Genomic DNA, 144,179 nt, shown 5'->3' with positions numbered 1-144,179 from the left:
TGTTAAAACTTTGGCATGGGTGCTAGAGTTTGCACTGTGGTTATGTGAGCCATTACCTCAGCATAGAGTTCACCAGGCAGGACTATAGGTCTCCTTATGCAGTCCAAGTCCTTGCTTGGGACTGGATGAGCAGCGAGGAGGTGTGGACAGTGCTGTATTATTCTTGGAGCTCTAGTTCTGGGCCCTGTGATTCTTCCTGTTTGGTGTGCCATGGAGGGAATCTACAATATTGATCAGAATTTCCCCTCCTTAGGATGCCAATACGGTTGAAACCTGTGGCAGACCAGGGAACAATATGTTAATGCTTAAATTTTTGTGTTGACACTTTGCGATTAATAAGGGGCTTGGTGTTTGGGCACTCAGTTTCTTAAAGGTTTGCTATCACTGCTCTATTGTATTGATGCTTGGAACAACTCTTCCTAAAAAAATGTATTGCGGCAAATTAAGTCTAAAATGATATCCTAGCCTGACCTGGAATAATTATTGATGAATCTTGGGAATTATTACTTACTATGCAACAGCAGCACAAATCTTTCTCATGTTCTGAACTGCCAAGAAAGCTGTGACTGTTAATGATAGATTGTACCCTGCTCATCAGACGTACCACCAGGACTGACAGTGGTCTTAGACATTCAATAGCTGTTGGACCAAAACATGCTCACCCTACTGCCATTCCTCCACACCCCAATGTATATAGGAAGAAGTTGGAACAGGTGTTACAAATTGAACAAGGGGGAGTAAGTTAATGGCAGAGCAATGGAAGTGAACAACGGATTGTGAATGTATTAGTGAACATACCCAATTATTTTTACTACATCATATTTTGGGAGGGGAGTATATACACACTAACAAGTGTTGCTGCTATTTCTATAAATAATAATAATAATAATAGTAAGTCTTTACTTATATAGCACCATCACTTTACAGTTGAAGGGGTACAAACACAAACAAAATAAAACATGCAAATGAGTAATGAGATGAAGGTCCTGCTTGCCAAAGCTTACAATTTATTAATCACTTATTGACTACCTAACAACTATCAATGTCACTCTGGTCATCAAGTTCCTCTTCAATGATGTCATGATAGTCATACTTCTAAAAATGTATACACAGTGCTCACTTAAACTCTACATATAGTGAATGAAACAGCACTATTACTATCACTGCTCTGGATCAGGGATTAAATGATAACCAAATACTGGGTAACTGCAAGAGCTGCTGGGTCCAAGTAATAAAAGATCGAGCTCTGCGGTGTGCCTAAAGGGGCTCTATTACCTAGTAACTTGGGCTTATATGCTTAATTGCAGAGCAAATCAGTCAAGGTCTTTTAAGAAATTCTGAATGGAAAAAAAAGGAATACCACTAATAATAGAAGTGACAGCTTTAAGCTCTGCCCCTGAAAAATAATATTTATACACTAAATGCAATAACCATGGTGGGGAGATAATATATTTTAATTGATGATGTCATCATTTTATTGTGCAGATAGATTGAAATATATTTCCCAAGGTTTTTCAACTATAAGTATGTAGGGCAGCATGGTGGCTGAGTGGGTAGCACTTTTGCCTTGTAGCACTGGAGTCCTGGGTTCAAGTCCCGTTCAGGTCAGCATCTGCAAAGAGTTTGTATGTTTCCTCCGGGCTTGCGTGGGTTTCCTCCCACACTCCAAAACATACTGGTAGGTTGTTTAGATTGGGAGCAGCATGCGGACAGGGACCAATTTGGTAAGCTTTGTGCAGCACTGTGTAATCTGTATGCGCTATATAAATAAAGAATTATTATTTAAGTATAGGGAATGCAGAGCTGGCTATTTCTATCAGCCCTGGAGCCGGAAGGGGGCAAATGGTCTCCCTGACCATGTATGATTAAAAATGTTTCTATACATGACACATGGGTAAATGAAAGGTACCTTTTTCCAAGCTTGCATTTTGCAAGTGTCCTTGCATATTGTATTTAGCAGTACACCAACCTCAATTTCTCGATATATACAAGCATTGTTAAAATCAGATGACAGTAGAGGGAATTGCACCTATGATTTTAGAGAAGTACGGTCATGGTTGAGAAAACGATATTATTACTTGTATCCAATGGAGCCTGTGCTCTGCAGACAGAAATACAATAATATCACTAGAGCACCATCCTGGGAATGGACTGGAGAAATGTAATGTAGCTTTCACAGGGTCACTTCTCAGCTCATCAACTGCATGAATGTGAGCACGGCAAAGGATCACAGCAATACATAATAAACCTCTTGCCAATGCCATATGAAAAGAGACTTTGGCCTTATACAACACGTTTACTTACAAATGTTTTGTGTAAGTGCCTATGGGCTATATGTGCACTTTATATGCCTTAGATCTGTGTATTTTATATACTGTGTTTCATGTATTTTATTTTAGTATTTTAAAATGTTTCTTCTACACGGGTTTATAATGGATGACAAAGGGACAAGTCTAGTGACCCTTGTTTGCAGGCTCAGTGGTGATAGACTTCACTAGACATAGGGAAGAATCTGAATAAATATAATATACAAGCACTATAATATATTCAGATAATGGCAAAGTAATCTCAGTGGATTCATATGTTCTTTGTTAGAGCCAATATGATCACATTTGTTACAGAATTTGCCACTGGCGTCAGGATTTTCACCCAAAATACAAAATGAAATTACATTGTTAAATCATTATTATTTTAGTTTTTAACTTTTTTTTAATATTACCAATTTCCAACAAGGATCCCAAAAACACAGCTCATACTGGAAAATGATCTTTTCAAAAACCAAAAATCAACCTTATATCGTGACCCAATGCATAAGACAGAAACAATTTTTACATTTGTTTCTGTGAAGCTAACACATAGGGACACATTTACTTAGAAAATCGGAAACTGCTCTAAATGTGCTATTTCCGTGTATAATGCTGTGTGCAGCGATTCACTAAGATCGTGCACCAGAAATCATGAATCTGTCGCTTCCCTGCACTGGTCCAACAGAGTTCACCACCTTTTATGTGATGCACCTTTAACATACGATGTGCAACACAATTTGTTAAAATTGTGAACGACCAACGGCACGCCCTCTAATTTGTGTGCTCCGCCACAAAAGTGCGTGTGGGACACACTATAGCAGAGCACACAATTATTAAATGCACAAGTCCCACAAAAGTACAGCGCAAAGCCCCATAGTGCAGTATGTAATGAGCCAGTGTCATGTTCACATTTGCACTTTTTACACTACAACTGAGCAGCACTCACCCTCCTCCTCTCCTATGGCCGGCTGAGCACACATTCATCTGAATGTACCCTAAGATGTATCCTTCAGCATCACTGTTGTGCTGTCACTATTGGCCAGATGATTTTGCATGTCATTTGGGAATATGTCTATATGAGAATATTCTAGGAGGGTACAGAGGTATCATTACTAATGTATTTCCTGCCCAATTCCTTGAAGTTTTACCTGCTTACACATTTGGACATCCCTGTGAAGAGGTACAGGAGGTCCAACATCTGTGGAGTGCTGACTGTGCCTATATCCCTACCCATTGGAACTACCCCACCTCTCCCACACTGACTCATGAGTTTGTGAGGGTTGAGAACCTCACTCATTATGTATTTACCGGACCAGCGTTACCCTGGGGCAAGCTGGTCTAATACCCAGGGGCCCCTGGCAATCTGAGGTATGTGTGGCACTATGGCAGGAGTCGTCATCCACACAGAGGAGGCCCCTGCCAGAGGCTATCAAATACTTGATGCGGCCGGACCAGCCCATCCATCTCCATTTTTTCCTTTCTTGTCTTCTTCTCTTCTTCAATTTCTTCCTTCCATTTTATTGTTGGGTGCTCCGATCTTGAGGCTACGGTCATTTCTGGTGTCCAAAATACAGCATCTGCAATGGAGGCCTCTGAAGGAGAGCTTAGCCTTAGCTGATACATCAAAATAAATCATTCCAAACAAATCGCCTATATTCAGAAAGCCTCTTTATTTTCAATACATTGTATGTATGATAATTTGCAATCTAGCAGCATGCCCAAGCCATTTTGTGATATGCCCATCATGGTTTATCAAAATATTACAATACACTGTCATATATAAGGTTTTGTATGATTCAATTAACTTTATGTAAATGCGTTACACATCTATCAAACCGATAAGAAGGACCGTGGCCCAGAAAAACAGTTCTGCAAATGAGATATATCCCAACTACTGAAATATATGAAAGAATCAGCGGATTTGTAAATCTGTAGTGACACAATTATTACATTTTGGGACAGCACATTATAAAATAATTGTAAAAATAATATGCACAAAAGGTTGCCTTCTCCATTCATTAGTACATTGTGCAAAAATGCAAATATATGGCCACAAAGTCAAATTGTAATTAAAATGAGAAGGAAATGAGGAGATATGGCAGCTTCAAATAGCTTTTACCTCAGCTGGACACAAAGGTTATGAATAGACCATATCTATGCAGATTTTCATACTTGGCATGCAGGCTATGAATAAATTCATTGCAATGTTAAGTAATAGGGTCTATTTTACCTTCATTAATGTAGCTGTCATTATAAGGTTTTCTTGGTAAGACATGATGGTTAGTTTAAATTAAAAACCATAAAGGAATTGTAAGGAACAATACAAAGCATCAATCAAAATGCAGCTGCAGCTTTGTTACTCTGTCTTTGTTATATTTGTAAATGTCTAATGTTTTCCTATTTCCTTCTTTTGGGATTGGCTACCATTTTTAGAAATACAATTATAATGCTAAGGCTCTTTTTGTGTGTCTACACAGAATCTCCCAACATGAAGATATTCCTATAAAATGATTGTATGTCTTACAAGTGACTTTTATTAAAGGAAACTTGTCACCAGAACAGTGTTTTTAGGTTCTTCCATGTCCCCACAGTCAATACTACGCATATCCCAAAACAGTTTTTATCAAATATCTGCCTTTTTTCTTTCAAACAATAACTTATATAAAACTTTACCTGGCTCAAAGTAAGTAAACCTCCTTCACAAACAGCTCCTCTTCCTCGATTGAGAATGTAAAAACCCCTCCCTCCTGTAAATTGCTCCTTGCCTCCGCGGACCTCGATCCTCTTGTGGACCTGTTTTTAAGCACAGGCAGTGAGGCATCTAGGCAACACGCTACAGAGTTTGTGTACCTGCTCTGCATCACTGTCTACCAACCCTATGCTGATAAAGGCACTGCATTTGTATACTGAAACGCTAATATGATACCAGTGACAGTATATTGCACTATGGTGCAGAGTTTCTACATTCATACTGTCCAATAGAGCAGTGAAAGTAGCTGAACTTTTTTACTGAAATATTCTTTGATTATATCCAAATCAACGGATCACAACAGCTGAGAAGTTGAGATTTGCCTGATTACATGGCTGTTAATATTGCGTTTAATGCATATGTTTGTTAACAATATGTTAACATATGTTAACATTGTGTTAACGTATGAGTTTGTTAACTGTAGCCTATGTCTTATTTGTCTGGTTATCCTTCATGGTTCCCCTGGTGCTGGTGCCCCTGCTGCATTGGTGACTTTCTGCTCCTTGTCCTTGTGCTGCTACTGAGCCCTCAATGTCCGTTGGGAACTCTGCCACTAGTGCATACTCTCATTTTTCTATCATGAGCTCTAGTGATGGAATCCAGGATATGATTTTATCTTTATAGCACGGATTCAGCAGGGTGGCCACTCGTGGCTACTGGAAAAAAACTGTCCCTTTTTTTTAAAAAAATGCGGCGGTTTTTCTGAATCCATCGGGTTATTGTTCGGCCACGCCCCCGATTTCCGCTGCGTGCATGCCAGCGCCGATGCGCCACAATCCGGCAATACAGGGAAAATCAGTGCAAATCGGAAATATTCGGGTAACACGTCGGGAAAACACGAATCAGGCCCTTAGTAAATGACCCCCAATGGGCCAATGCAATGCAAATTCTGCGTGTCAAAAGCATGCGCAGAACACGCGCATGAAAAACGCTAGTATGAAAGGGGCCTTAGTAAATGAGCCCCAATGTGGCAATCTAATGGGTAAATTAAAGCTTTACAAAGTTATTACAAAGTGTCTGCTTAGAAAGTCCCCACTCTCACTCTAGAATTTCACACTGAGTGATAGGAGCTAAAACAGCAATAAAACTGAGTAAAATTGTAAAGTTAGGGGAGTAAAAATTATCTTTATTGTGTAAACATCACTGAGGGTTATCATTTGAGAACTTTCTTTAATCGGCAGACCCCTTTAATATAATTTAATGTTATGTTAACATAAAGAAAAATAAGTATGAGTAATTCTTGCAGGAAGGATATTAGTCATTTTTGTGTCACCATTATTATGCATTTCAGTAGAATATTGTACCCAAAAATGTTGCCTTTGGTTTCCTAATTATGTACACATTTCTGGCAATAAGACTTTAATATCACAGTCCTCGTCTTAATTAAGAGTTTCCATGCTGTGTTTTTTCATTACCAACACAGAGTAATGTAAGTAATGAAATTGTTGTTGAGCTACTTTCTATTCATTTATTTTATCCCTTTGTTTCCCATATTAGTTTACATTTGAGTCATGTCATCATACTAGTATATGGTATATCAATTATTTTTTTAACTAATTTTCGAGTATAGTTAACATGTAAGTTATTAGCGATACCATACAGAGGCTAATGGAGATGAAACAAGAATAGACTGTACATTGCTAGCGTCAGGAATTATGGGTAATAGCTAGAGATGAGCGAACACTAAAATGCTCGGGTACTCGTTATTCGAGACGAACTTTTCCCGATGCTCGAGTGCTCGTCTCGAATAACGAACCCCATTGAAGTCAATGGGAGACTCGAGCATTTTTCAAGGGGACCAAGGCTCTGCACAGGGAAGCTTGGCCAAACACCTGGGAACCTCAGAAAAGGATGGAAACACCACGGAAATGGACAGGAAACAGCAGGGGCAGCATGCATGGATGCCTCTGAGGCTGCCTAATCGCACCATTATGCCAAAATTATGGGCAACAGCATGGCCATGACAGAGTGACAGAATGAAGCTAGATAGCATCTAAAACATCCAATAATTGACCCTGACACTATAGGGGACGGCATGCAGAGGCAGCGGCAGCAGGCTAGAGAGTGTCATGGCGACATACCCTAAATGGACTCAGGCTTCAAACCAATGGGTGGCAGAGAGGAACCAAAGGAGGTGAGCAAGAAGCGCTCAAATAATATCAGTACATGATAAAAGTTTGCCAGTATATTTTGTGGATTACACAGCAGGGTGGCGACAAAGTTAACATGGAAGCCATGAAAACAACCCAAAATTCTGCCTGACACAGCTCGTTTGATAAGGGGACCATGTATGGAGGCAGTGAACTAGTAGTAGATTAAAGGTGCTGCAGTTAAAACTATGTTAGTTGGATCTTGGCATGGAGCTGGCGCTCCGCTGCCAGGCGAGCTTTCGCCAATCCAAGCCCCTGTCTATAGGCTACTCCCCAAACAGCACTTCTAAGAACCTTTTGTATAAGATCAAGTGTAGTAGCGTTCTTATAAGTTTAGGATATGGCGGGTGAGGGGAATGTAAACAGATGCGCAAGAAGCGCTGAAATAATATCCCTAAATGGTAAAAGTTTGCAAGTATATTTTGTGGATTACACAGCAGGGTGGCGACAAAGTTAACAACTTTGATGTGGAATGCCCTGTAATAGCTCTTGGGCGGTGTGCCTTTTATCGCCTAGGCTCAGCAGTTTCAGCACCGCCTGCTGTCGCCTAGCGACGGCACTGCTGCTGTGCCTAGAGCTACCGACTGATGGCGCCATGCCCACGGATGGTAATTCGGAGGAGGAGGAGGTGGAGGAGGGGTGGGAGGAGGTATAGTAGGCCTTTGAGACCTGGACCGAGGTAGGCCCCGCAATTCTCTGCGTCGGCAGTATATGACCAGCCCCAGGGTCAGACTCGGTCCCAGCCTGCACCAAGTTAAGTGTAGTAGCGTTCTTATAAGTTTGGGATATGGCGGGTGAGGGGAATGTAAACAGATGCGCAAGAAGCGCATGATGCGCATGGAGCTGGCGTTCCGCTGCCAGGCGAGCTTTCGCCAATCCAAGCCCCTGTCTCTAGGCTACTCCCCAAACAGCACTTCTAAGAACCTTTTGTATAAGATCAAGTGTAGTAGCGTTCTTATAAGTTTAGGATATGCCGGGTGAGGGGAATGTAAACAGATGCGCAAGAAGCGCTGAAATAATATCCCTAAATGGTAAAAGTTTGCCAGTATATTTTGTGGATAACACAGCAGGGTGGCGACAAAGTTAACAACTTTGATGTGGAATCCATGAAAACAACCCAAATTTCTGCCTGACACACCTCGTTTGATAAAGGGACGATGTATGGAGGCAGCTATATGGACGACTTTTGGAGGTAGCAATGGAGACAACGTGTGGAGGCTGCTATGGAGACAATTTAATTTGGATAGTGCCTGTATGTGGCAGTCCCAAACATTTTTCAAACCAGAGGAGCAGGTAGGTGGCCCTCCAGTAAAATGGGATAGATTGAGTGCCTGTATGTGGCAGTCCCAAAAATGTTTCAAACCAGAGGAGCAGGTAGGTGGCCCTCCAGTAAAATGGAATAGATTGAGTGCCTGTATGTGGCAGTCCCAAAAATTCTTCAAACCAGAGGAGCAGGTAGGTGGCCCTCCAGTAAAATGGAATAGATTGAGTGCCTGTATGTGGCAGTCCCAAAAATTGTTCAAACCAGAGGAGCAGGTAGGTGGCCCTGCAGTAAAATGGAATAGATTGAGTGCCTGTATGTGGCAGTCCCAAAAATTGTTCAAACCAGAGGAGCAGGTAGGTGGCCCTGCAGTAAAATGGAATAGATTGAGTGCCTGTATGTGGCAGTCCCAAAAATGTTTCAAACCAGAGGAGCAGGTAGGTGGCCCTCCAGTAAAATGGAATAGATTGAGTGCCTGTATGTGGCAGTCCCAAAAATTGTTCAAACCAGAGGAGCAGGTAGGTGGCCCTGCAGTAAAATGGAATAGATTGAGTGCCTGTATGTGGCAGTCCCAAAAATTGTTCAAACCAGAGGAGCAGGTAGGTGGCCCTGCAGTAAAATGGAATAGATTGAGTGCCTGTATGTGGCAGTCCCAAAAATGTTTCAAACCAGAGGAGCAGGTAGGTGGCCCTCCAGTAAAATGGAATAGATTGAGTGCCTGTATGTGGCAGTCCCAAAAATTGTTCAAACCAGAGGAGCAGGTAGGTGGCCCTGCAGTAAAATGGAATAGATTGAGTGCCTGTATGTGGCAGTCCCAAAAATGTTTCAAACCAGAGGAGCAGGTAGGTGGCCCTCCAGTAAAATGGAATAGATTGAGTGCCTGTATGTGGCAGTCCCAAAAATTTTTTAAAACAGAGGACCGGGTAGGTGGCCCTCCAGAAAAATGGAATAGATTGAGTGCCTGTATGTGGCACTCACAAAAATTGTTTCAAACAGAGGACCGGGTAGGTGGCCCTCCAGAAAAATTAAATGCATGAAGTACTATAGCAAGAGCCAGTGGGCCCTGTCAAAAAATAGCCATTTTCCTCTGCTTTACTGTACAAAGAGGAGGAGAAGGAGGAAAATGAGGAGGAGGAGGAGGAGTGGATCAATTATTCAGGTTGAGCTTCCTTCACCTGGTGGAGATTGGAAATTCTGAGAAATCCAGCCTTTATTCATTTTAATAAGCGTCAGCCTGTCAGCGCTGTCAGTCGACAGGCGTGTACGCTTATCGGTGATGATGCCACCAGCTGCACTGAAAACCCGCTCGGACAAGACGCTAGCGGCAGGGCAGGCAAGAACCTCCAAGGCGTACAGCGCCAGTTCGTGCCACATGTCCAGCTTTGAAACCCAGTAGTTGTAGGGAGCTGTGTGATCATTTAGGACGATGGTATGGTCAGCTACGTACTCCCTCACCATCTTTCTGTAAAGATCAGCCCTACTCTGCCGAGACTGGGGACAGGTGACAGTGTCTTGCTGGGGTGACATAAAGCTGGCAAAAGCCTTGTAAAGCGTACCCTTGCCAGTGCTGGACAAGCTGCCTGCTCGCCTACTCTCCCTCGCTACTTGTCCCGCAGAACTACGCACTCTGCCGCTAGCGCTGTCAGAAGGGAAATACTGTTTCAGCTTGTGCACCAGGGCCTGCTGGTATTCATGCATTCTCACACTCCTTTCCTCTCCAGGGATGAGAGTGGGAAGATTTTGCTTGTACCGTGGGTCCAGGAGAGTGAACACCCAGTAATCGGTGCTGGAATAAATTCTTTGAACGCGAGGGTCACGGGATAGGCAGCCTAGCATGAAATCTGCCATATGCGCCAGAGTACCAACGCGTAAGAATTCACTCCCCTCACTGGCCTGACTGTCCATTTCCTCCTCCTCCAACTCCTCCAACTCCTCTTCTTCTGCCCATACACGCTGAACAGTGAAGGACTCAACAATGGTCCCCTCTTGTGTCTCGCCAACATTCTCCTCCTCTTCCTCCTCATCCTCCTCCACCTCCACCTCCTCCGATATGCGCTGAGAAACAGACCTCAGGGTGCTTTGGCTATCAACAAGGGAATATTCTTCCCCCGTCTCTTGTGACGAGCGCAAAGCTTCCGACTTCATGCTGACCAGAGAGTTTTTCAACAGGCCAAGCAGCGGGATGGTGAGGCTGATGATGGCGGCATCGCCACTGACCATCTGTGTTGACTCCTCAAAGTTACTCAGCACCTGACAGATATCAGACATCCACGTCCACTCCTCATTGTAGACTTGAGGAAGCTGACTGACCTGACTACCAGTTCTGGTGGAAGTTGACATCTGGCAGTCTACAATCGCTCTGCGCTGCTGGTAAACTCTGGATAACATGGTCAGTGTTGAATTCCACCTCGTGGGCACGTCGCACAACAGTCGGTGAGCGGGCAGTTGGAGGCGGCGCTGCGCTGCCCTGAGAGTGGCAGCATCTGGGCTGGACTTCCTGAAATGCGCACAGATGCGGCACACCTTCGTGAGCAAATCAGACAGATTGGGGTATGTCTTGAGGAAACGCTGCACTATCAGATTTAACACATGGGCCAGGCATGGCACATGTGTCAGTCTGCCGAGTTGCAGAGCCGCCACCAGGTTACGGCCGTTGTCACACACAACCATTCCCGGCTTGAGGTTCAGCGGTGCCAGCCACAGATCAGTCTGCGCCGTGATGCCCTGTAATAGCTCTTGGGCGGTGTGCCTTTTGTCGCCTAGGCTCAGCAGTTTGAGCACCGCCTGCTGTCGCTTAGCGACGGCACTGCTGCTGTGCCTAGAGCTACCGACTGATGGCGCCGTGCCCACGGATGGTAGTTCGGAGGAGGAGGTGGAGGAGGGGTGGGAGGAGGAGGAGGCATAGTAGGCCTGAAACACCTGGACCGAGGTAGGCCCCGCAATCCTCGGCGTCGGCAGTATATGAGCAGCCCCAGGGTCAGACTCGGTCCCAGCCTCCACCAAGTTAACCCAATGTGCCGTCAGCGATATATAGTGGCCCTGCCCGGCAGCACTCGTCCACGTGTCCGTGGTCAGGTGGACCTTGTCAGAAACGGCGTTGGTCAGGGCACGGATGATGTTGTCTGACACGTGCTGGTGCAGGGCTGGGACGGCACATCGGGAAAAGTAGTGGCGGCTGGGGACCGAATACCGAGGGGCGGCCGCCGCCATGAGGTTGCGAAAGGCCTCGGTCTCTACTAGCCTATAGGGCAGCATCTCCAGGCTAAGCAATCTGGAGATGTGCACATTAAGGGCTTGGGCGTGCGGGTGGGTTGCACTATATTTGCGTTTCCGCTCCAGCGTCTGGGGTATGGAGAGCTGAACGCTGGTGGATGCTGTGGAGGATCGTGGAGGCGACGATGGGGTTTTTGTGCCAGGGTCCTGGGCAGGGGGCTGACTAGCAGCTGACACAGGGGAAGGAGCAGTGGTGTGCACGGCCGGAGGTGAACGGGCTTGTTGCCACTGAGTGGGGTGCTTAGCATTCATATGCCTGCGCATACTGGTGGTAGTTAAGCTAGTAGTGGTGGAACCCCTGCTGAGCCTGGTTTGGCAAATGTTGCACACCACAGTCCGTCGGTCATCCGGTGTTTCCTTAAAGAACCTCCACACTTCTGAAGATCTAGCCCTCGCCGCAAGAGCCCTCACCACGGGAGCTTCACTAGTTGACAGTGGCGCTGATGCACCAGCTCTGGCCCTGCCTCTCCGTCTGGCCCCACCACTGCCTCTTCCAACCTGTTCAGGTCGAGGACTCTCCTCCGTCTCAGAAGCACTGTGTTCACCCGGCCTCTCAACCCAGCTTGGGTCTGTCACCTCATCATCCTCCGATCCCTCAGTCTGCTCCCCCCTCGGACTTCCTGCCCTGACAACAACTTCCCCACTGTCTGACAACCGTGTCTCCTCATCGTCGGACACCTCTTTACACACTTCCACTACGTCAAGAAGGTCATCATCACCCACAGACTGTGACTGGTGGAAAACCTGGGCATCGGAAAATTGCTCAGCAGCAACCGGACAAGTGGTTTGTGACTGTGGGAAGGGTCCAGAAAACAGTTCCTCAGAGTATGCCGGTTCAAATGCCAAATTTTCCTGGGAGGGGGCAGACTGGGGGGGAGGAGGCTGAGGTGCAGGAGCTGGAGGAGTGGCGATTTCGGTGACATGGGTGGACTGCGTGGAAGACTGACTGGTGGTGGACAAATTGCTCGAAGCATTGTCAGCAATCCACGACATCACCTGTTCGCACTGTTCTGGCCTCAACAGTGCTCTACCACGAGTCCCAGTAACTTCAGACATGAACCTAGGGAGTGTAGCTCTGCGGCGTTCCCCTGCTCCCTCATCAGCAGGTGGTGTCTCACCCCGCCCAGGACCACGGCCTCTGACCCCTGCAGTAGTTGGACGCCCACGTCCCCGCCCTCGTCCTCTACCCCTAGCCCTCGGGTTAAACATTTTTAAAATGAGAGTTATAACTTTATTTTTTTTTTTACTTCTTTTTGTTTTTTTTTGTGTTTTTTTGTGTTTTTTTTTTTTTTTTTTGTGTTTTTTGTTTTTTTTTGAGTTTTTAAAACCAAACAATCCTATCCTATTGCTATGGCTATTTTCTAGCCAAGTATCAAAGGAAGCACACTACTATGCCAGATGAGATGACACTGAGTTATTGCCTAATAGAAATCCAACCCCTACTGAATTTTGCCACTTCGGCCTTTGCTATGGATATGTGCGCCACTAAGCGCAGAACACAGCGGTCGCAAGTCTCACTACAAATTGCTCAGAATTGGCAAGTACATGCACTGCAGAAACTACAGCCACCAGCAGATCAACCAGAAATCAAATATATAGAACGCTACTGTAGGCTTCAAGAAGCTGTTTGTATTCTCCTATGGCTATTTTCTAGCCAAGTATCAAAGGAAGCACACTACTATGCCAGATGAGATGACACTGAGTTATTGCCTAATAGAAATCCAACCCCTACTGAATTTTGCCACTTCGGCCTTTGCTATGGATATGTGCGCCACTAAGCGCAGAACACAGCGGTCGCAAGTCTCACTACAAATTGCTCAGAATTGGCAAGTACATGCACTGCAGAAACTACAGCCACCAGCAGATCAACCAGAAATCAAATATATAGAACGCTACTGTAGGCTTCAAGAAGCTGTTTGTATTCTCCTATGGCTATTTTCTAGCCAAGTATCAAAGGAAGCACACTACTATGCCAGATGAGATGACACTGAGTTATTGCCTAATAGAAATCCAACCCCTACTGAATTTTCCCACTTCGGCCTTTGCTATGGATATGTGCGCCACTAAGCGCAGAACACAGCGGTCGCAAGTCTCACTACAAATTGCTCAGAATTGGCAAGTACATGCACTGCAGAAACTACAGCCACCAGCAGATCAACCAGAAATCAAATATATAGAACGCTACTGTAGGCTTCAAGAAGCTGTTTGTATTCTCCTATGGCTATTTTCTAGCCAAGTATCAAAGGAAGCACACTACTATGCCAGATGAGATGACACTGAGTTATTGCCTAATAGAAATCCAACCCCTACTGAATTTTCCCACTTCGGCCTTTGCTATGGATATGTGCGCCACTAAGCGCAGAACACAGCGGTCGCAAGTCTCACTACAAATTGCTCAGAATTGGCAAGTACATGCACTGCAGAAACTACAGCCACCAGCAGATCAACCAGAAATCAAATATATAGAACGCTACTGTAGGCTTCAAGAAGCTGTTTGTATTCTCCTATGGCTATTTTCTAGCCAAGTATCAAAGGAAGCACACTACTATGCCAGATGAGATGACACTGAGTTATTGCCTAATAGAAATCCAACCCCTACTGAATTTTGCCACTTCGGCCTTTGCTATGGATATGTGCGCCACTAAGCGCAGAACACAGCGGTCGCAAGTCTCACTACAAATTGCTCAGAATTGGCAAGTACATGCACTGCAGAAACTACAGCCACCAGCAGATCAACCAGAAATTGTCAGGCTTAGAGGTTGTGGATCCTCTGAACCACTGCGGACGATGGCACAAGCCACTACCTGGGACCGGAGTCTAAGTGGCACCCGGTTTTCACCAGAGCCCGCCGCAAAGCGGGTTGGACTTGCTGCGGCGTGGTACCACCAGGTCGTTCCACAGGCGTGACTTGTCCGCAGTGGCAGCCAAGGTCGAGGTACAGAATCGGCAGGCAATCTCGTAGTCGGGGTCAGGCAGGAGGTCAGGACGGGCAGCACAGGTTCGTAGTCAGAGTCGTAGCAACAGGTCAGGACAGGCGGCAAAGGAGCGTAGTCAGAAACGGAACTGGGGTCACAACAGGAAATCTCAAGAACAGCACAAGGCATCAAAATACAGCTTTCTCTAGGGCGCAAGGCACAAAGATCCGGCAAGGGTAACAGGAAGAGGCAGGGTTAAATAATTAAAGGGAAAAGGCCAGCGCCAATTAGTGGCGCGCTGGCCCTTTAAATTTACAGAACTTGCCGCGCGCGCGCCCTAGCTGTCGGGGACGCGCGCGCACAGCCGAAGGGGACGAGGAAGCTGCAGACGGAGCCGACGCCGGAGGGGCAGGAGCCGGGACCCGTGAGTAGCGCTTGCGGTGCGCTGGCGGGGGACCGACGGCACGGGTGAGCCCGCGATCCGTGACGGGGATCGCGGGACCACCCGTGACAGTACCCCCCCCTTCGGCCTCCCCCTCTTTCTGGGCTGGAGGAATCTCTGCAGGAGATCCTGGTCCAGGATATTGTCCTCGGGCTCCCAGGATCTCTCCTCAGGCCCGAACCCCTTCCAGTCAACCAAGAAGAACCGCTTACCTCTTACAGTCTTAGCATCAAGGATCTCCTTTACCTCATAGATGTCAGAGGAGTCGGCCACTGGAGCAGGAGGAGACAGCTGTCGGGAGAAGCGGTTCAAGATGACAGGCTTGAGCAGGGATACATGGAAGGAGTTCGGGATGCGCATGGTAGGAGGAAGGCGCAGCTTATATGAGACTGGATTGATGCGATGCATCACCTCGAAGGGACCCAGGAAACGGGGACCGAGCTTGTAGCCAGGAATTTTAAGCCGGACGTATTTGGAGGACAGCCAAACCTTGTCACCAGGAGAGAAGACGGGGGAAGGTCTGCGTCTTTTATCGGCTTGAATCTTAGTTTGCGTCGAAGCCTGTAATAAGGAAAGGCGGGTCTGCTCCCAGATGGTTTTTAAGTCCTGTACCAACTCCTCAACAGCAGGAACATCAGAAGCCACGGGTAGAGGTAGAGGCGGGCGAGGATGGAGTCCATAGTTGACAAAAAATGGAGCGGAACCTGCTGATGCAGAGTCCAAGGAGTTATAGGAGAACTCCGCCCAAGGCAACAATTGGGACCAATCGTCCTGACGGGCAGAAACAAAGTGGCGTAGATAGCAGCCCAAAGTCTGGTTAACTCTCTCCACCTGCCCGTTCGACTGGGGATGATAGGCAGAAGAGAAGTCCAACTTCACCTGTAGTTGGTTACAGAGAGAACGCCAAAATTTCGAGACAAACTGTACTCCACGGTCAGAGACTATGTGTCGTGGAAGTCCATGGAGTCGGAAGATGTGGTGAAAGAACTGTTCGGCAAGACATGGAGCAGCTGGCAAACCTGGCAGAGGAATAAAATGGGCCATCTTAGAGAACCGGTCAGTCACCACCCAGATGACAGTATTGCCTGAAGAAGATGGTAGATCCGTGATGAAATCCATAGCAATATGAGTCCATGGACAGCTGGGTATTGGCAACGGCAGAAGAAGACCAGCAGGCTTAAGACGTGAAGGCTTATTCCGGGCACAGGAAGTACAGGCACCCACAAAATCCCGGACATCTCTGGCCAGGTCTGGCCACCAGTAGAATCGGGTAATGAGGGCGATAGAACGCTGCACCCCAGGATGCCCAGCCACACGGGAGCAATGTCCCCAAGACAGAATTCTCCTCCGTAGCGCAGGTCGTACGTATGTCTTGCCAGGAGGTAATAGACGAAGATCCACTGGCGCGGCCAGTACAAGACGGTCAGGAGAGATAACATGACGAGGAACCGGTTCTTCCCCAACGACATCCGAAGCACGAGAAAGGGCGTCTGCCTTGATGTTCTTCTCGGCCGGACGAAAATGAATGAGAAAATCGAACCGGGTGAAGAAGAGTGACCAACGAGCTTGGCGTGGGTTGAGTCGCTGAGCAGTCTGGAGATAGAGGAGGTTTTTGTGGTCTGTATAGATGCTGACCGGAAACCGAGCTCCCTCCAGGAGATAACGCCACTCTTCTAGGGCAAGCTTGATCGCCAATAATTCTCGATCTCCTATCCCGTAATTCCTCTCCGCGGAGGAAAAAGACTTGGAGAAGAATCCACAGGTGACTGTGCGGCCTTTGGGACCCTTCTGCGTGAGCACTGCTCCGGCCCCTACAGAGGAGGCATCCACTTCCAGATGAAAAGGCTTTTCAACGTCGGGACGCACCAGGACTGGAGCCGAGGCAAACAAAGATTTTAAGTTCTTAAAGGCCTCCTCAGCTGCCGAAGGCCAGAGTCGGGGATTGGCACCCTTCTTGGTAAGTGCCACAATTGGAGACACCAGAGAGGAAAAACGTGGAATGAACTGGCGGTAATAATTCGCAAAGCCCAGAAATCGCTGTATAGCGCGCAGTCCCACTGGGCGAGGCCACTGAAGAACCGCCGACAGCTTGGCAGGATCCATACGAAGGCCTTTGTCCGAGATGACATAGCCGAGAAATGGAATACTCTGCTGATGGAACAGACACTTTTCCAGCTTGGCATAGAGACGATTGGTCCTTAATCGACTGAGTACTTGTCGTACTTGGACTTGGTGGGTCTCAAGGTCCGGAGAAAACACGAGGATATCGTCCAGATAGACCACCACACAGACATAAAGCAAGTCTCTAAAGATGTCATTCACGAACTCCTGAAAGACGGCTGGTGCATTACAGAGTCCGAACGGCATCACCAGATATTCGAAGTGTCCATCACGGGTATTAAAAGCGGTCTTCCATTCATCCCCTTGGCGGATACGAATGAGGTTGTAAGCCCCACGAAGATCCAACTTGGAGAAGATCTTGGCTCCACGAAGGCGGTCAAACAACTCAGTGACCAATGGCAACGGATAACGGTTCTTAACCGTGATTTTGTTAAGACCGCGATAGTCTATGCATGGTCGGAGTGACCCGTCCTTTTTGGTCACAAAGAAAAAACCTGCACCAGCTGGGGAGGAAGACTTGCGTATAAATCCCCTCTGCAGATTTTCTCGGATATAGTCCGACATGGCTGAGGTTTCTGGTACAGAAAGCGGATACACACGACCCCGTGGGGGAGAAGTGCCCGGCAACAGATCCACAGGACAATCGTAGGGGCGGTGAGGTGGCAACGTCTCAGCTTGCTTCTTTGAGAAGACATCACGAAAGTCCTTATAACATGCCGGAAGACCCTCCAGGGCCTTAAGGGACACAGAAGAGACCAGAACTGGCACAGGACGAGGCAAATCCACACAACGAGATTGGCAGTCGGGTCCCCACCGAAGGATCTCCCCCGTCTTCCAGTCAAGAACGGGTGCGTGGCACTGCAACCAAGGTAGACCCAACAGGATGGAGGATGTGGAACGTGGAAGCACATAAAAGGACAGGTTCTCCTTGTGCAGCACACCGACTTGCATAGACAGTGGCTTGGTGCGGTAGTGGACCGGGTCAGAAAGGATTTGTCCACTGACGGAGGAGATGACCAACGGCCTTTCAAGACGGACCACAGGAAGGTGATGCCGGGAGACCAAGGTGGCATCCACGAAGTTCCCCGCGGAGCCTGAGTCCAAGAAGGCAGAGACCTGGATCTGGGTGCCGGTACCCACGCTGAGAAGCACCGGTATCATCAAACGTGGAGAAGCTTTGCTCACACCTAGGGACGCTTCTCCCAAGAACCCTAGGTGCTGGCGTTTCCCGAAGGTTGGGGACGGATTGGGCAAGACCCCAGGAAGTGTCCAGGACTGGCACAGTAGAAGCAGAGGTTTCCCTGACGCCTTCTGATACGCTCCTGGGGAGAGAGTCTGAGCCTGTCCACCTCCATAGGCTCCTCCACGGGTGGTACATCTGGGGGCTGGAGCGGTCTTTGAAAAGCTGGAGCCAGGCGAGGCAATCGTCGTGGGCGAACTTGCGGTTGCTCTAGGCGTAATTCCTCAGCACGTTCTCTAAATCGCACATCAATCCGGGTGGCTAAGGTGATAAGACCACCCAGGGTAGACGGCAGATCCCGAGCGGCCAGAGCGTCTTTAATATGAGGGGCAAGTCCCTTCTTAAAGGTTGCGGACAGGGCCGCATCGTTCCAGGAGAGTTCCGTGGCCAAGGTACGGAACTGGACCGCATACTCTCCCACGGATGAGCCCCCCTGGCGGAGATTCAACAGCGCAGTCTCGGCAGAAGAAGCCCGTGCAGGTTCCTCAAAAACGGACCGGAACTCCGCCAGAAATGCAGTGAGATTGTCTGTGACCGGGTCGTCTCTGTCCCAGAGAGGAGTAGCCCAGGCCAGGGCCTTACCAGAGAGAAGGCTGACGATGAAGGCCACCTTGGAACGCTCCGTGGAGAATTGAGACGGCATCAACTCAAAATGCAGGGAGCACTGGGTTATGAAGCCCCTGCAAGACTTGGGATCACCATCATACTTCCCGGGCATAGACAGCCGTAGCCTCGGTTCAGCGGCGGGAGGAGAAGCCGGGATAGCGGGAGCCACTGGAGCGGCCTCAGGAACCTGTTGTTGCTGCTGGGTGGCCAGCAGCTGCTGCAGCATGGCGGTAACCTGTTCCAGCTGTTGGCGTTGAGCGACAATCTCTCGGGATTGTTGACCCACGATGGCAGCCAGAGTCGGCCGAGTAGGAAGCGGAACCTCAGCGGGATCCATGGCCGGATCTTACTGTCAGGCTTAGAGGTTGTGGATCCTCTGAACCACTGCGGACGATGGCACAAGCCACTACCTGGGACCGGAGTCTAAGTGGCACCCGGTTTTCACCAGAGCCCGCCGCAAAGCGGGTTGGACTTGCTGCGGCGTGGTACCACCAGGTCGTTCCACAGGCGTGACTTGTCCGCAGTGGCAGCCAAGGTCGAGGTACAGAATCGGCAGGCAATCTCGTAGTCGGGGTCAGGCAGGAGGTCAGGACGGGCAGCACAGGTTCGTAGTCAGAGTCGTAGCAACAGGTCAGGACAGGCGGCAAAGGAGCGTAGTCAGAAACGGAACTGGGGTCACAACAGGAAATCTCAAGAACAGCACAAGGCATCAAAATACAGCTTTCTCTAGGGCGCAAGGCACAAAGATCCGGCAAGGGTAACAGGAAGAGGCAGGGTTAAATAATTAAAGGGAAAAGGCCAGCGCCAATTAGTGGCGCGCTGGCCCTTTAAATTTACAGAACTTGCCGCGCGCGCGCCCTAGCTGTCGGGGACGCGCGCGCACAGCCGAAGGGGACGAGGAAGCTGCAGACGGAGCCGACGCCGGAGGGGCAGGAGCCGGGACCCGTGAGTAGCGCTTGCGGTGCGTTGGCGGGGGACCGACGGCACGGGTGAGCCCGCGATCCGTGACGGGGATCGCGGGACCACCCGTGACAGAAATCAAATATATAGAACGCTACTGTAGGCTTCAAGAAGCTGTTTGTATTCTCCTATGGCTATTTTCTAGCCAAGTATCAAAGGAAGCACACTACTATGCCAGATGAGATGACACTGAGTTATTGCCTAATAGAAATCCAACCCCTACTGAATTTTCCCACTTCGGTCTTTGCTATGGATATGTGTGCCACTAAGAGCTAAACACAACGGTAGCAAGTCCCCCTGCTAATTCCTCACAAAATGGTAAAAGATGCAAATTAAAATAAAAAAAGTAGAACGTTATTGTAGCCCTAAGAAGGGCTGTTGGGTTCTTTGAGAATCACTCCTGCCTAACAGTAAGCTAATAGAACACCCTAACGCTTTCCCTGACCAGCAGCAGCTCTCTCCCTAGCGGCATCCAGAGACAGAATGATCCGAGCAGCGCGGCCAGCGGCTAGTCTATCCCAGGGTCACCTGATCTGGCCAGCCAACCACTGCTATCGACGTGTAAGGGTACCACGTCATGCTGGGTGGAGTGCAGAGTCTCCTGGCTTGTGATTGGCTCTGTTTCTGGCCGCCAAAAAGCAAAACGGCGGGAGCTGCCATTTTCTCGAGCGGGCGAAGTATTCGTCCGAGTAACGAGCAGTTTCGAGTACCCTAATGCTCGACCGAGCATCAAGCTCGGACGAGCATGTTCGCTCATCTCTAGTAATAGCACATGGCTGTGGAAAGAAAAGAATCAAGACCTGTCTCCTTACATTAAAATCTGTGATGAGGAAACTGCAGGGGTTTGTACTCAGTGACCTTAAATAGCAAAGCATAAGAAGTCTTTAATTCAGTACTTAATCACGGAACAGGTGGCATTTTCTATTTTAAAGACATATTTGTTCCAGTCATCATATTAAAGTGATATTAAAATATTTTAGTGCAGATCTTGTAGGATATTAAAGTACAGAGTTGCCTTATATTTCTAATCAACCTACAACATTATGTCACAATGACAACAGGCATATAAATAACAGAGGACCGGCATAGAGACTGGTATCATTATGGGTTATTGCTCTAAAAATGTAAATTTATTAGAAGAAAAGGGTGAACCTCACAAGGACACTATATAGGATGTCACATTATTCCTAGCCACTGCATTAAAAATGGATTTAAATAGAAATTCCGGGATGCAATAGTTTATTATTCAGGTTATGGAGTATAGCTGAATATAATTTTATATAAAACTCAGCTCATTGTAAAGTAGAGATATTCTGATATCTTCCGGTCTAGACTGTTGCCAATATTTGCACACCAGGTAGAGATGCAACCCTTCGCTTTAACATCCCCCCTTCATTCCAATATGCTAAAAATATTATTATAGTTGCTGCTCAACCCTGCCCCTCTCCACAGGGATATAAGGCACATGGCGCTGTTTTCCGGGGAAAGATAGGACATGTTCTATTTTTCTCCCAGCTATGGAATGGTATGGTGCCACACGTGTGCCATTTAGAGATGAGCGAACATGCTCGTCCGAGCTTGATGCTCGTTCGAGCATTAGCGTACTCGAAACTGCTCGTTGCTCGGACGAATACTTCGCCCGCTCGAGAAAATGGCAGCTCCCGCCGTTTTGCTTTTTGGCGGCCAGAAACAGAGCCAATCACAAGCCAGGAGACTCTGCACTCCACCCAGCATGACGTGGTACCCTTACACGTCGATAGCAGTGGTTGGCTGGCCAGATCAGGTGACCCTGGGATAGACTAGCCGCTGCCCGCGCTGCTCGGATCATTCTGTGTCTGGATGCCGCTAGGGAGAGAGCTGCTGCTGGTCAGGGAAAGCGTTAGGCTGTTCTATTAGAATAGTGTTAGGCAGGAGTGATTCTCCAAGAACCCAACAGCCCTTCTTAGGGCTACAATAACGTTCTACTTTTTTTTTTTTTTATTTGCATCTAGTACCATTTTGTGAGGAATTAGCAGGGGGACTTGCTACCGTTGTGTTTAGCTCTTAGTGGCACACATATCCACCTCAAACACCAAAGTGGGAAAATTTAGTAGGGGTTGGATTTCAATTAGGCACAGTCTGCCATTTTTCCTTTTTTATTTTACGTTTATTTTGTTTAATAACTCAGTGTCATCTCATCTGGCATAGTAGTGTGCTTTCATACTTGGCTAGAAAATAGCCATAGGAGAATCCAAACGGCTTACTTACGCCTACAGTAGCGTTATATATTTGATTTCTGGTTGATCTGCTGGTGGCTGTACTTGCTGCAGTGCATCTACTAGCCAATTGTGAGCAATTTGTAGTGAGACTTGCGACCGCTGTGTTTTGCGCTTAGTGACGCACATATCCATTGCAAAGACCGAAGTGGGAAAATTTAGTAGGGGTTGGATTTCAATTAGGCACAGTCTGCCATTTGTCCTTTTTTATTTTACGTTTATTTTGTTTAATAACTCAGCGTCATCTCATCTGGCATAGTAGTGTGCTTTCATACTTGGCTAGAAAATAGCCATAGGAGAATCCAAACGGCTTACTTACGCCTACAGTAGCGTTATATATTTGATTTCTGGTTGATCTGCTGGTGGCTGTACTTGCTGCAGTGCATCTACTAGCCAATTGTGAGCAATTTGTAGTGAGACTTGCGACCGCTGTGTTTTGCGCTTAGTGACGCACATATCCATTGCAAAGACCGAAGTGGGAAAATTTAGTAGGGGTTGGATTTCAATTAGGCACAGTCTGCCATTTGTCCTTTTTTATTTTACGTTTATTTTGTTTAATAACTCAGCGTCATCTCATCTGGCATAGTAGTGTGCTTTCATACTTGGCTAGAAAATAGCCATAGGAGAATCCAAACGGCTTACTTACGCCTACAGTAGCGTTATATATTTGATTTCTGGTTGATCTGCTGGTGGCTGTACTTGCTGCAGTGCATCTACTAGCCAATTGTGAGCAATTTGTAGTGAGACTTGCGACCGCTGTTTTTTGCGCTTAGTGACGCACATATCCATTGCAAAGACCGAAGTGGGAAAATTTAGTAGGGGTTGGATTTCAATTAGGCACAGTCTGCCATTTGTCCTTTTTTATTTTACGTTTATTTTGTTTAATAACTCAGTGTCATCTCATCTGGCATAGTAGTGTGCTTTCATACTTGGCTAGAAAATAGCCATAGCAATAGGATAGCATCGTTTGGTTTTAAAAACTCAAAAACACAAAAAAAAAAAAAAAACACAAAAAAAAGTTAAAAAAAAATTAAAGCTATAACTCTCATTTTAAAAATGTTTAACCCGAGGGCTAGGGGTAGAGGACGAGGGCGGGGACGTGGGCGTCCAACTACTGCAGGGGTCAGAGGCCGTGGTCCTGGCCGGGGTGAGACACCACCTGCTTATGAGGGAGCAGGGGAACGCCGCAGAGCTACACTCCCTAGGTTCATGTCTGAAGTTACTGGGACTCGTGGTAGAGCACTGTTGAGGCCAGAACAGTGCGAACAGGTGATGTCGTGGATTGCTGACAATGCTTCGAGCAATTTGTCCACCAGTCTGTCTTCCACGCAGTCCACCCATGTCACCGAAATCGCCACTCCTCCAGCTCCTGCACCTCAGCCTCCTCCCCCCCCAGTCTGCCCCCTCCCAGGAAAATTTGGCATTTGAACTGGCATACTCTGAGGAACTGTTTTCTGGACCCTTCCCACAGTCACAAACCACTTGTCCGGTTGCTGCTGAGCAATTTTCCGATGCCCAGGTTTTCCACCAGTCACAGTCTGTGGGTGATGATGACCTTCTTGACGTAGTGGAAGTGTGTAAAGAGGTGTCCGACGATGAGGAGACACGGTTGTCAGACAGTGGGGAAGTTGTTGTCAGGGCAGGAAGTCCGAGGGGGGAGCAGACTGAGGGATCGGAGGATGATGAGGTGACAGACCCAAGCTGGGTTGAGAGGCCGGGTGAACACAGTGCTTCTGAGACGGAGGAGAGTCCTCGACCAGAACAGGTTGGAAGAGGCAGTGGTGGGGCCAGACGGAGAGGCAGGGCCAGAGCTGGTGCATCAGCGCCAAATGTGTCAACTAGTGAAGCTCCCGTGGCGAGGGCTCTTGCGGCGAGGGCTAGATCTTCAGAAGTCTGGAGGTTCTTTAAGGAAACACCGGATGACCGACGGACTGTGGTGTGCAACATTTGCCAAACCAGGCTCAGCAGGGGTTCCACCACTACTAGCTTAACTACCACCAGTATGCGCAGGCATATGAATGCTAAACACCCCACTCAGTGGCAACAAGCCCGTTCGCCTCCGGCCGTGCACACCACTGCTCCTTCCCCTGTGTCAGCTGATAGTCAGCCCCCTGCCCAGGACCCTGCCACAAAAACCCCATCGTCGCCTCCACGATCCTCCACAGCATCCACCAGCGTTCAGCTCTCCATACCCCAGACGCTGGAGCGGAAACGCAAATATAGTGCAACCCACCCGCACGCCCAAGCCCTTAATGTGCACATCTCCAGATTGCTTAGCCTGGAGATGCTGCCCTCTAGGCTAGTAGAGACCGAGGCCTTTCGCAACCTCATGGCGGCGGCCGCCCCTCGGTATTCGGTCCCCAGCCGCCACTACTTTTCCCGATGTGCCGTCCCAGCCCTGCACCAGCACGTGTCAGACAACATCATCCGTGCCCTGACCAACGCCGTTTCTGACAAGGTCCACCTGACCACGGACACGTGGACGAGTGCTGCCGGGCAGGGCCACTATATATCGCTGACGGCACATTGGGTTAACTTGGTGGAGGCTGGGAGCGAGTCTGACCCTGCGGCTGGTCATATACTGCCGACGCCGAGGATTGCGGGGCCTACCTCGGTCCAGGTGTTTCAGGCCTACTATGCCTCCTCCTCCTCCCACCCCTCCTCCACCTCCTCCTCCGAACTACCATCCGTGGGCACGGCGCCATCAGTCGGTAGCTCTAGGCACAGCAGCAGTGCCGTCGCTAAGCGACAGCAGGCGGTGCTCAAACTGCTGAGCCTAGGCGATAAAAGGCACACCGCCCAAGAGCTATTACAGGGCATCACGGCGCAGACTGATCTGTGGCTGGCACCGCTGAACCTGAAGCCAGGCATGGTTGTGTGTGACAACGGCCGTAACCTGGTGGCGGCTCTGCAACTCGGCAGACTGACACATGTGCCATGCCTGGCCCATGTGTTAAATCTGATAGTTCAGCGTTTCCTCAAGACATACCCCAATCTGTCTGATTTGCTCACGAAGGGGCGCCGCATCTGTGCGCATTTCAGGAAGTCCAGCACAGATGCTGCCACTCTCAGGGCAGCGCAGCGCCGCCTCCAACTGCCCGCTCACCGACTGTTGTGCGACGTGCCCACGAGGTGGAATTCAACACTGACCATGTTATCCAGAGTTTACCAGCAGCGCTGAGCGATTGTAGACTGCCAGATGTCATCTTCCACCAGAACTGGTAGTCAGGTCAGTCAGCTTCCTCAAGTCTACAATGAGGAGTGGACGTGGATGTCTGATATCTGTCAGGTGCTGAGTAACTTTGAGGAGTCAACACAGATGGTCAGTGGCGATGCCGCCATCATCAGCCTCACCATCCCGCTGCTTGGCCTGTTGAAAAACTCTCTGATCAGCATGAAGTCGGAAGCTTTGCGCTCGTCACAAGAGACGGGGGAAGAAGATTCCCTTGTTGATAGCCAAAGCACCCTCAGGTCTGTTTCTCAGCGCATATCGGAGGAGGTGGAGGTGGAGGAGGATGAGGAGGAAGAGGAGGAGAATGTTGGCGAGACACAAGAGGGGACCATTGTTGAGTCCTTCACTGTTCAGCGTGTATGGGCAGAAGAAGAGGAGTTGGAGGAGTTGGAGGAGGAGGAAATGGACAGTCAGGCCAGTGAGGGGAGTGAATTCTTACGCGTTGGTACTCTGGCGCATATGGCAGATTTCATTCTAGGCTGCCTATCCCGTGACCCTCGCGTTCAAAGAATTTATTCCAGCACCGATTACTGGGTGTTCACTCTCCTGGACCCACGGTACAAGCAAAATCTTTCCACTCTCATCCCTGCAGAGGAAAGGAGTGTGAGAATGCATGAATACCAGCAGGCCCTGGTGCACAAGCTGAAACAGTATTTCCCTTCTGACAGCGCTAGCGGCAGAGTGCATAGTTCTGCGGGACAAGTAGCGAGGGAGAGTAGGCGAGCAGGCAGCTTGTCCAGCACTGGCAAGGGTACGCTTTACAAGGCTTTTGCCATCTTTATGTCACCCCAGCAAGACACTGTCACCTGTCCCCAGTCTCGGCAGAGTAGGGCTGATCTTTACAGAAAGATGGTGAGGGAGTACGTAGCTGACCATACCATCGTCCTAAATGATCACACCGCTCCCTACAACTACTGGGTTTCAAAGCTGGACATGTGGCACGAACTGGCGCTCTACGCCTTGGAGGTTCTTGCCTGCCCTGCCGCTAGCGTCTTGTCCGAGCGGGTTTTCAGTGCAGCTGGTGGCATCATCACCGATAAGCGTACACGCCTGTCGACTGACAGCGCTGACAGGCTGACGCTTATTAAGATGAATACAGCCTGGATTTCTCATAATTTCCAATCTCCACCAGGTGAAGGAAGCTCAACCTGAATAATTGATCCACTCCTCCTCCTCCTCATTTTCCTCCTTCTCCTCCTCTTTGTACAGTAAAGCAGAGGAAACTGGCTATTTTTTGACAGGGCCCACTGGCTCTAGCTATAGTACTTTATGCATTTAATTTTTCTGGAGGGCCACCTACCCGGTCCTCTGTTTTAAACAATTTTTGGGAGTGCCACATACAGGCACTCAATCTATTCAATTTTTCTGGAGGGCCACCTACCCGGTCCTCTGTTTTAAACAATTTTTGGGAGTGCCACATACAGGCACTCAATCTATTCAATTTTTCTGGAGGGCCACCTACCTGCTCCTCTGGTTTGAAAATTTTTTTGGACTGCCACATACAGGCACTCAATCTATTCCATTTTACTGGAGGGCCACCTACCTGCTCCTCTGGTTTGAAAAATTTTTGGGACTGCCACATACAGGCACTATCCAAATTAAATTGTCTCCATAGCAGCCTCCACACGTTGTCTCCATTGCTACCTCCAAAAGTCGTCCATATAGCTGCCTCCATACATCGTCCCTTTATGAAACGAGGTGTGTCAGGCAGAAATTTGGGTTGTTTTCATGGATTCCACATCAAAGTTGTTAACTTTGTCGCCACCCTGCTGTGTTATCCACAAAATATACTGGAAAACTTTTATCATTTACCAATATTATTTCAGCGCTTCTTGCGCATCTGTTTACATTCCCCTCACCCGGCATATCCTAAACTTATAAGAACGCTACTACACTTGATCTTATACAAAAGGTTCTTAGAAGTGCTGTTTGGGGAGTAGCCTAGAGACAGGGGCTTGGATTGGCGAAAGCTCGCCTGGCAGCGGAGCGCCAGCTCCATGCGCATCAGCCGCTTCTTGCGCATCTGTTTACATTCCCCTCACCCGCCATATCCCAAACTTATAAGAATGCTACTACACTTAACTTGGTGCAGGCTGGGACAGAGTCTGACCCTGGGGCTGGTCATATACTGCCGACGCAGAGAATTGCGGGGCCTACCTCGGTCCAGGTCTCAAAGGCCTACTATACCTCCTCCCAACCCTCCTCCACCTCCTCCTCCTCCGAATTACCATCCGTGGGCATGGCGCCATCAGTCGGTAGCTCTAGGCACAGCAGCAGTGCCGTCGCTAAGCGACAGCAGGCGGTGCTCAAACTGCTGAGCCTAGGCGATAAAAGGCACACCGCCCAAGAGCTATTACAGGGCATTCCACATCAAACTTGTTAACTTTGTCGCCACCCTGCTGTGTAATCCACAAAATATACTTGCAAACTTTTATCATTTACCGATATTATTTCAGCGCTTCTTGCGCATCTGTTTACATTCCCCTCACCCGGCATATCCTAAACTTATAAGAACGCTACTACACTTGATCTTATACAAAAGGTTCTTAGAAGTGCTGTTTGGGGAGTAGCCTAGAGACAGGGGCTTGGATTGGCGAAAGCTCGCCTGGCAGCGGAGCGCCAGCTCCATGCCAAGATCCAACTAACATAGTTTTAACTGCAGCACCTTTAATCTACTACTAGTTCACTGCCTCCATACATGGTCCCCTTATCAAACGAGCTGTGTCAGGCAGAATTTTGGGTTGTTTTCATGGCTTCCATGTTAACTTTGTCGCCACCCTGCTGTGTAATCCACAAAATATACTGGCAAACTTTTATCATGTACCGATATTATTTGAGCGCTTCTTGCTCACCTCCTTTGGTTCCTCTCTGCCACCCATTGGTTTGAAGCCTGAGTCCATTTAGGGTATGTCGCCATGCCACTCTCTAGCCTGCTGCCGCTGCCTCTGCATGCCGTCCCCTATAGTGTCAGGGTCAATTATTGCATGTTTTAGATGCTATCTAGCTTCATTCTGTCACTCTGTCATGGCCATGCTGTTGCCCATAATTTTGGCATAATGGTGCGATTATGCAGCCTCAGAGGCATCCATGCATGCTGCCCCTGCTGTTTCCTGTCCATTTCCGTGGTGTTTCCATCCTTTTCTGAGGTTCCCAGGTGTTTGGCCAAGCTTCCCTGTGCAGAGCCTTGGTCCCCTTGAAAAATGCTCGAGTCTCCCATTGACTTCAATGGGGTCCGTTATTCGAGACGAGCACTCGAGCATCGGGAAAAGTTCGTCTCGAATAACGAGTACCCGAGCATTTTAGTGCTCGCTCATCTCTAGTGCCATTGCCTTTTCTCTGATTGGATTGGAACTGATAAACTGAAAATTTTAAAACGTGTGCATAGCACAGTAGACTATGACTGAGGCTTGAACAGGCTTGGTCCATGGAAAAGGGGGCAAGTGCAGATCGGATTCCACGGAATGAGCACTGGTAGGTTAGATTGTGAGCCCCATTGGGAACAGATACTGATTTGGCAAGCTCAGTGCAGCCCTGCAAATTCTGTGTGCACTATATAAAGAAAGGAATTATTACTATTATAAAAGAAATTCATTTACCTCTAGGAACATATTTACCTTTGAGAATATATTATTTTTCGTCACTAAAAGCTTCTTTGTAATATAAAATATGCTAGAATTGTTGCACTCTATTCACAGGTGGTAGATAGAATATAATAATGAGTTGGGATGACCACCAGTAATTTATTTTTATTCCTAAGTATGTACAAAGGACTCCCATATGATATAATAGTAGGTGTTTCTAATTAGTGCAATTATGTAACCCTGTAGGGAAGATTATAATTCGATTTTACTTCTAATGACATGCTTGGAGAAAAGACGAATAGCAGATATGCAGCTGTGTTGTAGACCTTTTGGCTTAATACAGGGTATTAATTGTACATTGTATAAAGTTTTTTTTATTCTATTCACATGGTGCAAAACCTACAGCATGTCAGTTATAATTGTGGGCTTTTCGGATAATGTATATGGGTGTTGACTTAATCAGTCACCGCAGGTTTCTCATTCAGATTGGTCTGCAAATCCATTGGATGATTTCTCCTTTTCCAATAAGAGAGCATGGATCTGTGGCAGATCATGTAAATTTCATGCAGATAAATATATGCATTTACCTTTCGTTAATTCGAACTGAGTGGAAAGTGAGGAACTGCAGAAAAATCTGTCACTTTTGCATAGCACAAGCCTTCCGCTATTAAAGGGGTGTTCTCATGAAATAAAGTTCTCAAATGTTAATACCCTTGTGATGTTTACACAGTAAAGATATTTTTACCTCCTTACTTTACAATTTTACTCAGTTTTATTGCTGTTTTAGCTCTTATAACTCTCATTGATGGTCAGTGTAAAATTCCAGAGTGTGGGCGGGGACACTCTAAGCAGACACTTCATGATTCCTCTGTGCTGTGAGATGCTGTGTGCTAACAATTTGCTTAGATTATCAGGGTACAGGTTTATCTACACTTTCATTTAGCTTGTGTAAATTCTACTAGTATCTGACACAGAGTAAAAGAGAGTTGAGACAGAGATGGAAGATGATGAGATCCATGAGATGCATATAACACACAACGACACACTCCAGCTCTGTTATATCTCTGCTACATTTGAGCTATAAAACACTCAGTCAGCTCTGCTAAAACTCCTTCCCCTCCTATAAAGATCTTATCTTGCCTGTAGTTTGTAGATTTAGTCTCCTCACGCTGCTTGCTTGCAGGAAGTGTCTGTGAGTGAGCTTGTCTTGGAATGCAGGGGGAGGGACTGGTGTGCAGAGAGACTGCAGCGAGGAAAGGAGAAGATTTTCATGAGACAAATCTTCCATGTCGACCCTAAGCCAGAAAATGTACGGTCGGATCCTGGGGCAACCAAAATTATATACACCAGGGCTGATAGAGACAAGTTAGAATTATATCTGTGAAATGTTGTATTTTTGTCAATAACAGTGAATTACAGAATGTGTTATTTTGTGATCTAAGAATCTTGTCTTTATGGGAATACCCCTTTAAGTCATACTTGCTGCAGTGAATTCAGATTGTGACATACTGCTGAACGTTCACATTTTCTGACAATGTGTGTCCCAAGTCCCCCACCAAGAGGTGATTATATCTTTTAATTTCTGGAATCATATATATATTTTTTTTAATTTTACGCATTTTATTGTGTTTACTGATTCTGCTTCCACATCCTGGTTAAACTTTTCAGGGTGTGGAGCAACCTATTTACAGCTATTACCATTGTTCGTATAATTAAGAAAATTCTATAAATAAAGGTTTGAAAGGAAAAGAAAGGTCTAATAGAATTGTTACATGCTAACTTAGGAATCGGATTCAAGACATACATAAGAGGGAACTGCAAAAGTGGAAGTTTTATTTATGTCCTTATAGTTATTATAACAGAGCAGGGAAAACAAATTCCCTACAACTTCCTAGTACATCTGTCTGCATTCACTAGCTTGTATTCCAGACTCAAAAAATAATAATATAATATATATTATTATATAATATACACAGATTACACAGCACAGCACAGAGCCAAATTGCTCCCTGTCCCCCTGGGGCTCACAATCTAATCAACCTACCAGTATGTTTTAATATGTGGGATGAAACCGGAGGACCTGGAGGAAACCCACACAAACATGGAGAGAACATACAAACTTTTTTCAGATGTTGACCCTGGACTTGAACCTATTTCTTCACTGAGAATTGGGACAAAACAGTCACAGTCATCAGTGAGACCACAGTAGATATAACGTTAAGCCATTTGATGGAAAAACCGTTCCTCCTACATATAGAATATTGAAGGCTTATGTCCTCAGTCAGTAAAGTAAGTGTATGATAATTGTAACAAACGCTGCATTATGAAGCTTTATGTTTCTTGCTGCCTTGATCATATGATTACAATCAGATTCCTTTTAACAAATGCACATAGTCTTCTCTGAGACCTGTGTAGGCTGATAGAACATGCAGTAGAACAGGTAATGAATCCTGGGAGAAACACTGAGTATTTCAGCCGACAGTCCCCTAGCACATTGAGATGCAAGTAATCTTTTTCTTCTTTCACCAGAGTGAAATAGCAGAGCAAGCATTGGATTCATCTGTGCTCCCCCATCCTTTGCTTCCTGTGCCTGTCTATGAGGTGTACCCTGCCATAAAATGATAAAATGCCGTGTGCTGGCCGAGTCACAGTGGAAAGCCTGGCCTAAGCACTTTTCTAACCACAAGGATTCAATTAACTAAAAAAGGCTCAGCTTGCCCACAGGTTTGTAATTATAGTTCCGCAAATGGTAGCTTTTCTTTTTTCTTATTACATGTAAGACCTGCTCAAATCTGGCCAGACTGGGTGTCTACTTTGACAGATTTACACTGGGATAGAAGTTACCACTTAACCAGTCATGAGGTTATACCTTCAAGTCCCAGTCTGTGAGATATATAATGCAGGTTCTCATTCAGGATCAGGGAATTCTAGCTAAGGAAAATTATACACTGACATGACTGATAGCAATCCACACAGGCCCATGACCTGTTTATCTTAAAGTGCACAACCCATGACCTGTATATCTTGGGCTACATTCACACGAACATATGGGAGACGTTTTTATATCCGTCGTATATACGGCGTAAATACGCCCCCCCATACACTTCAGTGGCCTTGCGGCGCCGCATGGGAGCGGTATTAGTAGAGAGCTAGAAGGAGATTGAACAATACAACCTTAATGGACCAGAGTTATAGAGCAGTTGGTCTGTCAGAAAAGGAAACAGCCAGCTGGACCAACTACTGTCAACTACTGACTCATGCAACTTCTTCCAATCAAGTTCCTAACCTACAGGCAGACCAGCCGTGCAATTGCAGGATTAACGGAGAACTTATTTCTGGAATTGTAACTAACTCAACAAATTAAATTAACTAAATACAATTAAATTAACTGCATAGTAGAATCAAACCAGTACCATTGTGAGTAGTTGAACTTCTTTTGTGGTATTTTAGAAAGCCCCAGTGATCCTCCAGACCTGCCATGTTTTACTCCAATCAGTGCAGCTGATCATTGCAGATGAGGAAGCGGCTTGGTAATAGACCTTCCATGGCCAAATGGCTTACTCCAGGACCAATCCTTGTATTTGGCTAGGTGAAGTATCGGTCAATCTTTTTGTTTCTGTTAGTACTTGTACCCCTCATATCTAGCAGAATTTTTTTATGTTCCTATTTGGAAATCGTTTTAAGGAGTGTAATTTTTTTTTATTGTTCCATTAAAGCATATATAAATCACTTAATCACAATCCTGGTTGTGAATAGTCATTGTTATTTCTGTTAATTTTACTTTTTCCTCAAATTCAGTAAGTATGAACCTAGAAAAAAAAATTGTCAAAATAAAAATGTTAGAACAGTCGCCAGAAAATAATAATATTTATCTGACTTATTCTGTAGCTGAAATAAAAATTTCTGCTCCTGAGAGTATTTTGTACTTTCACTGGATGGAAAAACTGTGAAATAAATCAAGAACATATAAATAATAATAATATCACAAGGATAACAAAGTGCTGTGTTTCCACAGAGCCTCTCTCTCTTTTTTAGTTCCTACACTGCAGGAGAGCATAAATGAGGAGGGCCAGATGTATCATGTCTACCCAAGGGCTCGTGAATAAATTAATTTCTCACACTCCGGCTCCCTTGTGGCGGAACTTAATCTAAAAGAGCAGAACAATGTCTTCAGGTTTTGCCTTTGATGTGCCACACAGACACAGTGTATATTTTAATAACCTTGCTGGCATTATTTCCAATGAACTTGAGTCCATCTCTTGACATTCACATTACCACGCAGAGCTGTCCTTTTTAAGTCGCAGTTTATTAGTCCCTGCAGATCCTGTATTTCTGTGAACATTGTCCTGTGACCTATAAAGGTGACGTTTTCGATACATATCTCTCCACAAGATACTGAGATTCTGTATTTTAATGAAATATAGTTGATAGCCAACTCCCATAGCCCTCAGAAAACCTAGTTTTAGGAGTAAACATTTGGTGATGAAAAAACAAACAAAAATATTAATGGCAATAAAATATGAATATTCTGTGCTAAATAGGTCTGTATATGTAGTATGAATTATAAGGTCAATGTTCTTCATTTTAGATATTGCTGCAACATTTCCTGAGCAGTGAAGGTCAAAGTCATCTCTCATCAGAGTAACGCTATCTACTGCACAAAGCCTTCAAAGTATTGAGCTCAATGTGTAACCAATGCACTTTTTTCTTTAATTCAAACTATTGTTATGATATAAGATTAGATTTTTTGATTTATTTCTTGTTAATATTGTTTATTTCCTCCAGAAAATATTGAAACCATTAACATCTACATTGCTTGAATCTAAGTTAAGCCAAGAGTAGATGACACGTTTACCTTCCACATTTAAATTCTATCCAAGAGGTGTTGAAGTGTGTTTACCAGGTCTCAAATCATGCCCCACCTGTCATTGTATTGTAACCTTTACATAAAGTCGACATTTTCTTGTGGAGTATTTTGTGATAGCCTAAAGGGGTATCCCTGGTATCAACATTGTTTTGTTCTATATCTAGGATAGGCTATCAATATCAGATTAGTGCTTTCTTTAAAGCTATATTCACACGAACGTATGGGGGATGTATACACGGCCATTGTAGCGACCAAACAAGTTTGGCTGACTCTACGTAGCCATTCTCAAGCGGCAGCAAAGACTTACCGGTAACACCCGCGATTGGTGCTGCCGGCAGCTTCAAAAAGATGGCGGCGCCCATGCCTAGGATCGTCGTTCCTCGTGACGTCATCGGGAAGCGGCAATCCCCATATACTGCCATACTGTAGTATGGCAATATATGATAGGATCGATCAGACAACCTAGGGTTAAAGTACCCTAGGGAGTCTGAAAAATAGTAAAAAGAAAAATAAGAAAAAAGAAATTTTGTACAGGAGGTTTTAATTTTTGTAAATGTATGAAAACATTAAAAAACCTATACAAATGTGTTATCCCCGTGATCGCATCGACCCAAAAAATGCAGTAAACATGTCATTTTGGGTGCACAGTGAAAGCTGTAAAATCCAAACCCACAAGAAAACGTCACAAATGCGGTTTTTCATCATTTTCACTCACTGCATTTGGAATTTTTTTCCTGCTTCCCAGTACATGGCATGGAATATTCAATACCATCACTATGAAGTGCAATTTGTTATGCAGAAAAAACAAGCCCTCACACAGCTCTTTACGTGTAAAAATAAAAAAGTTATAGATTTTTGAAGGTGGGGAGTGAAAAATGGAAATGAAAAAACAGGAAAGGGCCCGGTTCTTAACCGGTTAAGTAGGGGACCGCCTGTACAGTCATATATAGAGAACAGATCCTGATATCCCAATTGTAAAGAGCAGCAAGTACTGATAAACCAAATGTCTTGACTCCCAGAATTATTAGCACAGAAAGCATCAGGTCTAGTACTGACATTTAGATACTGATATTATGTTCGGCCAATGATGTGCATTACTGTAGTACAATGGTATTGGTTCTTGTATATATATTTATAGCACATCAGACATTAATCACATTTAGCTACCTTTTTCCCAGTAGCCGCTGCACACATATCTGCTTAGATCCCCTTAAAGAATAAGACATAATAATGTGCCTTCCTGGCACCTCCATCACACAAATCTCTTTTTTATTATTTTAGCGCAGTCACTTGGCATACAGGGGACATGAAGATTTGTGCCCCAAGAGCAGGAAGTCCTGGCTAAAAATCCAAAATCTTTTAACCTTGTGCAAATCATTTGATTTCTTTGCTCCTGTGAGATCTGATAATAGATGATATGTTTCTGGAACAAAGAATGTGTATTTTCAATGCAATACAGAATGATTAAGGTAGACCTGTCACCATATATTAACCATTTCATTCCTCTGGTCTGTATTCAGCCAAAAACTTGCCTTTGAAAAATTCTTTCTCTTGCTGTTTTCCTTATTTCATTTACAGATAAATTCTGACCCCTTGGCAAAATACATTACTTAAAATAAAATAGAGAGATATCCATGGAAAAGAGTTAAGATTTAATGCTGGATCATGACCACTGCTTTCTTGAAATGTTAAGTAAAGCCTTTGTTAAGAAATGCATTTTATGTCATCAGCCAGACATTCCTGTCCATAAAATGGCCTTAGATGGAGGGTCATGTGATCTCTAATCATCCTATCAGGAGCTTATGATAGTATTCATGGATACAAACTTATTCATGGACAGTTAGAGATCACATGACCTTCCATTATTAGCCATTCTATGGGCAGGAATGTCTGGCTGATGATGTAAAAGACAGGAGGCTTCACTTTACATATCAAGAAAGTGGTGTAGAACTATTAATAGATGTATATTTGTAAATAACCTAATACCCTGCCACCCACACACATTACAAAAAGCTTGAGGTAAAATGGGCCACCCCTTTAAGAATGCCTGTATCTCTAGTTCTTCTATTTCACAAGATTTACCATGCATGGGGATACCCCACATGATTGTCATTACCACTTAATAATAACAATAATAAGAATTCCTTCATTTATATAGCGCTAACAGATTCCACAGCGTTGCACAGAGCTTGCCACATGAGTCACTTGTAGTCCACTTCCTATGTTGCTCCATTATTTTTATTGGTGCAAACCTAACTTCTATTGCCATGACTGGCACAAGACCACAGACTTAATGGGGCAAATGTACTTACCCAGTACTATCGCGATCCCCGATCCGGACGGTCCGACGAAGATGAAGTCCGGCACGATTCACTTAACCGTGTTCCTGCATCCGTCGCTTCCCCGCCGAGGTCCGCCGGAGTTCACCTTCTTCTTCCCGGTGCATGTAAGTGCGTGTCTTGCGACACAATTTGAAATGTTAAATCCCGCGCGTAGTCTGAATCCGTCGGGTTGTCCGATGGCACGCCCCCCTATTTGTGTCGGGTGCAAGCCGGCATCGATGCGGTGCGGATCGGAAGTCGTCAGAATATCCGACCAAAGTGCGGCCGCAGGACCCTTAGTAAATGAGCCCCAATATCTCCATATCAATGTCCCCCTTTAACTAAGCAGCAGTTATCCAAAAATGTACACCTAATAATGCCCTAAATCACCATAGAAATCCTAACAATAACCCCTCATCTGACAATAATGTTCCTCTCATACCACTATCTTATTAACTCAAGATTGTTAAAAAAAAGTCTCAGTTGATAATTGTAACTTTGTAGCAGTGTTCAATGCTCTGTGTGAATGAGAACATAGGGTAGTAAATCTTGAGAGGCCTTCACACAAGTGACAATAGATGTGTGTGAGTAAGGGTCAGTTATTAGAGAGAAATGACTTAAGATATTGTAGAGTATTAGATTGATGTATCTTGATCTGATTATCTTCCAGAGGAATGTGACATTTTTATGGCCTAGATAATATATGTGTAGGTTTTGTTTCAGTATACTTACTTGTGAGTGCAATTCTATGTGTAGAATAACCCTTTGTGGAGATGGGCAGTGAAGCAAGAATATACCATCATTCAATTCCCATGAGAATGTTTAGTTTGAGACTAGAAGTCAAAAGATGATGGCTAACGAAATAATCTATATTACGAGATGGCACCGTTTATCAAGTGGTAGAGGCATAAAGTGTCAAACAAAGCGTGAATTACTGCATGCAAATTGACAAATAGGTGATGTCACATGTTGCAGCTTTGGCCTTTGTAGACATCTTTTCATACAACTGATGAACTGTGTTAGAATAAAATGATGGGATTTCTTTGTTCTCAAGTTGGTATACAAAACCATTTTGATTAATGTTGAGGTACGCCCTTCGATGCTGCCCACCTTATCGACTTCAGCGACTTCAGATAAATCGCTGTCTCTACTCTGAAGACTCTTTGTGCAGAATATACAACACTGTGGGGTTAATTTATCTTTATTCTTCTTCCTTTTTTCTGTCTTTTTTGAGACTTTATTTGGTGCATTGCAATTTTTGTCCCCTTTTTGGAGACTTTTTGAAATGTGCACTGAAGTCCACTGAACATGAGTTTAACATCAGTAAGACACATTTATCTTCTATTCCAGGTGTGCTAAATGTCACAAAGGACATTTATCTTTTCAAACTGTCTAAAATTGGCAACATTTTTTGGCACAAAAAGCTCCAAACGAAACCATACTTAAGGAAAATTTAGAAAATGGATAGAAGTGACTTGAGACATTTGTGCAACATTTTTGAGACATTTGTAACAAATGTGGCAAAAAGAGATCTGAAAAAAAAACATTTAACACAAGGAAAAAGTGAGATTGATAAATTACCAACATAGCAGATGAAAAAAAAAGACAAAAGGCAAAAACATGCACGCACCCTAGGAGATGGGGACGTGCGCACTGGGAAGCTGGGATAGGAGCAGGAGCATGGAGAGGTGAGTGAACCCACGACATGGGTCGCAGGAGCATACATGACAGTACCATTAAACCACTGGAGTGGGCCTATATAAACCTTTGTAGATATTGCATTAAAAACCAGACGTTTGCTGCTGGAGTAGTCACTTACCACATTAATAATGTATAGAGTGTATTTATAATTCATTTAATGTTAGCTTAATTGAAAGAAAATGTGCTTTTCTTTCAAAAATAAGGAAACTTTTGAGTGCTAGTGTATATGCATGGTGTACAGTTTGCTAATGTTAGGAGGCTAAAGGGCCAGAGATGAGACCTCTACCTAGTCTGCTGCATGCTGATATAGCATTGGGATAAATTGCTGGATTCTACCAGAGGAGGTCACGCCCCCTCTCGACTCACTTTAGATATCCCTGGATACCAGGTAAAATTAAAAAGATTATTTTTGGGGATCTAAGGGAAACAATTTTTAGCTAAAAGAAGGGTGTCAGTTAATAGGGCTTGTAACCTGTCACTAGCAGTATTTGTTATAAATGTGGTGACAGGTTCCCTTTCATGTGCATAGCTGCTCATCTCTGACATCACCTAAATATGGAAATGCGAGTTGCCTTTCTCAGCCATCTATATATGTATACCTCTGTTCATTCCACTGTGCATTGTCCGCAATGTGATTTGTTAATATCTTTTTCTTTAATAAAAACCAAGATAAATTAAGATGTAAAATTAATTTAATTAATTTACGTCTAAAACCCAGTCCTTTACAAAACGAGACATTTTCACTCGTATATTTATAAAGATAATTTATATTGAAAGACTCCAATAAATATTTTGCAACAATTCACCCTTTTTCAGTTTAACAAAAGTTACGGTTAGTATTTCATATTTATTCAACTTCAGTAAATGATTATCCCCAATTTTTTCATGTTCCTAGAGCAAATCAATGCACATCTAGATGGCATACAAAATCATCTTTTCTCAAACCCTTTTAATCCATGTAATTTTTAGAAGAAAATATATCTTGTAATGTATAACACATTGCATCTGTTCCTGTGTCATCTGCTGTCCATAAGGTACGGCAGAGGATGCGCCGAAGTAATTCTGTTCTTGCTGTTTTTCTTTTGTTTGTGTGAACACTGGTGTATTCCTTTCACTGACAGCCTTGATTGAATTGCACCGCACATATCAGTCTTACTATCTTGCACGTCTGCCCTTAGGTCTTTTCCTGCTATAGACTTAGTTCTTAATAAGCTCCTAGTATCCTGTTATTCTGACTTAGTATCCTGGTGTCTAGATTTTCTAACCATCAATTTTGTCCTGCATTCTCCTCTTAGTATTGACCCTTATTTGTTGACTATTCTTCTCTGTTTGTAGTGTATTGGTTTTGTCGGCTTAGAGTAGGCAAGGCAATCAGGCAGGGACAGTGCCCGCTGTATCTGTCTGTGTCACCTGTCCGTTCCCCGATCCTGCGTTACATTACTGTCATTGGTACTAAATATACTGTTCCAGCACAGATAGTTTTGGAATAAATTAAGTTGGAAAAGATTTTAAATGTTTCTAATATCTGCAATTGAGGTGAAGGTAGCCTATATTTACTTCAATATGTCGATTCTCAGTGCATCTGCACCCATTCTTTTCAATTTATGAATTTGGTCCATGAAATGAGCTCCCCAATCTGTGAAAAAATAAAACAAGGTTAATTTGTTCACTGTTCTCTGACTTTTCAAGAAGAACATTGTCAGTTGTGTGAATAGCTCTCTAGTGTATTTCAACTTTTATACTTTAAAATGAATAATAGAAGAGCAGTTGAGGCATGTGCACTCTTGTATGTGCTATAGGCAGGAGGGTTTGCACATTAATGCACATAGATCTAAATTACTATTCAGCAACAGCACCAAAGTGACTTAATATAATGCCCCAACAGAAAAATATCCATACTTTAAATTGTAAGGAATGGAAACTCTCTTGGGATGTACATTAACATTTCAAGATATACAAACTTCTAACACAGCAAAGCTTCTAGGAATAGAAAACTAAGGGGAGATGTTATTTTTCTCATTGGCCAAGCCATCTAAATGGGGTACTTTTCGAAACTCCAAAGCTGGGAGACCTGGCACCTGGAGGGTATGTGTGCCCTCAAATATCCCTAGGGCATGACTACTCTATATTTCTACACTTATTGGTCTTCTCCATATATTAAAGAACACTCCATAAAATAGCATGGATTCTGACATAATAGGCAGAAAAAGCAGACTATATGAGGATAACAAATCATAAAAAACAGATGCTGATAGCCAACAAGTTAACAGAAGGTAACTATTATTAATGTATGTTAATGAGGATGCCACATAAGGTTAGAGAAAAGATTTAAATTAACAGCAAGCTATATGAAATCTATACAGTCATTTCTATGGTTCATTGGACATTTTTAATTATCTCAAGGGTTTCGATATGCCACATAAAGCCTCTATTTTATGCATATTTACCCTCTTTAATATTGTATCCAGTTGTTGCAGAGCCTAAAGGACAAAAAGTTAAATTAATGTTGCATACAAATGGAATGAAAGGAGTGTTGGTGAATTGTAGTAGTATTTTTCAAGTGTTTATTACCAATCAGATAACCATTTAACAGGTAAAGGAAATGAGCTAGTGACAAATTGTGCTGTTTTCCAGAGGCTATAATCCACTATGTGCTTCTATTATGATATTATAATAGCACATATTGAGAAATGTTAAAGGGTCTTTCGTATTATAGAATTGTTGGCACTTTCTTCTAGAAATAGGGGTCGTGTCAAGTTTTGCAGCCCAGCTCCATAAATGTGAATGAGGTTGAAGTGCAATGCCAAACACAATGGACAAGTGTGGCACTACAGCTATTTGCATCTTGTGAATACAAGTCTATGGACTTCTGTAACAGAACTATTATAAGAAAATTCATATTATACAAAATTACCATTTGTGGGGTGCTTATATCTTAGTGCTAATCAGGGCATCCAACCCAAAGCCTCATCCATGTCATTTACCTCCTATCCTCAGAGGCATCATCTTTTGCTCCATCAGTATATATGCCTTTTACAGCAACAGTTCACCCTTTGCACCCACCCAAAAGCACTATCTCCATTCCTGCAGCACAACATTCCCTCCATCATCTCTGGATGCTAGCGACATGGGTGCATTAGACATATACGGATCAGGATAAGTTGTAACATGCTTGGTGCCTGACTGCTGGGACTCCATTCATCTTGAGAATTGGGTCTCATCTCCATTGTGTTAATGAAGCAGAAAGTCGCCTACGCACATTGATGCTCCATTCTCAGTGTGACTGACAGAAAGCTGACTATTATTTTCACCAACTTTTCCAATCTTACAGGAAACCTACCATCACAGATATACCTAATAAGGTAGATCTGGTGGCAGGTTTTGTCAATGTATTATAGCTCCATGTGTTTTTTAATAAAACAGTTAGTGGCCCAGAACTTTATAAAACTATAATCTAATCTATATGCAAATTTTGTTTAGAGTCCACTGGGGCGGGGAATAGTCGTGCCATGAAGTGGAAGCTCCAGCTACTCCACACCCCAGTAGCCTCTTTCAATCCCTCCTACCAAGAAGTCTTTAGTGTGCAACTCTTCGTGGCTGTGGGCACTTATCTGTGAAACCACAGTTTGCATGTGCAGTAGCTCAGGTTTCGCGTAGACTATCTATGCCCCGCAGCCACATGGCCTCAGCTCTGAAGGTAGAGAAGGTACTGTGCTGAAGATTTTTTGATAGAAGGGATCGAAAGACGCTACTGGGGCATGGAGTTGCCGTAGCTCCCGCTCCACAGAGCGGTTACTCCACACCCAAGTAGCCTCTAAACAAAATTTGCATATAGATTAGATTATAGTTTTATAGTTCTGGGCCACTAAAAGTTTTATTTAAAAATGCATGGAGCTACAATAGATTAAAGGAACCGGCCTAATGATCTACCTAAGGCTACAGCCACACGAGCACTCAGCCCGCTGGAGAGGAAGGGGGATGAGCACTGCCGACCCTGTAATACGGCAAAATATACTGTAGGTCATGTGATCACCGCACAGAGACCGGGCACCATAGGCGTCAATGGGGACAGATATGTGCCTGCAAATGGTGCGCCCGCATATCGGTTCCCATGGCGTCCGTGTGAATGAACCCTTATTAGGTAGATCCATGATGGTTTAATATCAAACATATAATGTCCCCCACAAATCAGTGTCCTCATGCAGATGACTTTGGTTGGATTTACACCTATTACAGCACTGCAGGATAATGTCGCTAACCCATTGAAGCATCCTCCTGCCTTTACAGTTGGCAGATTGCTAGCCCATTATAGATATGTCAGTTAATAACCATCTACCATCTATTAGTGCTGCTCCAGCTACATGATCAAGAGATGATATACTTGATGTTTAATAATTATACGGTAAACTAACATGTCTCTGAAGTTAGTAGAATTATAGGAGCGCTATGAACATAACATCAAGGGTTTTAGGAGGATAAATGATAGAGCACAAAAATGTTAATTTCCTTGAGTCGTGTATTCGACTACTTTTGTAACTTATGGCCCATTCACACTGCCAAATGCTCAGACGGACGAGCAGGATTCTGCAATATACTATAGCACATTGATCAACGCTCATTTTCATCTGCCTTTACACTGTCAAATAAAACTACATGGTGAAGGGGTGATCATTATACAGAGTGATGTGCAAACATGAAGATTTAAAGGAACTCTACCATCAAGCAGGATAAACCAGGGGCCCTTACTGATAGATCCAGGCACTGTGACTGTGGTAATCTTCTTATATTTGTTATCCATGGCCTCCTTTCTTCTAAATTTAAAATTATGCTAATGAGACAAAAGGGCTCTAGCAGCATTACCAGAGCCCTTGCGTGCTGTAGCTTCAAAGGCAGTTACACTGTGCTGGAGCACTTCCCCTCCCACTGTGTGGGATTACAACAGGCAGAGGGATGAGGGAAGTGCTGAGGGAGCAGGGGGGAGGAGGAGATGTACTCCTTCACAATGTTACAGCTTGTGACAGCTGACAGAGCATGGAGTGGCTTTGGTTATACTCCCCAGAGCTCTTCTGGCTTATGAGTATAATTTTAAAAGTTGATTTTAGAAGCAAGGAGGCATTGGATAACAAATATAACAATATTGCTACAGTTATGGTTCCTGGATCGATGGATCTACGAGTTAGTGTCCCTGGTTTATCATGCCTGATTTTGATAGTAGATATACTTTAACCCCTAGGCGCACCACGACGTTATACTACGTCCCCGGGGCTAGATGCTTAGCGCACCGGGACGTAGTATAACGTCCAGCTTCTGGGACCGGCTCACAAACGGAGCCGGTACCAGAAGCAGCGGCTGTCAGCTGTCTATCACAGCCGACTCCGATCGCGGGTGTTAACCCCTTACACGCCGCGGTCAAGCATGACCGCGGCGTGTAAGGGTGTTCCTGCTGTGGATCGGATCCCCCGTGCCGCTTACCGGGGGATCCGATCCTCTTCCGGGCAGCTCCGAGGACTGGCATGTGCCCCGGAGCTGCCCGGTCTCCATGGCAGCCAGATCCCTTCCGGGTCTGACTGCAAACTGTCTGAGCATGCGCAAGCTTGCTCAGACAGTTTACACTGCTCTACAATAAAATAGTATTGTAGAGCAGTGTATTGGACTTAAACCAGTGATCAGAGCATCACTGGTTTAAGTTCAAGTATGTATAAGTAAAAAAATGCAAAAACAGTTAACACTACACATTATAATAAATAAAAAATAAATACATAAAATATAAGCCCCTAAAATGTCACTTTCCCATAAAAAAACTTAATAAAGTATAAAAAACATAAAAACACAAAAAAACCCCGCATATTTGGTATTGCCGCGTCCGTAACAATCTGCATAATAAAACAGAATTGTTACTGGACCCGCACGGTAAACGCCGGAGGAAAAAAACGCAAAAAACGTTCCGAAAAAAGATAATTTTTAATTAATACCCTATAAAAAATGCTCTAAAAAGTGATTTAAAAAATGTTATGCACTCTAAAATAAGCCCACTAAAAAGAACAACTGTTCTCGCAAAAAATAAGCCCCTAACAAGATTTGTCAGCCAAAAAATAAAAAAGTTATGCATATAAAAAGATGGTGATGCTAAAATGAATAAGATTTTCTCCAAATTAGTTTTTATTCAGTACAATTGAATAAAATACACAAAACCCCCACATAATTGGTATCCCTGCGTCCGTAACAATCTGTATAATAAAACAGAATCGTTATTAGATCCGCATAGTGAACCCCGTAAAAAACAACCTAAAAAAACTCTCTCTGAAAAAGATGATTTTTTATTAATGCCCTTTAAAAATGCTCTAAAAAAAGTGATTTTAAAAAGTTACGCAATCTAAAATAAGACCACTAAAAAGAGCAATCATTCTCGCATAAAATAAGCTCTTAAACAGATTTGTGAGGTGAAAAATAAAAAAGTTATACATATGAAAGACGGTGATGCTAAAATTAACAACAATTTTGCCAAATTACTTTTTATTCAGTAAAAATGGTAAAAAATTAAAAATATATATAAATGAAGTATTTTCATAATTGTGGCGACCCATAGAATAAAAATAATATACTATTTTTATGGTATGGTTAACGGCCAAAAAAAAAAACACATAAAAATTTTCCTAAAAATTGATGATTTTCATTTCCTCCACCAACAAAGAGTTAATTAAATCTCACCAATTAGCTATAGAGGCTCCAAAATTATGTATTAGAAAAGTGCATCTCATGTGGCAAAAGAAATGAGCCCCTATAGGTCCTCATTAAAAAAAATAAAAAAATTATAGCCTGTACAATGTGACATAGCAAATCTGATCTGGATGGCGCCTCCTTCCCTTCTATGCCCGGCCGTGCGCCCATACAGCAGGTTACCAGCACATATGGGGTATCCGTGTACTCGGGAGAAATTGGGTATCAAACTTTGTGGAGCCTTTTTTCATTTAATCCATTTTAAATGTTTAATTTTCCACCCAAAATGAGTGTATTGTGAAAAAATATTACAATTTGCAGACTCCACCTCCGTTTTGTTTTAACCCCTATAAAACACGTAAAGGGTTAACAAACTTCTCAAAAGTAGTTTTTCATACGTTGAGGGGTGTAGTTTCCACAATGGGGTAATTTATGAGTCTAGCTATTATTTAGGCCTCTCAGTGTCAATTAGAAGTTGAGCAGGTCCATCTAAGTACGGGTTTTGGCGATTTTACAAAAAATGTGAAAAATGGCACCCAAATTCTGAGCCTCATAACATTCTAGTAAAATATGTGGAATCTTAAAAAACCATGCCAACATAAAGCAGACATTTGGGAAATGTAAGTTATGAATTTATTTGGGTGCTTTGACTATCCGCATCAAAAGTAGAGAATTTAGAACGTTGAAAATAAAGAATTTTTCAAAATTTTTGCCAAATTTTGTTTTTTTTCATAACTAAACGCAAAAGATTTCATCCAAATTTTTAAACTAATTTGAAGTACAATGTGTCACGAGAAAACAATCTCAAAATCCCCTGGATATCTCATAGCGTTCCCACGCTATAACCACTTATAGTGACACAGGCCAGATTTGAAAAATGGGGCCGCGTCCTTTAGGCCAAAATAGGCTGAGTCCCCTAGGGGTTAATAACTTTGTAAGTATGGACATGATGTGTAACAATAGGGGGAATTTATCATATGCTGGTGCTCATGCACAGGTAGATACATCAAGAGGCTTAGGCTTCTTGATGTATCTGGTGTGCATCCATGCAGGTTCACAGGTTTTTAAAAAGTATGCAGGCACAGGGCAGGATTGTCCCATGTCCGCCAACTCTGTTGGCGGCCATACACATCTGTGCCCCCTCCATGCCCACATGGTGTGGAGGTGGAGTAGTCACATAATAATCACAAATTCTTGTTTAATGCAAGAATTTGTGATTATTTCACTACTCTCACACCAGAAAACTATGATAACTTCCTCATTTTGTGTTTTAGAATGTCATTATGAGACATATTAATGTTCCAACAACTTTTCCTTTTCCAAATTCAGCAGTTGGGTGGGCACTTAACTTCTGTGACTCACTCCTTCCCCTCTCTTATAAATAGAGTTTGACCATGACACTGACCATGTGTGGCACCTTACTGTACCGTGCACAGGAAAAATATAGAGCATATTCTATCTTTTCTGTGTTTACACCTGGACCCTGTGCATCGGTATAGAGAGGGAAGGGGTGAGCAGCGCTCCTCCTCTCCAGCGTGCTGCGGTTAGAAGTTTGTGGATCATAAAGAAGGAGCGACATCAGAAAACTGGCATGATAAATGCCCCATCCCACCATAGTGCTATAAATATCTGCAGGCCCATTTACAATGTAAAAACAATTCTAGCAGATTGTTTTCTGCAGGCATTAGCTACTTGTGACTTTAAAAAGAATCAATAATATTCACTTTGCAAAAAGGTGTAGCTGTTTTTATTACAATTTTTTGGACCAAAACCAAGAATTGATTCAAAACAAAGGGAAATATAAATGATGGGCTTCCCACTGCATTCACTGACTTTGGCTCCAATGGACTTAAAAACTGCAAGTGTGATAAATACCACAAACAAAAACAGGCACAAACAAGTGCCATTACTACAGGTAATGAGTGCAGAGAAGGAGGAGCTTCTAAAAGAAAAACTAACAGCACTGAGAGACAGAGTTCTTGCTCATTGGTAGGGAATCAAATATGTATGTCATGCATAAAAATGCTAATTTATTATTTGAAAATCATGCAATGAGATTTTCTGGATTTTCTTTTAGATTCTGTGTCTCACAATTAAAGTGTACCAACAGAGGTCTTCTGAGGTCCTTCCAGAAGAATATGAAGAAGAAGGACGAGCAATGAGGATAGTGTTAAGGGTAGCAGATACCCAAATTAGGATTTATAATATATATGCACCAAATGACAGGAGAAGTAATGAAGATTTTCTTAAAAGGGTCTCAGGGTGTATTATGAGGAATAGAGTAGATTATAAAATAGTAGATGGAGATTTCAATAGAGTCATTGATAATAGATTGGATAGGTCAGATACCAAAAAGATCAGTAAGAAAAAGGGTGAGGACGCGATAATGTTTAACATCTTGAATTCAGGATCACTGGTAGATCCCTGGAGGATACAAAATAGAAAAGAGAGGGAATATACATATTTCTCGGGTCAATATAAGACATGGTTAAGAATAGATTATGTAACAATTTCGTCCTCATTGGCGAGAAATGTGAAATCCACCAACATTTTTGACATTATTATATCCGATCATGCCCCTATTCAGATCGAGTTACAAATGTGGGAGAAGAAAAAAGGAATAAATTTATGGAGTTTCCCGGGTAGGTTACGTAAGGAAAGGGAATTTCATACCTTGGTCCTGGAAAACTGGGACAAGTATGTGAAGGAGAACAGTAAGTTAATGAAGGAGAACCCAATTCTGTTTTGGGAAACAAGCAAGTTATTTTTGAGAAGAGAAATAATGTCATATGTGTTAGGATCAGTGGATCCTCTGGACCACCGCGGGAGATGTAACTAGCCAACACCCGGAACCGGAGCCTAGCGGCACCTGGTATTCACCAGAGCCCGCCGCAAAGCGGGTTGGACTTGCTGCGGCAGGATACCACTAGGTCGTTCCCAGGTGTGACTAGCCCACGGTGGCAGCCGAGGTCGAGGTACCTTAGCGGAAGACAAACTCGTAGTCAGGTCCAGGCACAGGGTCAGGGCAGGCGGCAGAGATGCAACGTCAGGTCCAAGTCCGGGGTCAGCAACAGGAGGTCCAGGCAGGTGGGAACGGGAACACAGGCACACGGAAAACAGCAACACGGAGGAACTCAGGTAACACAGGACTCAGGAGCGGGAACACACAGGAATATACAGGAACGCAGGAATACACGGGAACGCAGGAATACTCGCTTTGAAGCTTCCTCTAAGGCTATGAGGCACAAAGATCCGGCAAGGAACACAGGAAGAGGCAGGATTCTTAAAGGTGAGGTGTTCAGCCAGTGCACCAATTGGCCCTTTAAATTTTCGGCCGGAGCCGCGCGCGCGCCCTAGGAGGCGGGGACGCGCGCGCACGGCAGTCCGAGGAAGTGCAGGAGCCGGGAGAGGTAAGAGAAGGAGCACGGAGCCGGGGGCACATGAAGGAGCACGGATGCGCCCGCGATCCGTGACAGGGATCGCGGGAGCACCCGTGACAGTACCCCCCCCCCCTTCGGCCTCCCTCTCTTCTTGGGCCTGAGAAAACGTTGGAGCAGGCTCTTGTCCAGGATGTTATCCTCTGGCTCCCAGGATCTCTCCTCAGGACCAAATCCTTTCCAGTCTACCAGAAACAACCGCCTACCTCTCACAGTCTTAGTATCCAGGATCTCTTTCACCTCGAAGACATCGGTGGAATCAGCTTGTGGTACCGGAGGAGGAGTAATTTGTCGGTTGAAGCGGTTGAAGATGACTGGCTTAAGGAGAGAAACGTGGAAAGAATTAGGAATGCGCATGCTGGGAGGCAGACGCAACTTGTAAGCCACCGGGTTGATGCGGCTGAGAATTTCAAATGGACCCAAGAACCGAGGTCCCAATTTATAGCTCGGGATCTTCAGCCGAACATACTTGGCGGACAGCCAAACCTTGTCACCAGGAGTTAAACAGGGAATGGTCGGCGTCTTTTGTCTGCTTGACGCTTGGTCTGGGCTGTAGCTCGGAGCAATGAGGTGTGGACTTGCTCCCAGATGGCTTTCAGATCACGTACCAGGTCCTCCACAGCAGGAACATCTGCAGACGTAGGTAACGGAAGAGGAGGCCGAGGATGCAGTCCGTAGTTAATAAAAAAGGGAGCAGAACCGGCAGAAGTGGAGTCCAGGGAATTGTAAGAGAACTCCGCCCATGGTAGAAGAGATGCCCAGTCGTCCTGACGGGCAGAGACGAAGTGGCGGAGATAGCAACCTAAAGTCTGATTCACCCTCTCCACTTGGCCGTTAGTCTGTGGGTGATAGGCAGAAGAGAAATCCAAGTTCACCTGCAACTGGTTGCACAAAGATCTCCAGAATTTGGACACAAACTGAACTCCTCGATCCGAGACGATGTGCTGAGGGAGGCCATGAAGCCGGAAAATATGCTGGAAGAAGAGGCTGGCGAGACGTGGAGCAGAAGGCAAACCTGGTAGAGGGACAAAGTGAGACATCTTCGAAAAGCGGTCAGTCACCACCCAGATAACGGTGTTGCCAGAAGATGGCGGTAGATCCGTAACAAAGTCCATAGCCACATGAGACCATGGGCTGGTAGGCACGAGTAACGGCAACAGAAGACCAGCAGGTTTAAGTCGTGAAGGCTTGTTGCGGGCACAAGAGGCACAGGAACCCACAAAATCCCGAACGTCCTTGACCAAATCAGGCCACCAGTAGAATCGGGAAATTAAGGCCACAGAGCGCTGCACCCCAGGGTGCCCAGCCACACGAGAAGAATGTCCCCAGGTCAGAATCCTCTTTCGGAGACCAGGTCGCACATAAGTCTTGCCGGGAGGCAGCTGCCGGAGGTCCACCGGCGCGGCAAGCACGAGTCTCTCTGGAGGAACAATATGCCTCGGAGCAGAGTCCTCCCCCATAACATCAGAAGCACGGGACAAGGCGTCAGCCTTGATGTTTTTCTCTGCAGGGCGAAAATGGATTCGGAAGTCAAAGCGAGAAAAGAAGAGGGACCACCGGGCTTGACGTGGATTCAAACGCTGAGCCGTCTGAAGGTACTGAAGGTTTTTGTGGTCCGTGAAGATGCTGACTGGAAATCGGGCTCCCTCCAGCAGATGACGCCACTCTTCCAAAGCCAGCTTGATGGCTAGAAGCTCCCGATCTCCAATGGAATAATTTCTCTCCGCGGAGGAGAAGGTTTTGGAGAAGAAACCACAAGTGAGTGTTCGTCCCCTGGGACCCTTCTGAGTAAGGACTGCCCCAGCGCCCACGGAGGAGGCATCAACCTCCACCAGGAACGGCTTTTCAGTATCCGGTCGGGTAAGGACTGAAGCGGAGGAAAAAGCAGTTTTTAATTTCGTGAAGGCTTCTTCTGCTGCTGGTGGCCAGACACGGGGATTAGTACCCTTTTTCGTAAGCGCCACCATCGGCGCGACCAAAGATGAGAAGTGTGGGATAAATTGCCTAAAATAATTAGCAAAGCCCAGAAATCTTTGTATAGCTTGCAGTCCCACTGGGCGTGGCCACTGAAGGACCGCAGATAACTTGGCAGGATCCATCTGCAAACCCCTATCAGAAATTATGTAGCCGAGGAATGGAAGGCTCCTCTGATGAAAGTGGCACTTCTCCAGCTTGGCATAGAGGTGGTTTGTCCTGAGGCGGCTGAGAACCTCCCGTACATGAGACTGGTGGGACTCCAGATTGGCAGAGTACACAAGGATGTCGTCCAGGTACACCACGACACAACTGTACAATAAGTCCCGGAAAATATCATTTACAAACTCCTGGAAAACGGCTGGCGCATTACAAAGTCCGAAGGGCATAACTAGATATTCAAAATGCCCATCACGGGTGTTAAAGGCGGTCTTCCACTCGTCACCCTTCCTGATGCGGATGAGGTTGTAGACCCCACGAAGATCCAATTTGGAAAAAATTCTTGCACCCCGCAGACGATCAAATAGCTCCGTGATAAGCGGCAGAGGATAGCGGTTCTTAACGGTGACCTTGTTAAGACCGCGATAGTCTATATAGGGGCGGAGAGAGCCATCCTTTTTTGTGACAAAAAAGAAACCAGCGCCAGCTGGCGAGGAGGATTTGCGGATGAAACCTCTTTGCAGATTTTCCTTAACATATTCCGACATAGCGGCAGTCTCAGGAACCGAAAGCGGATACACCCGACCCCGTGGTGGAGAAGATCCAGGCAGAAGGTCAATGGGGCAATCATAGGGACGATATGGAGGAAGAATCTCGGCTTGTTTTTTAGAAAACACGTCTGCAAAGTCCCGGTACGGAGCTGGAAGTCCCTCCAGAGGCTTGGGAGACAAGGTAGCAGTCCTGACAGGAAGCGGATGTGGAACTGTAATGCAGCGTGAGGGGCAATCCGGACCCCAACGGAGAATCTCCCCAGAGGACCAGTCCAGAACAGGGGCATGATGCTGCAACCAGGGGAGACCCAGCAGGAGAGTGGAAGTGCACTGTGGCAGCACAAAAAAGGAGAGTCTCTCTTTATGCAATGCACCAACTTGAAGGAGCAGGGGTTCAGTGCGAAACCAGATAGGCACGGAGAGAATCTGACCACTGACTGAGGCAATGGACAAGGGCTTCTCAAGACGAACCACTGGGAAGTGATGCAGGGCGACCAGTGCAGCATGTACAAAGTTCGCTGTGGAGCCAGAATCCAGGAAAGCGGAAACCTGGACCGGAGTACCGGTGCCCATGCTGAGGAGTACAGGGAGAATCAAGCGTGGAGAAGCTTTATTCACACCTAGGGACGCTTCTCCTGAGAAGCCTAGGTGCTGGTGTTTCCCGGGCGTTGGGGACGTACAGGGCAAGTCCCGACGAAGTGCTGTGGGCTGGCACAATACATGCACAAGTTCTCCTGACGTCGTCTGGAACGCTCTTGTAGAGTGAGCCGGGTTCGGTCAACCTGCATGGGTTCCTCAACAGAAGATTCAGGCGGGACCTGGAGCGGCCTTTGGAAGACTGGCGCCAGGCGAGGAATGCATCTAACACGGCCTTGGGGATACTCGGAGCGTAGTTCCTCAGCTCGCTCCTTAAACCGAACATCAATTCGAGTGGCCAAGGTGATGAGGTCACTCAGAATAGATGGAAGATCCCGAGCTGCCAGTGCGTCCTTGACCTGCGCAGAGAGCCCTTTCTTAAATGTAGCGATGAGGGCTGCATCGTTCCAAGCAAGTTCAGAAGCAAGGGTGCGGAATTGAACTGCGTACTCTCCCACCGATGAGTTGCCCTGACGCAAGTTCAGCAATACAGACTCCGCAGAGGAGGCTCGTGCTGGTTCCTCGAAGACTGACCGGAACTCTGACAGAAATGCAGTGAGGCTAGACACAACCGGGTCATCTCTGTCCCAAAGCGGAGTAGCCCAGGCCAGGGCTTTCCCGGAAAGAAGGCTGAGGACAAATGCCACCTTGGACCGCTCTGTGGCAAATTGCGACGGCATGAGTTCTATGTGCAAGGAGCACTGGGTTATGAAGCCCCTGCACATCTTGGGATCTCCATCATACTTGCCGGGCAAAGAGAGGCGAAGCCTGGGTTCAGCAGCAGGAAGATAAGCCGGGGTAGCAGGGGTCGCAGCGGCCGCTTCAGGAGACTGTTGCTGATGTTGGGTAGCAAGTAGTTGTTGTAGCATGGCGGTGACTTGCTCTAGCTGATTCCGCTGTGCTGCAATCTGCCGGGACTGGTGGATCACGATGGTGGCGAGATCAGGCTGACTGGGAGAAGGAGCCTCGGCGGGATCCATGGCCGGATCTTACTGTTAGGATCAGTGGATCCTCTGGACCACCGCGGGAGATGTAACTAGCCAACACCCGGAACCGGAGCCTAGCGGCACCTGGTATTCACCAGAGCCCGCCGCAAAGCGGGTTGGACTTGCTGCGGCAGGATACCACTAGGTCGTTCCCAGGTGTGACTAGCCCACGGTGGCAGCCGAGGTCGAGGTACCTTAGCGGAAGACAAACTCGTAGTCAGGTCCAGGCACAGGGTCAGGGCAGGCGGCAGAGATGCAACGTCAGGTCCAAGTCCAGGGTCAGCAACAGGAGGTCCAGGCAGGTGGGAACGGGAACACAGGCACACGCAAAACAGCAACACGGAGGAACTCAGGTAACACAGGACTCAGGAGCGGGAACACACAGGAATACACAGGAACGCAGGAATACACGGGAACGCAGGAATACTCGCTTGGAAGCTTTCTCTAAGGCTATGAGGCACAAAGATCCGGCAAGGAACACAGGAAGAGGCAGGATTCTTAAAGGTGAGGTGTTCAGCCAGTGCACCAATTAGCGGTGCGCTGGCCCTTTAAATTTTCGGCCGGAGCCGCGCGCGCACCCTAGGAGGCGGGGACGCGCGCGCACGGCAGTCCGAGGAAGTGCAGGAGCCGGGAGAGGTAAGAGACATCGGGCAGCAGCGGGGGCACATGAAGGAGCACGGATGCACCCGCGATCCGTGACAGGGATCGCGGGAGCACCCGTGACAATATGTAGCAAGCAAGAATAAAAGAAAGAAACTTAAGTACATAGAGATGGAGAGAAACTATAGAGAGGCAATACAGAAATATAGGCTAACACCTAATGCTGAAAACAAAGGAAAGTTGACAGAAAGTAGTATAGTATAGTTTATACGGTTGAAAAAAGACACTTGTCCATCAAGTTCAACCAAGGAAGGGAAGGGATTGGATGAGGAAGGGATTTAGGGGAAACAATTCTATATAACATAACCATCAATGTTATTTAGGTGTAAAAAGGCATCTAGACCCTTCTTAAAGCTCTCTGCTGTCCCTGCTGTGACCAGCGCCTGAGGCAGGCTATTCCACAGAGTGACAAATTTTTGAGCAGTATGTGGACAAGATTCAGTGGGACAATATGAAAAAGGGAGAGAAAAATCTCTATTGTTTTGGTAGTAAAACCGGGAAAATGTTATCAATCATGATTAAGAAGGAAAGAGGTGAAGGTAATATTGAGGGGTTGCGGAATGAAAAGGGGGAGATCATCAGAGATAAGGAGGGGATAAATGGGATATTGGCAGAGTACTACAGAAGGCTATACAAAGGAAGAAAAGAGAGTGAGGAAGAAATGAATAACTTTTTGTTAGACCTCATTGTACCATACCTGTCCAAAGAACAACAGGAATCTTTATCAGCCCCAATTAAAGGAGAGGAGATAGTGGGTATTATAAAAAAAATTGCCGAAGGATAAAGCACCAGGCCCCAATGGATTCACCCCAGAATATTATAAATTGGTAGCTCCACAAATTACGGAAACATTAGTACAGGTGTTCAATTATATGTATCAGGAAGGGAAGACTTTAATGACAGGGAATCTGGCATTTATTAAGGTAATACCAAAAGAGAAAGGGGAAAAAATGGATCCAGCATCCTTTAGGCCGATTTCATTAATTAATATCGACACTAAAATATAGATTAAAAATAGATTAGCTGAGGTAATGCCTGATCTGATACATCCCTCTCAGAATGGGTTTGTGAAAAGAAGAAATGGGGTCAAGAATGTGCGCTCGGTAATGGCCACGCTGGATTGGGCCAGGGCCCGACCACAGGATAGGGAACATGCGGCAATTATATCAGTTGATGCCGAAAAAGCATTTGATAGTGTGGCCTTGCCCTGGCTCAAAAAGGTGATGAACAAAATGGGAATAAATGGGTTGTTTTATAAAGCAATTGACACAATGTATAGGGAGCCACAAGCACAGGTGGTGACACAAGGGGAGATTTCACAAAGATTTACGTTAGAGAGAGGCACTCGTCAAGGGTGTCCACTTTCACCTTTGTTATTTAACCTCACAATTGAACCACTAGCAAGGAAAATTCAAGGAATAGGGAAATGTATGTAAGTAAATTTGATAATTGTAAAAAGTGTATCTTTTGTAAGAGTACATGCAAAGCTATGAACATGGTGCCCTGTGAAGGGTCATGGATGTGCAGAATTGTTTTTAAAAATTTTGAAAACCTAATAAAGACGATAAATTAAAAAAAAAAAAAACTAACAGCACTGAGAGACAGAGTTCTTGCTCATTGGTAGGGAATCAAATATGTATGTCATGCATAAAAATGCTAATTTATTATTTGAAAATCTCACAATGTGATTTTCTGGATTTTCTTTTAGATTCTGTGTCTCACAGTTAAAGTGTACCAACAATAAACATTACAGACCTCTCCTTTCCTTGGAGGTTGGAAAACTTGCAAAATTGACCTGGGATCAAATACTTATTTCCCCCAATGTACGTGAATTTTCAAGTGTAAAGTGCGGGATGGGGGTAACAGTGCAATTTCAGGTATGTGGGAGCCCCAATCCAAAGTTTGCATTGTGGCCCACTCTTATGTTATATGTTAATAAAGAGAGATAAATAAAAAAAGAACAAGCACAGCAGTAAAGAAATATTTCTGCTATACAGCTCATTTTATATCTACTGTTTCTTTCTACCGAGCAATAACTTTCCCATGAATTTATTTCCAATTTGTGTGTGAACTTTCCGAAATGATCCAAAAGGAGCCTTGAGAATATTACTCCATAAAGTGGAACATATCCTTTATTTGTTAGATTCCTTCTAATTCTTATTTTAATAGATAACTCTAAGCCTTACCTAGAGAGCTGCTTTCTTAATGTCAAATGCACAGAAATTGATTTGTTTAACATATTGGGGCAAATTTACTTACCCGGCCCATTCGCGATCCAGCGGCGCGTTCTCTACTCTGGATTCGGGTCCGGCCGGGATTCATGAAGGCAGTTCCTCCGCCGTCCACCAGGTGGCGCTGCTGCGCTGAAAATCATCTCCACGCGCCGGAATGCACCACCTCGGACCAGGTGAAGGTAAGCGGTCACCAAGCGACACTTTTTCGGGTTTTAAATGCGGCGGTTTTTCCGAATACGTCGGGTTTTCGTTCGGCCACGCCCCCCGATTTCCGTCGCGCGCATGCCGGCGCCGATGCGCCACAATCCGATCGCGTGCGACACAATCCCGGGGCAATTCAGGTACAATCGGCGCAAATCGGAAATATTCGGGTAACACGTCGGGAAAACGCGATTCGGGCCCTTAGTAAATGACCCCCATTGTGTGAAATACATTGCGCTGCTTTAATAAATAAATGCAATCTGTCTGTATGTCCTAGAGCAATGACTGAATTGCAGAATAAGAAAGCTCTATGCAGATTGCATTCTCACTTGTTTAAATTAATCACAGCCCTGGGACAGAGCACATACATACATTTATTTCTTCTGTGCATTCACTGCTGTTGAGGCCATTAAATAAAATATTCGATTACACATTAAATAATATATTATGGAAATAAGTAATATATTAACTATAATTCTAGAGAGAAATGTTCATCAATCAGGTTATAATACTACAGTATTTTTTGGACTATAAGGCACACCATCAATGAATATCTCAGAGAAACAAGGGGAATGTTCCAGCTCTCCTCCAGCCTCTGTATGTTCCGGAAATGGCACGGACTTCACCCCGTTTGTTGGGGTAAGATTGCATATGAAAAGAATTCTCGACAATCCAGCCAAATTCCAGGAAAACTTCACGACTTTATTTAGTCAAATTCATATATCCACAGCATTGTTTTCAAAGAATCCCTTCTTAATCCAACGCGTTTCGAACGGATTAACCGTTCTTAACCCCTTAACGCTCTGCACCGTAGCTCTACGGCGCAGAGGTATAAGGGATGTATGAAGAGGGCTCACGGGCTGAGTCCTCTTCATACAAAGGTGGGGGTTTTTGCAAAATGCATAAAACCCCCACCGCTAATAACCGCGGTCGGTGCTAGCACCGATCGCGGCTATTAACCCCCCCCGTTGCCGCCGGCAAAGTCGCCGGCGGCATTTAAAAGACGGCGCCGCCATCTTCTTTTCGGTTGCCATGGTAGCCTTGTGTCTTCTTTTGACACGAGGCTATCTGGCAGCTGCAGATTCGTTACAATGAGCAAGTGGCTCATTGTAATGAATGTGCTGCAAAAATGCCATATATTGCAATACAGAAGTATTGCAGTATATGGTAGCAGCGATCTGACCATCTAGGGTTAATGTACCCTAGATGGTCTAAAAGATAGTGAAAAAAAAAAGAAAAAAAAAAGTTTAAAAAATAAAAAAAATTAATAAAATATTAAAAGTTCAAATCACCCCCCTTTCCCTAGAACGGATATAAAACATAATAAACAGTAAAAATCACAAACATATTAGGTATCGCCACGTCCCAAAATGCCCGATCTATCAAAATATAAAAACGGTTACAGGCGGCGGTGACCTCCGAGGCGGGAAATGGCGCCCAAATGTCCGAAATGCGACTTTTACACCTTTTTACATAACATAAAAAATGAAATAAAAAATGATCAAAATGTCGCACAGACCTCAAAATGGTAGCAATGAAAACGTCGCCTCATTTCGCAAAAAATGACCCCTCACACATCTCCGTGCGCAAAAGTATGAAAAAGTTATTAGCATCAGAAGATGGCAAAAATGTTTTTTTCTTTTTTGTACACATTCGTTTAATTTTTGAAAATGTATTAAAACACAATAAAACCTATATAAATTTGGTATCACCGCGATCGCACCGAACCAAAGAATAAAGTAGGCATGTTATTTGGAGCGAAGAGTGAAAGTCGTAAAAACTGAGCCCACAAGAACGTGACGCATGTGCGGTTTTTTTTCAATTTTTCCACATTTGGAATTTTTTTTCAGCTTCGCAGTACACGACATGTTAAAATAAATAACATTACGGGAAAGTAAAATTTGTTACGCACAAAATAAGCCCTCACACAGGTCTGTACACAGAAAAATGAAAAAGTTATGGATTTTTGAAGTTGGAGAGCGAGAAATGAGCCGGAAAACCCTCCGTCCTTAAGGGGTTAATCATGGTGGGATTCTTTGAAAACAATGCTGTGGATATATGAATTTGACTAAATAAAGTCGTGAAGTTTTCCTGGAATTTGGCTGGATTGTCGAGAATTCTTTTCATACACCATCAATGAATGCCTGCTAAAACGTCTAGGCTCATATATAAGGCGCACTGGACTATAAGGCGCACCATTGATTTCTGAGAAAATCTAAGGATTTTTTGTGTGCCTTGTAGTCTGAAAAATATGGTATGTGATAATTTTCTGTATAAAGGACCCTTTTGCAACAACATCTAAAAGACCAATTCTACAGGAGCACTATATGCACATTTCCCCCTGAGGCTATGTTGACAAAGGCACCCCAATTTTTCTATTGTTGTGTTCTGTCAAAGTGTTGGATGTTTAAAGCAATAGCCACTTTCAGAGTACAAAATAATCTATTGACTATAACAGGATCCATTGGGCTTATGTTTAGGAGACCCTTCATGCGGTGTTGATGCACAGAAACCAGTGTTGAGGAAATAGATGGATCCAAGGTACACTTTTCCAGAATGTGCCAAAGTAAATAGAAAAGTGAAAACCTCAGAGCACCACTAAATGTACCAGATCAAACATGTTTCAAACCAATCATAGTTCTTAATCAAAGCTATGATTAAAAGCCATGATTGGTTTGAAACATATAAGCTCTGGTACATAGTGGATTTTATCTTTATTATTTACAGATGCTTGAACAGTTTGCTTTAACATTTGATAATATAGATGTACCTGTGCCGGACATGGGTTGGGTTTATAGAAGCGGCATGTTTGGAGCCGAAATAAGGAGATGTAAATGTAGCGCCCTGGGAAAACTCAAATATTCTTCTGTGCCTCAAACTCAGGAATATTAGGGATAATTTATAAAGGCATTTCCACAACATGTTCAGCATAGTATGAGGAAAGCACCCAGTGCACAATAATGATAAATCTTTCTTTCTATAGCACCCTTATATTCCACACATTACTGATCATGTGGTACATATACAGAAAATAAAGGACATTACAGAGTAATAAAATGGTCATATAAAACATTAGGAATGAGGGCCTTTCTTGCTTAAAAGTAAGCTTATTACAGGTGCCTAACAGAGATGAGTGAGATTCCTTTTTTAGTTTGGATCTGAGGTTCAGGTGTGTCCCATGCATCCCAGGCATATTGCTTGATTGGCAAATATATGCCCCTCAGCAAAAGGAAAAGGCAGTCCATCACATTGGCTGAGTGAGTAACACTTCTGCCTTTCAGCGCTGGGGTCCTGGGTTTGAGTCCCACCCAGGTCAACATCTGCAAAGAGTTTGTATGTTCTCACCTTGTTTGCATGGGTTTTCTCCCACACTCCAAAACATACTGTTAGGTTGTTTAGATTGTGAGCCCCATTAGGGACAGAGACCAATTTGACAAAACTCTGTACAGCACTGCGTAATCTGTGTGCACTATATAAATAAAGAATTATTATTATTATTTCTCTAGCGAATTCATTAAAAACATTAGGGTTTTATTCCATAATCGATTTCAAAAACATGACAGTGTGCACAATGTCAGAAAATAGTTGACTCGTTTTGGACGGGGCACCGTCCTTAGGTTACGACTAAGGATGGAGCCCCGTCCGTAATGCGTCATGTACGATTCTTCCACAGCCAACAGTCCACAAGATTATCCTCAATTGATGAGCCGTGCCAAAGTTTTTCTTTTTTTCTAAATTAATGCCCTACCTAGTAGCCATGGCTGTGATTGGAAAGGCTGTCCCTCTGACCAATCACAGCCATGGCTAGTGCATAGAGGTGTCAAATTGCTGGACTAGCTTTATGGCCACCAATCCGGCTATATGTTGTGAGTCTTGCGGGATGCACACGACCCCCTAACAGCACTATGTATTATTCATCCATGTTATAAAATACTAAATACTAATCCATGTTATAAAAATATACAACGCGAGGTATACATTACATTGTGAACGATTTATTCAGGCATGTACCAGTGCAGTTTCCAGGGAAATTAAAAACTACAAACTACGATGCTCATAGATGGCACAGCATGGGTGGTTGTGCCCCAAGCTTGGTCTTAGTTCACTATTCTTACACTAAGGAACAAAGAAAGACCAGTATAAGGCATCACGTATTTACCTGATTTACAAACACTGCAGCAAACACATTCGTAGACTATTTGTTTTATACTAGACTCCACTGCTGGCAATAAAGATGTCAATATTTGACACCCAGTGTTTCCATGGATTAAACTGAATACATCAATATTAACATTTTGACAATACACTTGACCATTTAGGTCTTTACCTACCAGCTAATCCATAAATGCAAATATTCATGGAAATCTTACACTGTCATATCCAACAATTTACTACTTAATTTCTCTGTGTTCATAGAAAAATACTTTAGCTACTAGGACTAAGGTCATTGTTACAAAGTTTTCGCAAGAAGAAGTGTAAGGTGGTTGACTTTGAAAAATTTACTAATGAAAATAATAACAGCCATAGGTATTTAACCCCTCACCTACACAGCAGTCTCTTTTCACTTGATAAAGGAATTGCGCCTGACTCCAAAACGCATTGTGGCACATTGACTAAGCTTTGCAACTCACTTTTGTTGAACTGTGCTTCTTCTAGGCTAAAACAGCTAGCACAGGTATTTGATAAGTGTATGCGCAGCGATTGTGGCACACATGACCCTTTTGTGGCGCTGCTGCGCTGGCTTCCATTCCATACAAATTAGTGGGTGTGCCGTCAGTCGGTCTGATTTGGACCGAGTGCCGGATTTAACTTGCAAATTGTGTTGCACACCCTATGTTACAGGTGCGCCACAAAAAAGATTTTGTCGGACCTGTGCAAGGAAGCGACAGATTAATGATTTCTGGCTTACGATCTTAGCATTATACACAGCAATAGAACTTTTAGTGCATTTTACGAATTTCTAAGTAAATGTGTCCCGTTGTGTCCCTGAGATACCAAACAAAAAGTTTTTAAGTTTTTACAATCCCTTCCGTAACTATCCATACTGAATCCAGACCGGTGTAGCAACCGTGTCTCAACAATGTCTGAAGGTGGCACCTGGAAGCATGTATACCAGCACTTAAACATCAAAAATAGAGTTGTGCCTAATATAGCACAACTTCATCTTGTGAGCCTCACTCCTATTTAATTCTGAGCACCCATATTGGTTTAATCTACTACTCTATGAGCACTATTCAGTCTCCCTTTGTCCGCCTTCCTATACCTTACTGATGAAAATAAGACAGAATTCTATGAAATGTATCCCAACACAGTCTCCTAATTCTATAGTGTAATATATCCTCAGAGCCCTACTCCGGCCATTTCTAATGTCACTAATTGTTCCCATTTAGCAGAGTAGTCCTTCTCAGGATTGCAGTCTCATCTGTGCTCTTCTAGTCAGGGCCAAATTCATAAAAGCGATTTGACCAGTTAGTATGTTGGGAAGGAAGCCTATATCTATACAGGAAAAACACAAGTATGTTCTACAGATGGCTTTTTGGTTGGATATAAGGAATTACTTCTTAATAACATATCACCCTATTAGTCTGATACTGTGATGCATTAGGGCAGGACTGCCAATGACTGCATTAGACATTGAACAGCCGGATTATTGCTCCAGCCATCCCTATGATTGCATACAGCTTGTTGTCGATGTTACATCCATCAAAGTATTTCTCATCATTATTATGAGAGGTGTGAGCAGCACGGATCTGCTCACAGCTGCAGTGAAGCTCCATTCCAGGTTTCCAGAGAGAGGAAATCTTTCATACTCGACATCAAAGAAGTCTGCCTGGAAGCTATTCCTTGCCACATCTCCACTACAAATGTGTTTTGCCTATACAACACCATATATGTGAATAATTGTATTTATCCCATGAGTGTGTCATGCTCTTCAAAAGGCTTAAAATGTGCAAAGCTGCAGACAAGGAACATGAAAATGATTCACCACTACTATGGGAATTAGATAACTGTGGTTCTGGGACTTCGCAGAGAGCGTTGTCATTTTGGGGCTACTCCAGTGTCTATGGGATAATGTATGTCATATTACAGGATATCAATCTGCAAAACATGTTAGAGAACAAAAGAGTCTTTTATGTCCTACACTACAGTTCACGGCGACCACCACTGAGGTTTTTTCATGATCAAGATAAACATGAAATGGGTTTTCTGCCAAATTTATATAAGGAGGTGTCATAGCTGTCCTGCTGGATCCTTCAGTGTATTGGCAAGTAGAACAAGCTATGTGTTTCTGCACTGTATAAGGTGATGACATTATGTATGGCTGGTTACAGTATTTTTACTTTTGAGTTGTCTCAATTTTAGATTATCAATTATCCAATATCTAGGATCCATTTAATATTGGTGAAGTAGTAGACAAGAGAACAGTACCTTTGTAGTGGTTACACTGGCCTCAGGAACGAAAGACAAGAGAGTAAACCCTAAAACTCCAGGCCCCAACAGCCCTCCATGCTCGCCTTAGCTTATCCTAGGTCAGTGGTGGTGAACCTATGGCACGGGTGCCAAAGGCGGCACTCAGAGCACTTTTTGTGGGCACCAGGGCCATCGCCCCAGCACACCAGACAAAACTCAAAGAATCTTCCTGCAGTTCCAAGCAACTTAAAAGATGCTGCTTTCGGTCATATTTTGATACTTACTTGGGACTGAAGGAAGAGGGAGAATTAGACAGGGTCGAATTATTTTTGAAGGATCTCCTGCTTGCCCCAGAGGGGAACTGGAAAGTAGCTAAAATGATAAAAATTTTCCATCTTTCTACTGTGATGCTGTCCTCAGGAGGCCAATATGATTGAAAGTTGTTGAACAGGGAGCAATAAGTTACTGCTTTAATTTTCGGTTGGCACCAAGCGATAAATAAGCAAGGTTTTGGGTTGCAGTTTGGGCACTCGGCCTCTAAAAGATTCGCCATCACTGTAGGTGTGGACACTGTAGGTGTGGACACAAAACAGGACAAACAAATAAAACTAAGGGGAGGTCAGTAATCTGGGCTACAAATGAGATAGCCATTCAAGGCATATAATCGCAGATATGAAGAATAGTCAAAGAACGAGAGCCAAAAATCGTAAACCAGAAGTATAGAAATTGCAAACGAGTAGCAAGAACAATAGAGCTGGCATACAGACTACAGGCAGTCCCCGGGTTACATACAAGATAGTGTCTGTAGGTTTGTTCTTAAGTTGAATTTGTATGTAAGTCGGAACTGTATATTTTATCATTGTAATCCCAGCCAGAACTTTTTTGGTCTCTGTGACAATTCGATTTTAAAAATGTTGGGTTGTCATAAGAATTAGGATTAACAATAAAGCTTCATTACAGACACCTGTGATTTACAGCTGTTTATTGTAGCCTAGGACTAAAGTACAGTAAATTACCAACATCCAGAGGGGTCGTATGTAAGTCGAGTGTTCTTAAGTAGGGGACCAACTGTATAACCGGCAACGAGTATAGCACACACAGAATATTTATCTGAGTAGGAACTCTGATCCTGGTGGAAGGGCCAGATCTCATATAGTCAGTACATGTTAACCATTGCCAGTTCAGAACAAAGCTTGCAGAGAACTGAGTGTGAGAGATTCAATCAGCTGCCCAGCCACTGGTACACTGTTCAGACTAATGACTCAAATGAACCAGATTGAAATTCAGTGTCTCTTCAGCCTGACGGTATGAATTTAGGAAGACGCTGACTCAGATATAACAACCTTGTTCATACATATGGTACTGTAGTGTTTCTGCTTTATGTAAGGGATTATTGAGGATAGACATATCTTACTTGTAATGTGTAAGGCCTTATGCACATGACCGGGTAATGTGGCCATATGCTGTCCCTTTTGTTCCAGCTAACATGTGACCCCTTTAGTTTAGCCAATGTATGCACCATGCCGTGAATGGGCCAACCACAGGTCCTGCCTGTCTTTTAGTACAGGCAGTAATTTTATATTGACATTGGGGGTGTGGGAGGCTGTCTTCCACCAATGTCAAACAGGCCACAGGCCCCTACTTGTGAATGTGTCCTTCGAAGGATTTTAACATACAGTGGCCTAGATTTATCAATGCAAATTTATGATGCAAACTGCACTACACCATTGAATACTGGCACCCGGTCTTCAATAATCTGGACCTGCACACGCTGATTGTGCTTAAACTGAGATCCCTGGGCTTTTTTTTTGTGCACTCAGTTTATTGGACGTGCGCCACATTTCGGTCATGTCGCAGTAATAAAAGTGGTGCATGGTCTGAATTGGCACCGGAACGCCCCTTTATGTGCAGAATACTGGCGCAGACAGGAGTTTGCATGTTCTTTCTAGTACAAAGTCAGACAGTGTAATAGGTCTGGTCCAGTATATCCTATTATGAAAAGTTTTGAGCAAAAGATGATATAAAAAAAACATTGTTAATAAGATGCTAGTTGGTAATATTGCCCAAATGTGACAATGGAAACTCCAATATCTGTAGTTCCACCTATTTAGTTTTGAGGTATTTATTGTCAACTGCCAATATTTCATGTGGTGAACAAATAGGTCACCACAAAGACTTTTGCAAATAGCTTCGGGAAACTTTTCAAAGAGCTTTATTCATGAACTTGTCATCTCTGGGTATTTTCACATTGAGAAAAATAATGAGAAAAATAATCATTGGTAAGAAGACAGATTCCACTAGAATTTTTTGGTTCTTTAATTATCATACTGCTGCAGTTTAGGAAAACATCCCGGAAGAATATATTTATACATACTATACAGAACCAAACCAAATGAAGTGTTTAAAGCTTGTACAGTCCTAGGAAGTTAGTGAGAATAGTTCCAAAAATAGAAATGTTGATTATTTGTTTATTTACTTTTATTATTTATGTATTATAGGGCAGAACAGTGGTTTAGTGGTTAGCAATACAGCCTTGCAGCACTGGGGATTTGGGGCGAACATCTGTAAAGAGTTTGTATGTTCTCTCTGTGTTTGCATGGGTTTCCTCTCACTCTCCAAAAACATACTGGTAGGTTGATTAGATTGTGAGCCCCATTGGGGACAGATCAATTTGGAAAGCTCTGTGAAGCCCTGGTTAATTTGTGTTCGCTATATAAATAAAAGAATTATTATTATTATTTATTTATTATTTGTTTGTTTTTTAAAATGTTTATTAATGAAAAACATGCTAAGTGATTAAGCAAAGGAGAAATCTAAATCAAGCAATATCCATCAGATGATAGCTTGTTCAAGTCCCAGAGTGGGACAGTAAAACATTTTTTTTTAAAGTGATTAAAGTTTTTACAAATAAAATAAAAAATCATAAAAGTCCCCTAAATGCCCAATATATTATAAAACTCTCACATATAATGAAAAAAATGAAAATTACCCCACAATCCTCACATATATGGTATCATACACACCTGTAACAACTCGTACAATAAAATAAAATCATTACTGAACCCGTATGGTGAATACCATAAAAAAAAGCATGTAGAATTAGGATTTTTGTGCATCCAACCAAACAAAAAAGCAATAAAAAGTACAACTCATTTCTCAAAGAATAAGCCCTAATACAGCTCAATCAACACAAAAGTAAATATGTTATGCCTCTTAGGTGATGCAAAAGCAAGTGATTTTTCTCTCCAAAGGCATTTTTATACAACCAAATTATTCAAACATAAAAAAGCTATATAAATGGGATATCGCCATAATCCTACTGACTCATAAAACATAAATAACATGGTATCTATACTATTGGGTGTATAAAGCAAAAAATAAAAATGTAAAATCAGTATCAGAATGGATTACTTTAGCATTTCTGCCAAGAAAGTTAATAACATGTAATCAATAGAGTATAGCCTCCACAATATACTGTTACTTTACTCCTTGAGGGGTTTAGATTTCAAATGGGTTCACTTTTTAGGGGTTTCTCATATTGAAATTTGTTGCAGCACAATTTTGCCTCCAAAAGTGTGCTGGCGCTCTTTCCCCTTTGCGCTCTATTATGGGCCCATAAAGTGGTTTATCCACATGTTGGGTATTGCCATATTTGCGAGAAACTGCACAATTAAATCTGAGATGTGTTTTCTCATTTTATTCTGCACGAACATGTAAATTAGGGCTAACAACATTTTATTGTCAAAATTAGAAAATTCAGTGTAGAACCTCCATTTTGTTTGTTTTATTTCATGTTCGGTTAACAAACTTAACAAGGGTTGTTTTGAATAGTTTGAGGGGTAAAATAAAATAACAAAAAAAAGCAGCATATGGTTAATGGTAGTTAGTAACCGATTTGGGAGGTTAGACAAACTTTGTGGTGAGCATAGCATTTAGAAACCAGAAAAACGTTTCTAAAAGTTTCTATACATTTTCACCAAATTTTTTATTTTTTTCATAAATAAATGCAAAACATTTCAACCAAAATATACCACTATGGTAAATGACCTTAGTGAGTTACACAAAAAATCGGGCTGTGTCCTTAATGTGAAAATGAGCTGGGTCCTTAAAGGGTTAACAGTGTGGACTGCACATAAATGTATTGTACATGGGGAGTATTTAAAGCATAGGGCACACAATAAGAAAAAATGGTATAAATAAGTGCATTTTACAGAGCTTGCTAGTCAAGGATACCTGGCTATTCCTTACTGTTCTTAAAGTCCTGAGAACTTACCCACTTTGAAGTGGCTGTCAGACTTTTACTGGTGATTACTGCACCATAGGACTTTAAACTTACATTTCTGACCACTTGGGAGTAAGAACTGAGTCTTTCATTTTCAGAATCCCCAATAAAAAAAACAGATAACCCACATGATCTTCATGAGCCAGTAAATACCAGGAGATGGGCCATGATTTACTTGCCAGATGCTAGTGGCCCAGCGGTAGAGGGTTAGAGGACCTCCATAAACATTGCGTATGGAGTACAATAATCACACAAGCAAAGCTTCAGAGTAGAAATTGCTGAGTTGATTGAGTTTGTTAAAGGAAACTATTAATGGACATCTAAAGCTCAATGAGAATAAAGCAAGGAGGCACTCACCAATATATTGTTCAAAGGCTAGAGGAAGCGCTCGTTGAACGCGAAACGGTCTGTCGCCTTTTTGTCGCCTGCCATGGCTTGCATACTGTCTGATATGCTGGAACTCCCAATAAAGTACAAATATATCGGAGTGACACCTTGCTTTATTCTCATTGAACTTTGTATTTCTACTGATTGGGGAGAGCACCTCCGCGTATTCGAGATTGGGACCTGCTTCCAATTGTCTACTGGATACACTATGGTGAAGAGGTGGTGCCAGTGATTCTTTATGCTTATATTAAAAGACATCTACCGCCAGGATGAAAGACTATATACAAATGAGCCTAAGGGGCTCCAGGCTCCATTAACACCCATGGAGCCTGGAGCCCCTCAGGCTCCTTTGCATTCAGTCCTTCATCCAGGTGATAGATGCCTTTTAAGTATAAAATCACAATGAAAGCTTTAGAAGGAGTGCAGCCTCAATGAATACAATGCATAATGTACTACAGTTTTATTGAAGAAGCTGTATTCTTCATCAAATAAATATTCAGTAAACATTAAAAGCTGTTTAGGAAAAAGGGGCCATAGTATAATGACTATAGTATAATACTGTAAAAAGATAAAATAATTCTAAAAAAATCTATCCATACAAACCAGGTGCTCAGATGCACAGCAGATGTAAACTGTACTTAAACGCTCTGAAACACTCAAGCACATGTTCCCGAAACCGAGACTTATCCTTGTTCATAGCAGGGCATGGTGCCAAAATAATACAGATGTGGTACAGTACTGCGATTGTTCAACCGTTTCTCATCAATTTGGACATAAGCTTGCAGTAAGAATTTTAGCAATTTTAGATGGGACAGGCATGGACTAGCTAGTTATCTCTATGATGCATTTTTGCTTCAGCAACATTAAAACCTTTCTCCTCTGTATGCCCATAAGGATTTTGTCGAGTGTGATTGTAAAATAACTACCGTATATACTCTAGTATAAGCCGATCCAAGTATAAGCCAATCCTAATTTTAACTAAAAAAAATGGGAAAACCTATTGACTTAAGTATAAGCCTAGGGTAGGAAATGCATTTGTCACAGCCTCCAGACAGAATATAGCCAGCCAGCCCCCTGTCCCCCAGTATATAGCCAGCAGCCACTGTCCACAGTATATAGCAAGCTGCCCCTGCCCACTGTATATAGCAATTTAGCCCCAGTATATAGCCTGCAGCCCCTGCCCCCACTATATAGCCATTCAGCCACAGTATATAGCAGTGATGGCAAACCTTTTGGAGACAGAGTGCCCAAGCTACAACCAAAACTCACTTGTATGTCGCAAAGTGTCAACATGAAAATTTAAGCAGTAACTTATTGATCCCTGCTGTAGCACAGGTTTTAATCTTATTGGCATCCTGTAAACACCAATACCTTAGAAAGATGATGGAGAAATTTGGATTGTAGCTTCCCACCAGGGTCCTTTGAAGAGGAAGGATCAGGGGACCCAGAGCAGGAGCTCCAATGACAATCCAACTCTATCCACACCTTCTCGCTCCTCCTGTAGTCCTGGCAGCCAAATAGCGCTGAGCATGTCACGTCCTGGGCTGTATTGGATCACAGGAGAAAGCCTTAAGTTCTAGCTGGCAAACTCTGTGTTGGGGTGAAGGCCTGGGTGCCCACAGAAAGGGCCCCGAGTGCCACCTCTGGCACCCGTGCCATAGGTTCGCAACCACTGGTATATAGCCTGCAGCGCTTGTCCCCACTCTATAGCTATTCAGCCCCAGTATGTAGGTTGCAGCCCTAGGCCCTACTATATAGCCATTCAGCCCCAGTATATAGCCTGCAGCTCCTGCCCCCACTATATAAACATTCCGTCACAGTATATAGCCTGCAGCCCTTGTCACCACTATAGAGCCTTTCAGCCCCAGTATATAGTCTGCAGCCCTTGTCCCCATTATATAGCCATCCTGCTCCCTGCCCAACGTATGCCCAGCCTATAAGAAAGAAACAAACACTGTACTCAGTGTTTGTTTTTTTAACTGACTCGAGTATAAGCTGAGATAGGGTTTTTCAGCATATTTTTGTGCTGAAAAACTTGGCTTATACTCGAGTATATATACGGTGTACAGCAATAAGACCAGAAATTAGAGCCCAAGCTGATGGTCTATTAGCTAGTTTTCTTTGTGACAGAACTTTAGTACTGTTTGTATGTAAATAGGAGTCTGTCACCTCCACCAAGCATTATACTTTCCTGGCAACATAATGTAAAGAAATGCTCTGTGATTGCTGTTACCAAGATATCCCCATTCCAATTGATATGCTAATGAGTCAGTGGGTTCACCCAGGTCATATCCTTAGCACCTTTAGCACTGATATTCCTGCCTAAATCACTTCTTTCTTCTTTCAGTGTTGCCCCAGGCTTCCTTCAGGGCAAATGTCCAGCTTATCTGATGAATGCTTCATGCAGGAATAACAGTCCATCAAGTGCTAAGGACACATCCAGGGGGCACCAACTGCCTAATTAGCATTTGGATAAAAATGGGAATTTCTCAGAAATGGCATAATGGACAGAAATAATGAAGGTATTTTTGAAATCATAGCACATTTCTTTACAACATGCTGCTGGCACATTATTGGTGGGGGAGCTAGACTACCTTTATAGGAAAGTTGTCACCAGATAATTATCTATTTTTCAACCAAAATTTTATTTTACACATAACTTTTAGGAATGTTTGATGATACCTCTACATAAAACAACACCAGTATTGCCTTCACCACTAACAATAGATAATATCAGTTTTTTTACACTTCCTAAACGCACAGAACTTGTTCAGAAAATGCTCTATAAACCTCAATAAATGGGCATCACACCATTGCCCATGGTTGTGAGGTTGCTGTTAAGCAAATTACTAAATGCTATTACTAGAGTTCAGGCAAGATGGCAGCCCCCATAAAAATAGAAAAAAATCTACATAAGGTAAAATCAAAAAATAAACACAAAATAGCAAAATGAAATACACTTTTAGATCTGATTCAAATTATATAAAATAAAAGTTGGAGAACAATTGGGGCACATTGACTAAAGGCTGTGCACCAGTTTTCTGCCGCACTTTGCATGTTATTTTAGGTGTAAACTGTTTGCACAGGTTTAAGAAGGCCCTGTTCCACATTTGTTTTGCAAGAGATCCTTTCATGGCACAGCTGCACTAGGGGGTGTTCTGATTAGGGGGTGTTCCGATGCTCAGTTGGACCATGCATCAACAGAATTGTGTTGTACGCCCCATGTTAAAGGTGCACCAAAAAAGTTGGTGCACTCTGTCGGGGCAGTGCAGGGAGCGCCAGATTCATATAGAACGGCCCCAGAATTCCTGAATCTTGCGGATCTTGCACTATACACAGGCAAACTGCATTTAGTGTAGTTTGCACTACTCTTTGTAAATGTGCCCCATTCCTTTTAAGTCATGTTCACTTTCAAACAAATTGCATATAATTCCATCTAATATCTGCCCCTTTAACCATTTAATGTGGTGGTGCGCAATATGTAAGATTTTCTTATTCATAAACCAAGAGAGAATTCTTTTAATTTAGGCTCCGTGCACACCTTTTCCAAGTTTTTCCTCTAGGATACCTGCACACAAACAAGGCAAAAATCAGCTTAGAATGACAGACAATATTGGGAAATATCTATCATCATTGTGCGCTGGCATATGATAGTCCAGCTGCTGCTTTTTCGCAGCACGATACATCAAGAGGCTGAAATGTCGGCGGCTGCAGCAAGTGCGCAGGCGTGGGGACAGTAATGCTCTGCACCGGCCCCCAACACAGGGCTGGGCGCTCCCCCCCCTTCACGTTCCTTCACGCCCCCCCCATGAGCGTGAAGATGGCGGATACAGATAAATAATCACAATGCTAACAATAAGCTAGCATTTGTGATTATTTCAGGGCTTCTACACCACTGACATGCCACACGTCGGGACGCATGTCTGATGGGAGTTCACTTGCACCAAAATTGCAACTTTTTACTGCAACTTTCTTTTTATGCGTCCACATCTGGATTTCAACCCCTTACCACGTTTCACAGGCTGAGCCCTCTCCATACAAGGTGGGCGTTAAAGGAAATCTACCATTTGTTTTTATGCATTGTGAACCAAACATACCTTGAGAATGCTGTAACTACACTAATGCAGAAACATATCTCCATTAATCCCAATTATAACATTCAGGACCTTGGGAAAGCTGGTTGCTGCTGACAGCAGCACATAAACACATCACACTGAGGTTCCCGAACTGCCCAGACAGAACTAATCAACCTGAGCTGGATGACTCATACACAACATTTGGGATGGTGCAGCGATTAATTACTTCTGCCTGTCCGGGACAACACAATGATTACATAATTTTCTTGAGCAGTGCATAATTAGAGTAAGGGGAGAAGCACCGTGCCCCAGCACAGGAACGACAGAGTCTCATTATCATAATTTTATAATTGTTTTTTCAGCTAAACCACTCAGCTCAAGGAATAAAAAAGATATGTTTCTGTATCAGAGTACCTACAGCATTCTCAAGGTATAAAAGAAAAAGTGTTTTTGTGATGCACACTATCCCTGCCAAACAGTCACAGATGGATCCCACATCTAGCAATTAGTAAAAATAAAACAGTCTGACCAGAGCTCCTTGTGTGTCCTTTTATATATCCTTTGATATCCTTCCATCCCTTATATTGAAAAAAAAAAAAAAAAAAAAGATATTTTTGCATAACTCATTTCTATATAAAGTGAGTTATGCAAAAATATCTTTTTTTTTTTTTTTTTTCAATATAAGGGATGGAAACATATACCCTTCATTGAAGATAAATTTACCTCTTAAGATGTTAATCTTTCGAATTGATTGGCCAATAATGAACTAAATTCTTGTTTTTGTTGTAGTGTGAACAGGGACTAAGTTACTCCTGCTCACGCACTGCTTGTTATGTGTGGGAAGGTAGGGGTTAAACATTGAACATGGGGGGGGGGGGGTGTCTACAATATGGGGAAGAGGGTGTGAAGTCTTGGGATATACTAGATTGGATAAAGCTGTGTAACAACAGATATTTTATTTTCCTCCTGGTAGAACATTCTTGTTAGTTTTTTATATATTAATATTGTATGTATACTAAATAGTTGCTAAATGGTCTGATGTATCTATTTTATAATAGAATGGAAGGCAGTAATTGTGCTATGTGTAAGGTATAAAAAGATTGAGAGGTTACTAGTCAGCAACGCCCCGGAAGAAGCCGTGGTAGCGAAACCCTGGGTCGGGCGAACTAGCGAGTCTGGCGTCCACATGGTGGATTTTATATGCGCATGTTTTTATTCTATTTTGTGAGTATGTTTTAATAAAATAAACTCCATATATTTGAACATACTACCCTATCTGCTGCTTAATCTCTTCTATAGTAGCTGTACACTATTTGGCTACAGGATGCAAGAAAACGCAGATTAAAACTGAACTGAATAGCGATCTATTCCCATCCAAATACCGTTTGTGTGGAAGTGTACTGAAGAATTTGGAACATAGTTGGGAAAGGAGTGAAATCATCGATTTATCAAAGGATATATAAAAGGACACACAAGGAGCTCCGGTCAGACTGTTTTATTATTCTCAAGGTATGTTTAGTTCATAATGGTAGATTTTCTGTGAAAAATTCTTGCATTTCTACCTTTGATAGGCGAGTGGAAAAGTGACAAATTGTGAATAGAATAATTTTGACACAAATCTACAAATGCACCAAAAAAGTCACAAATATAAGAAAGATAAAAAAGCAAAGCGTAAGATAAATGACCCCCTATATGTGATCAGTGAGGACATGCTCAACTTTTCTACAGATTGGTCAGACAGTCCATTAAAATAATGTCCCTGGGCACTGATCCATTCTAAGTTATTGGGGCACATTTACTAAGGGCTTTGCTCCTGTTTTATGACGGACTTTGCATATTTTTGTAGGTGGAAACTGCTGGCACAGGTATTTAAGAAGTGTCCGCGCCACTATTGTGTAGCGTGCAACCCTTTTGTGAAGCAGCTGCACTAGGCATCATGCAACACAAATTAAGAAGTGCTCCGGCAGTCAGTCTGACCGTGCGCCGGATTTAACATGCAAATTCTGTTGCACGCCCTATGTTAAAGGTGCACCACAAAAAAGTTGACCAGTGTCAGGAAGTGCCAGATTCATGATTTCTGGCACACGTTCTTAATGATTCTGCCACACCGAGCATTATACATGGGCTGAGCACTTTTAGAGCAGTTTCCTACATTCTTAGTAAATGTGCTCCATTGCCTTTAGTGCAGCCGTATTAAAACAAATTGATGGCACAATGCATGTTTTATCCACTGTATTGTAACACTGGCCTTACTGAAACCCTACCATTTAGCACCAGTTCCCCTTGAAGGTATTGATGCCTGCTTTGTACATCTGCATCATGATATTGAGGGAAATAATCCGAAAATGCTGTCAATTTCACATAAAAGACACAGTTAATGTATTTAAAAAAAACCTGCAATGTTTGAAGAAGACAAAATAAGTGTTATCTTGCATTAGCATACTAAATGGATTTTTTTTTATTAGTGTGAAGACTTTGCAAAAAAACTGTATCAATTAGAATAGACCTAGCTGTGAATTTGTAATGGAAAATTCTTGTTATTATTCATAGTCATAATACACCACAACATGCACTTTTTGTGTCCCGCCAATTGGAAAAACAAATGTTCTGAATGATTTGGATTTTATTGAGACGGTAAACAAATGGATTGTAAAGTCGCCCATATAAAACTGCAGGAGTTTTATGTGACTCGTGCAAATGTCACCGAGAAATGTGAAATGTCTACAAACCATCCACAAAATTATGTTAATGTCACCTTCCCTCTGGTTTCTTAATACCTAGCTTGGAAGGTTTTATTGCTAATGTTCTTCATTTTTATGTGTATTTCATTGCAACAATTGTTATTCTTCTGACCTTTATTTATTAATCATGTGCTTTAATGGAAACAATAACTAATAAATAATAAAAAATTAAAATCTGGCATTGTATTTTATTAGTAATGAACTTTTCCTAAATATGTTAGTAATTCTATTTCTCGGGGAGAACAATTGGGATAAAGTTGCCTGTTTCACAAATAAAGAAAGAAAGGGCTGAAATGCTGTGACGACAATCGCTGTGATCTAAAAGGAGAAATAAATGTAAGAATATAAAGTGTTATATGAAATCTTCTTTAGTGAAATCATATACATGTAGCATTAATTTGTGATTTGTTCCTCATGCTCATTATAGAGCTAATGCTATATCTCTGCTGAACTTCTAGCATTGATGGAGACTGACTAAATGAGGCCCGCTTATTTCTTTTTACTTCTTTCCCCCCTGCTGCTTCCTATATTGTGCAGCATTGATTGTCCTCTATACCTGTTTATTCTCTATAGATAGTTTACAATGTAATTTCCATAACCTTCTTACTCTATAATAAATCCTGAGACTGTTTATTCTGCTTTTGCTTTTCCTTCACTTTTTTTTTAACCCTCTCGGTGACTCTAACAAGCCATTGGTTACTTTATAAATTTGGTGTTTTTTATAAGAAAACATAGAATAAATGCTAGAATTGTGGTATCATTAGTGGAAAAAATCTTAGTGAAAAACTCTGAGCCCTCCTGTACACGAATGTTTGCAGTCCGTGTGCCGCACATCCTCCAATGACAACATTAAAAGTTTGCTCGGACCCACAACCAGGGGCGAATTAAGACTGCCATGGTCGATGGGCTGTATGAATATTATAGCCCAGGGGTTGGGAACCTATGGCTCGGGAGCCAGATATGGTTCTTTTGTTGTCTGCATCTGGCTCTCAGACAGATCTTTAATAAATAGTGATGGCTGCTGTGTGTCTCTTACACTGATTACACTGATCACTGGACACAGACAGCGATGTTACTGCTGCCTACATCCTTTGTACGACCCAGGTGCCATTGCTGCCATTGTCTAAGCCAGGGTCAAAGAAAAGAGCGCGGGAGCGATGAGGAGCTGGCTGCAGGGAGCGCTGGTAAGTGAATATCAATTTTTTTTTGCTGTGACTACCTATATACTGGGGAGCATGTGCTGTGGCTACCTATTTACTTGGGGGCATGTGCTGTGGCTACCTATATACTTGAGGGCATGTGCTGTGGCTACCTATTTACTTGAGGGCATGTGCTGTGGCTACCTATTTACTTGGGGGCATGTGCTGTGGCTACCTATTTACTGGGAGTATTTGCTGTAGCTACCTATCTACTGTGGGTATGTGCTGGGGCTAGCTATCTCCTGGAAGGCATGTGCTGAAACTACCTATCTACTGGGAGGCATGTGGTGGGTGTCAGGGTTTGGAGTAGTGAACCACCGCGGACGATGATGTAAGCAGATGTAAGCAGATGATGTAAGCGGAATCTAAGTGGCACCCGGTCTTCACCAGAGCCCGCCGCAAAGCAGGATGGTCTTGCTGCTGCATGGTACCACCAGGTCATTCCACAGACGTGACTTGTCCACGTTGGCAGCCAAAATCGAGGTACAGGATCACTAGCCAGTTTCATGGTCAGGAACAGGCAGACGGTCAAGGCAGGTGACAATGATGCGAGGTCGGGGCAAGAGGTCAGGGCTGGCAGCGAAGGAGCAGAATCGGGAACAGGTCCGCGGCAGGTCAACACTTGGGTAGGAAACACTGTGGAAAGCCTCCTCATGGGCATGAAGCACTAAGATCCAGTGGGGAATGCTGAGTCTATATAGGAGTCCGGGAAGTGGGTAGCACCAATCAGTGGCGCGCTGGCCCTCTAAATCTGCGAGTGCCGGCACGTGGAGAAGTGAGTGAGCTCGGAAAGGGGCGCCGACACGGAGAGGGGCACAGGTGTGCCTGTGATCCGAGACGTAGATCGCAGGGGCCCCCATGACACGGGGACTACCTATCTACTGGTGGGCATGTGCATATTGTACGGCTCTTAAAGGCCAAAAAGGTTCCTGACCCCTGTTATAGCCCCTACAAGTTTTAAAATTCTCTTTCTACATATGGTACTAGAATCAAGCTTCTTGGGGAATGGAGGATGTGTCCCTTCTGTCTGTTTTCAATCTGCTGTTTCAGGACCGTTGGTGGACCTTCAAATGTCCTGAAATGGTTCTTGTGTAAATGTGTATTATGAGCAGGAACAGATGTATGAGGATTTCATGGGTTAGGGTCCTTCTCAGTATAAAATTTGGTAAGTGGTTTGGGTGGCCATGGGCCCCTTGAAGGCTTGGAACCTGGGCTACCGCCAACCCTGCCTGTATTATAATCCACTACTGCCCACAACACGGGAGTAAGGACCATCCTCATCTTTTACAGCTTGTTCCTGCACAGGTCTGTGGAAACCAAGGTTGTGTGCATGAGATCATATGTACACAAGAGCAATTGTTTGCACAAGTGCTAACTTGCCTTACACTGCATTTATTGTTTTTTCATTTTTTTGTACAAAAAAGGATATTTCTTAGCTGTAAAGGGCTTGGCTTCACTGATAAGTGGGCTTGACCTAAGTTCAAACACTGTCCGCTAACATTTTGGTGAATTTTTCAGACAGCGACTAATGGAGATATAAAGTTAGATGAGAAAGTCATAAACTGTGCCAGACTTATCATTTTGGATTATGAAGGGTGATTAATCTGGAGAAATTTAAGAATATCTAGTATAACTTTGCAAAATCTTTTAGTAAATGCTCATCAACACATCAATATGTTTCTAGGGCAAAAACAACCGATTTGGTATTGAAAGTGGATTGAAAGTTAGATTTTTAATATTTAAGATCCCTAGCTTGTTTTGGTTTCATAAAACTTAACCTCAATAATGTTTTCACTACTAAATTCCCCTTTTTTTCTGGAAACAGCATCACTCTGGCCTATTCATTGATAAACATATCATATACCGTATATACTCGTGTATAAGCCGGCTTATACACGAGTCAATACTTGTAAAAAAAATAATTAAAAATGGACTAAAAAAAAAATAAACTATTTACTCACCCTCCGGTGAGCCCCGATGCGCAGCGCTGCTCCCCCGATGTCATCGCGGCTCCTCTTCTGGCTTCCCGGCTCCTCTTCTTGCTTTCGCGCCGTCTTCTGTCTTCTTTAACATCGCGTTGGGCACCGCCATTGTTCTTCTCCCGTGCGGCGCCTAGTATGACGTCAGCAGCGGCACGTCATACTAGGCGCCACACGGGAGAGAACAGTTGCGGTGCCCAACGCGATGTTAAAGAAGACAGAAGGCGGTGCGGAAGCAAGAAGAGGAGCCGGGAAGCCAGAAGAGGAGCCGCGATGACATCGGGGCAGCAGCTCTGCGCATCGGGACCACCGGAGGGTGAGTAAATAGTTTTGTTTTTTTTTTAATTCTGGGCTGACTGTATACTACTGGGGGCATGCTGTATATTACTGGGGGGCAGGCTGGGGTGGCTGTATACTACTGGGGGCATGCTGTATACAACTGAGGGCAGCATGGGGTGGCTGTATACTACTGGGGGCAGACTGGGGTGGCTGTATACTACTGGGGGCAGGCTGGGGTGGCTGTATACTACTGGGGGCATGTTGTATACTACTGGAGGCAGGCTGGGGTGGCTGTATACTACTGGGGGCAGGCTGGGGTGGCTGTATACTACTGGGGGCAGGCTGGGGTGGCTGTATACTACTGGGGGCTAGCTGGGGTGGCTGTATTCTACTGGGGGCAGGCTGGGGTGGCTGTATACTACTGGGGGCAGGCTGTATACTACTGGGGGCAGTCTGGGTCAGGCTGTATACTACTGGGGGCAGGCTGTATACTACTGGGGGCAAGCTGTATATTATAGGGGGCTTGCTGGCTATATACTTGGCTGGGTCTGTGACCAATGCATTTCCCACCCTCGGCTTATACTCGAGTCAATAGGTTTTCACAGTTTTTGGTGGTAAAGTTAGGGGTCTCGGCTTATACTCGGGTTGGCTTATACTCGAGTATATACAGTATTTTATCATAAAATATTTTAATTATTTTAAAATGATTTGTTTCTCAAACTGGGAGGACTATATGTAGTTGGAGCAATCTCTGGTTTATCATTTACACTTGACTCTTTTTGCTCATTATCATACTCTCTGGAGAAACATTTTAGGATGAATTGGGGAAATATACAAATATACAAAGATTGTTGCAGCTAAAAAATAAATTCATTTTCATCATGAAAATTCCAAATGAAGCTATCTGGTGAAAGTCTTCTGTGCACCAAGCTTATACTTTCAAGCACGTCTCCAGGACTTGTAATATCTTTTTAGGCAAGCGTATCACACTCGCTAACTGCATGAAATGTCAACTCTCTCTTTACTAATCCATCCTAACTCCTCCTCCCATTGCTTATCCAGCAAACACCAGATAGATACCAAGCTCCAGGCTTTTCTGCAGTCACTTACACCTTGCACCTTGTATATGAGAGGATGGCTGATGGCTGGTTTAAGCAGCAGAATTTTTATTTTGTGTCTCCCCCTTCATCCTCATAGACCAGTCGTGGCAAACATATGGCACTGGTGCCAGAGGTGGCACTCGGAGACCAAACAATTCACCAGACAGGGTTCAAGGTGAGCTCCTGCAGTCCACTGATGTCCAGGACATACCAAGCTAAGCGCTATTTTAAAGCATCACATACTGGGCTGCCTGGGACTAAAAGAGGAGGGAGAAGTTATAGACAGAGCTGGATTATCATTTTAGTTCCTTTTCCTGTTCACGCAGTTCTTAAACTGAATATCTCCTCCTCTTTACTGTATTGGTGTCCTCACGGAGCCGATACAATTGACAGAGAAGGGAGCAGGGACCATGTTGGCACTTTATGATACATAAGCAGGTTTTTATGGTAGTTTGAGCACTTAGTGTCTAAAAGGTTCTTCATCACTGTCATAGACTGTAAGCTCTTGTGTCACCCCTTCATACTCAAAGTCTGTAAGCTCTTGTGAGCAAGGCCCTCACCCCTATTGTTCCATATCACTGTTTTTACTCTGTAATGTAATATTATTTTTGTACAGGCAGTCCTAGGGTTACATACAAGATAGGGTCTGTAGGTTTGTTCTTAAGTTGAATTTGTATGTAAGTCGGAACTGTATATTGTATCATTGTAATCCCAGCCAGAACTTTTTTGGTCTCTGTGACAATTGGATTTTAATAATGTTGGGTTGTCATAAGAATCAATATTAACACTAAAGCTTCATTGCAGACACCAGTGATAACTGTTACAGCTGATCATTGTAGCCTAGGGCTAAAGTACAATAAATTACCAATATCCAGTGGTCCGTTTGTAACTAGGGGTCATATGTAAGTCGAGTGTTCTTAAGTTGGGGACCGCCTGTATATGCCCCCTATGACTTGTAAAGCGCTATGGAATTTGATGGCGCTATATAAATGTCTAATCTACAGTTTACATTCTGGATAGAAACCAATCAATGCTCAGACTGACTTAAAATAGGACATTGGCGATGCTCACATGTTTCTCTTTTATATGTTTTTTGTGAATACTGCCAAGTAAAACTGATCGACGTTCCGGCAAAAAAAAAAAAACTTTTGGAAAAAAGTTCACCTTGCTGTTACACAAAGCCTGGCTCATCAAGGGAACAGACAGCATGAAGAATATTCCTGATGAATGAGGGCAGATCATTATGTGGGGTCAACAATTCACACTTTCAATTATTTTTCATTGCTTGCTTTGTGTTCTGAATCCTATTATTGAAGAATTGAAATCTCTAAAAGCGCACGACTGAATAAATAAATACTTTACAAAAAAGGGAGAAGAAAAGTCTTTTAAATGTTGCAGGATCTAATCTCCCGTCCTGGCAATAAACAGTCACTTTCTTCCGATAGGAGCTTTGGACCCCTTCCAAGTATTAGAAAGACCTTGCTTTCGCTGACCTAACACCTTCCTCTACACTAGCAGAGTCACATTGTGATTGATGCTCCATACATTCTAAATTCTAATCTCATTTCACCTTAAACACTCAAGATTTAGACTACATAGGTTTCATCATGCTGGCTAAGCTTAGGTGTTCTGTTACCAATCAATGGGTCCTATTCTTCTCATAAATGGAATACTTTGTAGCTAAATGACTAATTACCACTGTAATATAAGTGTTTTATACTGCAGCTTCAATGTTTTCCAATATAATACTATAAGAGACATTTTCATCCGCTATATTCATCCTCACTAATGAATAGGATAATTGGATATTTTTTCTGCCAACTGATAGATAAGGAGTGGCTGCAAGACCTCTCTTTCATTTTCCCTTTTAGCTTATTTATATATTTTACATATTGAGTCCATGTATTGTGACATCTTCTGTTTTTTTGAGCAACTTACTCAATGGCCCAGATTTATCTAACTGGCTGCGCCAGTTTTCTGGGGTACTTTGCACATAAATGCATGTGCAAACTGCTTGCACATGTATTTATGCGTTTTTTTGCACCAGTTTTGTGTCACGGTTGCAATGTGTTCATGGCAACACAACACTATGCACCCAAAGGGACATTGCAGTACAGATTTTCACCGGCCAACATATTTATGTTAGAAGTCTTTACATAATTGTGGTGCACTGCCGTTAAACTGGTGCACTCTGTTCAAATGGATTTGACCCACACAGGGTGCACCAGAATATTGAAGACCTTACATTGGTCTTCAATAATCACTCGCACTGCACTAAACACACTTAAACTGAGTCCACCAGTTTAACGGGTGCAGCAGTTTATCCGAATATAAAGATTCTGAGGCAAGGGGTCACATATTCTATACCTCTTTTGTGTCATCACAGGCAGGGAAGCTGGAGGGATGATAGAATCATATTTTGGTAGATGGCGGAGAGCTGTCATAGGGTGGTCCAGAATGAACCGACAGTCTCACTTCCTGAACCTAAGTCTGTGATCTTGATATATTTGGTGGTCAGCAGTGGGAAAGATTAATTTCTATTTTAGAACATTAGGTGCCGCGCTGTTCTCCATCTAGTCAGATAAGGTAGCCAACGCCTTGATAACTATATTCTCCAGGGTTGGGTTCTCCAAGGAGATCAGGGGACCCAGTTCATGTCAAATTTAATGAAGTGCCTCTAGAAGAAAATACAGGTTCAACACCTTGTGACCAGTTCCTACTACTCACAGACCGATGGCCAAAGTGAGTGGTTTAACGGAACCTTCAGATGCCCAAGGCCCAGACTGGGAACGTTACCTTCTGCACCTGTTATTTTCTTACAGAGAAGTCCGTCAGTCATCAACTGACTTCTTTCCATTTGAGCTCCTATACAGAAGAAGAGTACAAGGCCCTCTAGCCCTTAATAAGGAATAATGGGAGGGAAAATTTCGTACACCAGAGGTCTCTGTCGTATACTATGTTCTCAGATTCAGAGACCAGGTGCAAACCCTGATCAGTCTTGTCTGTGAGTACATGGCCCAGGCTCAGGCCAGTCAGAAAATATGGTATGATCGAAATGTTTAAAAAAGCGTTTATGAAGTCAATCAAAAAGTGTGTACCCTAAATAGTCACTCCAGACTTTACACAGTCTCTCACAGCTTTGAGGGAGGCCCTGGTAAGCTCACCAGTCTTGCAAAGCCCAGACTTCACTCGCCAATTTGTGGTACAAACAGATGCCAGCATGAATGGCCTAGGTGTAGTGCTGAGCCAGGTGAATGCCAAGGAGGGGGGGGGGGTACACACCATAAGCTCAGCAGAAAGCTGCTCACAAGTTAGGTGGCATATGCCACAGTAGAGAAAGAATGCTTGGCTATGGTGTGGGCCTTGCAGAAGCTACAGCCTTACCTGTATGGCCATAAATTCACAGACTGATCACAATGCACATAGTTGTTTACACCGGGTGGCAGGTGATAACGGGAAGTTGCTGAGATGGAGTTTGTCATTACAGCAATTTGAATTCACCATACAGCTCAAGAAAGGGAGTAAATATAAGAATATCTAAAAATAGAAGCGGTAGGCACCCCTCCCATCTAAAATTCATCAGGAATTCCACTAACACTATACTGTACAAGGATACTGGAGCAATAATTCAAAACCAGAGATCCTATGGTAAAAATTAATGTAATCTGGATTAGATTCTCTCTACATCCATTAATGAGGTCAGCAAAAGGTAATGTCCTCTGGCTTTCACAGCTAGAAAGACCCCTCTTTCTAAACACATCACAGGAATATATGGCATAATTTATATTTCGGCCACATACCTTTTCATAATAATTCCATTCGCCTGAACCTAAGTTCATGATCTGGACAATTATGTAAGTTAGTGTTTAAGCCTCCAAACATTTATTTTCTTTTTTAAAATGTTCAAAAGATTAAAACAATAGATTTCAGTAAGTTAAAAAGTGTGAAATGTTAATAAGCGTTTGTAACAGTTTGCCTGTTCCAGTCAGTGTGTCAGTAAGGATATGTGTCAGTAAGGACACTGCACCCATGGTGGCTTCAGCTTGTTTCTAGAGAGAAACTTGTGGAACATGAGGATTTTCCTGATTCCTGACATGTTTCTGTAATCTCCTGCTTATCATTTTGACTGTTTTTTTGCTCAATTACATGCTAACCCAGATAGGAAAATAAGCAATCTGATCAGATCCATCACACAGACACACACAAGAACAGTTCCTCCCATTTGTATGGCCCCTGATGTGTATGTCTGTGTCTTTAAATCCACCAGTACGAATGATCACAACATAGCTGAGGTGTGTCAATGGCATTTTTACCCTGAGACACAGGTAACCGCAAGGATACGCTAGCCCTCTTGAGCCTCTTCATACTCTATAACAATTTTAGCTATTAAAATATGGTTCCTATCTTTAGAAAACATGAGTATCCCAAAGGAGAATTCAACAGCACAAACACACCATAAAAGGTAATTTAATAAATGGTAAAAAATAAACCCTCCTACATTCTTACAATTCTAAATGTATGCCACATGTTTCCTATAAAAAACACGTTGAATTTATGCCCTCAAAATAAATTATGAATACACACATGGTGGGCATTGCTGTCAGTCATTGTACAAGACGGATCAAGACATTTTTGCAGTGGAATACCAACATGAGGGAGCCCAGAAGAAAAAAAGTTCTAAAAAAAAAAAAAAAAAATGATCTTACAGTTTATTTCCAATATTATCACAACAGCAAACACCAAAAACTACTTGGAAGACTCGTATCAGCCAGTTGTTACCACAGGGGGACATTTCTACCTGAAAAATGTTCATATCTAAAAAATGTAAAATATAAAAATAATACAGTGAGAATGCACAAATTGTTATATGCACCCCATTCAACTAAGACTATATCCATAGACATATATAACCATAACACAATAGAGAACCCACCTATTCCTACTTTATTTTGGTATTAACTTCCCTATTTACGATGTACTATCAATTAAAAAACATGTTTTATTGTTTTTATATCAACTCTTTGTGTAAAGAAACAAAAAGTGCAATATTTTCCATATTAAAAAATAGGTTAGGGATATTAAACCACATATAATTATTATAACTACACTTCAGGCCTGTAATTAATAGTTAAAGAAGAGTAGAATGGGAAGGGGGGGGGGGGGTGATGATTGGTCCTGACAGAGGACCAGAAAACACAGGTGCAGTCATGGTGCATTTAATAAAATCTTAATGAGTACTGTGGTAATTACCAATTTTCTGTCGTACCATGAATCTCGCCCGCAGCTTACACAGTTGCCATCCATGACATATGGAGTTGTTTTTTTTCATGAGTTTCCCCCTGCCAAACTGTACATGCATTGTGGGTATGAGCTAAGGATTTACAGGGTTTGACCAAGTTTTCATGAATAAACAATCTGATCAGTAAGGGTCAGACTGCTGGTACCTCCAGCGATAATTAGAAAGGACCATAAGCAATCTGAAGAATGGGAGTCCCATTCTGAGTAATGGGTGGAGCAATAGGTCGTTCATGTAACCTGCCACTCCATTCAATATTCAATAGTCTAAGAAATTGCCATGCACAACACCTTGGCTATCTCCATCAATCACATAGACAGTGAATGGGAGTACCAGGCAATTCCCAGCACTCCTATACTATTGAATGGAATGGCAGAACACATTCTCAACCTTGCAATCCTTCTTTTAGTGGATCTCTAGACCGCTGGGGGTACATTCCTGTGATTAGTCAGACTCTCACTTATCTTATTGTTAATCCTATCTTATTGTTACCACCTGATCTTATTGTTATCCCTTAACCTGTAGGGCAGTGATGGTGAACCTTTTAGGGCATGAGTGCCCAAACTTCAACCAAAAACCACTTATTTATTGCAAAGTGCCAGCGCAGCAATTTAAGCAGTAATTTATTTCTCCTTGTTCTTTAACAACTTTCAATCGTTCAGCCTCCTAAAGACACCGGTGAATTTGAAAGGAGGAGGGCAAATTTGTTTATCATTGTAGGATGATTCTGTAGGAAGATTCTTTGAGTCCTGTCTGGTGAACTTCATGATAGGGTGATGGCCTGGGTGCCCACAGAGAGGGCTCCGAGTGCCGCCTCTGGCACCAGGTTGCATGTAGGGTAACATGCAAACTTGTATGCAGTTGCCAATTCTTGTGGTAGGACAATTGTTGAAAACTGCTTTCACATATTCTACTTGTGTCCAGCCAGGAGAAAAATACATCTCCTAAGCCAGCACCAGAGGCAACCATCAAGGGCCCCTTGGGGGACTATAGATAGGTTAAAAAAAAGTTATATGTAGCATTTTGATATTTAACTCTTGCATAGGTCTGCAAAAAACGGATCCCATTGCTATTCCTCCACTGACTTTTCTGCACCTGGAGGGAAACTCACGCTGACCTTGTTCATATATAAAGCACCCATCCTTATGAAAAAGCCCTTTAACCCCTTCATTCACATGACCTTAAAATGCTTCTCTAGTGTTTACCGAGCCTGCTCATAAGTATAAGTGCTCACCTCCTGCATTGTACAGGCAAATAACATAAAATTATTCCCTGTAAATTAGCTTGACAATTTATTCTCCTATGAGAAATGAATTTCACGTATATTTATAAATGTGCTTGATGATCTGTCTTTTTCTTCTTTAACCTCACTGTGAATGTGATAGAGTGTTACAGATTCTTACTTTTACAGGATGTGGTCATCTGGGAATTTGCATTTATCATCAACTGAAGCGAAGTCAGTCCCCATTTTAGTTACGTAAGTAACACTGTTCATAGGCGTTAAAGATATCACCAATGATACAATCTAAAAGGAAATCTAAGTGTGAACACTTCAAGGAAATTTATAGCTGTTACAGATTGAAGGAGCCCAAGAACAGCGAGAAGCCTTATCATACACAGCAGTGTTCTACATTCTTCAGAAATACAATGCATGCTTTCAGTGTGAGATTCATTATGAACTGGGGATTTCCCTTCTTGTAATTTTTTGGTTAAAATAATTCTACTGAAACTTCATCATAGATTCGTTTTAACTTCTACTCAATGAACTTAATCAACTTTCAATGTAATTTCAAGTTAAAGTCACTGGAAATGGCTGGCAACATATTGACCATTGACTCACTGATGTGGCATGGAAATTCCCTTTCGAAATAGACTAAAAACTCACAAAATTAAACAATTATGTCAAATAAGTAAAAGTCAATAAACATAACAAATATATAAATGTTATGGTTTTACTTAGCAAGAGAAACATTTTAAAGGAAAGCTACCATCAAAATCACCAGGGAGACTTATGTATAGATCCAAGCACTGTGATTGGGATAATCTTCTTATATTTGTTATCAATGGCCTCCTTCCTTCTAAATGCAACTTTTAAAATTATGCTAATGAAACATAGGGTCTCTGGGGGCATTACCCCCTGCCCACTGTGTGCGGAAACGTGCACTGAATACTGGAGTGATATTAAATATCAGACAGAGGGAGGGGGAAGAGGAACAGGGGAAGAGTATGGAGTAGCTATGGTAACGCCCGCATCTCCATTGAATGCCAATTCAGATTCAGAATAAAAAAGTAATTTATTGTGGAAGTTAAAATATTTTAAAACAGGCTATGTCCTGAAAACCCAAGCAGGCCCTGGCCTCAAGGTGTTAAAGGGCTCTGTAACAAGTGCAGGCTGCAGGAGAATGAGTACACTGTCTCTAGGTATTTTTTACATTCTTTAGATTATTAAAAAATGTTAAAAATGTGTCACAGGTGCTCCCGAGACTTATATCGCGGGTCACGGGCTCTCCCGTGCCCCTTTCTCACCGGGCGGCGCTCGCGCCACTTACCTGTTCCCGTTCCTGTTCTGGCTGCTGTGTGCGCGTGTCCCCAACTCCTAGGGCACGCACGTGCCGGCTCCTGAACATTTAAAGGGCCAGTGCACTGCTGACTGGTGCTGCCCTTTCCAGGATATGGTTAAAAGCCAGCTTCTCCTAGCATACCCTGCCAGATCTTAGTGTTGAAAAGGCTTGTTCCCATGCTCTTTGCGTCTAGTGTGTTTCCCCGTCCCCTGACTTTGATCCCATGCTGCCCGTCCTGACTTCCTGCCTGAACCGGACTACGATTCTGCCTAACGTCTGCCTGGGCTGCCACTGCGGACAAAGTCGCACTTGTGGAACGACCTGGTATTACCAAGTCACAGGCCCTGGTGAAAACCTGGTACCACTTAGATTCCGGTCCCAGGTGTCTGCTTACGTCATTGTCTGCTTTGGTCCAGTTGGAGCCTGACACTATGACTATCCTCTCCATCTGATGGAAAATTACAACTACAGACGGTTCCCTACTTAAGGACAGCCAACTTACTGACGACCCCTAGTTACAGACGGACCTCTCTGCCCACTGTGACCTCTAGTGAAGCTCTCTGGATGCTTTACTTTAGTCCCAGGCTGCAATGATCAGATTTAAGGTGTCTGTAATGAAGCTTGATTCAATTGTCACTGGGGCAAAAAAATGTTGCCTTGAACTACAATTATAAAATATACAGTTTCAACTTACATACAAATTTAACTTAAGAACAAACCTATGGTACCTATCTTGTACGTATTTATTTTATTTTTCACCATGAAAACAAAAGTTTTTTGAGAAACATGGGATTGGAGCATAAAATACCACATTCACTTGTATTAACTAAGAGTAATGGATTCCTCTGCATGGCATCCATCCATCAGTGTAACGCCTAACAAAGTATTGTGAAAGCTTATGGAAAGCATTTGTTTCAATCTCATCAATTACAAGGTAATTACTCAAAATACTAACAAAATTTATAGAGACTTGTGAAGTGCCAATTAAAACTGCAGGCTTAGCTCTAATTGAAGTGAATAAGCTTCCAGTAACCAGGAACCTCCGCTAAGCAATGGACAAAGCTGTTTATAAGGTCATTCATATTTTTGGCCTGGAAAATGCACTTGAAAAGTTTACTGGTTACTCCTAAATGTACAAACAAGCTTTTTCTGTGCCACAATTACAACCTTTTTTGGAAAGTTGATGCCATCCCTTTAACTGGCCTTTTTTTGGTTTTAAAGACGGCTGCATAAAATTTTCCAAGAGGAGCATCACATGGCAGTCCTGGAAGGAGCCTTTACCCATAATAATGAAGATGCTGAGAGTTATTCTGCCACTTATGGGAATATTATTAATAATAATGAACTTTCTAGAAGGTAACAAGGGAACTTCATTTGTGGTTTTATACAGTAATGACATTTCTTCCGTGACAGAACATTTAAATGTCATCCCAGTCATAGGTAAACGTTGTAAACAATACTGGTAAAATCATCACAGCATGTACATTGTGTACTGGACAAGTTTTCTCTTAGCTATTTAATCTTTTGGGTGTTCCTGAAGACCTTAGATTTACCTAGTAGGCTCACTTACCTCAAAACCCCGGAAAAAGGTTCAGGTACAATTATAACAAAAGAACATGATCTACCTACATAGGGAGTGTCATGGACGTCATTTGGGTACACAAATAAGTTTTAAATTGCAAATTATCCTGTGATGTCTGTGTGATAAGTTTCTGCTCTTCGGGATGAAGAGGAAAACATGCAAATGTAACCTTTACACATGAAATCTGATAAGACTTACTAACGTTTATTGATCGTATTTAGAAAAAAATATGTCTGCAGATCAAATAAAAACCTTTTGATCCTGCAGGATGTTACTGACATAGAACACTGCAACATAAGATAAGGATTCTCCGCTAATTTATTATACTTTAAAGGGTTCTCCTCTTTAAAGAAACATCATCTAACATGTCTGTCTTGGTTTAGATGTTGGAACCCGCAACTTAGCTCCAAAATTTATATTAATATTTGTTAAAAACTGCATCACAAAAGGAGATGATAGTGTTATCCAAAATACGAAAAGTAAAATGGGCCCAAACCTTCCCCTGAGGGTCAAAATATCCTACAGTATACCATGAGAGGCCCAAATCCTGCTGAGCCAGTTGAACGTGTAAAACCACCAGTGCAATGAAGAAAAAAGAAGAAAAAAGCAGGTAGTTGCACAAAATATTTATTTTATAAATATACATATATATATATATATTATTACTAGAAGTTAAGACTGTGGTACTGACCATAAAATAGGCAGTATGTAACATACACACATATAAATAAGATAAGCCAAAAACTACTTTTTAAACAGTTCATCTCTCTCTCTCTCTCTCTCTCTCAATATTATTAAAACACAAAGGAGTGGATAAACAGTGTGTATGAACAGTCACATGTGTGGGTGTCCTTTTATAATAATATCATACATGAGAATATCTTTACTTGTAAATTTTCGGTACAACATTTAGATATGTTTTTTTAAATGTTTATTTTAGGATGATGCTGTTGTGTTATAAATGGTATACTATTAAGGCAACCAACGTCAGTGTCTATTGATAAACACATCCTGTTAGTTAAATCTATATTTCTAAATTTTATTACATATTTTTTACCACTTAAAGATAAACTGTAATCAGGTTTTTACCTTTCAATCTGATGACAGATTCCTATGGCTTACAACACCCAGAGAACGAACAATACCAACAAATTACCTAAGTCATGGGGGCGGTGCATGGAGTGTCTGAGTCATGGAGTCATTCTGTTAATTGTACTCCTGACCCTCCTCCTCTCCTTTCCTGTCATGCAATTGGCTGCATCCGGCACCAGGCATGCACACTGAACAATGCAGCTTACACCTCATCTTCCATTGTTCACATGCTGGTAGACAGATGTGAACAATGAACTCCACAGCCAACTGCTAACTAACTAAAATGGATGAAGAGGATGGAAATTAGAGGAAGAATTCGCAGGATGACTCTTTGCCTCTGACACTCTGTGGACTCAGGATCTTTGCTGGCAGTGAGCTAGCAATATTTCTGTATTTTTGGTTTCTGGGTGGTGTGAGCTATAGTAACCTGTCATCAGTTTGATCGGTCAAGAGCTGATGACAGGTTCTTTTTGAATCTTGTTCCAAAAGCCATATTCCATATCTTGCACCAGAGAGAAGTAACATGAAACATCGGAAGTTGTGCATGACTCCAGTGTCCAGTGTTCTGTAACTTATGATTGAATTGATGATATGCAAACACTTTTCTACTTAGGTGAGGTAATGCTGTCATTTTCAGTCTCCAGTGGAAGCCCTTTCATATCTTTCTACTTACCCACATCATAACCACAAATTTTTTCTCTACATTAAAATTAATATCTAATGAAGATTTGTCTATGTAGATACCGGTAATTACAGCTGTTAGGTTTATTTAGTGAGTTTGAAGCATAGATTTCCCTTCCCCCCGTCTGTCGAACGGAAAACATTATACATATCCTGCACTCACTGAGCATAAATGACAGCCCAAATCAATATATTGAGGCAAATTTTCTACCAGTGACTGGCGGCTGTTTAATACAAAGCCTGCATGTTCCTGTAACCCACTCCTGACTTTCAATGTCAACAACTGAAATGAGAACACAGGAGGGCGAATAATGATTTTTTAGAATTATTGTTCTTTCCACAGAGTAATACCAGTGTCATGTTATTTATGGAGCTTTTTTTCAAAACTAACTTCAATCTGTTTACCGCATGTTTCTTTGTCAGAAAAATACAGTTCCTTCGATAAAAGTCCAGTCCAATGTGCATTGTAATCAATAAGACTCTCCTGCACCTCAGTCTTATAATAAGCTTTCACTGAGAAGCGGGTGGATCCCATCTGCTACATCTCAGAGCACAGGATTTTACTTGTACTAAGTGTGTTGTTACAGATGTCTATGGAGATTCTTTAACTAACCCTTTGCTTACTTTATATATAGATTATTTAAAAAACATAGGGTTTTTTTCAAAGTTTTTTCTGTAAACCTTGTTTTTTGGTTGTGTGCGCATCTGGGTACATATCACAGCAGTTCTTGTGCACCTTCCTTCACTTAGACCATTCTAGATGGTCTAGATCTAAATTTTCATGGGAAATAATTAACACAGAATTAAAGTAATAATTATTAAAGAAATTGAAATAGAATCAAATAATTGATGGCAATAGTGAATGTATGATGAATAAAATAAGCTTTGTAGCTTATTTTATCATTGGGAAATGCACCTATCCTAACTTATTGGCCTTTTCCTGACTGCTAAACTGCTAAGTTGACTGCTCAGATCATTTTTCATGAAGATGCAGATAAGCAGGGCCGTCTCCATGTTTCAGTAGGCTCGTGGGTGACAGAGCCTCAGTGGGCCCCTTTGCAGTGAACTCATGTGGCGGCATTAAAAATGCAGAAATTAAAAGTCTTCTGTTCCCTAAAATGTTCTCTAGTTTATCATACGAAACAGCACCTTGGATATTTTATATAGAGCCCCTCACCTTATGTACAGCCTTATGTGGGTCCCCCCAGCAGTCTTGGACCCGGCAATTGCCAGGGTATGCCCAGTGCTAGCGTCAACCCTGCAGATGAGTGAGGAACACACAACCACAGTCCTGATACAGCAAATGTCTCTCCTACTCCACTCTTCATCCCCTTCCTACTTTCCTTAACCTCTATGAACTGCAGTCATGCAGTCATGGATTATGCGAATACATTTTCCAAGGTGTTAAAGGGGTTATCCGGGTTTAAAAAATTTCTTATGGCCGGGCTGGGGTGGGCTATTTAAACACAATAAACATGTACTTACCTCCTCCGGTGCTGCCGATGTCCCGCGCCGCGGCCGATCTTCTCTGTGCGCCGGTTTCATTACAAGTGCGCACAGAGAGCTTCCGGCTGGCCGGAAGCTCCTGTGCGCACCATCTCCCAACGCTTACAACGCTGAGAGATAGGGACGGATGGGAGGAGCCGTCCACATCGCGGACCGGAAGCTCCCTGTGCGCGGCTTCCGTACCTCTGTAAACAAACAGGGCCACGGATCGAAGGGACCGCGGCGCGGGACATCAGCAGCGCCGGAGGAGGTAAGTCCATGTTTATTATGTTTAACTAGCCCTCCCCAGCCCGGCCATAAAAAAATTTTTAAACCCGGATAACCCCTTTAAATTGAAAACAATGGGGGTCATTTACTAAGGGCCCGATTCGCGTTTTCCCGACGTGTTACACGAATATTTCCGATTTGCGCCGATTGTACCTGAATTGCCCCGGGATTGTGGCGCACGCGATCGGATTGTGGCGCATCGGCGCCGGCATGCGCGCGACGGAAATCGGGGGGCGTGGCCGAACGAAAACCCGAATTATTCGGAAAAACCGCCGCATTTAAAAACCGAAAAAGTGTCGCTTGGGGAGCGCTTACCTTCACCTGGTCCGAGGTGGTGCATTCCGGCGCGATGAGATGACTTTCAGCGCAGCAGTGCCACCTGGTGGACGGCGGAGGAACTACCTTCTTAAATCCCGGCCGGACCCGAATCCAGAGCAGAGAACGCACCGCTGGATCGCGAATGGGCCGGGTAAGTAAATTTGCCCCAATGTCCCCTTTTGCTACCTAGAAAGGTAAACTCTCCATACCTTGAATTAAGCAGTTTAGTAGGAATGAAATGGCTGACAGAGAGGCATTTTCCCTGTCATAATATACATAAAAAAAGTTTCTAAAAGTCACGTATGAACTACAGGACTTAAGGACTTCCAACTTACAAACGACCGCTAGTTACAGACCCCTCTGCCCATTGTGACCTCTGGTGAAGCTCTCTAGATGATTTACTATAGTCCCAGGCTGCAATGATCAGCTATAAGGAGTCTGTAATGAAACTTTTTTGTTAATCCTTGTTGCCATGACTGCACAAAATTTTGAAAAACCAATTGTCACAGGGACAAAAAACTTTTTTTTAATGGAATTACAATTATATAATATACCAGTTATGACTTACATACAAATTCAACTTGAGCAACAAACCTAACCAAACCTATCTTGTACGTAACCCTGGGGAATGCCTGAAGTCATTTACAAAACATTTTAGCTTTTTAACCAAACTGTGACTTTGGTTTCCTTTGGTACTTTGCATGGTACCTAGAACTTGCTATGACTGTGCCGTTTTGTACCCTCAAAATCTGTATAGTTGCATCCACTTATCATCTGCCATGTATAATGTTGGTATTTTCTTATTTGGAAGAGCCGCCTTTGGGCCTCCTCAGAGTTCCTTCAGATCCCTGTGTTGATAGCTACCCCATGCGCCCCCTGTAGCTACACTCCTCTCTATAGCCTCACAAGCTATGGGTCTATACTGAAAGACTATTGTCTCCCCGATACAATATTTAGAAATGGATTAAGGGTGAAATCGCACATTCAAATTGATGAAATGAAATAGCTTGGCCAGATATACAGTAAACTACACATACACCATATTGAACATGTCACATGTGAAAACCATTTAATGCTGTGTATATGGCACCATTCATTCACATTTTTTTTAAGTGTTCTTCCATTAAAATCAATAGGAGCTTTCCAACATGCCCTATATGGTGTATGTTTGAAAAAATCGTCAGAGGATCAAACATTATTTCTTTCTTGCTTTAGTGTGCTGTATTTGAATAATAGATAGCTTTTTGGACTGAGAATGAATTTATTTGCAGCAGCATATTACATTTCATGGACTCCATACTGATGAAACGAAAGCTTTGCATTAATCACACATCCCCTGATTTTCTGTTTAGATCCTTTACTATGGATGGAGCTAAAATGCTCCACTTTCAATGAATCCCTCAAGAATAAATATTTTGTGGCAAAAGTCTGAAAAACTATGAGCCCTCTCCGATGAACACACTTAGTAAACTATATATTATATACTAGTAAATACTATTTACTATATACTACTCAACGTAGTTTCAATAAGATCATATATAAATCACAGAACACTGCAGAACTCTGAGTTTGTTGAGTGATTTCTTGTAAAGGGCTCCTCTATTACCTGCCCTATAAGCAGGGACAACTATGCAAATTCTGGGGCATAAAGCAAAGTTATGCCTGGGTCCCACTGTAACACTTATTACAAAAAACGGACCTGGTGTCGCGGCAGGGATTCTTTACACAATTTAACATAAAGCTGACATTGGCAGACTAAACAACCCACATGCGGACAGTACAAATATATTAAAATGTAATTTTTATTATTTGAGCTGTAAAAACAAAGGTAGATATGCTACTTGGTACTCTAGGGGATGTGTTTAAAAACACAGTGTAAGATATGCTCCCAGTCTTGTCAGCTGGACTGTAAGTGGAACACTAGTGTTAATGATAGTTAGAGGCGTTGGACAGTGTGTAATTGATTAAGATGGAAATCAAAACTGTCACAGTAGTAGATGAACGTCTTGTGTATCGCACTAAGCAATAAGGCTAGAGGTGTTGCAAAACATAACCAACGTATCAAAATTACACTATTATTGTTTACATAATACACACACTACGCCGTGTAGTAAAACGACCAGGCTCTAATCACACCTACCCTCCAGGGGGCCGCTGTGACGATTGGGCCACTGTATTCCTAAAGCTGTAGCCTTTAGTTCATACAATATTAAAGAGAGGCACAGCTTCACTGATGATGTGTATATATCGCACCTACAGACTAGCCCTAGACCAACGGTATTACAAACACTACCTATACAACGGATTATAACACTAAACAGTCCCTATATAACATGTGTATTGTATCCTAGGCATGCTCTGGCCGACTAGAAGCATAATCAACAATGCTAGTTAAAATATCCTAACATAAGCCCCCCATAAGGGGTTGGGGCTAACACTATTCATAGCGTGGTAACAAAGGGTATATAAAGATAAGGTCACTGCCAAAGTGGAAATCTATAGCAAATAAGAAAGAAGAACCCAGATTGTCACCCAAAGAAGATGAGCCGATAGGGTCAAGTGTTCTAATTGATAGGTAGATATGGCCATACAGAACATGCGGTGGCATTTCATCACTAATACATACCATAGGTGGATACTGAGGACCCGGTCATCTACTACTGTGACAGTTTTGATTTCCATCTTAATCAATTACACACTGTTCAACGCCTCTAACTATCATTAACACTATAGTGCTCCACTTACAGTCCAACTGATAAGACTGGGAGCATATCTTAGGCTAAATTCACATGAACGCGTGCCCGCCATACCATAGCACGGCGGGCACACGTTGCCGCCCTTCGCCGTATTCCGGGGAAAGATAGGACATGCATGTGTGCAGCACCATACCGCTCCATGCACCAATTGACGGCCTATGGGGAAAAATATATGCGACGTATATACATCAGCCTAATATACGTCCCCCAACGGCCGTGTGAAGGAGGCCTTAAACTGTGTTTTTAAACACATTCCCTAGCGCACCAAATAGCATAGCTACCTTTGTTTTTACCACTCAAATAATAAAAGTGACGTTTTAATATATTTGTTCTGTCTGGATATGGGTTGTTTAGTCTGCCAATGGCAGCTGTTAAACTGGGTCCCCCTGTAATGCACAGTTCTTCTACAAAGGGAGCAAGTCTGTCATAGCTTTAAAACAAAATGAGGAAAAAATATAAAGGAAATCCGCACAGGCAACTGTTAAAAGTGAAAAATCTTCGTAGAGAGCTTTATTAATTACATATTAAAAATGTGACATCACGATAGAAAGGGGGGAAAAAAATGGTAGGTGACGCATTTCGGACTAATGATGTCCTTAGTCATACCCATTAGAAAAGTTGTTGCAAATACCTTTTATGCATTAGAGGAGAACACCACTGGAAGTCTGGTAAGAGGCGGGAGGGGGGGTGTCAGATAGAAGAGTCACATGATCGCTGGGGGAGGACCAGTGTATGTTGAGCCGCTGGTAAGTGTACAAATGTGTAAACAAAATGTAACTATGAGTAGAAACATTAGTAGATGAGCATAAGATCGTTCCTGAAATTCATACCATTAGGTGATTGTGTGTCTATAGCTTTAAAACGTATTGGCATCCACATGGGAACACAGTTTAAAGCATTTAGAGAGAATGCAGGTAGGCATCTCATTACTTTTTTTTTTTTTCAAATTCGTTTATTGAAAGAGCAGTGTTTTCTAGGCATCCCATTACTTTTAATAATTTGGTTGTATTTCACCACTGTGTGCGGCCTCCCTGATCTTTGAGGCACCAAGTAATTGCTCTACGGGTAAATTTAGCAGTTTTTAAAAGAAGCACTCAAAAAGCACTCAGAAAAAAAAAGTGATTATCGAGCCTGTTTGGTTGGAATGACTTGTTCCCCCCACTTACATCCATCTCTCAGTAATTTCCATTAGAAATACAGTTCCATGAGCCTCGCAGCGATAGACAAGTAGCAGGGCAAGTTGCATTGTACATCTCACTTTACTATACATATAATACTTCCAATAATTGTTTCTACCTGCATAATACTATATGCTCATAATGTCTTTTTACCAGTAGAGAACCTACATATTTCTCTAGAATTGACTCTTATCTTACATGAGGCAGAGATTCAGTCCACAGCTCTACTACTGTATCTAAGTAGGCAGGCTAAGAAGGAGTAGGTTGTGGGCATCCTCTGGTACCCAGCATCAGCTGGATAGGTCCTCCTTCCCTCCAGCCATGCCATCAGCACATGATGCTAGTAACATCTGCCAGCATAGATTCAGCAGAATTTTATGTACAAACCTAATTAAATATGTAAACTGTGGATATATAGAAAATAGAACCTGTAAGAAGATGTAACTGTAGAATTTTTGTGGAAAAAAAAAATTGCCTCTGTTGATAATTAGACCTATTACGTGAGACCAAACTGATGAATTGTTAAAATGGAAAAGGCAATTCATCACTGTAAGCAAAATTCTAATAATATGCTTCATAACACGTTTCCCGATGTGGCCTCGATGGATTTCTGTAAAAAGATGTGCAGTTTTTCTTCTGTGCAAATATTTAATCAGTATGTTGGCCCAAAAAAAGGCAAATGCTATGCAAAAAAGGCATTTGTTATTATCATCATGAAAATCTGAGAATGTTTGGAAGAGTGCCAGTCGTCCTAATTATGCACACAATGCCAGGGTGCCGAGACTAAAATATGCATATACTAATAAGATATATGGAGCTCTGATGAGGTGAGGAATTGAAGCAAGCTATATGGAGTTTCACTGAGCTGGAGACTTTGAATTACTGTGTATTCCAGACTTGAAAACCCAAGACAATTCATCTTGTAGGTTTTCACATATCTTTGAGCAGAAATAAAACACTTACTATGCCATAACATAGGAGATTATGTAGAAATGTGTAAACTTGGGAAAAAGGTTGGCCTGTCTTAAGTTGAACATACAGGGGCACATTTACTTACCCGTCCCGTTGCATCTGCTGATCCAGAATTTCCGATGAGGATTCGGAGCTGCCGCGATTCACTTACAGCGTGCGCCTGATTTCTTGTCGCTTCTCCGCTCAGGTCCGCCGGAGTTCACCTTCTTCTTCTCTGTGTATGTGAGTGCTGATCTTGCGACACAATTTGAATTTAAAATTCTGTGGTTTGTCCGAATCAGTGGGGTTGTCCGACGGCAGAACAGGCAGAACAGAAATAGTCGGGAAACCAACAGAATCGCGGTCCGCGGACCCTTAGTAAATGTGCCCGTTACTTTTTTAGCTGTCACCTGAATGCAACTCTTCCTCCTGACCATACTTCTTCTATGGTGTGATAAAATTTTATATTCCCAGTTCACATCTGTCAAATAGGTTTAATTTAACCCCATCATACATCACAGATTAGAAGGTCCAATCAAGATTAGTTTACAGTCACTTAATACGTTAAGGGCTAGGGTCATGAAATCTTGTTTGCAACCATTTCTGCTGCGGGTATGGATGTGTAATTTCCGATATTGTGCTGAAGATTTTCTTCTTTTTTTTTTTTCCATGAATACATTTCTTTTAGGTCATATATAGCCAGAGCTATAATGAAACAATTAACTAGTGCTATTCTTGCACACTAATAGATGATTTCAGTCCTGACCTCATTAGCAATTATAGATGCTCTTTTCATGTTCTTCAAAACCTTAGACTGAAATAAAAGCTTCCCACTGTTTCCTAATAATGTGTATTGCACATTATTGTAGTGTTGCACTATGCACTAATGAATCATTTACCTAATAATTTGCCTCCAAAATTGTGCATCAAGGCAGAATCACTAATCTTTGTGCTTAGACAAGCTGGTCTAGAAATCGATCAAATTTACAACAGTGGCTGAGGCTGGATAATATACACTACATCTTCAGACCACCTGGTCTAACTTAATGCCACCTAAAGAGTGCTTTGATTTTTCTTATACTTATCTTGGTCCTTACCTCTGGTCCAACCTGGCACCAGATGTTGTTAAACAGATGCTCAGCAATGACATAAATTCCTCTGTATGCTACCACTATAGTATTATCTAGCCTGTCCCTAAAGGATCTAGCGGAAGCTTGACATTAGAGTCTTTGTTTAGCAACAGTGGCTGGTGGTGACCAGATGAGCTGCTCTGAACCAGAGGTAAGTTAATTTACACAACCTAGGGCAGTGGTGGCAAACCTATGGCACGGGTGCCAGAGGTGGCACTCAGAGCCCTCTTTTTGGGCACCCTTGCCATCACCCCAGAGTAGAGTTTGCCAGACAGGACTCAAGGCCTCTTGCAGACCCAAGCAGCCCAGGACCCCCGAATGAAGCTACAATGATAATCCAAGCTTCTTCTCCTTCTTTCTACTGTATTAGTGTCCTCAGGTACCTACACAATTTAAACCTGTGACACAGCAGGCAGTAATAAGTACTGCTTAAATGTCGCGTTGGCACTTTGCGAAAAAATACGTGGGTTTTGGTTGTAGTTTGGGCACTCAGTGTCTAAAAGGTTTGCCATCACTGACCTAGGGTCTTAATGAATTTGTACAACCCCCTTAAGCCATGTTTGCTGTTCATCAAGTCATGTCTTCGTTACGCATGCTCTTTTGGATTTCGTAGAAATATTGCCATCTTACAAGGCAGTTCTTCAACCCTAAACAGAGGAGTATTAGAGAGTGAATTCCTTTCCACAGACCGGATGCAGCTTACTGTTTTCATGTCACAGCTTGATAGCAAGTCAGTCAGGAATCTGAAATAAGTAGAACGACTTGAGAGGGATCATAGCTGTACGTCTGTGAATAAATCAGCATTTTTTCCCTGGAAAAGAATTCCTGCACGTTTATTCAGATACAGCCCAACTACTAGATAAGGATGACACATACACAAAGTCTAGACACCATCTTCTTAATAGACTATGTTAGATTAGAGGTGAGTTATATGAACCCTGATGTAATTGTACTTTGTGAGTGAAGGAAACCACTTTGGTGAAGAAAAGGTCCACTACATTTATTTTAGAACTGTAGTGTTTGTTAGTGATGGAAACTAGAAAGCCTTACTGGATTAATTGTACAATCAATACAATGCCCACTTGATGAACAAAGGCAACCCTTTATTGGGTCTGTTTGGTTATAATTTTGAGCACATTTCATCAAAAGTGGAAGACTGCCAGTAGATGCTCCAGTATATAGTAGAATATGAGTAGAGCAGAGGTAGATCATGCAGACAATGTTGAGGAATTGATGTTTCTTGGAAATTTCTTATCCTTGTCGACCTCTTCATTGTATTCACATGATGGCAGCAGTCATAGAAGACAATTTGTTCATCTCCATACAATTATACATGACAGATGCAGTCAACTAAAAACAAGCATTTTTGCCTATGCATGGGCCAATGATTGCAGATGACTATTACTAAAAAGGCTAGTTACTGGAAATTGGCCCAGTAATAGACCCATGTAAAAATCTGACTTTATTACTGCTGACATTTCTGAAAACTACTTATGCTATAAGATAAGAAAAATACACAATAAGAAATTATAATGAATTTGTAAGATCAAAAAGGCTGACAGAAACAAAACAACTAAAAATATTTTAAAAATACTAAAACTGCAGTAAGAAAGGCAATAAGCTTAAACTGATATTTGAAATTTCTTTAGGTTAGGGCCATCATGGTTAATATCAACAAAATTGAACACACTAAAATAGGGAGACAAATAATAATGTGTTGGTCATGCCGTATTAGTATACTGTAATTGTATTCATCCCTATATAATTTGATACCATGAAGCTTGTTGGTAAATATCAAATGAAACCTATTATTCATCCCTCCAAAAGAAGGAATAGAAGATCCAAAAAAAATGCACAAAACATGTAATGACAAAATTAAATACTTTATTGTAGCAAAATGACACACTGGTTTAAAAATGATCCTGCCCCAGAGGGGACACAAGAAAATGTTGCATGCCAAAGAGCAGATGAGATCAATACAAATGTGTTTACAAGATGTAGGTGTATGCAAACCAGACGAAGGTTGCAAACCAGACGAAACGCGCGTCGGGGTTGTTGTCATTCCAGGCAACGATTAGCTAAACATGGGTAAGCCATTTTTTCTTCCCATAAGTAACATGCATTTGCATACCGCCATTGGTGCCTCTACATATACCTACACCTTGTAAACACATTTGTATTGATCTGATCTGTTGTTTGGCATGCAACATTTTCTTGTGTCCCCTCTGGGGCAGGATCATTTTAAAACCAGTCTGTCATTTTGCTACAATAAAGTATTTAATTTTGTCATTACATGTTTTGGGCATTTTTGTTGGATCTTCTATTCCTTCTTTTGGAGGGATGAATAATAGGTTCCATCATGGTTAATGCATAGTTACTTGATACATTACATATCAAAAAAAACTTATTTGGTTTAAACAAATAAAATCATCTTTTCCTTTTTATTTATTACATTGAGGTTCTAGCGACTGGGAAAATAAGGTGCAGAGACGCCTGTGAGATTGTCACTTAAAGGACAAGGGCCAGTGACTTTGCACTTGCCGTCTCAAAGGCAGCAGCTGTATCATGAGGCCTTTATGAAGTCAGCCCCGCTGAGCACTGGGAGCTGTGTTATCTTTGAGCTGCAGCCTCTTTCATCTCCCAAAAGAAATCCCTTATCACTGCTTAGTAATACCACCCCAATTCTCCATTCCGCCAAGATAAGGACGAGAGAACGTATGTGCCAAGTGAAAAAGCACTGACTGATTTGTAGCATAGCTCTATATAAATAAAAAAAACATAAAATATGTATTAAAAGCTTCCATCCTCATATGTTGAAAAGAGGAAAAGGGCATCTATCAGACCTCTTATGTAATGGATTACACCATTTATTAACTTTTAATTAAACTAGAAAATATATTTCATCTCACTCAGCGCTTCTGGACAATCAAGTAAACCGATCCTTAGAGCTGCTTAATGGAATAATATGTTTTGCCCAAATGTCAAGTCTACCATCACACCACCTATAACTCTGATATCTATGGACAGTGGGAACACCCATTTGTATATTAGCTGACATATCAAGCCTTGGCAAGCATTGGCATCTTAACAAGTCCTCTTGTTTTGGGCACTATTTACACCACCGATACTTAAAAACAAATTAAACTACATGTCTCTACATGTCTTTCAGAAAATGGTAGTCAATGATAATGAGGAAAGGTGCAATACTGCTGCAGTGTACCTTTCACTAAATTGAAAAATTATTAGCTTAATTATTAGCTTAATTATATGCATCATCTAAATGCCACTGCGCCCTTAAACTAATTAGTCTGCTCATAGAAGCCAAGCAGGCAATAATCTTTTATTTTCTCTTGGGGTGTATTTCTGTGTGGTGTATGAAAATGAAAGATTACCAACCTTTTGTATAGTAAAATATGAAAGCCTACACCTTCATCCGGGCGGTGCAGCTATGAAACTTACTATATAATTCTGTATTTTGTGGAGCTCCTCTTTCAGAAGAGTCAAGATTTTACCACTTATGAGCCAAAAGCTGGAAGGCGCATGCTCACTAATACAAAAAAAAATATATATATAGTTTTTCAGCTTAACTGGCTGCGTGAGAAGAGGCCGAACTCGATAGGGAGGTGCCAGTCCAGTTAAAGTGTATAATCCACAAGGAAAGATGCGTCTGAGGCCCTGATAGGCTTCATAAAAAATGGAACTCTAATAATCCACACAAACAAAAAAATTATGTAACATGTTACATACCTCTAAAACGGGTCCTTATTAGAGGTACGAAATTTGCCACTTAAAGTTTAAAGTGGATTAATAAAGTTACAGTTTTTTTCAACTCTTCAATGACCTGGAGGAGCTGGATACTTCCTTGTGGAATATACCGTATTTTCCGGACTATAAGGCGCACATAAAAGCCTTGGATTTCCTTGGAAATCCAAAGTGCGCCTTATAGTTCGGTGCGCCCTATAGGAGGGCAGCGGACCCTACTTACATAGGTCGGACTGATGCGCCTTATATTCCGGTGCGCCTAATGGCCTGGAAAATACGGTACACTTCGCATGATCACTAATACAGGGGTCCAAATATCCAGGTCTTCATTACAATGTGGGAGCATACAATGAGATACCTATAATTATAATAGTCCTGCCATCTCTTATTGCAACCCGCTCATGGTAGACAATGTAAATAGGCGGTAGTGTCTCCTGGAGTCTGGTGTTGGTTGCAACCGGATGAGCGAAAGAAGCCAGGTTGGTGGATGCACTGCCTTCAATGAATGTAATTCAACATGAGTGTTGCAAGATTCTTTATTGTGATGCTATCATGGACAATGTGTTTGAGGGCTAAACTGCTCCCTACATCAGGTCCAAACAACGATATGAATTGGGGAGATGTTTTTCAAAAAACTTAAAAAATCTCACTAGAAACTGTGGAGATTACTTAAGGCAAATACTTGGGGAAAAATGTGAATGCCTGCAGGAGCGCTGAGCTCAGCCGATTTAGGGCTCCTGCTGGCACCCAGTATTTGCCTCAAATAAACTCCACAGTTTCTAGCGAGATCTTTTGAGTTATTTATGAAACATCTACCCAGTTTACCCATCTATCTGTGTTTGTGCCTGATGAAGAGAGCAGTTTGCCCCAGAAATACATTCATTATAGCATACCAATAAAGAATTGTATAGTACATCAAATAGTACACTCATTGAAGGCAGCGTGTCAACCAATCTGGATTGTTTCTCCTAACATCCGTTCTTTACAGTATTACTTATTCAGAAGCTGTTTGAGTGCAGGAATTATGTGTTAATCAAGACCTGTGATTACAGCAGCCTTGGCACTGATTGAGACAGTATATGGGATTACAGGTAAAAAGAAGGCAAGTCTTCAGGATTGTACAAAAAGAAGCAGACCTGCAGCTAAACTGCCAATGATAACTTCTTTTTATTGAATTAGGATAAAGCAGAGATTTGAACATTTACAGAGACCATGAATAAAGAAAATGGAAATTTCAGGCTGCTGGAAGGGGAGATAGGTACAGTTTTATTCATGCAAGTTTCTATTCTTGGCTGGCTGACATTTTTTTTTAAGTGAAATAACTTTCCTCAGTTACTCAGTTACATTGTATGAGAGTTATCATATAGCATATACTTGGGTTTTTTTTAAAAAAAAGGAAGTGTGTCAGGATTCAGGGATAGTGGACCCGCTGTACCACCACGGACAATGACGTAAGCCGACACCTGAGAGCCTGGGTTTTCACCAGAACCCGCCGCAAAACGGGTTGGACTTGCTGCGGCGTGGCGGCCAAGGTGAGGTACAGAGTCGTGAGGCAGAACTGTGGTTGAGGATAGGCAGGAGGTCGAGACAGGCAGCACAGGATCGTAGTCAGGGACAGAACTGGGGGTCACAACGGGAATTCTCAAGACAGGCATTAGGCATACAGGGAGAGGCTGGCAATTTATAAAAGACTCGGATGACCAGCGCCAATCAGCGGTGCGCTGGCCCTTTAAGATCCAGAAAGCTGGCACGTGCGCAGGGAACGTGGACAGGTCAGCCAGCCTGTCGCAGAGGGTTTGGGGGACAGCGAGGTGCAAGGATAGGCCTGCGAGCCAGGACATAGATCGCAGGAGCACATGTGACAATCTGTAGAGGATAGAAATAAAGCAACAGAAACAAAATTTATATACCGTACTGTGCTAACACTTACAAAGGCAGAGGATACACAGTACATGAAACAGGAATTGAAGGAATATCACAAAGAGAACCCTCCCTTCCGGCCTGGTACTAGATATAACACACTGCATGAGTTTGGATTTTTTTTTGTGTCCCTTTAAGTATCTGACAAATATAATTTTAAATATTCACATTCTAAAATTCCAATTTCAGAATGTGTTAATAGGTAGATATTCATAAGGAGACATAAGAGGAACAATAAATGAGCAGTTACATGATAAATTAATCCATAGCAGTTATTTGCTAAAGAACAGCATCTGCTAAAGTTAATGATCCGGTATCTTCAGGATTGATAGGCCCACACAACTGGAACATTTCATACTTGGTCATGATATATACCATTTCTATTAATGTTTGCCAAGAGAAGAAATGGATAGATCCTGCAACGATTCCAAGGGGATTGCAACACTATAAATTAAATAGGTGAAATATTTTGCTATAAATAAAAGCTTTTGTAAAGAAGTTATGTGAATTTTTCTTTACATGCTTTCCCACAGTCCGTTCTGCTCCCATGATTCAAAGAAAATGTTCTTATTTGAGAAAGGAATTGCCCCTTGCTATTGAAGTCAGATCAAGAAACCACTCCCTGGACATATTCATTTGGTGTGAATCCCAACGCATGCCTGGAATTCCTCTCTGTTCTCCAGTTGGGTTGGTCCTATACACATAAGTCATATGGTCTGAACATAATATTATCCTAACATCTAACATGAGTAACACATTAAATAAGATTTCACAGGTGCAGGATTGTTTTTCTATCTTTATTTTTTTTTTCAAAGAATTTACAACAAGCAGCCCATGTATATGCGATGTTATAGAGCTTTATCCATTATGTATTTATACATGGTTGAACATAAAGACAACAGAATAAAATAACATCGCCTACTGACATTTTTCGTGTTTCTGTTTTTCTATTTGTTTTATACATTTACCACTTTTTAGCAAATGAGGTTCTATAACCTTTATTGCTTGCAATTACAAACTCCATTTTATAGTTAGTATAACAACATTCATTATCTCATGAATGGATGGTAGGGAAGATGAGTTTCAATTCTTTGCGTTCACATTTCTTGTTGTGTTAAGCAACTGTAATTGTAAGATGTGGGAGAAGAATGTCTTCTAGACCTAAAAACAACAAAGCAATAACTGGGCCCCCGCAGTATGGAATATGGGATAATTGTTGAAAGGAAATCCACTAACAAAGTCAACCAGGGACACTTACTCATAGATCCATGCACTGCGACTGTGATAAGCTTCTTATATTGTTATCCATGGCCTTCTGCCTTCTAAAATCAACTTTTAAAATGATGCTACTGTTCCCAAAGCCCCTACATGCTGCAGATTCGCAGGCTGTTACGATGTCTTCGCCTGTGCTCCCTCAGCACTTCCCCCTCTCTATGCCAGAAGTAGTCTCACTGCAGCACAGGAAGTTTTAGCACACAATGGGAGAGGGAAATGCTCCTTGCAAACTGTAGTAGCCTGTGAATCTGCAGCACAGAGGGCCTCTGATAACACATCCTAGTAGCCTGTCATGGTCATTAGCATAATTCTAAAAGTTTATTTTAGAAGGAAGGAGGCCATAAATAACAAACATAAGAATATTACTACAGTCACAGTGCCTGGAGTTATAAGACAGTACTTTATTCATGTCTGATTGTAAATATAGATTACATTTAACTGCAACTTGACGTAACTCTATGTCATATGGTGTAGGTAGTTCCTGCACCTTGACGTAGAGTTACTGTCAGGATCAGTGGATCCTCTGGACCACCGCGGGAGATGGAACTAGCCGACACCTGGGACCGGAATCCAAGTGGCACCTGGTTTTCACCAGAGCCCGCCGCAAAGCGGGTTGGACTTGCTGCGGCAGGATACCACCAGGTCGTTCCCAGGCGTGACCAGCCCGCGGTGGCAGCCGAGGTCGAGGTACCTTAGCAGAGGACAGTCTCGTCAGGGCAGGCGGCAGAGATGCGAGGTCAAATCCAAATCCGGGATCAGCAACGGGAGGTCCAGGCAGGTGGGAACGGGAACACAGGCACACGGAACTCAGCAACACGGAGGAACTCGGGTAACACGGGAACACAGGACTCGGGAGCAGAGACACACAGGAACGCAGGAATACACAGGAACGCAGGAATACACAGGAACGCAGATAATCACCAGGAAGCTTTCTCTTAGGCTGTGAGACACAAAGATCCGGCAGGGAACACAGGAAGAGGCAGGATTCTTAAAGGTGAGGTGTTCAGCCAGTGCACCAATTAGCGGTGCGCTGTCCCTTTAAATTTTCGGAAGGAGCCGCGCGCGCCCTAGGAGGCAGGGACGCACGCGCACGGCAGTCCGGGCAAGAGCAGGAGCCGGGAGAGGTGACTGAGACCGGGCAGCAGCGGGGGCACACGGAGGAGCGCGGATGCACCCGCGATCCGAGACAGGGATCGCGGGAGCACCCGTGACAGTACCCCCCCCTTCGGCCTCCCTCTCTTCTTGGGCCCGAGAAAACGTTGGAGCAGGCTCTTGTCCAGGATGTTATCCTTTGGCTCCCAAGATCTCTCCTCAGGGAGGGACAAAGTGAGCCATCTTCGAAAAGCGGTCAGTCACCACCCAGATAACGGTGTTGCCAGAAGATGGCGGCAGATCCGTAACAAAGTCCATAGCCACATGAGACCATGGGCTGGTAGGCACGGGTAACGGCAACAGAAGACCAGCAGGTTTTAGTCGTGAGGGCTTGTTGCGGGCACAAGAGGCACAGGAACCCACAAAATCCCGAACGTCCTTGACCAAATCAGGCCACCAGTAGAATCGGGAAATTAAGGCCACAGAGCGCTGCGCCCCAGGGTGCCCAGCCACACGAGAGGAATGTCCCCAGGTCAGGATCTTCTTTCGGAGACCAGGTCGCACATAAGTCTTGCCGGGAGGCAGCTGCCGGAGGTCCACTGGCGCGGCAAGCACAAGTCTCTCTGGAGGAACAATATGCCTCGGAGCAGAGTCCTCCCCCATAACATCAGAAGCATGGGACAAGGCGTCAGCCTTTATGTTTTTCTCTGCAGGACGAAAATGGATTCGGAAGTCAAAGCGAGAAAAGAAGAGGGACCACCTTCTGGATTCAAACGCTGAGCCTTCTGCAGATACTGAAGGTTTTTGTGGTCCGTGAAAATGCTGACTGGAAAACGGGCTCCCTCCAGCAGATGGCGCCACTCCTCCAAAGCCAGCTTGATGGCTAGAAGCTCCCGATCTCCAATGGAATAATTTCTCTCCGCGGAGGAGAAGGTTTTGGAGAAGAAACCACAAGTGAGTGTTCGTCCCCTGGGACCCTTCTGGGTAAGGACTGCCCCAGCGCCCACGGAGGAGGCATCAACCTCCACCTGGAACGGCTTTTCAGTATCCGGTCGGGTAAGGACTGCAGCGGAGGAAAAGGCAGTTTTTAATTTCGTGGAGGCTTCTTCTGCCGCTGGTGGCCAGACACGGGGATTAGCACCCTTTTTCATAAGCGTCACCATCGGCACTACCAGAGATGAGAAATGTGGGATAAATTGTCTATAATAATTAGCAAAGCCCAGAAATCTTGTATAGCTCGCAGTCCCACTGGGCGTGGCCACTGAAGAACCGCAGATAACTTGGCAGGATCCATCTGCAAACCTTTATCACAAATTATGTAGCCGAGGAACGGAAGGCTCTTCTGATGAAACTGGCACTTCTCCAGCTTGGCATAGAGGTGGTTCTTCCTGAGGCGGCTGAGAACTTGCCGTACATGAGACTGGTGGGACTCCAAATCGGCAGAATACACAAGGATGTCATCCAGATAAACCACAACACAACTGTACAATAAGTCCCGGAAAATATCATTCACAAAGTCCTGGAAAACGGCTGGCACATTACAAAGTCTGAAGGGCATAACTAGATATTCAAAATGCCCATCACAGGTGTTAAAGGCGGTCTTCCACTCGTCACCCTTCCTGATGCGGATGAGGTTGTAGGCCCCACGAAGATCCAATTTGGAAAAAATTCTTGCACCCCGCAGACAATCAAATAGCTCCTTGATAAGCGGCAGAGGATAGCGATTCTTAACGGTGACCTTGTTAAGACCGCGATAGTCTATACCTCTTTGCAGATTTTCCTTAACATATTCTGACATAGCGGCTGTCTCAGGAACTGAGAGTGGATACACCCGACCCGTGGTGGAGAAGATCCAGGCAGCAGATCAATGGGGCAATCATAGGGACGATGTGGAGGAAGGGTCTCGGCTTGTTTTTTAGAAAACACATCTGCAAAGTCCCAGTACGCAGCTGGAAGTCCCTCCAGAGGCTTGGGAGACAAGGTAGCAGTCCTGACAGGGAGTGGAAGTGGAACCGTCATGCAGCGTGAGGAACAATCCGGACCCCAACGGAGAATCTCCCCAGAAGACCAGTCCAGAACAGGGGCATGATGCTGCAACCAGGGGAGACCCAGCAGGAGAGTGGAAGTGCACTGTGGCAGCACAAAAAAGGAGAGCCTCTCTTTATGTAATGCACCATAAAGAACAGGGGTTCAGTGTGAAACCAGATGGGCACGGAGAAAATCTGGCCACTGACTGAGGCAATGGACAAGGGCTTCTCAAGGCGAACCACCGGGAAGTGATGCAGGGCGACCAGTGCAGCATCTACAAAGTTCGCTGTGGAGCCCGAATCCAGGAAAGCAGAAACCTGGACCGGAGTACCGGTGCCAATGCTGAGGAGCACGGGGAGAATCAAGCGTGGAGAAGCTTTATTCACACCTAGGGAAGCTTCTCCTGAGAAGCCTAGGTGTTGGTGTTTCCCGGGCGTTGGGGACGTACAGGACAGGTCCCGACGAGGTGCTGTGGGTTGGCACAATACATGCACAAGTTCTCCTGACGTCGTCTGGAACGCTCTTGTAGAGTGAGCCGGGTTCGGTCAACCTGCATGGGTTCCTCAGCAGAAGATTCAGGCGGGAGCTGGAGCGGCCTTTGGAAGACTGGTGCCAGGCGAGGAAGGCATCTAACACGGCCTTGGGGATACTCAGAGCGTAGTTCCTAAGCGCGCTCCTTAAACCGAACGTCAATTCGAGTAGCCAAGGTGATGAGGCCACTCAGGGTAGATGGAAGGTCCCGAGCTGCCAGTGCGTCCTTGACCTGCGCAGAGAGCCCTTTCTTAAATGTAGCGATGAGGGCTGCATCATTCCAAGCAAGTTCGGAAGCCAGGGTGCGGAATTGAACTGCGTACTCTCCCACAGATGAGTTGCCCTGACGCAGGTTCAACAATGCAGACTCCGCAGAGGAGGCTCGTGCTGGTTCCTCGAAGACTGACCGGAACTCTGACAGAAACGCAGTGAGGCTAGACATAACCGGGTCGTCTCTGTCCCAGAGCGGAGTAGCCCAGGCCAGGGCTTTCCCGGAAAGAAGGCTGAGGACAAATGCCACCTTGGACCGCTCTGTGGCAAATTGCGACGGCATGAGTTCTATGTGCAAGGAGCACTGGGTTATGAAGCCCCTGCACATCTTGGGATCTCCATCATACTTGCCGGGCAACGAGAGGCGTAGCCTGGGTTCAGCAGCAGGAAGATAAGCCGGGGTAGCAGGAGTCGCAGCGGCCGCTTCAGGAGACTGTTGCTGATGCTGGGTAGCTAGTAGCTGTTGTAGCATGGCGGTGACTTCCTCTAGCTGGTTCCGCTGTGCTGCAATCTGCCGGGACTGGTGGATCACGATGGTGGCGAGATCAGGCTGCCTGGGAGGAGGAGCCTCGGCGGGATCCATGGCCGGATCTTACTGTCGGGATTAGTGGATCCTCTGGACCACCGAGGGAGATGGAACTAGCCGACACCTGGGACCGGAATCCAAGTGGCACCTGGTTTTCACCAGAGCCCGCCGCAAAGCGGGTTGGACTTGCTGCGGCAGGATACCACCAGGTCGTTCCCAGGCGTGACCAGCCCGCGGTGGCAGCCGAGGTCGAGGTACCTTAGCAGAAGACAGTCTCGTAGTCAGGTCCAGGCTCGGGGTCAGGGCAGGCGGCAGAGATGCGAGGTCAAATCCAAATCCGGGGTCAGCAACGGGAGGTCCAGGCAGGTGGGAACGGGAACACAGGCACACGGAACACAGCAATACGGAGGAACTCGGGTAACATGGGAACACAGGACTCGGGAGCGGAGACACACAGGAACGCAGGAATACACAGGAACGCAGGAATACACAGGAACGCAGATAATCACCAGGAAGCTTTCGCTTAGGCTGTGAGGCACAAAGATCCGGCAGGGAACACAGGAAGAGGCAGGATTCTTAAAGATGAGGTGTTCAGCCAGTGCACCAATTAGCGGTGCGCTGGCCCTTTAAATTTTCGGAAGGAGCCGTGCGCGCCCTAGGAGGCGGGGACGCACGCGCACGGCAGTCCGGGCAAGAGCAGGAGCCGGGAGAGGTGAGCGAGACCGGGCATCAGCGGGGGCACGCGGAGGAGCACGGATGCGCCCGCGATCCGAGACAGGGATCGCGGGAGCACCCGTGACAGTTACATCATGGTGATCGCCCGGGCTTTGCTTCTGCGCGGGATCCCAGCATTATGCATTAGTCGGATTCCCTTCGGTGCTGATCATTGCTATGGCAGCCTTCAGTTCGTATAAGTAGTGATGACAATGATGCAGATTTATCTATCTGTTTACACAATTCTACTTAAAAGTCTTGCACCACATTTATTAACCGGTTAAGGACCGGGCCCTTTCCTGTTTTTTTCATGTCCATTTTTCACTCCCCACCTTCAAAAATCTATAACTTTTTTATTTTTACACGTAAAGAGCTGTGTGATGGCTTGTTTTCTGCGTAACAAATGGCAATTCATAATGATGGTATTAAATATTCCATGCCATGTACTCGGAAGCGGGAAAAAAATTCCAAATGCAATGAAAATGGTGAAAAAACGCATTTGCGCCATTTTCTTGTGGGCTTGGATATTACGTCTTTCACTGAGCGCCCCAAATGACATGTCTACTTTATTCTTTGGGTCGGTACGATTAAGGGGATACCAAATTTGTATAGGTTTTATAATGTTTTCATACATTTACAAAAATTAAAACCTCCTGTACAAAAATAATTTTTTTGATTTTGTCAACTTCTGGCGCTAATAACTTTTTTATACTTTGGTGTACGGAGCTGTGGGTGGTGTCATTTTTTGCGAAATTTGATAATATTTTCAATTATATCATTTTTAGGACTGTATGACCTTTTGATCACTTTTTATAGATTTTTTTAGATTTTTCAAAATGGCAAAAAAGTGCCATTTTCAACTTTGGGCGCTATTTTCCGTTACGGGGTTAAACGCATTGAAAAACCGTTATCATATTTTGATAGATCGGGCATTTTCGTACGCGTCGATACCTGATGTGTTTATGATTTTTACTGTTTATTTATATTTATGTCAGTTCTAGGGAAAGGGGGGTGATTTGAAATTTTAGGGTTTTTTATTATAATTTTTTTTTTTTAACTTTTTTTTATTTTTATTTATACTATTTTTCAGACTCCCTAGGGTACTTTAACCCTAGGTTGTCTGATCGATCCTATCATATACTGCCATACTACAGTATGGCAGTATATGGGGATTTTCTTCCTCATTCATTACAATGTGCTATCAGCACATTGTAATGAAGGGGTTAAAACGAAATAGCCTCGGGTCTTCGGAAGACCCGAGGCTACCATGGAGATGGATCGCCGCCCCCCGATGACGTCACGGGGAGCGGCGATCCCAGGTAAGATGGCGGCGCCCATGCGCCGCTATCTGTTTGAGGCTGCCGGCAGCTTCACTTATGCAGCAAAGACTTACCGGCTATGGAGAGGGCTCAGCCCGTGAGCCCTCTCCATGCAGCGCGACGCGACTGCCGCTGTGAATACACGGCGGGCGGGCGCGAACCGGTTAAGGACTGGAGACAGTTTTTAGACACATTTATGACTAGTACTGCTAAGGGACATGACTACTTTTAGACATTTCTGATATATCTGACTCAATGGGGGGGATTTACTAATTCTGGCGCAAGCACGACTGTCGGAATCGGAGATCAGTCTCCGGAAAGCACAGCCTGCTGTAAGTAAATAATGGGTAGATGGTAATAATCAGTTGTGTGCCATAAAAATGCTGACATCAATGAGATGTGCGCCAAAATCTTACATGGACTGTGCCTTAATTTTGCTCTCTGGCCATTTTTTTCCTGGTCTGTTGTGCGCCAAAATTTGCGCCAAAAAATGCTGACAAAATACACATAAATGTGACGGATAATGTGGAAAAGTTAAGCCGCGCCCACCTGCGCCAAAAAAAAAGACGGGGGAGTCGGGATAGTCGGAAACATCTGTTCTTTCTGGCGCAAACTCATTATAAATGACACAATATACTTTTGCGCTAAAAAAACCCCCACAAAACCGACAATTTTTGGGCGCAAGAACGATAATACATCTGCCCCAGTGTATCTAGTGCCTTCAAACACTTTAAGGATTGTCACGCTGGTTCAGGTAATACTATGTCAGTGACCAAAAGAATCCTTGACCAGTGAGAGAGTGGTATCAGAATAGAGCAGTATTATATTAACACTCCATTCAATTACGCATTATAGAATGGGACGTTAGAAACCTTTTATACTAAAGGTTTTAACTACTCACATCATTGCATGTACTTTTATGAAGAATGTCTATGTACATTATTACCTTTGTCTTTTTCTGTCCTTCCTGCTTTGTTTTTGCAATTGTTTGTAGTCAGGTGCTGCTCACCCCGCCCCTCTCCACATAGGAACATTGTGCACAGCGACGGAACGGTACGGTGGTACACTTGTATGGCATCGTACCACATCCGTAGGGCGGCGTGCGGCCATTTCCGCCTATGGGGGACGTATATACACGTTATATAATGCAGCCTAACTAAGAGAGAACTAATTAGTGTTGTGATTGGTTGCTATGAGTAACCAGGACAGTTATTGCTTGTGTTGGGCCTTATTACCCCAGGCATGTGTGTACACCTGATAACTGGGCAGTTTGGCTTCTTCACATGGTAAGAGGCAACCAATGGGGCAGCTGCATCCACAGGGGCAGTTATTGGACTATGACTGTGTGATATGTGATGTGTACAGACCCTGTATGGACCCTGATTCTCAAACCAAAGAAGACACAATAAATACACAAAACACACTTCATTGGGAATTACATGGCCAAATCTTTATTTATAATCCCACCCCATGGCAGACCCCCGACTCACGAAGAGTCACCCCTCAGCACTCAGGAGAGGAAAAACCCCCTGTGGGGGAAACCTCTAGGGAAGCCATGGCTGAAGGGTCGCCCTTCCTCTGGGCTTAGAGGGTCACTGCCAATAAATATCTCTACCACAATTTCTAGTGGAATAATTTGGCTGATCTGGTGGTGGATGTCCCTTCCTCCCTCGCAGCTCCAGGTCTGAGGCAGACAACCCCTTGAAGAGGATGGCGGGGCTGTGGTGATGAGTCCTGGGCTGACCTCCAAATTGCATCAAGGTAGGTTTATTGTAGGTAGTCAAGCTCAAGGTCCAATGGCACAAAATGGCAGCAGGCACAGCAGTGCGCCAGATATTATGGAACCTTCAGTAATTATGACATCAGCACAACATCTGTGACCACTGAGGGCGTGTCTGCACGTGTCATACATTATGATGTCACACACAGGGAGGGAGCTGCAGGGTTAACCCTTTAATGGCTGTTAATATGTGTCACTATGGGGGGAAAGATTGTATTGGTAATAAATTAATTCCCTTATAAATTCTCTAAATAAGGGCTGCAATCAGAGGGGAAAAGGGAAAACTACAGTCCCAGGCCCAGCTACTAGTTTGACCTGAGCAGCAGTCGCCCTCCTCTCAATAGCTGATTCCCGGACGCAGGGAGCAATGTTACTGCTACCTGCAACCGTTGTGCAACCCAGGCGATGGTGCCTGGGTCATAGGGAGGAAAGAACGCTGCTGTTGCCTTTGCAACGACAGTAGCGAGCGGTGCCTGGGTCAAAGTGAAGAGTGAAGAGCGCAGGTAGGTGAGTATTAATTTTTTTTTTTTTTTGCTGTAACTACTGGAGACATTTGCTGTGGCTGCCTATATACTGGGAGACATTTGCATTGACTACCTGTCTATTGGGGGGCATGTGCTGTGGCTGTCTATCGAATGGGGAGCATTTGCTGTGGCTATCTATCTCCTGGAGGGCATGTGCTGTGGCTACATGTCTACTGGGGGCATGTGCTGCATTGGCTACCTATCGACTTAGGGGCATTTGCTGCACTAGCTACAGCCTTAATTAATGAATTAGTGGGTACTGTATATATAATAAATCGGGGCTGCTGAACTCGCTATAATACATTCCAAGGTACTATACACAATGAGAATGAATTTACGATGCAATTTTTGATGTGGCCACAAAATTCTTAGTGGCAGCCCTGTTGATGTGGCATCATGTCAATTTAGATTGAAAGAAAAACTAAAATTGGGGTGGCACTCTATATGATACACCAACCCCTGGATCCTAATATATCAATGCATTACATGTTTTTAAAACAATTTTGTAACATGTTAGGATACTGAATAAGAAGTTGTTACTATTTTAACCTAAATAATTTTTATCTTGTGGAAACTGCTGGTTCACCTCCAAGAACCTGAGTGATTTAAGCTGCCACCACTCGTCATGTATATGTTGAAAGCATGGGCGAGTTCTGCCTTGTTTTATTCATATTACCACTCTCATTATACAAAGAGGTGTAACAAATTAAACATAAACATAGAATGCAAAAAATATAGTTTAGTAAAATAAAGAGGGATAAAGAAAACAGAATTTAATACATTATGTGAAGTTTTAAGTCTGGCACCTGTGGAAGCAGAACGACCTGATCAAACTGTCCACCTGGAACCCCCAAAGAATGACCATTTTTTAGCAGGAGACTTTCATCTAAAAAGATTTCCTAACCAGCCCTCCTGCTTGTGATGGCCCTAGGAGGCCTGGCATATTATTATTACTAGTATATAACCAACCCTGTATGCATTAGAATCTATCTTGCCCTGTGGGCATCCTATATTCTTGGTTTAATTCCCGCTTTTCCCTCATAATGTCCCGCGTGCATATATACTAGGCGTGATGATTTTAGTGGTAATAGTTTAGGAAATAGGTAATGGCTTCCTGTTGTAGTGAAGCCACCTCTTAGCCGTTGACATAGGATCTGCAGAACCCTGTAATTATTAGAGACACTTGTGAAGATATGGATTTATACCTGTGAGTAGGCCATAACCTATAGTTGAACTGGGGAAAGTATGTATAGAGACCCTTCTCCCCACTCCATTAACTTCTTGAGGGGATCTGGGTGAGCACTGCTGGAGTGTTGATTTTCCAGGCCTCCGGCCTGTGTTTAGAGTCTCTCACAATTTGGATCTTATCACCACAGGTGGACACACCATTGAAATGTGCATCTTTTATTAAAAAAGTTTCCAAAAGCAATTTCAAATGTAATATATTTCACAAATCCCTTACACAGTAGATGCCTCTGTAGACGCAGTGTTTGCACAATTTGGCTGTAATGACAAGGTGCTACATTGTTGTAAAGAAGGGCTATGTTTTAAGGAACAACGAGTTGTGTTGTATTTATAGCAAGGTGTCTTTGGAATGGAATTGGGAGATCGAGTTTTTATGTTCTGTGTGGGGAGAATTCCTTATATGTATAATATGATGTAAACTTGGGTTTTCCCAAACTGCTTTACATGCTTTTCACATGGTTGATATGATGCAGGATATATATAGGCTTAATGCATTCCAAAGCCGTCTGCAAAATGTCTTTCCAGGTAGATCTACCAGTGTGTGCTAAACAAGCTCCGTCATTGATAGAAGAAACATAGATTTAATGTTCTGGTTGTGCTTCCAGACTTTATTTCTAGTTTCTGTTTTCCATTGTATTATATTGTTGGCTATATTTTATGGCTCTATGGATTGATTTACATTTTTTTCCTGAGTGTCTTTCTATAGACTTTAATGATGTCATTTTCTTTTGAAATCTGGGAACGATGGAGCAGGTTGTAATGTTTAGTGTCCTTCCTTTCTCAGTAATGGATCCTGCCTGATTTATAGATTAACCCCCTACTCCTGCTTTGTTCTTTTGTTTCCATCATATTCTGTATTTTCACCAGCATGAACGATCACTCTTGCCTTTATGGTGACTGGTGGCCCTGGTGGTCACGGTTTTGCTCTGGATATTAATGTGCACCATGTTCATTTACTGGGGATATGAATATTGACTTAGTTATTGTACTTAAAGGATTATTAAAGTTTATTTAATATTTGTATTTGTAAGTGGTGGAATAGAGTGTAATATGTAAGTATATATAATAACCTATAAAAGATTAAAATCTTATACTAAACTATGTGAATGATGTCCCCTTCCAGTAGGAACACAACCTTAACATACAGCCAAATCTGCAATGGGGCTTAAATCCATTGTAAAAGTACTTTCACCTGTGTCACCCCTTCCTCCTCATAGATTGTAAGCTCTTGTGAGCAGCACCATCAAACCTATTGTTTCATATGACTATGTTATTACTCTATAATGTTTTATTCTGTTTGTATATGTACCCCATGACCTGGAGAGCGATGCGGAATATGCCCTCTGCAGCTCAGGAACAGTCCAGCAACAGTTAACTAGCTGTGATGGACAAACCCCTACTCCAGTCATTTGGGATGGAGGTTCTTTGTAGATTCCATTTACAACTAGTCTGGTGCTGATTATACTTATAACTTGGCTTCCTGCCTACTGTTCATTTGTTATAATTCTGATATCTCTGGTTTTCCAATCATGGCTTTCATATTTTTCAATATCCCTTTTGATTCAAACCAGACCCTTGCCCTCACGTTTGTGTTGTTTGTTTGTGAGTCTTGTCTTGTGAGGGATTGTCTTCATGGTTGTCCCATATCACCTAGGACAGTGATGGCGAACCTTTTAGAGACCGAGTGCCCAAACTGCAACCCAAAACCTTATTACTTATCGCAAAGTGCCAGTACTAAAACTGACGGTTTAGTTTAGAATCAATTTACACAGGACTGTCTGAGCTGGGATTCCAGCAGTCCTATACACACTGAAACGCCACTTTTACACCATTTTACATCACATAAAAGAGTAATAAAAAGTTATCAAAAGGTTACGCAGACCTCAAAATGGTAGCAATGAAAACAACGGCTCATAAAGCAAAAAAACCACACCTCCCCAGCTCCGTGCACTAAAGTTATTAGCGTCACAAGATGGCGAAACTATTTTCTTTTTCGTACACTGTTTTAATTATAGAAAAAGCATTAAAACACAATAAAACCTACAAATCTGGTATCACTGTGATAGGACCGAACCAAAGAATAAAGGAGACAAATGATTTGGAGCGCACAGCGAAAGTATTAAAATCCAGCTTCCCAGTACACGACATGGAATAATAAATTAAAAGTAAAATATGTTATGCAAAAAATAATCCCTCACAATATATAAATGCACATATAAATATATAATATAATATGCATATACATAATTACATACATAAAAATACATATGTTACTTACTCTTGCTCAGGTGTCTGTTGTTCCAGGGGGGGGGGGGTCGGGGTGCAGCATCTGGAGTTCGTTTCAGTGTGGTTATGAGGCATGAGTTCCAGGGGAGGGGGTGATGGGGGGCAGTGACCGGAGTTGAGCGGGGGAAGGGGGGGGAAGTGAGAACGGCCGGAATCCTTGCGGGGGGGGGGGCGGCGGGTTGCGGTAGCGGCCATAACAGGCTGGGGTTCGGGCGCGCGCGCGCGGGGGGGGGGGTCTTGTGGTAGCGGGCGCAGTTTGGGCCGTGAGTTTCGGCCCGGTTGCGGGCGGAGTTTTATGGGAGGTGCGGGAGCGGGCAGGATGGATGCGCTGAATTAAAAAAATAAATACACTCACCTCAGACTCGTTCCTCCGGCTGATCACTGCAGCGCACACGGAGTAAGGTTGCCCAGCGCTGGCAGCGTAATGACATCATTTCGCTGCCAGCGCGGGGATGCTTACCGTCCTGTGCGCTGCAGTGATCAGAGTGACAGCAGGCAGTGTCAGCGCCCTGCTCTGTCATGGCTGTTAGCAGTATCGGAGCGCAGCTCCGATACTGCTAACAGCCATGACAACCAGGTGTGGACAGTGGTTGTCCGCACCTGGCAGTGGTTGGGAGGATGGGGCGCGTGCCAGCAGTGAGGGCTCTGCGTGCCCTGTCTGGCACGCGTGCCATAGGTTCGCCATCGCTGACCTAGGATATGCCAAGGCAAGAAGGCAGGTGACTATCTGGGGTGCTCAGTTTAGGGCTCACTGTCTGTCCCCCATGAATAACTTAGCATCTCTTGTAGCATCATGCAAATTTTGTAAATTCACCTTTGTAGTGGCAACAAGGATAATCTTTGGTTTAAAGGAAACATGTCACATACTTTTACCTCACTAAACCAGAAGTTTGAATATGATGTCTAGTATTCTCTCTTTTATGTGAAATCTTGCATGTGTAATCTTGCATCTCCTCCAAAGTCATCTTTTGCCAGAGAAGAGTCAGGTTCAGCGCTTAGAGGGCGAGCGTCAATATAGATGTATCGTAATATATACATACCGTGGGAAGAGTTCCGGAATACAGATAAGTCAGTTAATTATCATCTTTTGGCCTTCACCACTGGGAGACCCATCTGGGTGTTCATCGTGATCCCCAGATTCAGAAAGTGTAGTTGATACCCAGCTAGGACACACCATAACTTCACAACGCTCTTATAAGTTATGTCTTCGAGATTTCCCTTTAAAACTTGGCTCAGTTGAGTTTATTCAACATGTGAAAATCATTTCTTAAAGCCTTTGAGGCCAGGGATAGCCATCTAATATACAAGGTTTGGTATCTTGTGAAAATATTGTTTTATTGAATGTATTCTTTCATATGGCTCCTTTGTGAGTATTACAATAAAAATAATTGTATCCTTATGTTGGTGTGACCTATGCTATGTGCACTTCCCGGACACAAAAGTGGAACATTATCGGCGGTGTAACCTTAAAATTAGGAAATAGGGCAGTGAAGGGACCACTTCTACTCCTACCCAGGAGAGGGTGGTGGGATCCAATAACCGTCTGGATTACCTCTTTGTTACACTTTTTTAAACATATGTACTTTTAATCCAAGCTTATGAGAGTGGGTTTCTCTGTGGTGCTCCTCCATGAGAACTACATAAATGGGACTATCATGCCTTTCACACGCATGTTTTATCTTTTGTGAAGGTGGATACAATTGGCTTGAAAGTATTTATACTTTCTACTCTTCATAAATAAAAGCAGGAATTCCATCTTTACTGCTTCTATTTCTAATTTAGCTGCTTAAGGGGTTGTACGGACGTTCTAGGCTAACATTTTAAATCCCAGCATCTCTATTAGATACTCTTTCTTTCATTTACCCAGTTCATCTAATTTTTTTGGTTTGGAAAATTGTTTTTTAAATGCTTTTTTACCTTTTTATTCCTTGTGGCATGATGTAGAGGACCTGTCACCCTTAAAACGGCACTACGATAATGCTAGCATACACTAGAAACGTATTCATTAGGGGGCGGTCTGAGGTGCCGCCTCTTCCCCGCAACACCCCTCTCACTCCATAGGCCGGCGGTGACTGCTGAGCGTCATGCGGCAGCCACTGCCCTTAATCCCGCCCACTCATGTATACGCAGGACTGCTTACAGCGTGGTCCGGTGTTTTCTATTGTACTGTGCGGCATTGTTTGGTAGCATTATCGGAGATCTATGACACTTTTGTTGTAGCACTAGGAGCTGCTTGCTTTAGTAATTTTTAGTAGTTTTTTTAGGGTGATAGGTCCTCTTTAAGTTACATTCATTTCATATTATAGAATCTATAATATGAAATGAGTGGAACTTGTATCAGATAGATACTTTTTGTAATCATTTTGCCCCAGACCTCTTTCCTGTATACAGAAATAAAGCAGTGATCTCATGGTTTTAACCAAAGTGACATTAGTTGGGGGATCTAGTCACTACTTTTCTTTTCTTAGGCATCTGGCTCCTTAATTTAAGGAGGTTTGTCACTATAAGAGTATGAAAAGAGAATGTACTTACAATTCAAACAGCTGTTATAACTATGGCAAGTGCAAATATTAGCAGTCAACATAACCCAACAGAAAGATTGCATCAGTGTCAACATGATGGTTTAATGACTTATCATAACTAACAGAGTCTTACAGAGTAAACAGTCACTTAAAGGCAAACTCAGAAATGAAGCATTAACCCTTCCCCTACACAACTGCATAAAGTGTACATCATGACAGCACAAAGACAAAATGCATATATTGGGATGGTATAAACCCCCTAAATAATCATAAAAAATATTATTATTACTATTAATTAAATGCATAAAAATATTGTTATCATTTTCTTTTTTTCTTTTATTAACACTGATTTAAATCCAGATAAAAAAAACATATGGTAAATATTCAATCTATGTAGAACTCAAGGTGCAAAATACGGGGTGGGCCATTTATGTGTATACAACTAATTAATATGTCTGTAGCACATTAGTTTATGGGAGGGGGAAACTTTTCAAGATGGGTGTTGACCATGGTGGTAATTTTGAAGTTGGCCATTTTTCCAATCTTCTTCCACTTGGCCCTCTTCTTCCACTCTTGACACACTGATAGCAACACCTCAGAAGAAATGCTAGCTCAGGCTTCCAGTATCCATTGTTTTAGATGCTGCACATCTCGTATCTTCACAGTATAGATAATTGCCTTCAGATACCTGCAAAGAAAAATTCTAAGGCGGTCAGATGTGGAGACCTCAGTTGCCATTCAACTGGCCCACGATGACCAATCCGCTTTCCATGGAACTGTTTATTTAGAAATGCTCGGACATTTGGGGTCATCTGAAGGCAATTGTCCATGCTGTGATGATACGAGATGTGCAGCATCTGAAACAAAAGATCCTGAAAGCCTGTGCTAGCATTTCTTCTGCGGTGTTGCTATCAGAGAGTCAAGAGTGGGAGAAGAGCACTGCATTGACAATGCAACACAATGCGCAGCACTTTGAACATATTTTATAAGTGGTCATAAACTTGTAAATAACTAATGAAAGAATAAAGTTTTGTTACAACCAAGCACACCATTGTTTTTCCTGTGAAATTCTCAATAAGTTTGATGTGTTACAAGACCCTCCTTCCATTGGAAAAAAAAAGTTGGATCTAAAATGTCAGACTTTAAAATGACCACCATGGTCAACACCCATCTTGAAAAGTTTCCCCTAATGTCCCACAAATGGGAATTTTTACCAACCATTCACATTTTTATTTAGATGCATCCATATAAATGGCTTGCCTTGTATAACAGTACAGTAAAAAAAAACTTCCAGTAATTGACAAGTAAATCGAGATTTGTATTTTGTAATATACCAGCAAATTTTATCTATTGGGATTCCTTATAAAAATATAAACATATCTCCAGAATTGCCGCCTCTACAAATGGAAGTCATTTTGATAATATTGTAAGTAAGAGATGCCATATGATAATCATAGGCCTTGCATCTGCTCTTTCTTGAGTCTTCAAAAGAAGAAGTGCCGCTTATGGTACCTGTATATCATCAGAAGACAGAAAATGTGGGCTATTCTTACAGCATTTTTGAAGTATAAAGGAAAACACTTGTGTAGAAAGTATCTGCACCATCTCACATTATAAATCTGCAGTACATGCTATTTCTTTTTTACTGTCCTGTTTAATACTATGTTGTTTTCATCTTAACCCACACACTTTATTCAAAATTCCTATTATCTGTATTATATATAAATATATATTATTTAAGTCAGAGTTCCCTTTTCATGTTAAATAGCACCAGAAACCAAAGAATTTGATAAATCTGTAAACCCTGTCTCCCTGCGGCCATTACTAGGATAGCTAAATGTTTATTGCTTACAGATGTATTATTGTATTTAAAACTTACCTAATCTTTCAGAAGACTTTTATAAGCTTTGAGGATAACAATATGACTATTATATAACGTTTACTCCACAATTTCTCCGTCTGGGAGCTACCGTATATACTCGAGTATAAGCCGACCCGAGTATAAGCCGAGACCCCTAATTTCAACACAAAAAACTGGGAAAACCTATTGACTCGAGTATAAGCCGAGGGTGGGAAATGCATTGGTTACAGCCTCCCAGTATATAGTCTGCCAGCCCCTGTAGCATACAGCCTGCCCAACCCCTGTAGCATACAGCCTGCCCAGCCCCTGTAGTAGGAAAAAAAATAACACTGTACTCATCTTTCCAACGTCCCCATAGGTCCTCTTCTGTCTCAGACTGTCTCCAGACAGAAGAGGACCTATGGGTGACGTCAGAAAGATGAGTTTTGTCTTTATCTTTTTAGTTGACTCGAGTATAAGCCGAGTTAGGGTTTTTGAGCACAAATTTTGTGCTGAAAAACTAGGCTTATACTCGAGTATATAAGGTATATCTCTAATTCATATTACCATGTGCTGGTAGGTGGAGACTAGCCGCCATTATGTCCCCACTGCAGTAGACAAATATAATAGATATGTTGCTCTCCTTGCCCACTGCAGCTTAAAGAAGACATGTCACCCATATAAAAGGCACTGGCAGCTGCTTACTAAAGTAATCCATGGGGTATTCATGAGGGTCAGGACTAAGAGACGGTGACTGCCGTATCAAGCCTGGCAGTCACTGCTGGCCTATGGCGTGGACGGGACGGAACAGAAACAGTGCCTCCGACCGCCCCCTGATGAATACGGCGGACCAATTTGATCGTGGTCCGCCATTCCTATTATACAGCGCAGCAGCGTCTGCTAGTGTTAACGGAGGTTTCTGATAACGCTAGCAGTGTGATTCTTCTACATCTGTAGTAGCACTAGGAGAGCTTATTTTAGTAAGCGTCTCCTAGTGCCTTTTATATGGGTGACAGGTCCTCTTTAACTTCAAATGTATATTTGGAGACCTAAGTAGTGATGTAAATAAATTGTGATGTAAATAAAATAAATAAATACAAAACTTACTATAAGCAGCAGCATGTGCCATATTTCCTTGTCCATAATTCTCTATGGTTAGCTCTAAATTGATACTTTAGTTATCTTTAATCTGTTTTAGAAAACCAAGATAGATTTGAGAGCATATAAGCATATATGAGCATATAAGGAAAAGAGGTAAGAAGAGGAAAAGAGCCGTTACATGGAGAAGGAAGCTTTATGTCTCTGATAACATGTTTTACTCATTATCTTGTATTTTCCCATACTCTTCATTTAATTGTGACAATTTAAGCGGCGCTTTATAAATCCTTACACACTAAGTTTACCCCAGTGGTGATAACAGATCAACAGAATTTTATCATAGCTTCTATAAATGTGAGCATTAAAGCAGATGGTGCGTAGCTCTGCGCTAAAAAAAAAATAAAATGAATGAACATAGAATCTTGGATATTTTAGTTTTGAAAAAATGAAAATTTATTTTAAACTACATGAATGTCTGTGGCATGTAGAAATACTCCGCACACAATCCAGCAGAATCATTACAACCAATTTGGATGTAAATGGTACGGGAAATGACATCTAGCTAGAATTCAGCACAAGATAAGAAAAGTATAACCATGTGTGTAACTATAGAAACAGGAGCTGTTATGAGGGTCTAATACTGTATAGGAATGATGTTTCCTTTGGGTGGGGGGGGGGCAGGGTGGTGGGTTCCTGCAAGTATCTATATATACGACAAATCCTTGATCACTGCTTATGTATTAGCAGTTATTCTATAATGTATTTTATAGTTTAGAGAAGTTTATATGACTAGTCGGCAGTATTGTATAAATACATATTGATTCTGCACGGTATGTCATGATGATTAGACCATGTTAGCTTCAATGTAAAAGATTTATAATGTATTTGTACTTTAAGGGTGATGGCACGGATTTCTGGCCCGTTTTTCAGTAGTCTGTGAAAAAACGCATGCTTTTTTGAAAAACGCATGAGTTTTTTGAAAACGCCTCCGTTTTTGACAGGTTTGACCAAAACGCATGTGTTTTTTGTCGGACTGCTTAAAAACGGCCAAAAACGCGTTCAAAACTCCTCGTGTGACATCACCCTAAGGGTGCAATCACACGTTGCAGTTAAAACTGCATCGTAATCAGCTTTGAGGTGGTTTTAGGTGAAGTTTTGTTCATTTAACAGGTGAAAGACATTTGTAGAACAGGTTTCCCCTTCAAAATCAAATTCACCCATTCAGTTCATGTCTTTTTCCTGTTTAATTAAAAAACTGCACCTAAAACCACCTCCAAACTGATTGTGATGCAATTGTAACTGCAACATATGACCTCACCCAAAAAGGGAACCTGTCACCAGATTGTACTCCATTAAACTAATAGCCCCCTCAGGTAGTGCATGACATGTCCTTTCTAGAATTTCCTCTTTTATGTGAGATCTCGACCATTTACCTATAATAAAAAACTGTCCCAATGTCACGTGAAAATTAGCTTAGAAGAGTCATGTATTTTTACCTCAGATGGGACTCTTTCAGAGGCTGAAGGTTGAGGGTCAGTCACTTCAGACCCTCAACCTTTGGTTCTATAGCACCTATAAGCTTGGTGTTGGCGTCATATTAAAGTTAAGAATAAAGTAACAAAGGTAAGAAAATAATAATGTAATTTTTCAAATCGCATGTGGTTCTGTGAGCTATAGAACTGGAGATACAGGAAGTTAAAGAGAATCTATAATAGGTTCTGCCCCCCCCCCCCCCTTTCCAAATCATCACCTCTGCGTTGTAGGTTTAAGAATATAAATGTCAGGCATACATTCACACAGTGGGCCTGATTACTCCATCTGTCATAAATATAGATTTTTTTAAATTAACTTAAAGGGAACCTGTCACCAGGAGACCCATTTTTAGCACTCCCCCAGTCCCCACAGACCATAGTACATACACTGCCAAAGTGTTTTTGTATTAAAAAGATGTTATAGTGTACCTTACATTAGCATTAGCATCTGCTGTGTGACTAGGCAGTTGCCAAATGGGAGGGTCTGGAAAGGAGCAGTTCCCCCCCCACCCTTGGGGAACAGCTACTCCATGTGACCTTTTCAAATATATGATAACACGCATCACTTGGCTTAGCGACGCCCCCTGCTGCTCTACAGCCAATCCCGAGTGAGGGGAGTTATTCATATATTTGAAATGGTCACATGTTTCCCAAGGGTGGGGGGGCTGCTCCTTTCCAGCCCCTCCCATTAGGCAACTGCCTAGTCACACAGCAGATGCTAATGAAAGGTACAATATAACATATCTTTTTTCTGTAAAACCAATTTTTTATACAAAAACACTTGTAGTGTATATACTATGCTCTATGGGGACTGGGGGAGTGCTAAAAATGGGTCTCCTGGTGACAGGTTCCCTTTAATTAGTTAGAAGTGCTTCAAAGGGGCAGAGGGGAACATTATGAGAGCCCCTCCAGCTTCATTGCCTTATCCAGGCCCACCACTGCGCAGTAGACCGCTAAATGACATCATTGTGGAGGGAAGCGTCAGAGGAGACCTGCAATAGATTCCCTTTAAAGAAACAGGCAGGAAGTGGATCTTTATCTGTAGTTCACATTCTCCGCTATGTATATAACTATGTATCTATGCATCTGAAGTAACACTACACCTGTAGCCTCTAAACTCTAGACTCCTCTCAGGCAAATATGACTCTTCTTAACTAATTTTCACATGACTGTAGAGGAAAGTGACAATTTAGGTTGTTTAGATTGTAAGCCCCATGGGAACAGGGACCAATTTGACAAGCTCTGTGCAGCGCTGCAAAATCTGTGTGTGCTATATAAATAAAGAATTATTATTATTATTATTATTATTATTATTATTAGATATAAGAGGGAATTCTAGAAACAACATTTCCATATTCTACCTGAGGGTGCTAATAGTTTAATGGGGCAAAAACTGCTGAAAGGTTTCCTTTAAGAGATGTAGTTAACTATTTAAAAAAAAAAACTTCCTGTGGATTGCTGTCTTAGTACTTTCTACAATGAATTAATGTCAATTGCCGGAGAAATGTCAATAAATAATGATTTGTTATTGTCTAAGGTGCGGCATGCACCTTAAAAACATCTCTGGAATCTGACATTTTCTTACAATTGAAACCTCTAAATTGTCACTCTTGTCTAGACTACTGTAATTCCCTACTAATCGGCCTTCCACTCACTGAACTCTCTCCTCTACAATCTATTCTTAATGCAGCAGCCAGGCTTGTCTTTCAGAACGAACACTACACGTATGCCTCCAGTATGTGCTAGTCAATGCACTGGCTGCCCGTCTCCTTCTGAATACAGTTTCATTGAAGCACCTTCATCCCTTTTCTCAGTCTATCGCCCAACCCGTGCTCTTTGATCTGCCAGTGATCTTAGATTATTCTCTTCCCTTATTCCAGCCTCCAGGACTTCTTCTGAGTTGCACCAATTCTCTGGAATGCCCTACAACAAACTATCTGACTAATAGCCAACCTTCAAAGCTTCATTGATGCTTTTAAAACCTTTTTAGGAAAGCCTATCACATTCCCTAACTGCATGCAACTTTAACTCTCTTTTTACTAATCCTTCCTTTGTCCTCCTCCCCTCTGTTATCCGGCAAACACCAAATACCAAGCTCCAGGCGTCTCTGCAGTCCCATTCACCTCGGACATTGGATATAAAATGGCGACTGATGGCTGGTCCAAGAAGCAGCATTTTTATTTATTAAATTATTTTTGTTCCATGCCCTTATATAAAACAATGGCTGGACCATTACACAAGATCTTATACATCTCGTGTCACCCCCTCATCCTCATAGACTGTAAGCTCTTGTGTCACCCCCTCATCCTCATAGACTGTAAGCTCTTGTGTCACCCCCTCATCCTCATAGACTGTAAGCTCTTGTGTCACCCCCTCATCCTCATAGACTGTAAGCTCTTGTGTCCCCTCCTCATCCTCATAGACTGTAAGCTCTTGTGTCACCCCCTCATCCTCATAGACTGTAAGCTCTTGTGTCACCCCTTCATCCTCATAGACTGTTAGCTCTTGTGTCACCCCCTTCATCCTCATAGACTGTAAGCTCTTGTAAGTAGTGCCCTCACTCCTATTATTTCATATGACTGTTTGTACTGTGTAATGTCTTATTTTATTTGTATGTGTCCCTTATGATTTGTAAAGCCCTATAGAATATAAATGAGCTAACCAATCTACCAGTATGTTTTTTGGAGCGTGGGAGGAAACCGGAGAATCTGGAAGAAAAGCACGCAAACACAGAGAGAAAATACAAACTCTTTGTAGCTACGGTGTGCACCCATAAAAATGATAGGACTTACAGCTGCATTTATTTCTAAACTGATCTCAACCCAGCTGCCTGGTGACCACTTTGTAGCAACCCAGCTTAAAAGGCCCTTTTAATATTACATATACCCAAATAATTCAAACTATAGGATGTAATTACAACCTCAAAACAAAACAAAATGAAACTTATACTAAAAAACAATGATGGCTAAAAAAAGATTTCTTCTGCTAATTCCACTTCTCAAGCCAGGGTCTTAATGGGATTTCCTCATATTTGGGCCTATTATTGCCACATTACTGGACCTCTGAGTCTCTTTAAAGGAAACCTACCACTTCTGATGGTAGGTATGAGATGTAAACACCGGGCACCAGCTCAGGGTGATCTGGTGCCGGAGCTTACCTTAGCTAGTGTTTTAAACCGCTATATCGCGGTTTAAACACATTTTGATTTACAGCCCCGAGGTAGCTTTGGCGCTGCGCACGGCCGTGCGCGCGTGGCGCCTCCAGCACTTTCTATGGAGGCGCGCGTGCGTACGGCCGCGCGCAGCGCCGAAGCTACCTCGGGGCTGTAAATCAAAATGTGTTTAAACCGCGATATAGCGGTTTTAAAACACTAGCTAAGGTAAGCTCCGGCACCAGATCACCCTGAGCTGGTGCCCGGTGTTTACATCTCATACCTACCTTCAGAAGTGGTAGGTTTCCTTTAAAATCTAAACTGCATTCAGATTGAGTGCCCCCTTGTGGCTGTTTCTGTCTCTGCATCGCCTGCATTATCATTTTTCAACTTTTCCTATTTTAAAAACATAAAATAGTGGACGCAAATTGAAGAAGAAAAATGAGTAAGCATTTTTAAGAATTTCCACTGGAGATATTGTGGCACATTTACTTACCCGTCCCGTCGCGATCCCCGCCGTGCGTTGTCCAATGAGGATTTGGGTCTGCAATTTCCTGCATGTGTCGCTTCCCCCGCTGAGGTCCGCCGGAGTTCACCTTCTTCTTCCCGGTGTATGTGAGTGCTGATCTTGCGACACAATATTCAACTTATAAACAACTATATTCAACTATAAACAACTTCTTTAGAAATTCCAGCATGGTCATCCTAATGCAGCTGTCAAGGCCAGAACGGGGTATTTTGGTGCCCTAGGCAGACAGGCAAATTTGTACCACCCCTTTAAAATTGTAGTTGAAACACAGCAGAGTCAGGGCCGATCCTGAGAGGGAAAATAAAATACCCCTTTTTCCATTAAAAATCATAAGAGTGAAATCTAAGAAAACAACTGTTATAGGATTATCTGCAATAAGGCCTACCAGCAGTAAATATAGCACAAATAGAAATATATGTCCCTCCACCAAAAAAACTACACATATATACCTGCAATGTATATACCATAAATATAGATACCAATGACTATGCCTCACATATAAATATTTACCAGCACAAATAAAAATATTGTGTAGCCAGCTCCACGCAACCATCCAGTGTCCAATTTATTTCATATTCTCTAAATATTCACAGAGGCAGATGAACATATAGGAGAACACAGACATACACAGCGTAAATGCCTACGCGTTTCGGAAAAAATCATTCAAATGGCATATCGTATGGCATGAACAGGTGATTCTTAAATAGCCCGCAACTGCGGTCATGTGATCACGTTGAAGGAACATTACATGTTTAAAAAGTTTTAATCGTACATGTGCCTGGTCATGTGTGAATAGGCAAAACGCACGAAATAAGCATCAAACACTAAATAGAGAAAGCAAACAATAGAAAATTTATCAAGGGAATTTACAATTGAAAAATCATATCATGTCTTTTATAAAGACCCAGTGGAAATCTAGTTTCTAGTACAAAGATCCAGTAGGATTCCTTGTTCATAAGCTTGCGCCTGTGATCTCCACCGCGTGTTGGTTTTTTAACTTTTTCTATTGCGGCTACCGCAAGGTGTGAAACAAATTTCCTTGATAAATTTTCTATTGTTTGCTTTCTCTATTTAGTGTTTGATGCTTATTTCGTGCGTTTTGCCTATTCACACATGACCGGGCACACGTACGATTAAAAAACTTTTTAAACATGTAATGTTCCTTTAACGTGATCACATGACCGCAGTTGCGGGCTATTTAAGAATCACCTGTTCATGCCTCACGATATGCCATGATGAAGGATTTTTTTCGAAACGCGTAGGCATTTACGCTGTGTATGTCTGTGTTCTCCTATATGTTCATCTGCCTCTGTGAATTTTTAGAGAATATGAAATAAATTGCTATGTTTTTACTGACCCTGGATGGTTGTGTGAAACTGGATCCGCTACATGTTTTTGCTTGTGCTGGACTGGGAACAAGAGTTGTCCGTGCTCCAACCTTACCAGAAGCTGCTGCATGATCTTCAGGTGAGCTGACTCTATACCTTCTTAAAATAAAAATATCCTGCATATATAATATGAATATATCACAAATGTCTATCAACAGTAAATAACCCCACATAATATATATACTAGCATTAAATATCCTTCACAATTGGGCTGCATTCAGAAAGGCATATACTGTTCAAAGTACCTTATATACTCGAGTATAAGCCTAGTTTTTCAGCACAAAAAATGTGCTGAAAAACCCAAACTCGGCTTATACTCGAGTCAAAAAAATAAATATCTCTAAACCTTTCCGGTGACCCCTGTGCGATCTGTCCGGCAGCGGCGGCAGGCTATATACACTGGGGCAGGGTCTGGCAGGCTACATACACTGGGGCAGGGTCTGGCAGGCTACATACACTGGGGCAGGGTCTGGCAGGCTACATACACTGGGGCAGGGTCTGGCAGGCTACATACACTGGGGCAGGGTCTGGCAGGCTACATACACTGGGGAGGCTGTGACCAATGCATTTCCCACCCTCGGCTTATACTAGAGTCAATAGGTTTTCCCAGTATTTTGTGGTAAAATTAGGGGCCTCGGCTTATACTCGGGTCGGCTTATACTCGAGTATATACGGTATGTCTATGTTGGTCTAGTCCATCCGGGTCTTCTTCCTGGTAGTCTCCTCATTGACAATCCTTTTGTCACGGCAACTTCTCCCAGCCACAACTTATCACTGCAGAATTTGCTACCCTATATATCCCAATTTATAATACCATATAGTTTCCCCCTCATTAATTCATATTAAACACCAGCACCTCCTCTTTAATTAAGCTAGCACAGCACACTCAGTATATAGGTAGCCCAACGCATGCTCCCAGTATAAAGGTAGCCCAGCGCATGCTCCATGTATATAGATAGCCCAGACAAAATAAAAACCCTGTATATGGGAAGCTCAGACACATATCCCCTATATATAAGTAGCCCAGACACATTCCCCGATGTATGTAGGTAATCGGGCACATGCCCCATGTATATAGGTAACTCAGGAACATGCCCCCCTGTATATAGGTAGCCCAGACACATAACCCTCTGTATATAGGTAGCCCAGGCACATGCCGTCGACTACACAACAAAATAGTTTGCGCCACACAGAGGATGCAGGCAGCAATGACATTGCGCTGCCTACGTCCAGTAAATAACGGGCCAGGACAGCGCCTCCAGGGTAGAAGGTGAGGGTGGCGCCCTGGGCAATCACCTACCCTTGTCTATTCTTCATCCCAACCCTGGTGGCTGTTACATAAATTTTACAGATAGATTTGTCCTACTTGTAAAGCTGGTAATTTTTTTACAAGATAAATAAGAACATATTCATTTTTAATATCATATATCGATTTAATTAAAATATGTGAAAACTTTCATTCTATTAAAAATGCCCATGTTTCCTGCACTGTGTAAAGGTTATTGGATTCATAACTTGTCCAACTTTTACCTATTCCCTCCTGCCTATATGACCTGACACATGTCACAAAGAAAAATGCTACTGCTTTTCTGTTCAATGTGTTCTGGTTTTCTTCAGTCCCAGTCGGTGAAGGCACAAACAAAGGTCAGGTCCATGTGTGTCCGAAATAAAGGAGGCCATATTTCAGTACAAGCAAAAGTGACAAGTTCAGGTCATTTCGGCCCATGTAACTAAAGGTTCACATTTCATCATTAAGGTGGTCACAGCAGTTCTGTGACCAAAATAATCATCATTGATTTATGTAAAATGGAATCCCAAAGGAGTACCCTGTGTAGACATGAAATGTGTTCTCCAACTGAGGATACAAAATAGAAAGTAGCTGCATTCTGTAAAATAAAAGCTCTGTAATTATCACACAATCATATGTATTTCATGCTTATAGACAGCATTGAATGCCAATTGAAGATTGAATGGTCTGAGGTTGGTTGTTTTGGTGTACTGACCCAAAAACTGTGTGCTGTCCATTTAAACTGCATTTGTTTAGGGGAGGAAGAATATTAAATAGGCAAAAATGTGATAATACTCTTGAAATGGAAACAGTCATACCAATATAAAAGCCTGCCACCAGTTTTCACACCACTAACAACACCCTCAAGTAGAGTATGAAATATATTTCCTAGCATTCCTTATTTTACTCTAAAACTTGCCTGTTTACCTATTAAATGTCTCCTACTAAAGTCATATGCCAATGAGCTAAAAAGAGTCACTTTTTGCATAAGAAATTTTAGAGGCTAGAGGTGGCTTCACTTCAGAAACCCCTATAGCACCTTGAACTATGTATCTAGTATCACTTTAAAGTTCAAAACACATCATGGTTGTTTAGCTAAAGACTAGAGATGAGCGAGCACTAAAATGCTCGGGTACTCGTTATTCGAGACGAACTTTTCCCGATGCTCGAGTGCTCGTTTCGAGTAACGAGCCCCATTGAAGTCAATGGGAGACTCGAGCATTTTTCAAGGGGACCAAGGCTCTGCACAGGGAAGCTTGGCCAAACACCTGGGAACCTCGGAAAAGGATGGAAACACCACGGAAATGGACAGGAAACAGCAGGGGCAGCATGCATGGATGCCTCTGAGGCTGCTTAATCGCACCATTATGCCAAAATTATGGGCAACAGCATGGCCATGACAGAGTGACCGAATGAGGCTAGATAGCATCTAAAACATCCAATAATTGACCCTGACACTATAAGGGACGGCATGCAGAGGCAGCGGCAGCAGCGGCAGGCTAGAGAGTGGCATGGCAACATACCCTAAATGGACTCAGGCTTCAAACCAATGGGTGGCAGAGAGGAACCAAAGGAGGTGAGCAAGAAGCGCTCAAATAATATCGGTACATGATAAAAGTTTGCCAGTATATTTTGTGGATTACACAGCAGGGTGGCGACAAAGTTAACATGGAAGCCGTGAAAACAATCCAAAATTCTGCCTGACACAGCTCGTTTGATAAGGGGACCATGTATGGAGGCAGTGAACTAGTAGTAGATTAAAGGTGCTGCAGTTAAAACTATGTTAGTTGGATCTTGGCATGGAGCTGGCGCTCCGCTGCCAGGCGAGCTTTTGCCAATCCAAGCCCCTGTCTCTAGGCTACTCCCCAAACAGCACTTCTAAGAACCTTTTGTATAAGATCAAGTGTAGTAGCGTTCTTATAAGTTTGGGATATGGCGGGTGAGGGGAATGTAAACATCTGCGCAAGAAGCGCTGAAATAATATCCGTAAATGAAAAAAGTTTTCCAGTATATTTTGTGGCTTACACAGCACGGTGGCGACAAAGTTAACAAGTTTGATGCGGAATGCCCTGTAATAGCTCTTGGGCGGTGTGCCTTTTATCACCTAGGCTCAGCAGTTTGAGCACCGCCTGCTGTCGCTTAGCGACGGCACTGCTGCTGTGCCTAGAGCTACCGACTGATGGCGCCATGCCCACGGATGGTAATTCGGAGGAGGAGGAGGAGGTGGAGGAGGGGTGGGAGGAGGAGGAGGCATAGTAGGCCTGAAACACTTGGACCGAGGTAGGCCCCGCAATCCTCTGCGTCGGCAGTATATGACCAGCCCCAGGGTCAGACTCGGTCCCAGCCTGCACCAAGTTAAGTGTAGTAGCGTTCTTATAAGTTTGGAATATGGCGGGTGAGGGGAATGTAAACAGATGCGCAAGAAGCGCTGAAATAATATCCGTAAATGGTAAAAGTTTGCCAGTATATTTTGAGGATTACACAGCAGGGTGGTGACAAAGTTAACAAGTTTGTTGTGGAAGCCATGAAAACAACCCAAAATTCTGCCTGACACAGCACGTTTGATAAGGCGGCCATGTATGGAGGCAGTGAACTAGTAGTAGATTAAAGGTGCTGCAGTTAAAACTATGTTAGTTGGTTCTTGGCATGGAGCTGGCACTCCGCTGCCAGGCGAGCTTTCGCCAATCCAAGCCCCTGTCTCTAGGCTACTCCCCAAACAGCACTTCTAAGAACCTTTTGTATAAGATCAAGTGTAGTAGCGTTCTTATAAGTTTGGAATATGGCGGGTGAGGGGAATGTAAACAGATGCGCAAGAAGCGCTGAAATAATATCCGTAAATGATAAAAGTTTGCCAGTATATTTTGAGGATTACACAGCAGGGTGGCGACAAAGTTAACAAGTTTGTTGTGGAAGCCATGAAAACAACCCAAAATTCTGCCTGACACAGCACGTTTGATAAGGCGGCCATGTATGGAGGCAGTGAACTAGTAGTAGATTAAAGGTGCTGCAGTTAAAACTATGTTAGTTGGTTCTTGGCATGGAGCTGGCGCTCTGCTGCCAGGCGAGCTTTCGCCAATCCAAGCCCCTGTCTCTAGGCTACTCCCCAAACAGCACTTCTAAGAACCTTTTGTATAAGATCAAGTGTAGTAGCGTTCTTATAAGTTTAGGATATGGCGGGTGAGGGGAATGTAAACAGATGCGCAAGAAGCGCTGAAATAATATCCGTAAATGGTAAAAGTTTGCCAGTATATTTTGAGGATTACACAGCAGGGTGGCGACAAAAATAACAAGTTTGTTGTGGAAGCCATGAAAACAACCCAAAATTCTGCCTGACACAGCACGTTTGATAAGGCGGCCATGTATGGAGGCAGTGAACTAGTAGTAGATTAAAGGTGCTGCAGTTAAAACTATGTTAGTTGGTTCTTGGCATGGAGCTGGCGCTCCGCTGCCAGGCGAGCTTTCGCCAATCCAAGCCCCTGTCTCTAGGCTACTCCCCAAACAGCACTTCTAAGAACCTTTTGTATAAGATCAAGTGTAGTAGCGTTCTTATAAGTTTAGGATATGCCGGGTGAGGGGAATGTAAACAGATGCGCAAGAAGCGCTGAAATAATATCCGTAAATGGTAAAAGTTTGCCAGTGTATTTTGTGGATAACACAGCAGGGTGGCGACAAAGTTAACAACTTTGATGTGGAATCCATGAAAACAACCCAAATTTCGGCCTGACACACCTCGTTTGATAAAGGGACGATGTATGGAGGCAGCTATATGGACGACTTTTGGAGGTAGCAATGGAGACAACGTGTGGAGGCTGCTATGGAGACAATTCAATTTGGATAGTGCCTGTATGTGGCAGTCCAAAAAAGTTTTCAAACCAGAGGAGCAGGTAGGTGGCCCTCCATAAAAATGGAATAGATTGAGTGCCTGTATGTGGCAGTCCAAAAAAGTTTTCAAACCAGAGGAGCAGGTAGGTGGCCCTCCATAAAAATGGAATAGATTGAGTGCCTGTATGTGGCAGTCCAAAAAAGTTTTCAAACCAGAGGAGCAGGTAGGTGGCCCTCCATAAAAATGGAATAGATTGAGTGCCTGTATGTGGCAGTCCAAAAAAGTTTTCAAACCAGAGGAGCAGGTAGGTGGCCCTCCATAAAAATGGAATAGATTGAGTGCCTGTATGTGGCAGTCCAAAAAAGTTTTCAAACCAGAGGAGCAGGTAGGTGGCCCTCCAGAAAAATGGAATAGATTGAGTGCCTGTATGTGGCAGTCCAAAAAAGTTTTCAAACCAGAGGAGCAGGTAGGTGGCCCTCCATAAAAATGGAATAGATTGAGTGCCTGTATGTGGCAGTCCAAAAAAGTTTTCAAACCAGAGGAGCAGGTAGGTGGCCCTCCAGAAAAATTGAATAGATTGAGTGCCTGTATGTGGCACTCCCAAAAATTGTTTAAAACAGAGGACCGGGTCGGTGGCCCTCCATAAAAATTAAATGCATAAAGTACTATAGCTAGAGCCAGTGGGCCCTGTAAAAAAATAGCCAGTTTCCTCTGCTTTACTGTACAAAGAGGAGGAGAAGGAGGAAAATGAGGAGGAGGAGGAGGAGTGGATAAATTATTCAGGTTGAGCTTCCTTCACCTGGTGGAGATTGGAAATTAGGAGAAATCCAGGCTTTATTCATCTTGATAAGCGTCAGCCTGTCAGCGCTGTCAGTCGACAGGCGTGTACGCTTATCGGTGATGATGCCACCAGCTGCACTGAAAACCCGCTCGGACAAGACGCTAGCGGCAGGGCAGGCAAGAACCTCCAAGGCGTACAGCGCCAGTTCGTGCCACATGTCCAGCTTTGAAACCCAGTAGTTGTAGGGAGCTGTGTGATCATTTAGGACGATGGTATGGTCAGCTACGTACTCCCTCACCATCTTTCTGTAAAGATCAGCCCTACTCTGCCGAGACTGGGGACAGGTGACAGTGTCTTGCTGGGGTGACATAAAGCTGGCAAAAGCCTTGTAAAGCGTACCCTTGCCAGTGCTGGACAAGCTGCCTGCTCGCCTACTCTCCCTCGCTACTTGTCCCGCAGAACTACGCACTCTGCCGCTAGCGCTGTCAGAAGGGAAATACTGTTTCAGCTTGTGCACCAGGGCCTGCTGGTATTCATGCATTCTCACACTCCTTTCCTCTCCAGGGATGAGAGTGGAAAGATTTTGCTTGTACCGTGGGTCCAGGAGAGTGAACACCCAGTAATCGGTGCTGGAATAAATTCTTTGAACGCGAGGGTCACGGGATAGGCAGCCTAGCATGAAATCTGCCATATGCGCCAGAGTACCAACGCGTAAGAATTCACTCCCCTCACTGGCCTGACTGTCCATTTCCTCCTCCTCCAACTCCTCCAACTCCTCTTCTTCTGCCCATACACGCTCAACAGTGAAGGACTCAACAATGGTCCCCTCTTGTGTCTCGCCAACATTCTCCTCCTCTTCCTCCTCATCCTCCTCCACCTCCTCCGATATGCGCTGAGAAACAGACCTAAGGGTGCTTTGGCTATCAACAAGGGAATCTTCTTCCCCCGTCTCTTGTGAGGAGCGCAAAGCTTCCGACTTCATGCTGACCAGAGAGTTTTTCAACAGGCCAAGCAGCGGGATGGTGAGGCTGATGATGGCGGCATCGCCACTGACCATCTGTGTTGACTCCTCAAAGTTACTCAGCACCTGACAGATATCAGACATCCACGTCCACTCCTCATTGTAGACTTGAGGAAGCTGACTGACCTGACTACCAGTTCTGGTGGAAGTTGACATCTGGCAGTCTACAATCGCTCTGCGCTGCTGGTAAACTCTGGATAACATGGTCAGTGTTGAATTCCACCTCGTGGACACGTCGCACAACAGTCGGTGAGCGGGCAGTTGGAGGCGGCGATGCGCTGCCCTGAGAGTGGCAGCATCTGTGCTGGACTTCCTGAAATGCGCACAGATGCGGCGCACCTTCGTGAGCAAATCAGACAGATTGGGGTATGTCTTGAGGAAACGCTGAACTATCAGATTTAACACATGGGCCAGGCATGGCACATGTGTCAGTCTGCCGAGTTGCAGAGCCGCCACCAGGTTACGGCCGTTGTCACACACAACCATGCCTGGCTTCAGGTTCAGCGGTGCCAGCCACAGATCAGTCTGCGCCGTGATGCCCTGTAATAGTTCTTGGGCGGTGTGCCTTTTATCGCCTAGGCTCAGCAGTTTCAGCACCGCCTGCTGTCGCTTAGCGACGGCACTGCTGCTGTGCCTAGAGCTACCGACTGATGGCGCCATGCCCACGGATGGTCGTTCGGAGGAGGAGGTGGAGGAGGGGTGGGAGGAGGAGGAGGCATAGTAGGCCTGAAACACCTGGACCGAGGTAGGCCCCGCAATCCTCGGCGTCGGCAGTATGTGACCAGCCGCAGGGTCAGACTCGGTCCCAGCCTCCACCAAGTTAACCCAATGTGCCGTCAGCGATATATAGTGGCCCTGCCCGGCAGCACTCGTCCACGTGTCCGTGTTCAGGTGGACCTTGTCAGAAACGGCGTTGGTCAGGGCACGGATTATGTTGTCTGACACGTGCTGGTGCAGGGCTGGGACAGCACATCGGGAAAAGTAGTGGCGGCTGGGGACCGAATACCGAGGGGCGGCCGCCGCCATGAGGCTGCGAAAGGCCTCGGTCTCTACTAGCCTATAGGGCAGCATCTCCAGGCTTAGCAATCTGGAGATGTGCACATTAAGGGCTTGGGCGTGCGGGTGGGTTGCACTATATTTGCGTTTCCGCTCCAGCGTCTGGGGTATGGAGAGCTGAACGCTGGTGGATGCTGTGGAGGATCGTGGAGGCGACGATGGGGTTTTTGTGGCAGGGTCCTGGGCAGGGGGCTGACTATCAGCTGACACAGGGGAAGGAGCAGTGGTGTGCACGGCCGGAGGTGAACGCGCTTGTTGCCACTGAGTGGGGTGTTTAGCATTCATATGCCTGCGCATACTGGTGGTAGTTAAGCTAGTAGTGGTGGAACCCCTGCTGATCCTGGTTTGGCAAATGTGGCACACCACAGTCCGTCGGTCATCCGGTGTTTCCTTAAAGAACCTCCAGACTTCTGAAAATCTAGCCCTCGCCGCAGAAGCCCTCGCCACGGGAGCTTCACTAGTTGACACATTTGGCGCTGATGCACCAGCTCTGGCCCTGCCTCTCCGTCTGGCCCCACCACTGCCTCTTCCAACCTGTTCTGGTCGAGGACTCTCCTCCATCTCAGAAGCACTGTGTTCACCCGGCCTCTCAACCCAGCTTGGGTCTGTCACCTCATCATCCTCCGATCCCTCAGTCTGCTCCCCCCTCGGACTTCCTGCCCTGACAACAACTTCCCCACTGTCTGACAACCGTGTCTCCTCATCGTCGGACACCTCTTTACACACTTCTTCCACTACGTCAACAAGGTCATCATCACCCACAGACTGCGACTGGTGGAAAATCTGGGCATCGGAAAATTGCTCATCAGCAACCGGACAAGTGGTTTGTGACTGTGGGAAGGGTCCAGAAAACAGTTCCTCAGAGTATGCCGGTTCAAATGGCAAATTTTGCTGGGAGGGGGCAGACTGGGGGGGAGGAGGCTGAGGTGCAGGAGCTGGAGGAGTGCCGATTTCGGTGACATGGGTGGACTGCGTGGAAGACTGACTGGTGGACAAATTGCTCGAAGCATTGTCGGCAATCCACGACATCACCTGTTCGCACTGTTCTGGCCTCAACAGTGCTCTACCACGAGTCCCAGTAACTTCAGACATGAACCTAGGGAGTGTAGCTCTGCGGCGTTCCCCTGCTCCCTCATCAGCAGGTGGTGTCTCACCCCGCCCAGGACCACGGCCTCTAACCCCTGCAGTAGTTGGACGCCCACGTCCCCGCCCTCGTCCTCTACCCCTAGCCCTCGGGTTAAACATTTTGAAAATGAGAGTTATAACTTTAATTTTTTTTTTACCTTTTTTTTGTGTTTTTTTTTTTTTTGTGTGTTTTTTAGTTTTTAAAACCAAACGATGCTATCCTATTGCTATGGCTATTTTCTAGCCAAGTATGAAAGCACACTGCTATGCCAGATGAGATGACGCTGAGTTATGAAAAAAATAAACGTAAAATAAAAAGGAAATGGCAGACTGTGCCTAATTGAAATCCAACCCCGGGCCCTAATAAATTTTCCCACTTCGGTCTTTGCGATGGATATGTGCGTCACTAAGCGCAAAACACAGTGGTCGCAAGTCTCACTCCAAATTGCTCACAATTTGCTAGTAGATGCACTGCAACAACTACAGCCACCAGCAGATCAACCAGAAATCAAATATATATAACGCTACTGTAGGCGTAAGTAAGCCGTTTGGATTCTCCTATGGCTATTTTCTAGCCAAGTATTAAAGCACACTACTATGCCAGATGAGATGACGCTGAGTTATGAAAAAAATAAACGTAAAATAAAAAAGGAAATGGCAGACTGTGCCTAATTGAAATCCAACCCCGGGCCCTAATAAATTTTCCCACTTCGGTCTTTGCGATGGATATGTGCGTCACTAAGCGCAAAACACAGTGGTCGCAAGTCTCACTCCAAATTGCTCACAATTTGCTAGTAGATGCACTGCAACAACTACAGCCACCAGCAGATCAACCAGAAATCAAATATATATAACGCTACTGTAGGCGTAAGTAAGCCGTTTGGATTCTCCTATGGCTATTTTCTAGCCAAGTATTAAAGCACACTACTATGCCAGATGAGATGACGCTGAGTTATGAAAAAAATAAACGTAAAATAAAAAAGGAAATGGCAGACTGTGCCTAATTGAAATCCAACCCCGGGCCCTAATAAATTTTCCCACTTCGGTCTTTGCGATGGATATGTGCGTCACTAAGCGCAAAACACAGTGGTCGCAAGTCTCACTCCAAATTGCTCACAATTTGCTAGTAGATGCACTGCAACAACTACAGCCACCAGCAGATCAACCAGAAATCAAATATATATAACGCTACTGTAGGCGTAAGTAAGCCGTTTGGATTCTCCTATGGCTATTTTCTAGCCAAGTATTAAAGCACACTACTATGCCAGATGAGATGACGCTGAGTTATGAAAAAAATAAACGTAAAATAAAAAAGCAAATGGCAGACTGTGCCTAATTGAAATCCAACCCCGGGCCCTAATAAATTTTCCCACTTCGGTCTTTGCGATGGATATGTGCGTCACTAAGCGCAAAACACAGTGGTCGCAAGTCTCACTCCAAATTGCTCACAATTTGCTAGTAGATGCACTGCAACAACTACAGCCACCAGCAGATCAACCAGAAATCAAATATATATAACGCTACTGTAGGCGTAAGTAAGCCGTTTGGATTCTCCTATGGCTATTTTCTAGCCAAGTATTAAAGCACACTACTATGCCAGATGAGATGACGCTGAGTTATGAAAAAAATAAACGTAAAATAAAAAAGGAAATGGCAGACTGTGCCTAATTGAAATCAAACCCCTAATAAATTTTCCCACTTTGGTGTTTGAGGTGGATATGTGTGTCACTAAGAGCTAAACACAACGGTAGCAAGTCCCCCTGCTAATTCCTCACAATATGGTACTACTACCACACTACTAGTGCCAGCAAGCCCAGCCACAAGCAAATAAAAAAAAAAAGGATAACGTTATTGTAGCCCTAAGAAGGGCTGTTGTAGAATCACTCCTGCCTAACAGTAAGCTAATAGAACACCCTAACGCTTTCCCTGACCAGCAGCAGCTCTCTCCCTAGCGGCATCCAGACAGAGAATGATCCGAGCAGCGCGGGCAGCGGCTAGTCTATCCCAGGGTCACCTGATCTGGCCAGCCAACCACTGCTATCGACGTGTAAGGGTACCACGTCATGCTGGGTGGAGTGCAGAGTCTCCTGGCTTGTGATTGGCTCTGTTTCTGGCCGCCAAAAAGCAAAACGGCGGGAGCTGCCATTTTCTCGAGCGGGCGAAATACTCGTCCGAGCAACGAGCAGTTACGAGTACGCTAATGCTCGATCGAGCATCAAGCTCGGACGAGTATGTTCGCTCATCTCTACTAAAGACATAGTAGGGAATTGGATTTGTATCTGCATTCCTAACTATGTCTTCAACTACTTATAGTTTTATAAAATACAAAAAGTGACCCTTCATAGGTGATTTGAGATTTTTTTGTAAACTGTTAAGTTGATTTGTAAAGCGCTGTGGAATTTCATGCTGCTACATTAAAAAAAATTATTATTATATTAGTTCTAAAGAAATAGTGCTAGAAAGAATAAGTCATAACCTACCAAAAGCTTGTTTTTAAAGTGGTGTAAAATTCGCCCCCAGGTGTCAACCACACCATTCACCTATAATAACCTGTCCAAATGATTTGGCCAACACTTCATTCATTGATGGCCAACCCTGAGCAAATATAATAAAATGATATACAATGAACAATGACATAGAAAACATGTCCTGGCACTGAGGCCTAAATGACAGCTTAATATATGGTCCTTCAATCATGAGTAAGTCTCACCTGTATGGTGACAGGTGTACATCAAGCAGAACTTGCGAGGGCCACGTTTATACAGTTATTTTTACAGAAGTTTTTACTTTTCGTCACTTTTGCATGATATATTTTTTATTTGCATGTTTGAGGTTGCTAAAATACAACATTATCCCCTGCTATGAATTATTCCAGACAGAATTATCAGGTATTATCTTTCACTATTTAAAGCCACCTTTGCTCAGGAGTAAATTCTTTTGAAATCTATATCCAGCCACAGAAATAGCTGTAATAAAAAAAATGCCTGGGTAGAAAATTGTTACTGCCAGGCTTCATAAGATCATATGGAGGCTTGAAAAATGTTATTTTCTGCTCTGCTCTGTAGTTAAGCTTTAGGATAAATTGTAATAAGGCCAGCTCCATACAATATATTCTACACCATGGTCTAGACTCTGGCAAAGGCTTTGGCTTTATTTGAATGAAAAGGACTAAAATCTCCAGCATGCAATAATGACCTTTTACATTTTCTAAAGTGCCTGTAGATTCCTGAGGAGCCACTTATTCATAGCCATCAGGAAAACCATTCCGGTGGAGGCTTGGGGAAAATGTGAAATCCTTTGCTAAAACGTTACAAATTTCAGTCACTTGCTATGCTGTCCCTCTTGAGAAATAATTTTTCCGGCTCCAACGGGGAGCTTAAACTGGGCCTAGTCTATTTCTGTAGCACTAATTTACAGAGGTGTTCCTATTTTAAGTGCTGCATTACTTTCTGTCCGGTGTTCTTAAGATTCTATAAATCTCTGTAATTAGACTCTCTAGACGACGTAAATGCTTTTCTCCTGATTTTATATCTTGAGAGCCTTGTGGGAGGTCTACGTTGGCTGATCTCCAAGGTGCCCTATGTTTTTTTTTTAAAGTTTTGTACAACTAAGAGAAAACCGCAGGAGTTTGTTTCGTTTGTTAAGGATTATTAAGGATTGCATAAAAATTTGTTTTCACTTTTCTTGAACTTTTTATCAGATAAATGTGGATTTGTAAAATTGTGAAATTATATTTAAATGGTTTCTTTGCTCCCGTTAGAAAAATATCAGCAGAGTTGTGAGGGTGTATAGCAGGCAGGAATTTTTTATTTGTGTGCTGAATAAAATGTGGTGGACATCAATAAGAAAGGCATCAGGGGAAACCTGCAGTACCGCTCACAGCCTCTATACAATTGTGCCTATTGCTGAGCACCGCAACCTCTTCAATTAGCTGCTGAAGTGCGTGTTGGGAATAAGGTCCCCATCTGTCTGATATTGATGACCAAACCAATGGATAAGTAATTTGTAAAAAAAAAAAAGACACTCAAACATTCAAAACGACTATTGATTAACATTTTTATAAAATTATTATTACAACTGATTCTTTCAGAGGTCCACATCTGACAGTCTCCACTGGAATACTGAAGTAATTTCCACCTGAAATGCAGAACACCACATTTATTACAGGTTTTCAGACCATTTTCAGAATGTTTACTAAAAGGGGTGTGGAATCCCTCTGATGCAGAAAATTTCATTTGTGCACCACAAAATTCAGGCGTAAACTAGACCAACTAGTAGCTGATCTAGAGGTCTCCTCCTCTTTTTTACCAGTCCGTTGTTAGCAGCTGTAAGGCTCTGTTTACTCTCAATTTAACCCCCCCCCCCCCACCTTAGGAGGACTTCCTGACCTCCATTGAAAGACCCCAATGTAACTCATCCCATAGGCTCCCAACAATATATTTTTGTTACTGTATGCCATGTTGGAGAAAAACACTATTATGTTTATATTAGGCTATTGGGTAGCTTGTGGACATGTTTGGCATAGTTTTGCTTTTACTGGCACATAAGCAAACATGCCATAAACCTGATGTCAATATATGTGAATATATATCTCCTAACTTGGAGACTACATAGTAGGAATTTGCTTGAATAGTGAACTGGAAGTTACAAAATGGCCCATTCACTAGAAGGTATTTAAAGAATCTAGAGCTCACCACTTTAAGCTATGTAACAAAGTATTTGTTTTGTAGGTTCAGCTTATGCATCATATAAATAGTCCAAACATATGGAGTATAATAACCCGGATGTCGAGAGAGTGTCTATTCCCTCTGAAAAAAACTAAGTGGTTTATCCACATCATGTCACTAGGCTTCTTCAAAGTCAGACATTGATGTAAATAGAGCTGCGTTAGTAAAGGCAGCACTGGAGGCATAGTTTTCCATTGCCCACCGTGGAAAACCTATTTGCATATTCCTTACCAGGAATAAACTTTTGACATATGACATGACAATGACTGTATCTTTGCCACTGACTATGAGGTGGTACTCTACCAGATTTAATTTCAAAATTAACATATTTCAGTCCTAGATTTTTCTGACCAAGATTAAGTTTTCTTTCACACTGCCGTATGCTCGCCTGGCCGTAGTCCCTGCAAGCATAGAGCAGCACACTAGAGAGGAGGAGCGCTGCTCACCCCTCCCCTCTCCACAGCAAGGCATGCCGCCCAAGTCCCATGCTCTATCTTTTTCCTGTGCACAGTTCGGTACAGCGGCACACGTGTGCACACTGTACTGCTCCCGGGCACCATAGCCATCTACAGGGATGTATTTGCGGACGGATACATGTCCCTACAATGGCAGTGTGAAAGGGACCCTAGACTGTTCAAAATAAATTGGTCTTTAGGAGCCTGTGCATTTGTTTAATTCATGGAGAAATAAAGAAGAATTTAAACACTTTTTGTGTGCTGGAGAAAAAACTAATGGTGTAATATACAGTACGTGGCAACAACTTCAGGGTGAATTTCCATGCACCGCATCTAGATAGGAGAGGCGGGTGGGCGCCAAACATATGTGATTGCAGTAGAGCATTTTGATGGGTTCATGTGAGAATTATAATAGGTCATTGTTAGATTTTCACATCACAAATGTCACCTATTGGAAAACCATTGTCAGTCACATTCAAGGCTAAATAGAAAGAAAAAGAGAATAAAAAAATCTGGCTAAGCAGCTTCACCTCATTTCACCTCTCTGCAAGGGTAATTCTATGGAGTGTGGGTGTAGACATTGATTTATGGTGTGCAGATTACTGAGATACCTACATTTTACATTGCTATAGACAACAAGGATACTATTTCTGTGCACTTGTTGTCATAAATGCCCATTCTTATAAATCCCAAGAAAAATCATTATGATTTCTATTAAAATTCCATGTGCTTATAATATAGTTAGAAGAAGCAGACTTCCTGGTATCGGAACGACCACATTGAAATGCTCATTTTATGCACAGTGACAGGTCTTTTATTTAAGTGGTCATAGATGACTTCTTCTGCTAATAGTCTAGAGATCCATTAGCCGGTTTGGCTGTGGTGTAAAGCAGACTCATTTGCAAGCTGCGAATGCATTTAATGTGCCAGCATGTCACCTCTCTAAGGATGTGCACCACAACAGCTCACAAGCCGAACACTTCATACATCTGTTCCCTAGAATTGATAAGAGCAGAAAATATACCAGCAATGTCCCTATAAATCATCCGCTAGGTATCGTTTTACTAAGAATTGGTTTTAACTCTTACAAGACCAATGTTCTAGATGCCTGAAAGTACTCGGTAATTTTCCCTTTTAAAATACCACATACTAAAGGTGAATACTTTTTGTGTTTCATTCTTTAGTTAAGTTTTTTTTTATTTTGTGCTGCACATGTGGGGCTTTAATGTGGTATCAAGCAAATTGTGAATATTCCATTCTTTTT

General features: G+C 43.2%; 2 long non-coding RNA genes across 2 annotated transcripts; both read left to right on the top strand.

Annotated features, from left to right (window-relative positions):
• Positions 1–31,626: 31,626 nt before the first annotated feature.
• LOC140125685 (uncharacterized) lies at positions 31,627–33,784 on the top strand. The gene is made up of 3 exons (XR_011854690.1): positions 31,627–31,815; positions 32,542–32,680; positions 33,680–33,784. It is a non-coding gene; the product is annotated as an uncharacterized lncRNA (long non-coding RNA).
• Positions 33,785–42,299: 8,515 nt separating this feature from the next.
• Positions 42,300–112,487, top strand: LOC140125683 (uncharacterized). Its single transcript, XR_011854689.1, has 5 exons — positions 42,300–42,382; positions 54,809–54,923; positions 84,697–84,762; positions 87,068–87,202; positions 112,421–112,487. It is a non-coding gene; the product is annotated as an uncharacterized lncRNA (long non-coding RNA).
• The last annotated feature ends 31,692 nt before the right edge of the window (positions 112,488–144,179 follow it).

This window comes from Engystomops pustulosus, chromosome 4, assembly GCF_040894005.1.
Source record: "Engystomops pustulosus chromosome 4, aEngPut4.maternal, whole genome shotgun sequence".
In the NCBI taxonomy this organism is placed as follows: domain Eukaryota; kingdom Metazoa; phylum Chordata; class Amphibia; order Anura; family Leptodactylidae; genus Engystomops; species Engystomops pustulosus.
The sequence above is the reverse complement of the archived record's forward strand: the minus strand, read 5'-3'. Positions and strand labels throughout refer to the sequence as shown.